This window comes from Chlamydotis macqueenii, chromosome 2, assembly GCF_036417535.1.
Source record: "Chlamydotis macqueenii isolate bChlMac1 chromosome 2, bChlMac1.mat, whole genome shotgun sequence".
In the NCBI taxonomy this organism is placed as follows: Eukaryota; Metazoa; Chordata; class Aves; order Otidiformes; family Otididae; genus Chlamydotis; species Chlamydotis macqueenii.
Window position 1 is genome coordinate 50,342,727 of NC_141557.1, and position 144,179 is coordinate 50,486,905.

The 144,179-nt window shown below is 40.6% G+C and overlaps 5 protein-coding genes across 5 annotated transcripts; 1 reads left to right on the plus strand and 4 right to left on the minus strand.

The window, feature by feature from the left end:
• Positions 1-6,532: 6,532 nt before the first annotated feature.
• EPDR1 (ependymin related 1) lies at positions 6,533-35,820 on the minus strand. Its single transcript, XM_086741657.1, has 3 exons — positions 35,561-35,820; positions 11,156-11,364; positions 6,533-8,655 (listed from the first exon to the last, which is right to left on the minus strand). Exons 1-3 carry the CDS (start codon positions 35,818-35,820, stop codon positions 8,465-8,467), a joined length of 660 nt encoding a protein of 219 aa, XP_086597783.1. The 3' UTR covers positions 6,533-8,464.
• Positions 35,821-37,422: 1,602 nt separating this feature from the next.
• SFRP4 (secreted frizzled related protein 4) lies at positions 37,423-49,285 on the plus strand. Its single transcript, XM_086741658.1, has 6 exons — positions 37,423-37,864; positions 38,047-38,127; positions 38,233-38,298; positions 40,871-41,069; positions 44,202-44,265; positions 46,537-49,285. The coding sequence occupies exons 1-6, from the start codon at positions 37,423-37,425 to the stop codon at positions 46,723-46,725; spliced, it is 1,041 nt and encodes a 346-aa protein (XP_086597784.1). The 3' UTR covers positions 46,726-49,285.
• Positions 49,286-54,528: 5,243 nt separating this feature from the next.
• NME8 (NME/NM23 family member 8) lies at positions 54,529-71,954 on the minus strand. The gene is made up of 15 exons (XM_010128403.2): positions 71,922-71,954; positions 71,772-71,829; positions 70,860-70,966; positions 69,710-69,781; positions 68,560-68,676; positions 67,875-67,941; positions 65,992-66,071; positions 64,233-64,325; positions 61,652-61,809; positions 60,413-60,591; positions 58,227-58,371; positions 57,417-57,524; positions 56,496-56,647; positions 55,341-55,485; positions 54,529-54,751 (listed from the first exon to the last, which is right to left on the minus strand). Exons 1-15 carry the CDS (start codon positions 71,952-71,954, stop codon positions 54,529-54,531), a joined length of 1,737 nt encoding a protein of 578 aa, XP_010126705.2.
• A 39,783-nt stretch (positions 71,955-111,737) lies between these two features.
• On the minus strand, positions 111,738-116,185 carry LOC104486378 (putative G protein-coupled receptor 141). Its single transcript, XM_010129050.2, has 2 exons — positions 116,065-116,185; positions 111,738-112,845 (listed from the first exon to the last, which is right to left on the minus strand). Exons 1-2 carry the CDS (start codon positions 116,174-116,176, stop codon positions 111,956-111,958), a joined length of 1,002 nt encoding a protein of 333 aa, XP_010127352.2. The 5' UTR covers positions 116,177-116,185; the 3' UTR covers positions 111,738-111,955.
• A 15,944-nt stretch (positions 116,186-132,129) lies between these two features.
• On the minus strand, positions 132,130-140,813 carry LOC104486379 (putative G protein-coupled receptor 141). The gene is made up of 2 exons (XM_086742387.1): positions 140,793-140,813; positions 132,130-133,077 (listed from the first exon to the last, which is right to left on the minus strand). The coding sequence occupies exons 1-2, from the start codon at positions 140,811-140,813 to the stop codon at positions 132,130-132,132; spliced, it is 969 nt and encodes a 322-aa protein (XP_086598513.1).
• Between the last annotated feature and the right edge of the window lie 3,366 nt (positions 140,814-144,179).

The following is a 144,179-nucleotide window of genomic DNA, read 5'->3' on the forward strand; positions in this document are numbered from 1 at the left end:
GGGGCGACAGCAGGGAATGGTTTTGACAGCCGCAGCCTGGAGGGAGGAGTCTGGCGGTTATGTCTTTATAGGTCTCATCTCTGTCTTGATGTAGGGGATATCTCTTTAGTCAGAGCTTCAGCTGGTAAGGAGTATGGGGGCTGCAGAACTATACGACGAGATACAGCTTTTTCTGGTTCATGGACGGCATGAAATCCAGAATATGATGTGCCCAATTAATGTATCTTTTGGAGAAGATACATTGGAGAAGGCAGGAAGCCTACATATCTTGAGCAATGGTTTTCTGCAATCTAAAATTGAAAGACCTGACCATGAACTTCAGTGTTTCATTCATTGGAGGACATCAAAGCATGAAGAGTGGAGCCTGAGAGATGTCAAGGGGGCCTTCTCCCATCAGTAGCCTGCTGGAGTCCAGTTCCACGCAGCCATGACCAGCGTTTCCAGCCCTGGAGCAATGGACAGGCTGTATGAGTGGGTCTGACATGTGAAGCTGGTGGTGTCAATACAGTCACTTTCCAAATGGATGTCTGCCTCCTAGGGAAGAAAATAACCACAGCCAACATTAACTGAGCTTCCATTTTAGAAGTTTCATTGGAGAAAGTGCAAAATCAGCCTAGGCACTGGAAAGCTACAAGAGATAAACACTGGTGTGCCAGCGTGATGCAGTTAGCGGCACTGCTGTCTGTGGTGACATGATTTACTTTCCAGGAGTGTGAATAAAGGTGCTGATGATTTTTAAAATGAATTCTGTGGGTATTTAGTGAAGATGAAGGTTGTTGCTGGTAATGCTGACATGAGTAAGGAGTTGACTGGCCAGGTGGCCGTCCAGCACTAAAAGGAAACTGCCTCTCTTTAGACTGCCTACACACCTGTAAGAGAGCTGCAGAGAAGGACTGAAGATTTTTGCCCTTTATACACCCACCTGAAGCTACTTGAGAATGTCATTGTGATTAAATCACTGATTATTTTACTCAGATACAAAGGAAATCTGCCAGGCTATGTCTATTCTGTTAAAGAATCTCAGTATTTGGGTGCAAGCTCAGTGTGACCAGCCAGGCCCTTGCGTGTGTCCAAAGTGGAACTGATGGATCAGCAGGCCGAGCGAGGCTAGAGACAAATTCCCTTGCCATGAGCGTCCTGTGTCTGGAGGGCTTTGAGGCAAAAGACAGTCTGTCAGTAGCAAGGATTTCAGACTAGATGGCATTTTTACGCTGAAATTGACGTTTTGTGTTATGCTTGAAAATGAACTGGTAGCCAGTGCATTTTAAGACCATGCTTTCCTCTTTGCAAAGGGCCCCAAAAGGGAAATGCACATCCTGAAATAATTAGCTCTAGCTGTACTAATTGCATTCCCGTTCTGTGCTGTATCTAGCAACAATCCAGACTGGAAGTAACAAATTCCTAGCTAATTGCACTGACTGCCACATCAAAAAAATAAGGTCATGTCTTTTAGCCAATATAGATGGAAATTTTTTTGGAAGTGCAGATGTTACTTGGCTTTTTTCTTTCTTTAACAATTTCTTGGCTTTTCCCTTCTTTCTTCACTATGGCTGTTGACGGCCTGATCTGGGATTTATATCTCATCCCAAATGTTTTCCTATGAGCGCCTGTTACACAGCAGGGCCCTTCAGTGTGAGGGTTTTCAGTACAGAGCAAGTGCTGTTTACAGCACTTGAGTGCAATGATTCTGCTCACACCCTTGGGTTCAGATGGCCCAAAGTTCATTGTAGCCCTTGAGACACCTGACCAAACACATGCCACATATGTCTTCCTCCTCCAAAGCCCTTTGACAGCCATGTTTCAGGCAGCTGCTGTAGAAATGAAGGAGGAAGTTTTAAAGATGTATTGTGCTTGGCTGCCCTTGCCTGGTGCTTTTGGCTGGCTGGGCCATGACTCGCCGTGTAGGCAATATCCAACATTTCCTTCTGCTCTTAAAAAAGATCCTCCAGAGAGGGAGATTTCATTAGCAAGCAACACATCTGACATCATGTGAGTGCTGCTCTAATACAGACAATATCAGCCCCAATCTTTGAAGCTCAATAGCGCTTTGCTTCCTGAGGTTTATTTTTCGTGATTGCCTGTTTAACAAGTCCAGCTCAGGTGGCTCTCGTGTGATGGGAAAGGCAGCAGGTGCACAGAAACACGTCCTGCCTTGCTTTGCTTTGGACTTCTCCCTCTGATTGTTTCTCCTAATGTTTCCCACAGGGACCATCTGTCCTTTTCGTCCACATCTGTAAGAGTGAGACTGTTGGAACAAATAATCCTAAGGGCAATATCATTCTGGCAGTGTGAGCTAGTATAAGGTGGAAATTAAATGGAAGGGAGTTAGGCACTTTCAGTGTCCAAATTCAGCAGCTCAGTTAAGAAAACTTTTCTTGGAAAGGACAGAACAGGGTCATGAGTACTGACTGTTGATTTCCACTGGCTAGAGAAGATTTTTGTGCTCTGTCTATCCACTTCAGTGGGAGGTACAAATGTTTGATACTTCCTTGAAGTTAGCCTGAAAGGTCAAATCCACCCAAAGCCTCCTTCCCAAGGAGGAGATAAAGGCCCACCCAAAGCCTCCTTCCTTCCATGGAGCACTTGAAAGCCCTGCGTTGGTCCCCATGGGGCCGTCAGGCACTGAGCAAGCAGTATCTCCACATAAGCAAACCCCATGGATACTCTTGTGAGGCTGGTCAGATGTTTCAGGGATTTGTATTTGCTGAAAAGAAATGCTGATGTTTAGGAACCTTTACATTTAGATTTGGTTCCCCATGTCCTCTCTAGAAACACATAAAACAGTCTGAGAAGGGGCAGGCAAAGATGGTTCTCTGTCTTCTTCATTTTTTTTTCTTTTTTTTTTTTTTTTTTTTTTTCCCCTTCTTCATTTATTTGGGGCATGGTTGACTGATTTCTGGGCTACCACTCTGTTGTTGTACTTTAATTTTGCCTCATCTGACTACTTTTTTCACCTTGCTTTTTCATTGCTGTTTTTCTCCCATTCTCACCTACATGGAACATGAACCTTATAGATTCCTTGAATGGGATTTCCAGTCTAGGATGTCCCAGCAGGCTGGAAACAGGGAAAAATGTCATCAGTTTGGGTAAGCTTTCTTCCATGATAAGGGACACTGCTGTCTGGGACAGATTCTGTGCTGGCATAAGCCATCATCTTTCTTTGGAAATCGGTAGGGTACCAAGTGTAAACACAAGTAAAGACACCCCATCCCTTTGACAGGACAAGGTTTGTAGGAAGAGGCAATATCTTTCATTAGCTCAGTTGGTATGGTTGAAAAAAGTAGCAAACTTTAGGCAAGAGCCCCTCTTCAAGCCCACAAGACGACAAATTGCTGTGACAAATTGCCCCATCAAGTTAACAGAAGCAGCTCTCATATAAAGAAGAAAGGAACCAGCTAAAGCAATCACATCAAAAATAAATTTTGAAACTGCACGGTGGTAGGAAGAGAGGAAGGGCTTTTCCCACAACTTTGCAAGCCCCACAGGAAAGTGGAGAAGACTTGCCAGCTCTGTGCTTGGGGCCAATGAGGTCCCTTCTAGACCCTTGCTTGTCCTGGGGAGTTGAGGATGGAGAGAGGACAGTGGGGGCAGGCTGAGGAGCACTGTCTGGCTGCCTTGGGGGCTATCAGAGACTGCTGGATGGGGGCAGGTGGTGTGGGCACAACCCACTGCCAGCCAGGCTGGGACGGCAGCAGTGGGGCTGATGGGAGCGGGTAGGCTTTCTCCAGGGAAAACAAAACTGAGTCCCTGGCCTGGCCTTAGGGATAATTTTAGTGCAGAAGGTGAAATCCAACCCTCTCCTTCAGCATGATACAGGCTGTAAGGCAGAGCTGGCAACACAGCTGATGCTGCTTCAGGAACGTCAGAGCTGGGCAAGTGTGGGAAAAACCCCGGTGGGGAGTGGGGCGAGCCCAGCAGGCTTTCCTTTCCTCTCCGGTGCTTTTGCTCACGAGTCCCCTTTGCCTGGCGTCAACAAAGCCTGAGCTGAGCCCAATTAATGGTGACAGCTGCGTGCTGAGCGCATAAGCAACAATCACATGCACTGAGCGAGCACACAGGGGCGCAAAGGGTAAGCCCATACGTATAATACACACGCACAGTTGTATTGCGTGTTGTAAGGCAGAGGCTGGGAACCCTCCATGACATTTGTGCTACTGCAGCAATGCCTACAGGTCTCCACAGGCTCTGCTGGCTGGGGTGATGATGTTGACCCAGAGCTGTCACAGTCAGGAAGACAAGAGCAGGTAAAAAGCAGAATTATTGTTCCCACTTTTTCAGAGTGGGAAAGGAAAGAACCTGAGGTGGGTTCCCAAGGACAGAGTGGTGAGAACAGTAATTCTTCTGTCCTCTGATGGGCTCAGAGGCAGCAGGCAGCCCTCTTCCTGAAAGGCACATATATCCCTGTAGCTGAACAGGCAGGTCACTTTTCACCAGCCTGTAAAGTATCCACTGTTGGACTATTTGTCCTTACCTCAAGCAAAATATCATACTGTAACTATGTGCATCATTTCATTCAGCACGCAGTTTCAGGCTCTATATCAAACCAGCCGTATCAAACCACATGGACCTTTACCCTGGAGCTAAACCAGTATGTGCTCAAAGTAATGTTTGGAAATTTATCCCAGCAGCTTCATAATAGCACCTCATCATTCTTATCCTACACATCTGTCATTGTTTTCTGAGACTACTCATTGGATCATAAGCTTTTCTCCCTCTCTCCTTACAAAGCAGTAAATGCTCAGAAGTGTTTAGAGTCTTTCAAGCTTGCTTCATCTTTTCCTCTGCCAAAGGGCAGATGTGAAATCTGTATGTGCCCGAGTCCATGCCAAACACACAGCCTTCTGACAAGCAGCTGAGGGAGACCTTGGGATCTTTACAGTCATGGACCTGTGAGGACCCTTTTTGTGTGGGTGCTCTTTGGAAATCTTTATTTCTCATTGCTAGGGAGCAGGCAACTAGCTGATGATTTCCTGACGTGCCTTTCTGTCATGTGGGAATGTCCTGCAGCTTGCCTCCAGCACCGGTTTGTGGCTGAGGATGCAGGAAATGCAGGATGTGATGCAGGAGCTGCACCAAGACCTCTCATCAATTGGGATTTCAGGGCACCAGCAATTGCACCTGATCCAATGCTGCTCATGCTGTTGGTCACCTACGTGCAGTTCAACATATGTTCTTCACATCTGGTTATGGCTGGCACTGCCCTTGCACTTGAGGTAAGACTGCTGGCAAAATTAAAGAGGTCAGGTCCAGATCAGATCCATCAGGTATCTAGGCGCTGAACTCCTACTGAAGTAAATGCAAGTCAGAGTTGTAAACACCTTTTTGGAGGGACTCCAGTGACATTAGGAAGTAAAGCATGGTGGGAAAAGAGATGCAAGGTTGCAAGGAGTAAGTGTGAGCACTAGAATGAAATGAACCTCCTGGTGGAAAACTCACTAATTTCTTTAGAGAGTGTCCCAAAATAATAATATTGTATTGTTTAGAGATTTCTTGACTAAAATTTACTTTAACTATAGATTATTGTATTTCTTCCTACATTCCTCCTAAAAGTTGGCATGCCCTGGCAGAACTTTCATAGTGTACAGCATGGCTTGAGGCAGCAAAATCTGGCCCAAATGCTAGAGCTAAGAAAACTGTTAAAATAGGAATTGAACCAAATGTCCAGATCTCTTCCCCAAACTCAAACTAAACCTGTTTTGAGGTTCAGGAATGTTTGGTTAACTTTAAATAAAACAATGTTGTGTTTCTACACATCCTGCTTTCAGCGAAGCCTCCAAGCAGAAATACAAAAATATGGCAGTCAGATCTATGTTTGCACTACTTCTGGCCCAGCTTAAACCAGGAAGGACTGGAAATCTCACAAAAACAGCTTTGTTGCACAGGATATCCAGCTCCCAGGTTCTGTCACCCAGCAGAATACAAGGTAACTCATGTACGTACCAATTTATTATTAATTTTCCACCCAGATAGTTGTGTTAAGCAAATTCCCCAGCCTATCAGATATATGAAAGCCCTATTTTTACTTTACCATGGCAGCACACTATATGGCTACTTTAAAGTCCTTTTGTGCTCATTCTTATTGAGTCATTGGCGTAGTCACATGAAGACAAAATGTCTCTTGTGGTACATGACAACAAACCACAGCAAATTATAACAGAGATAACAAACCAGGCATATGTCATTTTGTGCTTCGTATTTAGTTCCTAGCTAATTTAAAACATCTTATAAAAAAATTTGTTGTTGACATCTCTTTGATCACTCTCTTTATTGAATTTGCAGAGCATAAATACGAAGACAACAGCATTGTTTTAGAGTTATATATTATTTATCCACATAAAACTGTCCTGCATGTCATGGCAACATTTTTAAAGCACTTCTGTGTACTAGACTTTTGCAATTCATATTTAAAGGAAAATTTAATGTTATTGCTAGAAGTGATATAACTGTCAGTAAAACATAATATAAACACCCTGATTACTCAGCTATCTGCTCTACCACAACAAAGGCATCCCAAATGATACAGTACCACAGCTTCAGGTTTGCTAGCCAGATTTATTACATTTTCCAGATTCTAACAAGACACAGATATTAAGAAATGCATGTTAATCATTGCTCTAATGAGAGCAATATGCAGTTAGAATTTAGGTTGTCACAATAAATACAGAAGGCGAGTACAGACTAAATGCACTCTAAATTCAGGGAAACCCAATCCTTCTTTCCACTAGCACATTTCAGTGAAATGGTCGTGTCTGAGAGAATTTTTTTAATGAACCACCTAAATTTTAGCAGGTATGCTTTCATTAGGCACAAGGCAAAGTAAAATACCATTCTGACCACAACCATGAAAGCAAAATGACCACTGTACCACTCGCTTACATACAAAAAACTATGAGCATAGAAAGCATCAAAAGCCTGCCCAGCATCTCTCCTCCAGAGATATCAAAGTTCCCAGTGTTGCACTGTTTTCAGCCAGACAACTACCCAACATGTGTAAGAGGACAAGAATCTGGCTTTAAAGATATTTGCAAATAATAAATAAAATGCATGCCTAGACTTACACAATAAGCCAATTTATTTCATTTGGTAAAAGCACAAACCCATCACCATTCCACATTTCTGAGGGCCTGAAGGTGCATGAAGATTTGGTTTGAATTTTCTAAAGCAAAATATGTGCACTTCCCATGACTGTTTTGGTTACTTATTTATTTCCCTTAAGGAAACTTTCACTTTGCCCACCAGAAAAGGATGTGGAGATGGTAAGGTTTGAAATGCTGGCTGAACAGCAAATCCAGCAAGCATCAATGGAGTGGGTGCAAAAGAAAGCAAGATTGTAGTTTCTGCTTAGATTGCAGTGCCTTGCAGTCACACCAGATAGAAGACATTTAAAAAATCTCCCTCTCCCTCTGATTCCTCCTCCCACCTCCCCACACCCGTCACAGAGGTCTGTCTTTCATGATGTCTAGATTGCCAGGCACTGCAAAAAATGCTGATTTAGCCTTTACTAATCATGCAATAAAACCAGCTTTTTTTTTCACTTCTACTTGGTGTTTTCATACTGAGTAAGGAAAGACTTTTGAAAATAGTTACAAAATATTAAAGCTGTTTAGAGTGCAGTACCTCTTAATCTCTTTGCATAGGTTAAAACTAGTATTGCCTTGAAAAGTGGGTGCTGAAGTAAAGTATGACTGAAAAATGTCTCATCGCACCCTATTGGAACACTTAAAAGTGTAGCAAATGCAAGTAAACTTTGGCTAATTTCTGGGGGGATGTCACTTTCCCTCCTTCCTTTCCTTTCACATAATTCTCTCAAGAAAACAGAAAAGGATTCTTTGCGCATCAGGTAGCATTACATGAATAAAGTGACTCCAGTGTCATTTCAGAAGGTAAAAAATAAGCTCAAATATTAGACAACCAGCTTCCTGAAGGGCAGAAAGAAGAAAAAAAGCACAAAGAAAAACAAAACCAAGAGAATGAGTTTCCATACTTTTGATGGGCATTGTTTAAAACAAGGTATTTTTCGGTTAGGGATGAGGTCTTACCCAGGACATATTTCCCCTTTCCTCAAGCCCCCAGAAGTAAGAACAACAACAAAATCTAGCTTTTTTTCTCCATGTTGCCATTATTACAGTCTGCTTATGCTTTGTCTTCTTGAAAAAATAAATAATGGAACCTTTGCAAAAGGAAAATCAGCCACAGCTTAAATAAATAGTATCTATAAATATTATCTTAGTGGTAACTATATAATACTGTAAGTGCATCACTGAACAGATTAATGTGATGAAAGAGATCTTTTGTGTCACATATATTACTCAGTTAAATGTTTATGTTCTCTTTCAAGTGAAAACTTACAATTCCCAAAGGAGCAACAATAAGCTTAAAAAATCAGGTTAGACGTCAGCAACTGACTATTAATAACCATCCTCTCGGCTAATATTTGTTTGCCTGGGGCAGCCAGTGTCCATAATCAGCATTCGTCTTTCATCTTCCTCGGCTGGGCCGTCTGGCAGGTGCTGGGTGGGGTAAACACCGAGGGGTCGGCAATGCCCAGTTTTATATCAAAAAAGCGAGTGGAGGTTGTCACGCTGTAGTTCTTCGTGTAGGTTTCCTGTACTGGGTAACAGTCTTTGACTGTGTAAACACCGACCCAGGATTCCACTGTAACCAAGCAGAAATGTGATGACTTTAGACGACAAGCATGAATGAACGTGTCATGATGACATCAGACTTTCCTCAAGCAAAGTCTATAGGCTGGAACTGCCCATAGTTCTGTCCATATGCATGGCAACACCAAGGAAGGTCACAAAACTGGTGTAATTTGGGCACAGCAATGATCTTAAACCTGAACATGTGGTGTCATGCACATTTCATATCGTGATACCATCATGGCATTGGTATGTCACCTTCCTAGTGTACCTCCACTGAAAGACTGTCACTTCTGATTAGTTCCAAACACAACCTTTGACACTCTAAAACACTTAGTCCCCCCAAATACGTGGGACATCCAATCCTTCCCATGCACAGGAAGTTCTGCACTCACCTACGCAAGGAAGCATTTGTCCTCTGCTGTGCCAGTGACCACTCTGCACCAGAACTGACAGCCACAGCATCTTGCTTCCACAGGTTTTGGTCCTCTATAATCCTACACTGATGATAATCACCACATCTTTAACCCAAGTAAACATGACCTTGCTTCATCTTTTTCCATCTTACTGTCTCAAGTACAGAGTGTTTGTCTTGTTTGAAGAGGAACATTCCCAAATACAACTCCAGTGCCTCCATCTCTTCTTTTAAATTGTTCCTTTTGTTTACCACCATCAATTCACATGATGATTATCATGATAACTTTTTTAATTCCTATTTCTCTCAAACATTTCTACCGGTTCATTAATTATTTCAAGATGACATTCAATGCTGATCTCCTCCACATATGTGATGTAGCAAGTCTGTTCCTTTTTTTAACTTCAGTTTAATTCCACTATTCCACACTATCTCAGAGGTGTTCTCTTGCTCTCTTCCCCCCCTCATCCTCTGCCATCACCTTCACATTTACCAGTAACCTATTTCTGCAGTCAGTACCATCGAGGTGGTTTCCTTTGAATACCCTTAATTTTTAAAACCTTGCTTTAAAAATCTCTTTTATTTATCCCATGCCTCTCTTCTGTGATCTTTCTTTACCCCTTCCATCATACACCACTTCATCTAGTTGGTTCATGTATTTCAGATCTCTTGATAGTAGAAACTCATGAGGTTAAAATACAAAATTGCCTACTATGATCATAAAACAGTTCCTCTGAGTGATGCTTGTCTGAATTTTCTCCAGTCCCAAGGAAGCTTATTTTCTCTCAGTCAACAGCTATCAAACATACCTCCTTTCTGTCCTTTCAGTATGACCTCAGTGAGTTTGGTTTTGAGTATCCAGAAATAGAGAATTCTTTTCCTCAACAGGTCTTTTATCAGAGCTTTGAATTAAAAAATAAGGTAAAATATAATGCTACCGGGGTAGCCTGTATCTGTACTGAAACAATTTCATAATTGTAACAGAAACATAATTTCTAGAATTCAAGCCAATATTAGCTGAAAGGCGGATGGGTAGATAACTTTAAGATATTATTTTTCTGAATACAGAAAAGCACTGGAGATACAAAATACTACAGGACAAAAATCACACATCATTAACTGAAGGTATCTGGATATTAAGTTCCACAAAAGTTCCAAAAATACTGGATCTGAAAAACAAAATTCTTGGAGTAAGTGATAACTTGCCTCTTGCAAAATACTAGAGGATGCATCGACCTAGTTACGGAGGTCTAATGATCTTATCCTTCATTTTCTACTGCATTATTTCTACTTTTATTCAAGAAGGAAATATCTTCCCCTGGTTAAATGTTCAGGTTCATAACCAGCCTATATATGAGGTGTCTATAGCCATAAGTATTGCATTAGCTGAATAGAGCCATAAATTTAATGGGGGTTTTACAAGTACTTTGATAGTTGCCTGGGTCATTAGTAAACCACAGACAAATTTGAAGCCAATGTGCTAATAAGTTGCTATGCATCCAAAACCTAACATACTGTACCTTGGAAAATTCAGCCTATTTTCTTTTACGATGCAGGTGTTCAGCTGCCAAGCGCAGAACTAAGCCTCGGGAGCTGATGTTTCCTGCTAGTATAGCGGATAACAAACTTAGGTGCATGTTAAAAATATCCATTGCTGGAGAATCATGTCTTGGATGTATTCTGTGATCATATTTTACAGTAGTGTGTAGACACACACTGACACCTGTTCTGTTTCTATTATGCACGCTCTAATTTGAGTGTGCCCCTAATTATATTACCAATTCTCTCAATAAATTTTGGAAACAGGCCGCTGGTTTCAGCCATAAAATGATGCTGTTCCATACCAAAATCTGTATGATAAGAACCAAAATACAATCAAGTCCCTTGGACATATTTGATCCTGCTGAGATATGAAACATTTTCTTAATAAAATGCACGGATAATAAAATGATATGCTGTGCACAGGGTGTATTTACTATTTCTTCCAGTAAACTTTCTAGAAATATGGAAAGCTGGGGTGAAACATTAATAATTTTATTTTTCCCTGGGTAGCAGAGACAATGATTATTATTAAGATGAAACAAAAGCCTGCACATACACTTCCTGGCTGGTTTTCTGTCAGACCATTCCTGTACCATAATTTCATCTCCAGGTCCCCCGATGTAATACTGATCTTCATAAGTTGAATTGGCAGGAATATCATATGGATCCCACGGCTCTGTCAGAGGAATCTTCGAGCAAAGCTTTGTAACTTGTTCAATCTGAAACATCACTGCATCTTTGTAGAGTAATATATACTCAAAGAATCTGAAACATTAAAAAAACCAGTTAATATAGTATATATATATAGTTTTTTTTTTCTATACTAAGCAAGGAGCATTGCTGATAAGTAAGCTTGCCTTTGACTTCTCAGTATAAGACCATTTTCACTTGCATTAAACTTTGCCAAACTTTGGGAAAGGCTAACCAGTTGGGCTGAAATTTCCCATGCTGAAAGTTTGTCTCAGCCGACTCTTTCCAAAATAAATAAATCAGGCTAAACTGGTTCAGCCATTTCTGAGAACAACAGAACAAATTTTCTGAGAACAACTGAGAGAAAAAAAAACCATATTATTATTCCTAGTTTTGTTTTGTTTTTTAATAACTGTTTCATATAAAAGCTCCACTGCCTCCATGCTTTGGAGAAAGGACTTGAAATTTGGAAGGGGAAAAGTTTTTAATAAAAGATGCCTAACTTTGGCTAAGATATAAGCCTTTGAAAAAATCTGCTTGCTTAGGCTGGATAGATTCAATTCACCATGAATGTGGTAGAGCCTTTGCCTGTGCTGGTTAGATGTGGTATCTGGCATCCTCAGAGATGCTCCTCCATGGCAACCCATGTAGCTTAGTGGGACATGCCAGTGAAGGGGGAAGTACACGGACCCAAGTGAAGAACTGAGAGGCTCTTTCTCCTAATGGCAAATTTTCCCTCTGGAAGCCAGCAGACTCAAGAATTAGTGAAAGGAGAAAGCAGAGGAGCAAAACAGTAAGGCAGAAATAAGGAGAGGTATGGAGATCAATGACCTTGAGAGGCCAGAAGGTGAGGTCAACAAAACAGAGAATTAATAAGGATTTAAAAACAATCTTCTATAGAGTATGAAGTGATCAAGCCCTGCTCTGAGATGATAAACCTCTTCATGGACATTTTAATCTGGTTACTAGATATAGTAGTTGGGTCTACCACAAACACTGTGACTTTTCTTCCATACCTATAAAAAGGAGGCGGTATGATCCTTACCTTATAACGGGGGACAGAAACAGAGAAAAACTGAAGTCAAAATTATCAGAAGTATCAGCTGATGTTGAATACACAACCAGAAACACCAGAAACCTAACTTCTCCAAGGTACTTAGCATTGATGAGTTGTTCAAAGCACAGCTCAAAGCATCCTCATGCGTGCTCTGCACCTTTTGCAAAGGAGAGACAGGAGTCATTCTCTAAACCCCCCAAACTGTGCACTCATTATTAGAGGCTTCTTGTGAATATCTCAGCTCAAGTATTTGGCTACAGTCTACTGTTATGCAGTGATTCTAGAGAAAAGGGAGGGATAGTATTAGTTCCCTTGAGCAGCTTCATCTTGCCTATCTGTGGTGGTATCTCTTTCCATCTGTGATTCCTTAATTCATTCATGATCCTGCTTCCATTTCTTGCAAAAAAAAAAAAATAAATCGCTTGAGTGTCCTTTGGACAGTGGCATCTTCCATTTCACAAACCTGATGCTAGCCCCTAACAGTGTTCATCCTGTGCTGTCAGCATGATGGGAAGCTGGTGAAAAACAGTTCATAATCCACGTAATTGAAGAGATGATGCACAAAAGCAAGAGGGGACCTTCTCTGTGGTACTTCCCAGCTCCTGCATGTTTAGAATCACAGAATTATAGAATGGTTTGGGTTGGAAGGGACCTTTAAAGGTCATCTAGTCCAACCCCCCTGCAAGGAGCAGGGACATCTTCAACTGGATCAGGTTTCTCTTTGCAGTCTTCACATTCTTTGGGGAAGGATGTAAAGTTTACATAAAATAGGGCTGACAACAAAACAATTTACAGTTTTAATCATTGCACTATACAATTACATCAGACAGGAATCGCTTCACCCACCCCTGACACCAAGGCATTTAAAGGTTGCGCTATGAGAAGTATCTAAGTCTGGTTAAATGCATCTGAGCAACATTCCCATCGCTTCTTGAGAGGATCTGTTATTCAGCATGTGTGGAAACACAGGCAGGCTAAATGGCACTAGTGAAACGGAATGGTGACAAAGAACATAAAAGGGGATGAGGAGGCTGACACAAGGCAAGTTGGGGCGTACCTCTCATGCACGACCTTGCACAACACGGGAGGTAGCTTCTCCCGCTTTCCGTGAGGGAGTCGGTCACTGGGAACATCCTACACATTAACAAGACTCACAAAGAGAGGCTGACAAGCTGCAAGACTATATATTAGCTTCCCCATGGTAAATCATTCTCCTGCCCATATCTTAAAACATTCTTGCTTCTGTGATGACTCGTACTAACCCAAATTCTCTTGCTGTTTTCTTAGTCAAAGCCAATGTCTCCACAGTTGTGATATGCTACTGAAGAATTCAGTATACATAAACTAGTTCCTTACATAAACTCAAGCCTGTGACCATGTAAGGACATCCGTAACTTTTATATCACATCCAGTCCAGAGAACGTATTTGCAAGAACACTAAAATACACTTATTTATGTGTTTGCAACCAGAATCTAATGACTCAACTACCGTTCAGCTGGCTGCCCAGCAGCTCCCATAAAAGTGGGATGGGGAACACCTTAGAAATAAGTCTATTGACATGTTTGAGATACCTGCATGTTAACACAGTCATTTTGTGAAACAACAAAAGAGCAATATACTAGTGAAGCATTACAAACTACTGTGAATAAAATTTAAAGAATTATATTTCTTTTTTATTTTAAATCCTTACTTAAAACTTATTTTGCACAGAAATCTTATTCGCATTTTATCTACAATTTTTTTTTCACATTTTCTACTTTCTTATTCTTTCTTTTATAAATTATTTAATGGAATAAATATCTTTTGTTCTAAATTTTGTAACCTATGAATTTATGTCGTTGCGTAAGGGACATGTGCCACCTTTACTCAAGCAAAACAGTAGTTCAAACTTCAACCTGATAAATGCATGTATTTAACTTCCAGCACATGGATAGCCACTGTGACTTCAACAGATGGCCTGAATACTTGCAGAAGGACGGCAACAACCCAAAAAAGCCTACTTTCTTGACTTTGCAATCTTCCATGAAGACAGCAAGATGTGCATTATGAAACAACAATGAAAAGAAGAATTAGAAAAATCCAAACAAATCAAACTCATCACCAAGTATCTCTCTAGCACCCATTCTGCAGAGCAAGAGTCTCCACAACTTGTATTTTTGGTTCTGGGAGAGACAGAGTGAACATGTGTGGAACAGACACCAGTCATACGATTCGATGCACTGCCGGGATGAACTCAGCAGCTACCGTGGCTCACACACAAGATGAGAACCGCAGAGAGCATGGCTTGACTCAGTGTGCATGGCAGCCCTGGGTAGGCAATGAACATGATTTACACTGGCATTATTCAACCCAGATGTACCTCACATCCAAGTTTTATAGAGAATTGTTCCTGTGTGTCCTGGAAATAGCAAGCACAGAAACCAAAGATTACACAGGATCTGAGTTTAACTGCATATGAAAGCTGAATGGTTGTCATTTCATAAAGAGAACTATTTACCAGCCAAAATTAATAACAAAATGTGCATGAATATAAAAATTACAATCTAGTATATTTTAAAACAAAATATTTTAAAATAATTTCCTCTTTTTTTTTTTTAACTGGCCAAGTCCTAAGTATACTGCCTCTATTTGTCTTAGGTGCCTGAGATTTCGTTGTGCTTGAGGGAAAGCACAGAGTCCTGAAAATAGGTCTTGGCAAAGAAATAGAAAAGGAAATTATTTTTAATTAGTTTGTTGTTTTTTTTTTTTTCAGAAAAAGTAACGTATTTGCAGCCTGTGCCCACCTCTAATATTATTCTTATAATAATTTCATTCCTTAAACTCTAACTTCAAGAAAGCCCCAACCTGTCCACTGGGCACCTTCAAATAGATTTGGAGAAGCTACTTGGACAAGTTACCCTATTTGCCTGACTGAGATTATTTCCTTTCCTTTCCTACCCTATTCCATCCTACCCTGTCCTATGCCTCACACCCTTTGTACACTATGCTCTTAATGGGACTCTCTCATGGTCCTTAATACTCCCTTTGTCTAAGCCTGAAGATGGATAAATTCCAGCATATAAAGAAACACGTTTTTTGCTCCTGTGCTTTAAAGAATTTCATAACACTGGACCATATCCTGTACAAATAATTCCATTGACTTTGCTGGAAATAATCATGTCAGACAGGTGGGATACATGCTGAGTTCAGTACTCTCTTCTCCTGACCTAAGGAAAGTATTTTTCTGAATAAGAGACCAACTGAATTTAATACAAGGGCAGCATACCATGCCCATACAATCATGAGGTGAAGCATTTGTGTTAAGAACATACTGCAAGGAGTGGGTGTGCATCCAAATACTGTCCTACCTCTGAGATTCCTCCTGAAATTTGGGGAGATAGTTAGAGGTGCCTCCCAGGAGACAGTCCAGATAACATAGAGACACACTCTTGGAAGCTCATAAATGACGAAACCAATAAACTTATGTAATGACTTATCTTTTGAATGGGTTATTGTTCTGCATGTTATTAATGCAATTCAGAACAATTAATTATTTTTTATTATTTTTCAGAAAAAAATAATTAGACTTGAGACCATGCTACCAGCTGTTTCAGGTATTCAGTCTGCACCAAGTCCTGCCGAAGAGTGCCCTATGCTGAGGTTCTTCCCAGCTGTCAGTCCTGAAGTGTGCTAGCCTGCCCATTATCTAAAACATCCATGTGACTCATAGGGTTTACTTCTGCACTTCCGAAGGCTTCCTCATGAGTGTCACAGAATCATAGAATGGTTTGGGTAGGAAACGACCTTTAAAGGCCATCTAGTCCAACCCCCCTGCAAGTAGCAGGGACATCTCCAACTAGATCAGGTTGCTCAGAGCCCCCTCCAACCTGGCCTTGAATGTTTCCAGGGATGGGGCATCTACCACCTCTGTGGGCAACCTGTTCCAGTGTTCCACCACCTTCATTATAAAAAAAAAAAAAAATCCCTTATAAAAAACCTAGAAGGAAGGAGCTGCTGCCTTCATAGTGACTCAGAGGAGCAGAGGTGCTGGCAGTAGCATGCCAAGACCTGTGTGATGTATCAAAGCACATCAGACAAGGTCATTTGCTAGAGTGAAGCAAAATAATGGTCTGAGGCTCAGACTGGGTAAAAGAAACTCCTTGTGTGCCAGATCTGGCTCTGCATCATTTCACTCTGTGGCTTTGGACAAGTAACTCACAGTACCGGAGCCTTAAAATGCCATTCCTGTTATTTGTTTTTTGATTGCTGTAGCACTGAAGAGACACTAATCAGGGATCAAGAACGAGTTGTGCGAGGCATTGTATTAAAAAAAAACAAACCCACCATTCCTGCCCCAAAAAACAATGGAACAATGGTTCTTGTAAAACAGGCTTTCCTTTCCTGCAAAGACATATGGGCTTTCACACACCCAGGGCTTTAACCTCTTGATTCGGTTTTCCCAGCTGCAGCTATGTTATCCGTAAAACTTAGCCAAGACTTACACTACCTCGCAATTATTAGAAAGCAATTGAAAAATGAAAACAAAATTTTATGTATGATTTGTATCAGAAATGCTGTATTACCCAGTAGAGAACAGTATTTGATATTTAAGATACTAAATTGAGGTCACTGCAATTATTCCAAAGCTAACTTTGCTTTCTCTTTTGAGATTAACCAAAAGCTTGAAGCATCTGTCTGTCTTTGTGATATTACTTAATTCTTTGCCGGTTCTGTTTGTAAAAAGGCATTTTTAAACACTGTGCAAGAAGTCAGAAACACTTGTAACTAGAAGAAATTTCTCTAAAAATATCCTAAATAAATTCTCTTTTCTAGCGTGCACGGACGGGTACATCCAAATATGTAACTCTTGAGTTATCTTGTATCCTCTTGATAACATACCCCACAAAATTTTCATAACAAACCCACTATTTTTTTACACATTTCTTACTGAAGAAAGAGGTACTGGGAGAATGAGAATCCTTACTAGAAGGATGACTCCAAAACCTCATCTTCTCAGCTCTTCAGATTGAAGACATTTTCAAGGGAGCAAAGCTGCTGAGCAGACACGCAGACGGCTGATAAACACTCATCAGGTCAAGAACATTCATCTGCTTTTGGAAAGCTCTGGTGAGCTCATTTCAAAACTGAGAAGCATTCGTTTTTCAGTATATTTCTGGGAACTCCTTTCCTCTTTCCCATGAAGTTTTCGGTAATTTCAGACTTGTGTTTTTCTTCTGGTATATCAGACCTCAACAACAACAGTAATTTACCATATTTGATCTCACATGTTTGGCAGTGATGCTGGACTATGGTATATTGTAAAAATACAGTATTGTGCAAATACATGTGACAGAAAATGTAATCTGATATTGTGTAAAAGCAGTATTTTTTTAATCTGATTTAAATCACTCACAGATTGTAAAGTTGTTTTTTTTTAATTTTCAAGGCAACCAAACTCCCTGTATCAGGTATCTAATTATGAAGGTATATGAGGAACTCTCACAGCACTACCAGTTTCCAAAGCAGAGAGAATTATGCAGTTTAAGTCCTGTTAATTACGAAGTTCATGTAGAAAGAAAACCTTAAAATAGGAATCAAAAGCTGGAAAGTCAAAGCTACACCAGCTAAAGAATGACATATTTTTGTGACTTTCAAAACTCGATAAAAATGATGCAACATCTTATTCTTTTAATTGTCTTCCCATAAATTAGATTAGCTACTTTGGCAAATATTAAGGGCAATTAAATTATTCAACAAGAACACTGTTTCCCTTGCTGTCCCTTTTTGACTCTCTGATACTCTATAATAATCAGTCTGATCCACCAAGTTGCACCCCTGAGAACAATGCATTCTAATTGAAGCTGAAATTCAGGAAAACAATAAAGCATTGTGTTTACAGGAGCTGTGTTTTGCAAGGGGCTAAAACATGCACTGACCTTAACAGAAAGCATTTGTGTGTTTCCCTAAGTAACGGTATATTTGTAAATTGGAGCCCTAAGTAGACAACGGCACAGCTCGAAAGGAAAGGAATGGAAAATGTAGCCAGAATACCATAATGCTTTCTGATGAATTAATGGAATAATCTCCTAGGGAATACAGTATATATCAGGAGAGCCACATGATATCAAAATACATTTGAGGTCAGAGATTATTTTCCTGTTCTGGGTTTGAAAAAAAGTCTTGTGCCACGGAGTCTTGCTGCTCTGAGTAGGTTAATAATAATAAAGGTTACTGGAAAATCCCCTACTGGGCTTAGAGGAGACCAAAAAGAACGAGGAAGGCCAGGGTTTGCCTCTCAATATATAGTAAAGACCTTAGGAAGGATGGAAGAATAAGGAGGGAAATGACAGAAGTACATTATCACTTACTTACTACATTTCTCATCCTCTTTGTGTTATATACAGAAGGGAAGTAAATAACTCAACTGAAAGATTGGATGCCCAAAACTGAGATGTGGAAATGCTCTTCTGAGTGTGCAATTAGATCAAGGCACTCTATGAGCTTGGAAAAATGTAAGAAAAAGGAAACAGAAATTTAACATATATAGAGAGACAGAAAAATAATGATTACAATCATTGAGAGTATCTCCAGAAATAAAAAACCAAACCAAAACAAAACAAAACAAAAGGCATACTTGTGTTGCTGTTTTTAATTTTACCTCCAATTGCCAGATTGCTGGAGGTTTAACCTCTTTCTCTGAATCAGCTCAGAGACAGGATATTAAATTGGATCTCAGCTCTGCCCCAATATGATAATATCTGTTTTATACATCAGAAAGGCATAGCAGAATGAGGTCCCTAATCACAAATAACTAAACTTAAACAATCTCCCTTTTCCAGGCACTTACTTTGAAATAAAATAATAATAAAAAATAAACTCAATTTTTTTCAGCTAGGACTGGGCACTGCAGCTTCTTACATATCTTAACTTCTGTGTATAAACAGAGAAGGATCTTCAGATAGCATGAACAGGGACTACATGAAATTCAGGACAGTTACATTGCTCTTCATTGAGACTGTAAAACCCACCCCGCATATATTTGGCCAGTTAGTTGCTTTTCAGTATGCATTCCTATATAAAAAAGTAATCCCAAAGAAGTCTGAGGAACAGATTGCCCTTTGGAACAGATGGGGAGTAAGTCCCTGTTCTGATAGAGCAAACTCTTCTTTAATGGTGGAATATTCCCTGGAAAAAATTTGTGAGGATATGCGCTTGTACCAGATTACTGCCCTAAGATGTAATGATTTCCACCTTCCATCTGCAATGATTTCCTTCAGAGGGATGATTCAGGTCTTTCAGATATCTGTCCAATATAAAAAATAAAAAAACACTAGGTCTGTTTTCCAGGGAGTCTGTAAGTCAGGCCAGCTAGAATAATCAGACAACATACTTTGAAAGCTAAGTACACTTTAACTTTCTAATGTCTTTATCCAAAGATTTGAGTATAGCTTATTTTTAAAGAAACTTTGTCACTGGAAACAAACGCAACTTGAAGTCCTGGAACTGCACTTCATTATTGTCCCTCCTCACCTCCAGTGTAAAAATAACTTCTTCATTTCATCTCAAAGTCTTTGTGCAGGTCTTATTCTTCTTCCTTCAGCAGCTATCAATCAAAAGTAATATTGTTTGCTGAGTGCATAAATTAGTGACTAGATTCAAATATAAAGAGTTGGTGAGTTTAAAGTCCAGGTGGACTTGACTGGAAGTGTGTAAAATAAAAAAAATATGGGAAAGAAGGGAATGTCTGTGTGCGAGAAAACATATCATTAGGAACAAATGTTAATTGCTCTATGGCTATAAAGCAAACGGCATTTTGAACACATCTCCATTGAGATGCGGTACAGTACACAGTGAGGACTTAGAAAGGCAAGTTTACAGCTCTGGGTCAATTAGGGAGGTCATTTAGTCTGCTCTGCTTAGCCCTGATGAGGTCAGAGTGGTAATGCTTTTCCTGGTTTTGAATGCCACCCTTAACAGAACAGATAAACAGGCTGGATATAGTCCAGAGGACAGCAAAAACATGTGATGTTTAAGAAATGGGACCTATGAAGAAACTGGGCATGTTTAGTCTACAAAAGGAAGACTGAGGTAGGACACATAATAAGCTGTCCAGTATATAAAAAGCTAAAGAAAGAATACCAATTGTTCTCCATGTTACCTGAAGGTAGCACTGGAAGAAAGCAGCATCACTTTCATCAAGGAGGGTTTAAATGAGATCCTCTGAAAACGTCTGTATGTGTAAGTGCTGCAGGCTTCCATGGCATCTTCCTAAGCTCCAGCTTTTACAAGAATTGGTAAGAAAACCAAGGATCAGAGACATCCCAAATACAGCTTTGCTTCTCTGGGATGGAGGAACAGGATATATGGCAGCTGAGACACCCTCCCAGCCTTACAAGCAGGTGATTATTGATGGCTGCTCATCTCTCCTGCTAACAGACAAGCTTCATCAACTTGTCCTGACATTATCAGTTCTATGACCCGGATCCTTAACACTGCTACCTGCCCAAAGGGGCTGAAGAACCTTCAGAGATCACTTTCTGTGACCTCTCAAAAGCATCAGTGGCAACTGTGCATTCTCTCTGAGGAGCCTCGGCAGAGGGCTGAGCCTCCACCTTATTTCACATGGGGAGCCTGGGGATTTGAGGGATGGTGCCATCTCCTGCACACTGATGACCCTCAGCACTGTTTGCTTTTACAGTTAACCCTAATTACGGCATCACACTGTTTTCAGTGCCTGAATGAGTTAAAAGACAAATACTGTCTAAAATCAGGTCTGGGGAGATAGGATTGAAATGATACATGCTCAGCATTCAATGGGAATAATTAAGAGGCTGAAAGTTCTGTTTAAATTCCTCTTCACAAAACTGGGGGTTTTTGGTCCTTTACTGAGTTATTGTGCTTTTTGTTACCACAACTGCCCAGTAAACCACACCTTCTCTGCCTTTTGTGGGGGACTTTCAGCAGTCACCACACATATATTGCTTGCAGGAATCCTCCGAAAGCAAGATCCATGATGCATCACAAGAAACTGGCAGACCTCAGGATGTTCTTAAAAATCAACTGGACTGCAAATACATAAATAAGTAACAGATGAATATGAATTTCAAAACCTTTCTCTTCAAATGATTGAGCACTTGCTTTAGGGTACACATCAGTGTACTAGATGCAGAACTACTTCATAGGTTATCTGTTAGTCCATCACAGAAACAACAGTTGCTGAAGACATAGCAATCAGCTAAAGTAAGCATAGTTAAGAATACATTTCTATTTTTAAGAACGTTTATAGCCATTTTAATTGTATTAAAAACCTGACACATTTATTTTTCATTCAAGGACAGTTCTAAGAAGCAGCAGCAAGGAGGGCAAGACCTGTAAATAATATTGGTATAAATATACTGCACTGGCACAGCTGAAAGTTTTCCATTACTCAGGAAAAGGTCACTAGACCTATTGAACATGTTTAGACTACCCATGCTGCTTAAAACACGACAGAAATAGCTTTACCATTTAGCATCTGACACAAATACAAACTGAAGTCTTTCGCAAACAGGTATGCCTACCTAATTTTGGGGTGTTTTCCTGACACAAAGCCCAGTGTCATACATATGCTGCCAGGGAGTCAGTTTTCTTTGAGCTTTTCTTAATGAATATGAATTCAGAGCTTTTCTACATGCCAAAATTATTTTACTTTATAATTCCCAAGACTATAACAAATATGAAAATAACTCTTGTTTTTAAAGTACAAGTGATTATAATTATTTGAAATTTACATAGTGCTTCATATTTGCATATTGTAGTTTTCTGCTGTTTCTAATCATGTTATTTTATACATTTAACAGGCAAGTTTTTTAAAACTGACCAGCGATTTTGAACAGCTTCCTATTTTGGATGTTCAACATGAAGATATTTGAAAACAGCAAATTTTCCAAGGGATAGTATTCAGTATTTTCTAAAATTCAATGTGTCAGTGTAACCACTGCAAAATTGAGGTGCCCAATGTTACTAGAGACTTTTTTTTTCTATTCAAAGATTGCCTAAGAAACTCCTGAATTCTCTCCCCAGAGAAGTGTATCAGCAGAAATCACATTTCTGCCCATCAGATTTTCCCTCCCATATCTCATGTTTCCCCTGGCTGTCGAGACAATTGTTCTTTCCACATCCTAACAGCAGGTCCTCATGTAACTGCTGCTGTTTACAATTTCCATCTACCGGCTATGTAATTAGAGATAAATCTGGCTGTATAACTCCTTCTCCAAAATTATACATTAACCTGACCCAAAGCCCTGTGAAAGCAGCCAGAAAAGTTTCACTGATTTTTACAGCTGTTAGATCAGGTGTTTATTAGCTGTTTCATTGAGAAGAAAAGAGAAGCTGAAAAAATGTTTAAAACCTAACACTATCAACTTATCTCAAATGGGCAATCTGAGGAGATGCTGGAAGACAAATATAATATCTTTTATGCGCTGTCAACTCCCCAAAATGTATTTCCACGAGTTTAAGCTGACTTTGAATATTCTGGCTTTCATAATATTTCTTATTCTTTATAGTGTTCTGGACTTTGGTTTTAGGCAAAGTAATTAATATCTTTATATCTTTAACTACAAACTACTAAATTATTTGAAATATCTTTTTTGTCATAAAAACCTCTCTTTGAGGCCTTTTTAATGTAGTCATTTGCTACAGTTAACTTCACAAAATTCCTACAACTCTGAGAATATGGAAACTCAGAAGAATGAATTCACTTACGGGAAATCTTTGCAGTATTTTCATTTATCCTTTTGTTTTCTGGTTTGCTCTATCTCTTGGGGTACTTGCTCTCCCAGGTTCTCTGCCTTGCCTTAACTCTGCAGTTGGAATAGGAAAGTGATTTCTGAGGGAGGGGGCTGCTAAGGAGCAAAAATCGTAGAGGAAACTCACTCTGACCAAGATGGTGATTTGGTTGCTGCTCACTCTTCTTACAAAAAGCATCCAAGTGGAGGTATGCCCAAAACCTTGAGGAAGCCCTAAGAGGAGACCTGTGTGATACACCACTTTTCTCACCCTGGAAACCCTCCCTGTCCCTAAAACTTTACAGGGCAGCAAGCAAAGGCTATTTTATATCACTCTGGTTATGGCAATATTTCCATTCTTCCAGAGGAAGGAAATCCAGAGAACCAAACTGTGCTTCAGACATGTGCTAGACTTCCAAAATGCAGTAAGAGAGGAGATCCCATTTGACCCACCATGGATCCCTTTACCAGGCTCCAACTAAGCAGTTGTGGTACCTACATTTGGCAGTGCCTCAAACAGCAACTCGCACCCCTGTGCCAGCCTGTACATCACTTTGACCTGGCTTGACTATATTAGCACAACGGATGTGCCAGACTGGGTACCCTGAACCTATCTGAATTACACCCAGTTCTGCCTCCGTCTCCGATGGCCAACTGCTTTCTACTTCAGAAGATCAGATTACACTAAGGATTTAGGAACTTCAAATAACCTGCCTATGAGGTACGTATGTTGTGAGATCACCTTCTCTTAAAGGCAATGTAACTACCCCAAAATTAAGATAAATAGGTCAATAAAAAAAAAAGAATGCATATAAATGTATTTGGAATAAATATCTACATGCTCACATTTGGTTTTGGAGACAGATAGCCCAGAAGACCAGTTAAAAGAATAGCAAGACTTTAATCTTCTGCTACGTTGAGGCAGGCAGATGGTCCCTTCCATTTTCACTCTTCAATAACAAGGGGATAAACAAAATGCAAGGGGTGTCTCTCCACTCTCATATCTTTCTCTCCTTTTACTCCCCCTAATTCTTTTTCCTCCCTATAAAAAAGTACAGGAGACGACACACCTTTGCACTTTATCAAGCACTTTATCCAAATTTGTCCCTTTCATTCTCTTCTGGGACAGGGAGGGTAACAAACTAGTCTGAATTTACAAACCCATGTGTTTTTGTGCACAGGTATTTAAAGTGACACAAGGAGGTGCCCCAGTCCCCAGATGCCACCAGAGATAAGGAAAAAGAAATGGGTTTCTTCTACAGAAGATGTAGGCCAACAAACCTGGATCTAATTAAATAGTGATACATTAATTTGGGAACTAATTGTAGTAAGAATTCCTCATCCTGTATGGAACTCTGCTTTCCAAATAATAAACATCCTCTGAGAATTACGATAACTACATAGCATGAGTAAACTTTCCAGTGCTGGCTGCCTAAAAGTATGGCAGAATCATAAGTTTCCTGGCAAGAAAAGCATCTGAATATGATAAAAGCACAGTTGCAAATGGTATTAGAAGATATCGAAAGAATGAAAAATGAGATCTTTCTTTGCTGCGTTCACTGCACCAACTCTGTGCCCTGTATGAGTTTAACTGCCTTTAGTGCTGCCATGCACAAAACTGCCTTTGGAAAACTTCGGGGAAAATCTGGCCATCCTTCCTCAGAAACATTAATTTCTGAAACAGCAGGCATCCATACAAACAGCAGGTTCCCATGAAGACAGACTACTTAAGGAGACATTCAGGAGCTAAACACTATACAGGTCTCATACCAGCTTTCCTCTGTAGGCTTTCACCAAAATAAATGTCAAATGCCAAGCATACCACATTTTTAGGAACCCTCTTATCTACTGAGCCATGTGATTTTCAGATGCAGCATCATCCTCATGGTGAATTCCCACGAAGAACTGCCAGGAGGACAGCAGGTAAGTCCTACTAAGTGTGGAAGTACCAGAACTGACAGAGAAACAGATGGACAACATCAGAGACAGAAACCTCGGTGGAAAGTCTTGCAAGTGGTTGTCTCCATTGCTATCTTACACCATTTTTTTTTCTCTGCAGCGGGTCCCAAGCTCAGAATAAGAACGGAGCAGAACAAAGGCAGAGTTTTTTGTTCTTTATCCTGCTGGCAAGTAGTACCATTATGTGGAGGTGGCTTGGGGGGCTTTTTTTATCATTCCATTAAAGCCTTAAGAAAAAGTAAGTTGATTCTTAAAAAAAAAAAAAAGAAGATCTATTAGAAAATGGTTTGGTTTCAATAGATGACCTGAGAAATTAGTTACAGATGTTATAAAACTTTTCCTGCTTTACTGCTAATGCCAGCAGTTGACTGTGTGTTTTGAACATACACTCAAAAAAAATGAAATAATATTTGGCTATAGCTATAAAGGAGCAGATTCTGAAGAGCATGTTACTGCACAAGAAGGCAATCAACAAGGGTCAGTAAAACCATTTTTGGAATGAATTACTTGTGAACTATTCAACTGACCAAAAGGTAAATATGCAGAGCGTTATTACAATGTTATTTTTTAAATGGAGTCAAGAAACAAGGTTCATCATAACTAACCTTAATATGGGATGTTGCAATACATGTGGTAATTTTGGTCTTCTGCATTGTTTTGCTATCAGTCACAGTATCACTGTCTCAGGATAAATAATACATGTAGAAAATAAGATATCCAGTACGTATGCAATATTCCCTTCCATTTGACAAGGGCAAATGAGTTTAATGAACTTACAGATAAGCCACTTCATGGATATTTCATATTAAAAGACAATTTCAACGGCAATGAAGAGATTACTTTTGTTTATAATTTAGGGAGGAGCTACAGCAAAACAGTTTCAGTCTTCTAAATCCGAAAGAAGACAGCAATCGAGATTTTTACTGCTCTTCCAGAATTCTAGAAACCTTATGTGCTTTTGTACCTATCGTGCTTAGATGGCTCTTTCGGGACATTTAGGTTGAATCAGACAGTTATGCAGTTCTACATGTATTTCTAGTAAGTTTTGAAACATGTTTTTTCTTCACAAAAAATGCAGACAGAGCTCCAGATTTAGAATAATTTGATTTCAGCGATATCTGATAATCCAAAACTTCTTAACTGCCAAAATCTTACAGGTTTTCTTTGTCAGAAAAGAAATTAATAATGTCTCAAGATCACTCAACCCTGTGTTGTTCTATATGCAAGAGAAATAAGCTATACGCATGCAGCGTGGCATCCATACACATTACTGGTGACTTTTCTGTTACTCTTCCAATATGGCAGTGCATATCGCTGACTCTCATCCACAGAGGTGACTGACTGGGGTAATTTCCAACCTAAGCACCCAGTCACTTCTAATCCTCTGACATGGACACACGGGCAGCAACACAGGGGGATCCAAGTGCCGGACAATTATTCAAGCAACAAGGAGCTATTCAGTGGTGAAAGGCAGAAGGCTGGATGGAAGTTCCCTCCGGGCTGGATTTGGACAAAATACAGTCTGGATGATGCCAGAATGAAAGGATAAATTTCATAAGGAATGAATGGGATAAAATAGGCTTTCATAGAATGAATAACTAATTTGCTCCTGAGACATAGGAAATCTTAGTAGCCAAAGACTGAAAAATTGTAGTAACTACAGTGCGAGCACTGTACGAGAAGAAAGTGCCTGCCAAATTCATGTTCCAATGCCAGAAATTCTGAAAATCATGAAAATCCGAAAACAGAATCTGAAAAAGCAAAAATATGGTCATTGCTGAGTTATGGTAAAGCCCTACTGACTGTAAGAATGTTACTAATAAAATTCTCAGAGCAAAAGCAAGAATTGCAAAAATTACTCTTACCTTATTCACTTTTTGTGGTACAAGGGAAGCATCTTTTAATAATCAAGTGGGATATAAAGCCAAATGTGTGTACATAACCTTCAAAAGATTGAGTAAATTGATTCTCAAATAAATGTTTGTCACGGACCTATATTTATAAAAGATAAAAAAAAAAGGTACAAGCTCAGATGAAAACAAGTGATTCTTTCTTTATTTATTACTACCACTTGTCATAAATCAGATTTTGGACAAGGACAGTTATGCTGCTGTTGGAAATCCCTAATATACTCCTAAGTATGAAAGTATAAAAGGTACCAACTTGGGAAATTAATACATTGCTGAAAACAAGGACTGTCTCACACGTTGAGCCTTCTGTACTTTCACGCATGGGAACAAACTTTTGGCAGAAAATCCTGACCTTGACCTGTGACTCTCAGGTATCAGAGAGTGACCATAACACAGGAAAAAAGCCATCCTCCAGAGCCTCGGGAGGACACACGGTTTCCCTGTGGAATCTAAGATCTCTTGTCAACATGCATGCATCTCCCCCAGGGCCATAAAAGTGAGGCAGTAAACAAAAACAGCTGAAAGAAACAGGTCTACTTGGCAGAGACGGAGAGGAGTTTGACTGGCCAGTCCTACCTCCAGGTTATGCAATGCCCTGCTGGGCATAATGCTCCTTATTCTAGGAGAGCCAAAATATTGCACAAGGTGGCCCTATTCCACCCAGACATCACCCTCTCCCCAGCACGCTAGACACTATAGTGTGCCTTGAAAACACTTTGGAGGAGAAAATAATTTCCCCTTTGAGTTAAGAAGAGCAACAGGTAAAAATACTTTTGAGTGAGAGAACTCTGTAAGTTGCACAGCATGCAATTCCTTGCAAATCTACAGGGAAAGACAAGCTGAAGGTCATCTGAAGATAGTGATGACGTTCACCAACATGAGGGTCAAGAGTTGGATTGCTGCTGCTGCAGCTACACAGATCCACAGCCCAAACATCAGTGGCCTGATGGTCCCAAGTCCGTTTCTCCAAAAAGCAGCCCTAGCACGACATTCATAGGAAAAAAACTCCTTCCTCCAGTCTTTGCACAGATCTGATGCCTAAAAACTCGGCTTGTGAAGAAAACCTTGTCCTATTTTCTACTATGTTCATCCCTGAATTGTCAACAGTCCAATTCTAAAATTGCATCGGTTTCTGATCTCACACATTTATTTACATGCCTCTTATTCCTACTCTTACCTCTTCCCAACACCAGGCCACTGTGGCAAGCATTCTTCTTTCCCAAAGCTCCTTTAAATTTAACCTTCTCTCATGGTATGTGACAGATAAGTGTATTTATGCTTTTTCTGAATAATTCAGTATTATTTGCTATGCCACTGCCCTTTCCTGGACTGAAACATCAAATCGTGTCAAGTTTAGCTATCAGCTTATAGCAAAATTCAGAGGATGGAAGTGTATTCGAGCTCTGCCTTTCAATTTTGCATCAGCTAATGAGCTGGCATGCAGATAAAGGCATAAATTAGTACCATTTCATTGATTTCCTTGTCTATGAAAATGTCACCCAGTTAAAAACCTGTCCCATGTAGTTAGTAAATGGACAAGCCTGTTGATATGCAAAACAAATCAGTTCTCTAGCTGCAGAAGAAAAAATTCAGAGCAGGATGACCTCTGATAGGAAAAAGCACAAGAGCAGCATTCTCTGAACTACAAAATAATAATGTTACACATCAATTCTCTTGTCATATGAACAAATCAATAGCAATACTAAACAATCAATAGTAAGAGCATAGAAATTAAGGTCACTAGTGAACAAATGGACTGCAAAATGAAATGCAAAGAATGTTAAAAAAAAAATCTTCTGTTATTATAATTAAAACATCCTGCTTCTTTCCCTCAACACTTCCTCTCCTGCAACTGGCAACTGCCTCCCAAAATTCATCCTTGGAAGTGCTGGCAGAGCCAGGATGTGGACCAGATTCAGAGACACAGGTTTTATCACCACATCTTCCAATTCCACTCAGATGACACAATATTGAAAGCTGTCCACCACAGTTATACTGTGCTGTCATCAATAAGGCTAGAGGCTGAATGATGGTTTCACTTTTGGCAGTGTAGACCAACCTCAGGAACTGAGGCTGAGTTTGAATTGGAAAGGGAGAAATGTGTATTTTTTGTATATACCTCCCACATATGTTACAAATGTGCATCTAACACAAAGCCCTGGGATGAGATCTGTGTGCCATAGGCAAAATTCTCATCGACTTCGCTAAGTTTGCAGCCCTGAGTTACAAAAGTAAGCAAAAAGTATGGGAAAAATAATTTTGCTTGTTAAGTCAAACTCTTCAGCTTTTCAGTGTGCTCTCAACTGCAACATAGGAAGTTGTTATATTCAAAACCCTTCTCTTTCTGGCATAGCAAGGAAAATACAGTTCAACTGCATATGGAAGATAAACAGTGGGACTGAAAAATTCAGTGTGTCCCCTGGTCTTATAGCTCTCTCCAAATTGCAGGATGCAACCTCCTAAATCCTGCTCCTGGGAACATGCCACAGCTGCTCTGACAATACTGGAGACTATTCCCTCAGCCTACAGCAAAGGGAGCCCCAGCACACACAACCACCACCGCTCACCCCAGGGACAGCTACAGCCACAACTGATGGATACAGATCATTGGGAAGAGACTGCGCCCTAAACCACTCTATCGCGTCACGCATTGTAGTTGCAATGAACCAAACTGGGATGGGAAAACATCAAGAGCCTCCAGGTAGGAAAGATTATAGAGTTATATTGCGTATCCTAACAGCACGAACGGACACACTTCTGGAGGCAGTTCAGCAAATGCTCTCTTGAATACCTAAAACTGTTTTAAACCACTGGCCCTTTTGCATTAAGGAGACCTGGATCCTTAATCTAAACAGATTACAGTTGAAGGACTAATGCATCAACAGGTAAAGTGCCCTTTGGATGCTTTTATCCCTTGGATTTCTCTAAAAGCAATGTAGAGTCAGGTTTTTTTCTCAGTGCAAGATCAGCCCTAAATAAGAAGATTATGGTTTATCCTTCAGAGAAGATACTTTTTCAGACAAATGGCACTTGGTCCTGTGAGAATAGGTGTGATGTTGCCAGTCGTGCCATCTGAATGGCAGTCAGTCAGGCCTCAAACTGAATGGAGCCCAAATTAAGATCATGAATATAAAGATTTCTTTCATCGTGTTTGTTTAGCTGTGCAGTCACGTCACCATTGACTGTCTGCGTGCTGTCTGTGAGCACAGAAGAAATTATGAACTTGAATCTCTCTCTCTATTCATCTCCACTCTAAGCCTCTACCAAAAAAAAATTTAAAAAATTAAAAGTCCCTGAATAAAAATGACAGTGATTTAGCTTGTTAAAACACTGGTCCTCTGGTCTGAGTTACAGAAATGTAAGCATACTGTATCTTCAAAGCAATCCTGGTTCTTCTTGTAAGTTTTTACTGTAATGTCCAATAGTAAAAAACAAGCCATAGTAAGTTTCAATGCAAATACACATTACCCTAAACAGTTCAAACAGACAAGGAAGATACAATAAGCGGGAAGATGTATTCCTCTAACTTTAAAGAGTTCAGATGGATAAAATGCTTAAGCCAATATCCACCACTATCCACAGCAATATGGTGCCAGTGGCTATAATTTCACAATGTTTTTTAGAAAAACAAAACTTCTTGACGAGAGTCTTTATTTTTTAAGAACACCTAGTCAGCAGTATTTATAACCAATGTGATAATAATGACCCCACTGAACACTGAACAGTGTTTTCTAAACACGCTGACCAGCACTGTGGCAAATTATCAAGGTGGTGTCCCTGGACACTGCTTATCTACATTTTCTTTCCAGTTTTAGAGGGTTTTGTGGATCCTGCTCTTTCAAACTTAAAGAGTTTCCTATGGGAGGAAAGTAAACATAGGAGGTTTGAGCACCTTCCTTTAGTTCTTGTTCTGAAAAGTGGCTTATATACACAGCAGCTTAGGAAGCATTTTAGATCCCAAGAACTCACATTAGATTTAGAGAAACTGCTGAAAATTCAGTTCTATGTTTCACTGCAAATTAAGGGTCTCAGAACTCTGCACACTCTACATAATCTTAAAAAAAAAAAAAGGGGCTTGGGTTCCCAAGTAGCTTGGCCCATTCTGAAGGTTTTACCCGTGACCATCGTTCATTCCCCTAAATGTTAAGCTGCAGAAACCACTCCCAAAACCAAGTCTGGGAAACAAATTTGCAGTCGCTCAGGGTAGCTCAATACTTAGCCTGTTGAGTCACCATAATGACCACAGAACGGATGGATTATATGATTTTAATAGGTCAGACACCGCTGTTTTTTCCTTTACAATCACACATCCTAAAACAACTAAGAAGGAGTTGAGATAACTCAGACACGCGTGCCCACACTCTGTTTATTTTGAAAAGTCATCACCTCTTCTCCAGATGAATGCTGTTCTATTTGCACCTGATGATACGCTGCTTCTCTGTAGTCAAGGACAGGGATTGACACACGCATGCAAACAGCCTGCTAGAAAAACAGACTTATTTCTCTAAACACAGCTTTGTTGCTCCTCTATTGTACCAGCAATTTTTGTTGCCAAGTAAAGGAGTTAATCTTGCCCATAACTGTGCCTGCCTTTTGCAAATACAATAGAACCTAGAGAAATCACCAGCATGCAGTTCTGGTTTTAAATACACGCTGATGTGATATCTCCAGGTTATTTTTCTGCTCTGCAGTTACGGTTGTTAAGACAATAACCCTAGCACTCTCAAATACACAGACATCCCAATGTGCTGCACACTGTACAATGGCCCACAGAGGTTATCGTTAAAATACACTCATAGAAGAGATAAATTAATTTTCTTTCTCCTACTGACTTTCCTGACCACATGGAAATTTTTTTTCTCCCCACTGTCGCATTTCTCATAGGACAAATTGTTACTGGGCCTCCCCTAAAAATCACTCTGTGAAAAATAGTATGGAAGATAAGGATGAAACTCTATGAATATAGCATGTGAAAAGTAACACTCCAGCCCTCAAACACCACCTGTGTGATTTCTGCTCTGCTCTCCATGCTTTTCTTCCTTCATAACTGAGCATTAATGCCTGCTGAGTGGCTTCAGCAGTGCCAGGCAGCACACTTCTTGCTCTGTTTCTCCAAGAAGATGAAAGGTGATGCAGGGCACATGAAGTTCTGGCTACAATGCAGTCAGTAGGATTTTTGGTTTAGACCTTTGTAGTGCCAGGATTTCTCACCGGTTTCCAGTGATATGAAATTTAAATCTGAACCAGGGGATGTCACCTTATAATGAAACACTTTTGCCCCGACAGTAAAACCGTGTTGACGACTGCTACCTATTTTGTGAAGTGTCCTGAGATGCTTGACCAATAGACAGCTGAACGAGAGTGAGGAAGGATTAAGATACAGAGAGCACAAAAGGAAGTAACCCCAAGGAGGAGGCAGTAAAGGATTAAAAAACATGTCCTGTGTTTAACAGGTAACGTGACACATCTCTGCCTCAAGAGCTCTAGGGAATCATTTCAAGTGCTCTCCTTTCACATCATACAATAATGCTACCAGCATGACCTCTTCCAAGCAGGAAATGGCACTGTCTACTCTGTTTCGTCTACTCTGTTTTTTATCTACTCAATAAAAACCTCTGATTGTTTTCTTTTTTCTTCTCCTGGTATCAGCTGAGCACTACATGAACCAAAAGAGAAGACTGCCCCTGCCCTCCTTGTCTACCCCCAAAATTTTGATCTTGAAGGGGAAAGAAGCAGCAGAGCAAGACACACTGGAGAAAACAATAAGATGCAGAGCGTAGCTAAGGCTGGGGCTGTAAGAGAAGAGAAAAAGAGAGTTTACTAATGAATACAACTGGAATTGGTTCTCCTCTAAAAAAGTTCAGCGTAGGATCACTGTTGGTAGTTTCTACACTCTTAGTCGGAGTACAAGGCAGAAAACAGCATGACCTAGAGACACGCACACCCAACAAGCCAGCTGAAACAACCACCAACCGGGTCTAATGACCCAGCCCCTCTTGGTTGTAAAGCAAGTGAGGCATGTGCTTGGGTGGCAGGTGACAACGCTGTTTACTGACACAGTCTCATCTCGGGTGCTCTTGCTATGACTGGCAGGCAAAGAAGTGATGTTAGCGAAGCAGCTATGGGATAGTCACCCTATGGTTACTTTCCAGGAGTTAACTCAAAACACTGGGTTGATGTAGGTATGAAAATGCCACATAGCAAATTGCATGAATTTGAAACATGTATCTACAATAAAAAGGGAAAGTTTCAGGTTTTCCTGTGGTTATGAGCCCGCAAGCCATTCCACACAGGCAGATCTTTCTGTCCCTGATTAACCTCAGTCAACTAGCTTAAATGGGGCTGTGTCTGATTAAGGTCTGTGTTTGCAAGCTTCAGAAAACGCTCTGTATAAAAATTTGTTTGTTGGCCAGCCCTGATTCCTGCATGTAAGTTACATCTGATAGGAGCAAAATGTGTCCATTTATGAGAATTTAGACTTGAAATTTCCTTAGAGACCAGGACAGTGCTATTCTTCTTGCTGATTTTGTAGTCAGTGCCTCGGCATAACTGCCCTTCTCTTGCCAACGTCAAAGCGGAATGGGGGAGAGGTTATTTTTCAAAAGGCAGGATAAATCCCCTCGCCTCTAACTTCTGACGGCTTCAGTTTATGACTCACTGTGTCCGCAGCGCAATGAAGTCGTGATCGCAACTCCAGACCTGATCCAACACACGCTGAAATCAATGGGAGTCTTTCCGCTGACTTCAATGGAAGCTGGGTCATACCCTTAGCAGACACTTAGCTGTGCACAGATCAAAACCACCCTCCAGTTTTGGATGGCGGAAAACACCGTCAGCCTGGAAACAGCAGTGATCCCTGAGGTCAGATCCCTGAGAGATCATCTACAACAAAAAAACTAATACAGGGAAAAACAACAGAGAGATGCTTCGAGTGCACCTGCCCGCACTCTGACTCTTTCTAGCACTATCAGCCCAGACAAAGCTGTGTCCAGAGCAAATATTTATCAAAAATGTAAAAAGAGCTGATCTTGGCAACGGCCAAAAACCGGCCCTGAGTGGAAAATGTAGAATAATTACTCAATCTTAAAATGAAGTTTTCAAATCAAATAAACATAAGCTTGGAGAAATGAGCTCAGTACAGCTCAGAAGCTAGAAAAGGCTTGCATCAGACTTTGTAGTGCAGTTTTATGCTTGTCAAACATGAAGGTCAACCTAGAACTTCTAAAAGAAGGGGAACATCAGCACAGCTAGTGTCTGACTCTCTGTTGTACGTTAGAAGACCAACAGCTTTATGTTGCCTTTAACATTCTTCACACAGCTCCTTTATGAAAACAGTAATAAAGAAATAAGCTCAGGATGAGCTTTAAAATGAGACACATAAACCAGTTTTAAGAGTGCTTTGGGACTGTCAGAGAAAGGACCGAGAAAGAGCACACACTTTGGAAAGATTAAAGCAACGACTATGTGATGGTGGTAAGAAATTCTCATCACCATCAGGAAAAAAAGCCGGGAGCAAAAAGGAATATTGATCTTTCAGTAGCAGGGACCATTTAGTTTGGATGATACAGCATTTGTAGGCTGGTCTTCACCTCAGCTTGCACATCCCCAGGACTGATGCACTATTATTTAAACAACTTTTAGGTGGGAGAGGCGGAGGTATGGGCAGACCAGCTACCCTCACATGGGCAGGTGTGTCTTGACACAGTATCTGAGAGTTCCTGATGCTCGGTACCCAGAAACACCTCACTCAGGAAGGCCTCTCTGGACTGATCATTTCTTCCACCCAGTCTGTCAGGGCCTGAGCTGGGCAGGTTGAGGAGGAAAAAAAAAAAAAAAAGGCCCTTCTTCAGTCAGTTTTTTTCTAGACTTATTTTTCAGCAAATGAAGAAACGAGCAGTGACACAGAGATTTTGTCGAGTTAGTTAGGGGCTTAACAGACACATGCTGTATCAATTAAGAAGAGGGAGGTCCTCCCGGGCTGGGCAGCCTGTGAATGAGCACGCTGTACCACAGGAGCACGCTGTACCACAGGTAACAGACGCACCCCGACACCCTGCAGTGACTTAGCACTTGCAAGAACCCAGAATGAGCAGAGAACTCACAAAACGTGACTCAAACTTGTTAAAAAATGACTGGGCTGGAATCTCCCCCTGCGACATCATTCCTGCATTGGAGGGCAACCTCTTTACATGAGACTTCCTTACAGCCGTCATACATCACATTTGGGGATGGATTTTTGGACTCGCTTCCCATTCCATTAAAACAAAACAAAACAAAACCGCTGGGAGAGAGGAGTATCTCCGAAGGTAAAAAGCTGGTGCTGTTGATCATAAATCGAGATATATATATATATATGTATAGATACGGAGCATGGAGATACGTGATGTGGGTGAGAGGCTCTCCACAGCCGATTGCCCCCCTGCAGCCGCGCCCAGCCGGCCCCTCCCGAGCCGCTCCCCCGCCGCACGACGCGGAGGGGCGTGGGAAACCCCCACCCCCCGCCACATCCCCCACGGGAGGCACCTCCGGGCTCCCCACCGATCCTTACGGCCCCGGCCCCTGCCCCGGCGGCGGGGGTCCCGCGGCGGACACCTACTTCTTGCAGGGGATGAGGGCCTTCCTCTCCTCCAGGACGCGGAGGCGCTGGTTGGGGCCGTCGTAGGAGACGGCGGCCCGCGTATTGCGGCCCGAGCCGTGCTCGTAGGACACGGTGCGCCCTTCCCACTGCCGCGGCGCCTGGCACGGCTCGGGGACCCCCACCGCCGCCCCCGCCCCGCCGCCCCGCAGCAGGAGGCAGCCCAGCAGCAGCAACCGCAGCCCTAGGCCCGGTCGCGGCCCAGCCGCCGCCCGCGCCATGCTCCGCGCCTGGCTCCGCGCACTGCCGCCCCGCACACGGCGCGCAGGCGGGCGGGCGGGCGGGCCTGCGCCGCGGAGGGGGGCGGGGGCGGCCCGCCTCCAAACCCGCATCAGCTCGGCGGGGAAAGGCGGTTTCTGCTGTGTGCGAGCGGGATGGGAGAGCGGGAGGCAGTGCACTTGCACTCAGGGTGGGCGGGAGGGTTTGCTTGCCCTGGGGATGCCACAGGGGCACCTGCAAGGCCCGAGCTTTGGGGCACGTCTGGGCATCCTGCATGGGCTTTGGAAGAGAGGGGATACACGGACGGGGGGGATGGGCACCTCCGTGCTTTGATGTCGCTGTCCAGGGGGGATTTACTTTTTCTTTGCCAGTGGGTCCCCACAGACAATGTCACCAAGCACCTGCACACCATCACCTCCCGCTGCCCTCTCAGGGTTCTCAACTGTTCGTTACCATGAACTTTCCTCTCCGGGCAAGGGAGAGGGGGCAATCCCCTGCAGCACCGAGGCTTCGGTCCTGCCAGATTCATGAAGGCAAACACGTGTGGCACCACCGTCCCAGGCCAGGGCAGGCCCGGGAGCTGCTGTCTCCGGCTTTCCCAGGCCACTGCAATCACCTGGCGTTGAGTCAATCGTGTTTTCTCAGCAAGCCCCTCAAAGACTGGGGTGCAGCATTTACCCCGCGTGGAGAAGGGGCCCATAGGACTTTTCCGTGCAAGAGGGAGTGTAGTGGAGCTCCGCGGAAAGAAAAATTAAAAAAAAAAAAATGGAGAAAGCCTGAAATCCCTTCTCCCACCTATTTGCAGAGGCGGCTGTGGGGGGACCGAAGCGGGGGAAGGGAAGCGGGGGGGCGCAGACTGCCCGCACAGCAGCCCCGCACCGGCCCCGCGCCGCCCTGGCCCCGCCGCCCGCTCCCGCATCCCCTCGATCCCGCCGCTTCCCTCGTCCCGATCCAACCGGGAGGAGAGCAGCTTTCCGGCCCGCAACTCGCCGGGAACCGTGGCCGCAGCTTCCCCGAGCCCGCACAAAGTTTCTGCTCCGCGTCTTTTGGGAAAAAAAAAAAGCCGCAGCGTAAAGTTCAGCCCCGCGGGAAAGACGCGTGGGGGCTGCGGCGGCAGCGGCTCCCGCGTCCCTCCCGCCGCCTCCTCTCCGCGTGGGAGCGCGCAGCCCCGGGGAAGATGCGTGGGATTTGGGTTTGGTGTGTGTCCCGTCCGTGTGTCGTTTGTGTCCCCCCCTCCGCCCCACCCCCCGCGCTCTTTCCACCTGAAGGAATTTATGACACAGACGAAAACTCTGTGCCGGACGGGAGACGCAGTGATGTCGCCGGGGGATTAAAGGGGGTGGAGGTGATGTCACCGTGCCTGCACAGCAAAACACGCACACACGCGCGCACACCCCCCACCCCCTCCACTCCCTCCCACTCCCCCCGGAGGAGCGGTGCTGCCAAGGGAGCGCGATCGGCCCCACGTCACTCGTGCCACCGGTATAAATGCGGACCCGCGATGTCCATGGCTGTCGGCGCGGCGGCTCCCGCCACTCGACTGGGGCGGCGGAGGAGGAGGAGGAAGAGGAAGAGGGAGGAGGAGAAGGAGGAGGAGGAGGAGGATGCTGCGCGCCTTGGTGGCGGTGTCCCTGTGGCTGCGGGTGAGCCCGCGGGCGCAGGGCGCGCCGTGCGAGGCGGTGCGCATCCCCATGTGCCGCTCCATGCCCTGGAACATCACCCGCATGCCCAACCACCTCCACCACAGCACCCAGGAAAACGCCGTCCTGGCCATCGAGCAGTACGAGGAGCTGGTGGGCACCGGCTGCAGCCCGGTCCTCCCCTTCTTCCTCTGCGCCATGTACGCGCCCATCTGCACCTTGGAGTTCCTCTACGACCCCATCAAGCCCTGCCGCTCCGTCTGCCAGCGCGCCCGCGACGGCTGCGAGCCCATCATGCGCCGCTATAACCACAGCTGGCCCGAGAGCCTGGCCTGCGACGACCTCCCCGTCTACGACCGCGGCGTCTGCATCTCCCCCGAGGCGATCGTCACCGACCTGCCGGAGGGTGAGAGCCCCGGGGGGGCGGCGATAGGGCGGGCGGACCCCACTCTACCCCTCCCTTCCCCTTTGCCACCACCGCGGGGTGCCCCGGGCGGGAGGATGAGGGAGGCTGCAGGACCCCCGCGTCCCTGCCCCCGGCAGCCTCTCCCCGACGGCTTTCCTTCCCCGACGCGCCTCTGTTCGCAGATGCGAAGTGGATGGATTTCACGCAGGGGGTGCTGGTGCCGGACAGAGCCCCGGAGCCCGACTGCAAGAACCGCGGCCAGGGTGAGCCTCTGGCGACCCACACTCCCCCCCCGCCCCAACTCCCCCTCCTTGGAGCCAGGCCCCCTCTGACACCCCTCAACCATGTCCCCTTCTCTTCCTTCGAAGAGCGGTGCAGGTGCAAAAAGACAAAGCCTACGCTGTCGACCTACCTGGCCAAGAACTACAGCTACAGTAAGTGCGTGGGGGAAAACGCTTCACTTTGGCTGTCCCACCCCGCTCTGCACCCCTCGTGAGTTAGGCTGCTCCCTGTGGGTGTTGCACCCACACCAGGCCCCATCCAGCGTGTGTGGCCTGAGACCGCTCCACCACAGCCTTTCCAAATGGGTTTTTGCCCGAGGACACTTGGCTGTCCTCCTCCAAAACCCTCCGCTTGCGCATGGTTTGTTTGGGCAGTGGTAGCTGTTGTGCAGTTTCTGCTAAAAGCAGTGAAACGTCGGTAACGCACGCTGGGACTGACAGGTTGCTCTGCAGAAACAGTGCTCGCTACCGTAAAGGTCACTTGAGTAAGTGTGATTACGTCTGGTGTGAGCGTGACCCTTGGCCAGCTCCTGTTTTCGTCCAGCAGCTGGAATAAACAGAGGTTTATCACTGAAATAGAACTTGTAAATGTGAATGAAGCTGAAGCAAGGTAAAAAGTTATGACTTACAAATGCGTATGTTCTTTTACTTACTAGCTGGAGTTTCATCTGCTGTGGGATTGTCACAGATTAATTGAATTCAGGGGCAATTTGCACCAGCCAGCCAAGGAGCTGGCCAATGGTTTTATGATATGTTGCATGACATTTTGGCTATGTAAGTAAGTGTTCATCCCTCTTCTCTCCTGGCTCCCCCCTCCTCCAGTTTTCTGGTGCTGGGAGTCGGAAAGAAATCAAGTGAAGATCAGGTATAATACCAGATTCAATATCTGTAACGTCAATAGAAAACCCCTATTAACTATGAATTTAACGTGCAGTATCATGGTCTTTTGTACTTTATGAGCTTATTCTCGGATAAAAGTTGTTTCTTCAAGGGATGTATTCAGTTCTTATGCAATAGCTTTATTTAATCCAGTCAATTCCTGTTTGTCTGATTATCAAATGAAAGTAAGCTTGTAGTTACTTCCTTCTTTGTTAGCATAGTGAAAAAAAATTCCAACCCCCAGTTTGGTGGGAATAATCAAGCTAAGCATCTACCATAGGTAATTGTATTTTTTTTTTGTCATGGCATTTTGGTGCATTTGTGTCATATATTCTTATAGAATTCCTTAATCTGTCTCAGTACAGCCTAGTGATATGTTCCAGTGGGACAATGAACTTCCACAGTTGTCTGAAATATATGAAAAAGCAGTGATATAAAATGAGTATTTAGAAACAAAATGCAGCTGTTAGCCATAAAAATTCTGATTCCAGTGACTTCAGTGAGAGTGTTGCTTCAATAAAAACTGTAGGTTGGGGTCCAAAATTTAATTCCATTGAATTTGTGACATCAAGATTTTGGTTTTGAGAGGCAGATTTTTATTCAGTCTCCTGTGAAAGAAATAGACATGTTCATATGGTAAATGAATTGGGAGAGAAGACAAGGCAGAACAAGTTGCAAATAAAATCAAAGTTTTCCTGAAATCCTTTAAAATAATATTTACAGCCAAATTGCTTTTGTAGTTGGTCAAAATTTGGTTTCAGTCAGACTTGAAAATGGACTGTGAGTCTCTGCAACTGAAATCCCTTGTGTGCTTTGTGGCTGTTACACATGCCCTGATAAAGTTAGCATGTAAACCTCAGACTGCATTAAAATTTCTGGTCTGCTGTTTTCTACCTGTGAAGTTTGTTCCAAACATTTGTAGGTCCATTTGAAGGCTTTTGACCTGGGGGCTGCCAAGGTCATACTTCTTTCCCAGAAGAATTTTGTTACAGTTTGATAATTGGACCCTTCCTATTTTGACATTTCCTAGAGAGAAAGTCCTCCACGTAAAAGTCGTGCTTGCTCTCTCTGGTTTGGTACTTCCCACGAGAGAGAGCGGGTGAAGTGCGGCAGTGGTAGGTACCGCCAGGGTCTGCGGGTACAAAGTCACCCTCAGAGCAATCTACGTGGCTTCACCTTCTTGTGTCCATGCAGACGTGTGGTTTTCCTCAAGGTAAAAATATGATTGTTTGTTTATTCAGAGTCAGAAGAACACCTTTCAGCGTCTATTTTCTATGAGCATCTTACTACTGATGCATAATCCAAAGGCAAATGATGAAAAAAATTTATAAACTGTGTAAATAACAAAAGCGCTAAGCCTCTTAGTTGTTGAGTACTTGTTTCAAAGCTTCATTTCTTTCTTACTTTTAAAAAGAAACTTTAGCTCCTGGATGCAACCTGCAGGGAAATGATTTTATTATAGAAAAGACTGGATTCGTGCTAACTGTCTGTGAGGTAGATTATTCATTACTTAATTGGAAATAGAACGTGTCCGATTTATGCGAGGGGCTGTTCAAGTCTGAGTCAAAGGAGCTGTTTGCGATTCCAGGCGAGATCTCTTGGCCTGATCTGGCAAAGATTTAAGCACATGTTTAATTTCACAGTTGTCAACAGTCCTACTGAAAACCAAATTGGGATCAGGCCTCTGTTATTCTAAACCGCTGTACGTGCCCACACATGAAGAAGTAGTTCTGGTTTCACAGCCGAAGCAACAGCTTTCAATTTAGCATGTTTTGTTTAATTTGTAGATGTGTTTACATCTGTAAAACCGTTTGTTGTTCTCACACCTCTGTTTTTCTAATTGCAGTCATTCATGCTAAAGTGAAAAGTGTAGAAAGAGGGAACTGCAACGAGATAACGACTGTGGTTGAAGTCAAAGACACACTCAAGTCTTCTACGCCAATTCCTCTGTCTCAAGTGCCTCTTCTTACAAATTCCTCCTGCCAGTGTCCACCTCTTCAACCGAAGCAGGATGTTCTCATCATGTGCTATGAATGGCGTTCGAGGTAAGCCCTGGTGATGCGGTGGAGAAAGGTCTTATAGTTAGGTGGGACGGGTGGGAAGGAGGACCAGCAAAGCTCCCTTCCTCATAATGAGCATGTTTTGCTGGCAGTTTTTCTTAGGATAACTCACACCTATGCCTGCACATTTCAGTGACCTTCGCAATTAACTTTTTCCACTTAATCACCCTCAGCTCTGCACCATGGTGCGGTGTTTACAAAACCTGGCTCCCACATGAAGCGTAAATGCTGGTGGCGTTAGATGCTGACAGTGTAGTGCTGAATGCATCATGCAGCAGTTCAGGTATCTCCAGCTGTTTGGGAGGGTTTTTTTTCCAGGACTGTTCTCCAAAGGCATGAGCTGCTTCACGTGCTACAAGCTTGATGGTAGCTGTAGATGGTGGTCCATGATGGCAGGACCGCAGGGAAGGTGTAGTTCTGCCTCACCGACCCCAAGGGAGGGGACGGGAGATGATGCACATCTCCTGTCTGCAGAGCTGCTGGAGATAGAGCCAGGCCCTCTCTGCTGGCTTATCCGTACTTCGGAGCGGTGCCATCAGTGAGATGTTTTCGATCCCACAGCTGTACCAGGACCAGCCAAAGCTGCAGCCGTTGGAGCCCTGGCTCCCAGATGGCAGATGAAAAAAAGTAAACACTCTCCGAGCAGCTTGCCAGTCCTGCTGTATGATTAAAAGACAAAACCAACCTAACTTTGCCAGACCTTTCCTCTGGCGGTCAGCCTAGCCCCAGGCATGGAAGGAAATCCAGCATGCTGGTCTGGAGGGGAGGCAGCGGTGAATCACGGCTCCCTTTTCTCTCTGGGTCCGTAAGGTAGAAGGGGACATCCCATCCCCATCAGCACCCCGAGTGTACTAGTAGCAACAGGACAGGTTGTGGCGTGGTAGATACACGTGGCTCTGTGCCGTGGGTCAGAGGTAGGGCTGTTCGTAAAACGTCCAGGCTGGTTTTGCATACAGCAGTATGACTGGTAATTGAACATGCACGCTTGCAAGGACTGTGGAACATCTACATGCAGAGCTTGATGGGTCATATCCATGTTTTCAATGAGTTTTATGTTGATATTTTAAAAGCATTTTATAGGTGTTTCTAAAAGTTGCCATCTGATACCTTATTACCTTTTTTTTTTTTTTTTTTTTTTTTGTGAGCCAACAGGCACAGTATTTTATTATTGCACAGCACCTCGCCCCTCCAGGTCTGGAAGTATTTCACAAAGATTAATGGAGAGCCCTCTACTTGTGTTGGCTATTTTAGGGATATGTGCTCTGAGTCGCACAGAAGGACCATGACTGAGGTTGCTATCGAGGAGCTCTGAGCTGCAGAGCTTTGCTGGAGAGGGCCCTCAGGAGGCTGTCAGGGAGGGGAGATTTCAAAAGTGAAAGATGGCAATCTGCTTCTCCATTACTATGGAAAAACACACAACTCACTAAATATTTTGTGATGTTTTTTTAAAGGTCACTGAGGTTTTTAATTTCATATAGTGTACTGAAATGGATTTGAAAAAGGAACATAAGCTATTATATGTGTTTCCTGCTGAGCTCAGTGGCATGCAAACAGAAGGTTTTGAGTTACAGCGGCTTTTGAAAATGCTAGAAGCAAAATGGGTGGATGCTGTTATCTCCACTGAAGTCAATGGCAAAACAACCGTTGTTCATCAGTAGGGTTAGGGTCTCACTCAATAATTTGACCTGAACAGAAGCTGTGTCAGATGTACACCCTGTTACAGTTACATTCATCACGATGTGGCCTTAACTTCAATCTTACATGTTAGTTCTCTAATTTCACCTCAGAAAGAAAAGATGTGCATCATGTCGATCTTGATTCTCCAGGGCTTGCACTCATTGTAGTCCTTTTATGTCTGGGCAAAGTGAATGCACAGTGGCTAACGGCTACGAGTGGCAGCATTTTGTGCTCTTTTGGAACCGGTATGAGCAGCAACGCTGTTCATGGAAACTGGAGGTCAGGCCCTGCTATGCTGTATAAACCTCACCCCCCAGCAAAGGGCTATATGAAGTTGTGTTCTTTTATAATGATGTTTTGATGTTTCCAGCCAACACTGGTGTGTAAGTAAAACCTTCCAGAATTAAGGATATTAATGATATTAAGGCATATTAAGGCCCAGTATCTCAAAAAAAAAAAAAAAAAAGGAAAGGAAAAGAAGAAAAAAAAAGTTACATTAGTTCAGTAGTTAGCAGTAGAGGAGATACAGAATTGTCAGTATCCCTGTGCTGTGAAGTAGTTGTTTCTAGGTTGGGACTTACAAGGTGTGGCATCAGGCTGCTTTCGAATATAATATGTTAGAAGCTGCTTAAGGCATACATATTTAATAGTTCCATTTTTATTTTGTTCATTTCATAACACTTGGACTCTGTATTTTCATACAGGAGCTAGGCAGATTTCATTGGCAGACAGTACCAGTGCCCATACATTCCTCCAAATTCACTTCAAAGCACTCATGAAGTAGTCACGTGTAGGAAATACTTGATACTGTCCTCATGTATTTATAGGTAAAAATGGAGCTGATTGTAAGTGATCAGATAATGTCTTCCCATTCATCAGCTGAGCTGTATCAACTGATGCATGTGAAACCGCTTTTTTTTTTTAATTCAGAAGTAAAATACATTAGTTTACTCTTCTGCACACAAACACACACACAAACAGATAGTGGGCATAAGTAAAAATATATATGCATATACCTTTAAACAGTTTCATGGGATGTTACCCAGCCCATCACTTTTTGTTAGCAGTGCTCAAGACAGGACAATTTTCCCCTGCAGAATAGCTTCAGGTGAGGACAAAGGGCTCTAAATTTTTTCTCAGTACTGGCCATGCGCTGCAGTTTTGGCTGTAAAATCTGGTTTCTTTTGAAAACAATTTTCTGTTTTTACAGAGTTTAGAATAGAATTTCAGAAGCATCAGTATAAGCATGTAGAAATCCATTACAAAGCATTTAGGGATGGAGAAAAGTATTTTTCTGCCTATTGTCCCATACACAGAAACTGTCAGTACAAGTACCTGCTGGTGCATTTCAGCCTCAGTCTGTGTTAAATTGTCTGGAATGACATCTCAGGAATCAAAATCAGAAATATCTATAACTTGTGTTTATTTCTTACTTTTCAGGTTGATGCTTCTTGATGGATGTCTAGTTGAAAAGTGGAAGGATCAACTAAACAAAAGATTTAAGGTAAATACAACCAAATAAAAGAATGCTGATATTCTTGATAAAGAGTTAAACACCTTTGTTCTACTTCAGCATTGAGTAACTTGATACTTAGATACTCCTAACACCTCTGGGTATTACTATTTTCACTTCAACATTCTCGTACCTCAAAATTAGATACAAGTGTAAGTCAAAATTTGAAAATTTTAGCCTTGCATTTTAGGGTCTCTAAAATTTTATTTCTATTTTATCTGCAAACTGTCCCTCAATAGAATAGTTGTATGATCTTTGTGTGAATGCTGTTTTTTTACAACAATGACTCTAGGAATTTCTTTCATATCACTGCTAAGGCAAGTAACTGTCAGAGAGGTGATATGCAAGTAAGTCTATATTAGGTAAGAAAGGAACCATAGAATCATAGAATGATCTGGGTTGGAAGGGACCTTTAGAGGTCATCTAGTCCAACCCCCCTGCAAGGAGCAGGGACATCGTCAACCAGATCAGGTTGCTCAGAGCCCCGTCCAACCTGGCCTTGAATGTTTCCAGGGATGGGGCATCAACCACCTCTCTGGGCAACCTGTTCCAGTGTTCAACCACCCTCACTGTAAAAAAGCCATGCTTTAAATCTTTAAAATCTTTGAAAAATAAATACATAACAATTGCAGATGATAGCATGTGGGACTTAGGAGAATACTGACATATGATGTCCCTGCTCCTTGCAGAAGGGTTGGACTAGATGACCTTTAAAGTTTGTTTTCAACCCAAACTATTCTATGATTCTACGATATGACTCAGACTCTTGAAATCCCTTAGCTGTCAACTTAATGGCCTGTTACTGGCACGCAGTGTGTTTTAGTGGCCTCCTCACACTGTTTTGTCATTTCTAATTGTGTCTTGAAACCTGTTTGGACATTCACTTTCAGACTCTCAAATAGATGTGTGACTGCCAAACAAAATACTTTTCAAAGCATGTGTCATTCCCTCTGATATTAATAGTTTCATAAATTAAATCCTCATTTAAACATGTTTGAAAGGGACACACCTAAATGCCTGCTGATAGTTTTTGTTTTATCAAGATGCATATAATGACCCTGACTACAAAAAGACAGCTAGTATGGAGCTAGGTATCACAGCAGCTTCATTTTCATGCTCATCATCCATCTCTGAAAATTTGCATCCAACTTTTGTCTTGAGTTACTGCTTAAAATGAGTGTTTTGAGCTGTCTGTGGACCACAGAAGATAGCTGTTAACATAACCACAACATGGCTGGTCTCTTCTCTAGCCAGGACAAGAGTCTGAGTTGCGTCAGAGTCAGTGCAGAGATACTAAATAGGACAGCTGGAGAATCTTGCTCTGATCACTGGGCAAAGCCCCTGCCTTTGGCAGTTTCAGAAGAGAAAGTTCATTAATAGAGGGGAGAGGTGAGACCCTTTCCAGGTTCTCAATCTACTTCGCTTTCCCTAAAATAAGTGTTTCTGTTCCTGGAGGTGAAAGACTGCAGTCTCTGCTGCAGTGTTGTGGATCTCTCCATATTTCGGATGACCTAACCACTTAAACTCACTGTAAAAACCTGTTTTCTAACCACTGCACTTTTGGGTTTGGAAATCTGACAGCTATTCTCTTTGGTGGGCTCATTGATCTAATTGCTTTCCAAAATTTCTCAGGGATGCTGCTGAATAGAGCTTCAGGTGCATTATTCACAACCATCCCATTGCAACTCTGAACACTGTGATTTCAGTGGTTGTCTCCGCTGTCTGTCCGTAACATAAGCTCTTTCATGCCCAGTTCTCTTCACCCCAGGGAAAAGCAGAACCAGAAAGTAAATACCACCTTCCCTTGTAGCTGTGTGTTTAAATATATGTTGTGAAAGGATAGTCTGCTTTCTGCAGGCTTTTCTGAGAAAAAAATCAAGTGTCATGTTCAATAAGGCATCAAAGAAGGGGTTTGCAAAGGAGTCCCGGTGAGCAGATCCTGTGTTTTCGATGGCATGGTGCCAGCTCCCCTGGATTTCTGATAAGGTGTGAGATGTGCACTCACATGTGGCAGGCACATGAGATGTGGAGTTGTAATTTTCACCAGCTGGTAGCGTGTAAATTCCCCCACCCACGAACATGTGGCGGGTTTGCCCTGCAGACAGCCATAACATGCTGACATCAATGGGCCTGCAGGGTAGAGCACAAAACCATTGAAAGCAGCACTAGTATCAGTGCTTCAGGATAGCTTTAATTAAGACATAATTGTTTATCATTATGTCATTTCCTAACTCAGCCTCTTTGTCTTCTGCATTTTCATAGAGGTGGGAGCAGAGACTGCAAGAACAAAAGCTGCGGACGGCCCGCAGTAAGAACCAGAATGCAGGACGCAGTGGTCGGAGTGGAGCCTCCAAACCATCAACCAAAAACACCAACCCGCTGGCCAGTGGCCCCAAAAAGGCTGTTAAAATAAGGAATAGCCAGAAAGAAATCAGCACTAAAAAAGTATGAGAGTGAAATTTCCAGAAGGAGACTTTTCCTGCATGATAAGGGTCGCAATCTGGCTTGGTCGGCATGTTTTATTAATGCAGAACTCATTGACTTAAAAACTCACGGCAGTTTCTACATAGACATTTTTTCTGCACTTTACTTTTAAAAGGTTTGCTTTTCCTTTCAAGTCACTGCAAGCCATAGAGTGTAGGTTTGCACAAACATGCGGTAGGCATATTGAAGCTGACTGAATTTTATCTTAGGGCTCTGATTTGCAGTTCTAGATAGATCTACCCTTGGCTGCCAGAGGTTTTAACTCCTTATGCCGGTTGCCTGCCCTGCTTCCCTGCCTGAGTTGGAGAGCTGCATGGGGCATCCCTTCTCTCCTCAGAAAGTGCGTCAGTTTAGTAGTTGGTGAGTTAGTCTGGTGAGCTGAGAACCATGGCAGCTGAGGAGCCACAGAGGGATGGTAACCTCTGGGAGACATCTGGGGCAGCAACCACCACAGCTGCAGGAGCTGAATCTATCTGCTGTTTGGCATCACAGCCTTTGTTCAGAGCGTTCAGAAGCATAGTTTATCAATAAGCATCTGGGTATGCAATATGTGATTATTTTTATGTGTATGCCAAAAATATGCCTACTGTCTTAGCATTTGATGTTGTGGGTTTGTGTAGCAAAAATGCATTGAAAGCAGACATTTAATTTTTTTTATTGTACTTCAGTCTGGCTTCTGTTGTTATAATTTCAAATACATTTAAGCATCTAATTGAAAAATCAGTATTTTTTAAAAGGACAGATTAAAGTGAAGCAGATCTGTAGAATTCTTAAAAGTAACACTTATGTTTGCTGTAATATAGCTTTGTTACAAAAACTGGAATAGAAGCATTTTTCTAAACATAACTGATGGCTACTGTACAGTAAGTATTAAAGATAAGATAGGGCTTCGTGTGGCTCAGTGATCATATGGATATTTTTTTATCATTTGACACCATATTTCTAAATCTTTCTCTAAGACCAAATAAACAAACAAATAAATAAATAAATAAGCAAGCCTATTCCCTATTCCTGAACTTCTCAAAACAACTGACTATCTGCAGTTTTGCTGATCAGAAGGTAACATTTACTCTGCAAAGGATCACAGACAAGGCAGATGCCTTTATTTATATACTAAGTTTTATATACTAAGTTTGCCGTGTGAGGTATTAAAATAGCAAAAGTGATATAAGTCTAATTGGCATAACTCCAAGATGGAATTTATGCTGTTCCTGCCCAAGCTTTACCTGGATAAGGCAGTATGGCTAGCACAGTCTGATTTCTGTGAATAGGTAAGATCACCTGCATTAACATTGTAAGACCTCATGATAGACATCTTGAAGACCTTAAAAAATTCCTGCACCAAAACTAATGACTAGGCTTGGCAATTCTGATATCTATAAAACAAAATAAGCATTTCTAAAATAGAGAAAGTCTACATGAGGGAAAAAAAAAGTTCTGTGTAGGTTAACATAGTTACAACTGGTCACTTGATGATATCAGTATATTGATCTATGTTATTACAAGAATTCCAATGACATTTGCATGCATTAAATTTAAGGTAGACTATGCTGGAGTGATTTTGGTAGCAGCAGTAATATACTTGTAATATGCTAACACAAGCTGAAGACATAGATGCCAAGTAAGAATGCTTGAAACAAAGGGACAGGGGTGTTACAGAAAATGGGAATAATAGCATAAACGGTAGTTCAGGGGGGAAAAACCCAACCCTACATGATCATTGGTTGAGTTTTGAGCAGTTGGTTAAAATATGCAAAGTTCAGCATTTGAATGTACCCCTTCCCGCAAATTCTGGGCAGATGCAGAGCTTAATCTCCATGGAACATCTGCAGAATTAGATCCAAAATTCAATCCAGGTGCTGGGAATGCTGAACATATATTGCATCTATTGACTTTAGTGGGAATTATGTGTGTTTGACATGTCTTAAAGAAACAGACCACAAACTTAGGTGCCTAAATACAGACTATAGCAGAAATCTTAATCCTGTACAATGAAATGGAAAACCTGAAATCAAAATCAAAGGAGACACCCTTCAGGTGATTGAATTAGGTGAGTCTGAAAATGCTGACTTAAGTAAGCATGATGTAAAAGATCAGTATGATTGGAAAGCTTCTGATAACCATTTTGTCCACTATGTAGCAGGAGTTCTTAAGCTTTGATTAACTATTGATCCCAATTTTCAAAGTAGCACAATAAATATGCATAAGATTAGCTATTAAAAATGAACGACAGTCCTATCAATGTGATGTTGAAATAACAAATACCAAAGTTGTGATATTTCACTTTAACAAGTTTTATTGTGAACATTGTAACGTATAATGTTTGTTGAATGAAAGCTTTGGAACAACACTTCATAGCAACATTACATACTATTTTGCAACTGTTAAAATCTAACTTTTTTTCATTTTTTTTTATATTGGAGAAAAAATGTAAAAATTATTTGCTACAGAGAATTGTCACCATTCCTTCTGTAAGTTACTGTCATTGGACTGAGGTTTCCCATATGTTGGAATAAACTTTGATGCACCAAGCCTGGTGTTTCCAAACTCCTTGACATTTTAATGTCTGCTTTATGCTGACTTACTTTCGTTCTGATATGGTAAAAATATGGAAGAAGGAAAGGCGATACAACAAAAAGGAGGGGATATCATAATACAAAGAACAGATGTGCAGACAGGGGGAATGAATTAGTAAGGTTTCCCTTACTGTTCCCTTTTGTTTTCCCAAATCCATTTCTTTCTACCTCTTAAGAAGCCACAGGTCAACCCAATTCAACATGAAGATAAGTTGCTCCACTTTGAAAATGCCTTCCAATTATTAACTCACTGCAACAACAAACAACATCAAATGCAGGGTGAATGCAGACCCAGAACATCCCTGCTCTCCAGCCCGCTGCCCTTCCCTTGCAAAGGCATGAAACAGATGTTGGAGCAGAGAGGGCTTTTCGAGCGGACAGATGTATTCTCCTGTGTCCCCACATGGCTCACTCACCACTTTTGCTCCCTGACATGTGGCAAAAAGTCAGAGTCACTGCTCCTTGTGCACATCCATGGCCATTGCACCCCAGCATCAGAGTTATGAAACCTTGGTTTAGTGGAGTGGGCAAAAAGTCTGCAGATGGACGAAAGTAATTACTGTACCTATTTACAGCTGAAAAAATTAACAGGCCAAAACCTGAAGTGTCAAATGTTGTTTATTTTTTTCCCAGTGTTACAGCTGAGGGGCTTGGCATTTTTTTAATCTACAATAAAAATTGCCTGGAACACCAAACAGATGTTTCTAGTGGGTTTCTTAGTACCTCCCACACAGATGTACCCAGCTTAGTAAGAAGTGCCATTGAATATTTTCACTGACTGTTCTAACCTCAATTCCAAAAGAATGAAACCTGAAAAAATATTTACTCTAATTGTGAATAATTGGCATCGTTTTAGAAAATCACTGTAAATGCAAATCAGAACTTTTCTATGAACCACATTTTAAAAAACGTCATAAACACCCCTCCAACAGGACCTGAATGACCCGGTCACTTTAATTCAACTCAGTGTTGCAGCTTTGTTACTTTTGTCCAGCCATTGCACATAACTGAGAAATACTTCCTGTACAAATAAAAAGAAGATTTTCCAGTCCAAAATACTCAAACAGCTCTTAAATTATTTTATCCAGCATTGTAACCTAGATTCCAAATGAATGAAACCTGAAAAAATATTTACTCCAATTATGCACAACCGACACACACTTTTTGGTTGCGCTTAGTAGCGGAATGTAAATGCACGTCTGAAAACATTTCCTCAACTAGATTTTTCTGGTAAACCACATCAGCTCCAATGTTTTGTAAAAAAATATAAATCCATCAATATGGGTCAACAAAGATTCAAAATTATGTTTCCATTTACGGTAAAAACCAATAACCTGCAAGGACCTACAAATAAGTATTTAATTACTATAGAGGTACATTACTTCTTACTAGATCTCGTCAAGACTCTACATTTAATTTCAATGGCTGACGCTGTATTTCCTGTAACATCTCCAAAGTTGAACATCAGCCTTATTGGAAGGCGAAACAGGATTTCAAACTTGCTTCTTAGAGACACAGTAAATTAGAGAGTTCCAGGTAATCTATTAATATCAGACTGGCTCCTGTTGTTGCTGCCAAAAGGCTTGCGGATAAACCAGTAAGGCAATAAGCATAAAGGAAAACATCTGGAATGGAGGATGCAGTCCTTTTTTCTAGCTGAGAATACCAAGATCAAAACCCAAAAGTACCTTAAATATGTCAGGTGGTCGATGTTTCAGATAGAAGGGTAATGGATGCATCAGAGTGATCAAAAGATGCCCCAAACAGACCCTAAGTACTTTAATATCCTAAATATTTAAATTCCTTCTGATTACAGCGTGATGAAAACTTTAGTTTATAGACACTCAGAGCACATCAGCATTTATCCTCCGAACAAGGTAATTAGAAAACTAATAACTTGCTCACAAACAACTGTGGATAAAGTGAAGAGATACTTGCAAGGTCTGACTTGGCAGCACAGCTCATTCAGCAGTCAGAGCAAAGGAAAAACAGTGCAGCACTACACAACCACAAGCGGATTGACTCCATCTTCTTGGCGGGGAAAAAAGCTTTTTCCCCACTTCTCTTATTTTATTATGCAGTAATTCAGTACAAATAGTCACTGCAGTGGGACATACTAATTCTTCTTAAACAGTATTTTGAGATTGAGAACCAGCTTGTTTATCATCCTGAACTGAAACAGATATTTAATACAGTCTTAGTGTCAGATTATGATTTCATTAAAGTTCCTAAACAAGGAAATATGTGGTCTGTTGTACAAATAAACATGCCCTGTGGTTCCATTTCTCTCCTACTGGGACAAAAATCAGAAGAATAATTATGTTATCTTTTGTTAGTGTTGGAAGAATTTTCATCACATCTCTGCACCACCTAATTCTACGTTGAACCACGAGATATTTTCTAAATAAACGGTCGTGAAGGTCACATTCTATTTTGGTCTGGCATTTAGATACGAGATAAAAGGACAGAGCCAGACTTTCTGTAAGATTTGTAGGCAGAGGAGTTGTGTGAATTTAATTGCAAGATGATTTTAATCTGTGAAACTCAATGGAATTTATGTTGGAACACATTCCTCTTGACTCTATAAATGCAAATGCTTGCCGATAGCATCAAAAGGGCTCAAATTCTTAAAAAATTACATCCATGTCTATGTCACAGTAATATAAAATTCGAAGGAGAGTGGATGGCAGTCTAAACTATGTGTACAATACCTAAGTGTTGAGTTAGACTTTTAAAGAGACAAAGTAATCTCTTAAAATATAGATGGTATTTTAATTGCCGTGCTTTTGAGTGCATGATATTTTGATAATTCTACAAAAGCCTCTATCTCAAAGATATAAAACCTTTGTGAATCTGAATCTCTTCATCAGCTGACTGAAACAGCTATTTTTATTTTGAAATATATCTCTTAAATTTCTCTTTTCCAAAGCTGCTAAAAGACATTAAGATCAAGAATATTATTTAGGAGAAGCAAATAAGCATTAATAAATTAAATGTTCCCACATTTCAATTTGGATTTGGATACTTAGGCAATGTGAAGAAAAACTGTCATATGCATAACAGTTCCATGTAATCTACTGGATCATTTTAACCAAGCACAAACCAGGGATCATAACAGACGCACATGAATATATGAAACTAAATAAATTGAACCCTTCAACATCTAGCAGTTAAACTAAACAGAAAAAAATGCTATACTGCTTAAGAGTGATGTAATGAAGGATGAAGAATGGTGGTTAAACAAGTAATAACTCAGTATATAAAATTATATCACATTTAAACAGGCAGAGCTACTGTACCCCTAAAGCTAACTGATATTTCTAAGACCAGTGCAATAAATGATGCACAGTATCAAAACCTGTGTAAGATACCTATCAAGCTATTTGAATTTCCATCAGAAGTTTCATGAACTCTTAATAAGACATAAACACATTCTGCTATTTTCAGCATTTCTGCTCCTGTCAAAAAATAATCCCATCTAAACTTTCAACATTGTTTTTGCCCCACTGATAACCATTAACAAAAATCTTGGGAAATGAGCTGAATTGATGTATCTGAAGTCATCCTACTCAGGCTTTTTCTGAGACTACTTCTTAGTTTAAAGTACAACGTGCCAGCACCCAAAAGACCCAGAGTGCTGAAATAATGCCAGGAAGAACAGTTTTAATGGGTTTGTGGAGTAAAAAAACAAGCCAAAGAACATACAGCAACTCTGAAATATGCTTCTCAGAACTCATCTCACAGAGGCAACATTCAAATTCTGCACTAATCACAACTTCCTACAGGCTAGCTAGCCTCAATTTGAGTTTATGGCAGTAAAGCAGCTGTAGGTGTAAATGGGCCACTAGGAGAATGTTCAGTCCAGCTTCTGCTGGAGGAATGTCTATAATAACAAATGCTCAATCACAACAGAAATATTTGTCAGGAAGCTCTCTGTTCTATTAAATACAATAGGAACAATAAAGAAAGTGTGAGAAAGACTTCATTCTTTCTGGACTTCACACTTACAATCAATGCTGTAAGTAAATTGCTTTAATTGAATGCCGTTCTTTTGTATCTCTACTTTCAACAGACTCAAACAGTGAAAGTGAGAATGTATCAGCCATAGAAGAATATTTGTGTTCTACATGAAGACCAGCCAAGTTAGACTGAGACAGGATACAAATTCACTAGTTTGGCAAGGAGGTATACGTCAGGAATAACTGTTATGTAAGAGCTGACTTTATGTTTTACTTTGTCTGATATATTTGAATTGAGTGCATGAACTGGAAAGGACCTTCTAGTTTATTATCCTATCTGTAACAGTAATTGTTAGAAGATATTTAGGGAAAGGATAAATAAACAATTCAAATGTTTTTCAGGGCCCTGAGGGAACCAATAGGCCTTAGCAGCCCTGAGCAGTCTCACCCGGGAAGCACACCCGTGCCATTGGCCAACAGGCCCAGTAGCCCCATGTAAGCTCACATTTGGGCTTAACGTTTGCCTGAACTTTGTTACAGGAGTATCTGTCTCTGGCCCTCTTTCTTGTTGTTCCTAACTGGATCCTTGAATAAGCCCTGGACCTAGTTCATCACTTACTTTGTCTGGGATTGTTGATGGATGTATCTAGCCAGTTCTGCTTGGATGCTGTGGAGCTGTGCCCCACTGGTGAGGGCACGGCCTGTCCTGCAGTCACGCTTGGCTCTTGGCTCCTTCTCCTTTGTGGAGCATTCCCACACTTGCTGCTGTTCCCTATCAATGTGGAGGCAGTGCCTCCAATACCTTTCAGCATTTCTCCTTTGTAGGCCACCTGAAGTGGAGGACTGGATCCACATCACAGTGGATGTGTCATTAATAGTGTTTTAACGACCTTCCTTGAGCCTGTTTTTTTTAAGGTAGTTATACACAAAAGACTTTAGACTCCTGAAACTATTGGAAAGGCATAAATCTGTTAAATTGATAAAAGAAAAACTATCTACTAAACCTGCATAAAGAAATAATTCCTAACATCAAACTTCTAGTGAGTATTACTTGTTACACTGATATGCTTTGCAATATGGCAAAGGTGATAACAAAAAAAAACCTGGCTGATAAAAATATGGATGGAACATGAAGGAAAACATGTGTGTATATATAGTCTTAAATATCGGTAGTTGGGTAGACAAATGCATCTAATGACATGAATATCAGTTTTCAGAGACTGTATCTTAATTGTTCAATCTATATCAATCTCTCCAAATACGCACTCAATGCTTTGCAGTGCATGTTCCCTAGTAGATGATCCATGAACAGCATTAGACAAAATATCTTGTGCAAACTGAGCTCGAATAGATTCAGGAGAGGTCTCTTTTGCCACTTCTGGATCAGTTGGACCCATTAGTTGCCTCCACTCTTCCACAGCATTTTCCTTTGTTAAGATCATTACCACTGATGGGCCCCTGTAAAATCAATAAAAGGAAACTCTTAGACTATTCCAAGAAGCAGACTTAGCTTTGACTTCAGAGGTAAAGGGTTATGGTATACGTTAAGCTATCTGAATTTTGTTAAACTGTTTAAATTTTAAAATTTGTTTCTGAGTGTTTTGTTTAAGACAATATTCTGTATTTGAAAGCAAAAAAGATTATGATGATCAGATATTTGAATTTGGACTTTTTGTCCTAAAAAGCTTCTCACCCAATAATTTCTGAAGCAAGACAATACATACTGTTTTATCAACAGCTATACTACCTGTATTATGAGGAAGATATTTCTTCTAAGTGGGAAGAACAAGATTCCATCAGAAGTTAGTTCTTTTTTTTGAGAAAAAAAAATCCAAAATAATAGTCACTATCCAGAAGCTTGCAAAGGATTTTAAATCTTCCTTTTGAAGGAAGAACAGTCTGTGCTAGAATGCACTCAACTTGCCAGAAAGAGTGACAGAATGTAAAATCCTTAGCCCACTCTGGGTGTAGCATGTTTCGTTGGCACTGTGAATTCAAGATTTGGTGTATACTTACATATACCAGTATTGTATAGCAAGACACTTACTCAGTCATACAAGCCACTAACTGTTCAAAAAAGGGTTTTCCTTTGTGATCCTTATAAAACTGTGTAGCCATTTCACGAGTTAAAGCTTCTTCTTTAACCTTTGAGATGGTAAATCCAGCATCTTTAACTTTTTGCATAATGTCATCTAGAAGAATAACAAGTAAACTCATTCTTGATTGAAATAGTTTAGATGCAAAAAAACAAAACAAAACAAAAGAAAACAAAAATTTAACAGTTTCAGAAAATACTAGATGCTTTTTAAAAAATCACCATTATCTATTAAAATTCTACTGATAGTGTCAAACTCTCATGGACAATACGACAAACACTTCAACAGTCCTCTAAAACATACAGAAACCATTGTCATTGCATGAATCCATTTCTATGCAGGTGACAAATCCAGACTGCTATAAACTATATCAGTAGCACTCACTGCTGCTTCTCACATTGGACAGAACGTGGACTGTAGTTGTAATGCTGCTTCACACACCAGCTGGCCTGCTAAAGTCGGTCTGGATTGTAACAAGAGCGGAATAAAGACTCAAAAAGGCCAATGATGAGAGTTTTAGAAAGACTACTGAAATTTGCTAGGATGGAAAGGAAGAATGCCAACAAGAGGCTCTAGAGTGAGGGTTTAAAAAAAGTGGCAGCAAAAATCTTTAAGGTAAGATTCCAAATTGTACATAGTCTACTTTTTACTTTGATCTTTTCTCCTCATTCCCTTTGTCTAATAGTGGGTTAAACCAAGGATGGGAACGCATCTAATTGAGCAATGACCCCTTTTGAGTCAGTAGAGATACTTGTTTGAAATAAATAACATGAATTTCAAAACCCTCCCTCTCGTCTGACTTAGAAGGATGCTGGATGGCTAGTTTGCACAACTGCCTGGCTTGTAAAGAGTTTAACTTAGCTAAGAACTCTCTCATTTCAGTTCACCACCATTCTTGTGAAGAAAGAGCTATAGGCAGCTTAAGCAAAGGAAATTTGAGACCTCAATATGAATTATGCAAGCCCTGTAAAAGCATTTCTCTGCACAGAAAAAGCATTTCAGACAATAAAAAACATCCATCTGACATGATTTACTGCAGTGTACATTGCTAATATTTTGTAGAAATTACATCTGTAGACATAGTCCATACTTTCTAGATCACTTACCTTTGTGGTTCTTAGCAGCAGCAGGTTTGATTAATGCCAGGGTATGCTCCTGAGGGAAGAAGAACTGTAATTCCTTCTGAGCCTCGTCAGGTGTAGAACTACCATGCAGCTGATCAATAGGTATGTTTTCGACTGTGTACTTTGCACGTAAACTAGAAGTCATTTAAAGAGTAAGTTACTTAAAGGAATAACCATTTTCATCTTCAACTATGACTAGTCTTAACCCAGTGAATATAATCTAGTGTTGATCTGGCAACTTAAGTGCTTGATGATCTCTCCGTAGGGGTAAGAAGCCTTCATTGTCTACAGAAAGAACAATTAACTTTTTAATTAACCACCTGAAGTATGAATACCTTCCTTCCCGACTCCCATCTTGTTATATTTCCAAGATAATACCACTTCTTTATTAATGAATCAGCACTTCGGTCAACAACAGGTAAGATGATACCACAGCAGTTTCTTAGAACAATAAAATAAGCAGGTAAAACTAAGACATCCATTTATAAAATGTGTAGGAGAAACTTAGCCACAAATAATATATTCTACTGATGCAAAGTTTTCATTAAATTGAGAAAATAAGCATATATTCTAAAAAAATAATGTTATTTAAAAAAAAAAAAAGGGGGAGATATTACCAATATTTTTTCTCCGACTCAAGAGATGTTCTTTCATTTCGATACCCTTTTTTTTGAACCGAGCTTTTAATTATGTTTAGCAGCCATTATTTCTCAAAAAATGCTGTAGTTTCTATGTAAAACACACCACTTCTTCAAAGAAAAGCTTAACAAACTGCAGAAATATATATTCGTTTCCAGATGATGGCACTATAGTTACACCAGTTCAAATGTAGGATTCATTGAGATGAGCAACGTTAAAGTAAGTTGGAAGCTGTGAATGGTGGCTTACTATTTTAAGTATTACCTGTCTGGATTTTCCTTCTTAGCCTCTTCAACAATCTTTGGGCCTAATAAATGTCTCCAGTGTTGTACAGCATTTTCTCGTGTTAGAGCAAGTACAAGAGTTGGACCACTGTGAAATAGGAAAACTGGCACTGAAAAAAAACCATTAAACTCTCTGTAATTTGTAAAAGTAATTTGATTATATATAGTCTGAGCTAAGAAAACGAGCCTTAGTATTGGAAGATTTTAAAATTGATCTCTGTTTAAACAGCTATGGTCTGATAAAACGTTACAGAGCTTAAACGTGAATTTACCTTTCAAAGTTACTGAATATCATCACAACAAGAAGAATGTTATAGAATTGGTCTGTGTCTTCCTTATTAGACATAAAAATGCTGATCAGCTCCTAAGTTTTTGTCCCAGCCATATCCCAACTTCATATGAAGGCCATATCCAAACATGATTAATTTTTCCTCCCCAAGGAATCCAGCACACAGTTTGGATGAGGATTTCAGAGCTCTCCTACAGACAACCTAAATGCAGCCTTCCAGAGCAGAGCTCTACTGGTTTCACCCAAATCAATGGAATTGGCTGCTGACTTTGACATAATACATAGAGAGATATGGAGTAGCTAGTAATTTTTAAAAACCTCATTTATCTGCTATACTTGGGAATGATCTCAGTATCTGCAGTTGTCTGATCCTGTTTTGAGTTTTACTAAACTCTGAGATACAGGGGTATCTTGTAGCCGTGTATTATTCAGGCTAATTATTCATTGCTAAAATGTCAGCCTTATTTATAAATCCACATTCGCATTTTTCATTCAACGTACCTGGTCATTTGCTCTAGAAGTACAGGGAAGTAGTCTTGATTTTCATGCTCTTTGTAAAATTCACGTGTTTGTTCTTCAGATAAGATTATTTCTTTCTGCATTGCTATTTTAAAGCCATCCTCCTTTATTCTTCGCAGGATAGAATCTGTTTAATATATTGAAACAATGCTAAATTGCCATCCATTCATTAATTTGCACACCTGCGAAGAAGTGACGTGGACTTTCCAATCATAATGTTTAATTTTTACAAGTGAACTTATTCCCTAACTAAAGAACAGAAAACTAATTTAAAGCAACTGCTAGAGGGCTTCAGTAGTGGCCTGTACACTCAGAAAACTGATGCTCACCTTCTTGAGGATTTCTCTCACCAGAAGCCTCAGTAGGAATTCCTGACCGAGAAATACGACATGTGTTACTCTCACCAAAAGAAGGTCTAAGGATTTTGAATAGATGGATGTTCATTTAATGAAGTCTTATAAGACCATAAGCATAAGTAAGCAGTAGTTGGCAGAAGTCAAAATGACTCTATAATTACCTATGCATAGACTGCCGAACTGCTGGTCTAAGAAAAATATTGGATAACAATCAAGAAAATAAATACACAATGAGAGGTCAAGATTGTAGTCTTTCAGATCTCTGTGCCTAGGTTGTTTCAAGTACAGTGATTCTCAACTTAGAAATAAAAACACTATCTAGAATCTAGGAAGTGCTGGGGCTAGTTCTGTTTAATACCTTTATCAACAATCTGGATGAGGGGACTGAGTGGTGCCTCAGTAAGTTTGCAGATGATACCAAATTGCGTGGCAGTCAATCTGCTCAAGAGTAGGAAGGCTCCGCAGAGGGATCTGGACAGGCTGGACCAATGGGCTGAGGTGAACTGTATGAGGTTCAACAAGGCCAAGTGCTGGGTCCTGCACTTGGGTCACAACAACCCCATGCAATGCTACAGGCTTAGGGAAGAGTGGCTGGAAAGCTGCCAGGTGGAAAGGGACCTGGGGATGCTGGTAGGCAGGCAACTGAACATGAGCCAGCAGTGTGCCCAGGTGGCCAAGAAGGCCAACAGCATTCTGGCTTGCATCAGGAACCGTGTGGTCAGCAGGAGTAGGGAAGTGATCGTGTCCCTGTACTCGGCACTGGTGAGGCTGTAGCTCGAATACTGTGTTCAGTTTTGGGCCCCTCAGTACAAGAAGGACGTTGAGTTGCTGGAGCACATCCAGAGAAGGGCAAGAAAGCTGGTGGGGGGTCTGGAGAGAAAGCGTTATGAGGAGTGGCTGAGGGAACTGGGATTGTTTAGTCTGGAGAAGAGGAGGCTGAGGTGAGACCTCATTGCTCTCTACAACTACCTGAAAGGAGGTTGTAGGGAGAAGGGTGTTGGTCTCTTCTACCAAGTAACTTGTGATAGGACAAGAGGAAATGGCCTTAAGTTGCAGCAGGGGAGGTTTAGGTTGGATATTAGGAAACACTTCTTTACTGAAAGAGTGATCAGGCACTGGAACAGGCTGCCCAGGGATGTAGAGGAGTCCCCATCCCTGGAGGTGTTCAAAGAACATGTAGATGTGGCACTTCAGGACATGGTCTGGTAAGCATGGTGGTGTTGGGTTGATGGTTGGAGGTCTTTTACAACCTTAAAGATTCTATGATTCTATGAAGAAATGCAAACATACACCTGAGAAGAAAAGTAAACGTGTTTGGTTGGAGCTTCATGTTAATGGGGTAGATTTTTTAATTTAATCTGTAAAAAGGTGATTTGTATGGACCTGTTCTTGTGCAGCACTGCCTTATGCAGCGTAGAACACCCTGGGTCAGATTTTTTTCACCTTGCCATTGATCTACCTTGAACCTTGGATTCAATAATAATATCAGTTACTTTATTATGCTAGGAAGTATGATCCTCTATACTATGCTTTGGAAATACTAGCTTTGCTGAGAGGTCTTCTAGAGACATTCCATCCAAATATACGATCTAAAGATGTTCTTGAAAAATCAACCAAAGGAACAAAATAGCATTGGTATTTACATTCTCAATATATCAAATACATGAACTATGTAACTTTTTTCCTGTTGACTTAATGCTGGGGAGACAATATAATCTAAGAAAATTTCATTGATAGAGTTAGATTTTTCAAAATTCAAAATATGAGACTTTTTGTATACCCTTGATAGAAAATTTAGTTATTAACACTTACTTCGTCTTTCCCTTAAAACGGAAGGTCTGATTAAGGCCAAAGTCTTTTCCACTTTTTGGTCTGACTTGTTTGGATCAAAATTTGGGAAAAAGAAGGCAAGTTGTCTGCTGGCATCTTCTACACTGTCTTGCACATCACATACATTTAATATACTCTCAGTTTCCACAGTTCCTTCCAACCTAATGAGACAAAAAGTAATACAGTATTTAAGTCACTGCTTGCATTAACAGTTGACTTCTTCAAGATGCACTTAAGTTTAGTGAAACGTAAGAATAGAATGCCAAACTAAGTTTTTATTAAATTCAGATTCATGACTAAAGTAATGTTTCTGAGAAGAGAATTATTAATCTTTTCAAAGTGCCTTGTCATGTGCAAAGAAAGAGAAATCTCAGCCATGCAGCTTTTCTAATTCCCCTCTAGCTTATTCAAAATAGTCTCCCTGTTTCACGAGACAGAGTTACTACTAACAGAATTCTCTTTAACAGAGCTACCTCTTATTGTTACTTGCCTGTATTTCTAAGGTTTATTTAGCTATGTAAATACAGTTACTCTTGGCCATGCAATATTCCCCAGTTGTCCTAAATTAATGCAAAAAGGAATGCAGCAGGCATCAACAAAAATATCCATTATTATGACAAGCTCTTTTTTGGAACAAAGTATTTAAATTCATGTTGCTTTATGTAAATCTCTTGTCTAAATATAAAACTTGATCCAATATTTGAATTTTTGTGAACATTCTCTTTATTGTCTGATGCTATGTGTACAACTATCATCCTCTTCAAAATTCTCTACAAATACTTAGCATAGGAGAAAAATAGACATTTCAAGGTACCATGGTTGTGAATAGCTAATCCTTACAATGTTTTATGCATCTTGGAGGCAGAGGGGAACAAAACCTAAAACTCTCCCACTTGTTTACTGGCTTTTACAGAGTGGTCCCAGGGAGCACAGCATGCTTCAGGTGTCCCCTAGTCTCCCTTGGGCCACATCTACAGTTTCCCAGCATACACAGGAGTAAACACGAGCAAGAGTTCAACTCTCAGTGGGCAATGCTGGCAGTTACTTTCTCTGGGCTGCACTTCTAATGACAGTCTTGTTAAAGACCAGGTGAAGAACTTCGCCTATTCCCAGAACCCCGTGCACATGGGCATGTGAGTGTCTGCAAGAATGTGTCTTGGTTGATGGTGTGCTCCAAATACTGTAATGGAACCACATAAACCCATTTTCACTGTTAGTTACCTTTCTGGTTTCTCAGGCTCAGGCTCGTCAGGTACACTCTCGCTTGATTTACGTAGTTCTTTCCAGAGAGGAATAGCATCAGCTGCTTCTTTTTTAGTGATTGCCAAAACATGGCATGGTCCACTCATCATGAATTGAACAAAATCATCAAAATCAGGCTAAAAAACATAATTTTCCCCTATGAATTGCTGGAACTCTGAGTTTATAATCAGAAATGAGACAACCATCTTTTCCAAACTCACTTATAGTTCCTGCCCTAAAATGGCATTCACATACATTACTCAAAACCCTGACAAATTGTTTGGGAAATTTTTTGATCACACATTTGAGACAACAACATTCTAAAATGTCTGAAGCAAAATTAATTGCAACAAAGGAAGTCATAGAACTACATTAAGCAGGTACCACATGTTCTTTCAGGTTAAAATGCAGATGGCATGAGTTGAAGAAAATGATCTAGAAATGAGATGTGATCAAATGCTATGCTTGCAGTAGCACATATAGTGTGATATAACAAACAGCAATGAAGTTACATGCATAATTTTTGAAACTGAAAATCACGTGCGTGGCTGTAAATATAGAACACCGAGATATTTGCAAGGCATTTGTAGGCTTTTCCTTTGTTCTTTTAGCTATGTTGTTTCCACTCCTTCAGTTTCAACCTTTAATTCTATAAATGTACATTTTCATCAGAAAATAATTTTTGAACCCGTTGTGAGTTTTTAATTTTTTTTTCCTTGTATGTCACCTTCTTCTTCAGTAGTGTTAATTTCCTCAAGTATCTTCTCTCCTTTTAAGTATTTGACTAAATCTTTCCTTTACCAGTCACCCTCATGTAGAATACATTGTGTAGAATACATTTTTCTTTTAATAATATGAGGATGAAATATTCACATGTATGCTTTCAATTAAATTTTTTTTTCTTTCAATTATTTTCCTATCTGTACATACACTTAACCCATTTCACAAGATGAACAAACTCAAAAGAGATAGAATGAATGCAAGCACAAAAACATTTAGTATGGTGCACAAAGGGAGTATTTATGCTATTGCGGCTTCAAAAATACATTTGCTCACATTAGAAGAAATAGATGTGGCTATTAGATTTAGCTATCCTGGATGACTCAGCTTCATCATTAAAAAAACCTAATTTCTACTTGCAGTTATATCTGAAGATCTGTTGCCTTGAGTCTCCATTCTGTTATAACAGGCAACCTCTGGACCTTTAGCAAGCTTGCGGAGTATTAAATAAGGAGTAATTTTGCCCACTGAGCACAAAGGAATGTGTGTTCAACATTGTCACTTTAACATATTTATTTTTCAATTTAAAGTTACACTTAAAGAATGGCAAATAATTGGCTTCTCAACATGCATAGGACCCTCTGGACCACTTCTGATAGTTTGTAGTAGTTTTGTTATTGTCCCTGTCTTAATGTTGTCTAGGATCTGCTGTAATGTAGTAGTGCTGATGCATATCAAACACTGCCTGCTTTTTCTCTGTCTTTGTTCTTCCCATGTCTCCCTCTACACCTAACTAATATCAAATTTGGCTGCTCTACCCTCAAAGATGGCATATTTTTACCTCTATTTCAGAACCGTCTCTATCTAAACTAGAATTGCAGCTTTGCCAAAACAAAGCTCTTCACAACTCCTTACCAGCTCTCTCCCTGTTACTTCATTTCTAAACTGTAGTGAGCCATCAGGTCATTACTATCAGATTCCTTTTTTCCCCTCTGTCTTCAGTGAGAATCATCTTGTGTCACTCTCATTTCATTTGGAATGCCACAGGAACACATTCCTAGCTGCTTCTTTTGATGATGCCAGCCCCTTCACTGATTGCTTCCATTGATCTTCCTAATAATATCAAACAAACTAGTTGTCCGCATATAATTCCAGCTTCTGTCAATCTTATGCAGATCTTAAATAGGAGAAGGTATAAATACTTGCTAAGCAGCTTCGTTTTTGTGATTCAAATCCTTCTGTAGAGAGAACTTTAGTTATTGTACTTCCAAAGCACTTGACAATATTCAGGTGCTAGTTTGCTAGACCACTGCCATTTAATGGCAAAATTTAACCGTTTTATTGAACATTCTGTCTGTCCTTAGGTGGTTTTTGTCCTCTAATATAGAATAGGGCCAGAAAAATACACTTCAATGGAGACGCTTTCTCTTTCCGCCTGTGCTTATTCTCAGTACTGCCCCATGACAGAAGCTATAAAGAAGAAAAAATGTAATCATACTATCACTTATTTTCTGGCTGGAAGAGTATGTGTCAAATAGGTACATACTCTCACATAGATGACACTGGGTTTTTGCTTTGTTTTACATTCCATGACCTAACAGTATTTTTAGGGACATTAACTGGAGTTCAGTTTTATTTAGTTGGAATGTTAGTGTGCTACCAAACCATATTTGTATGAGTTGGTAAGAAAAAAAAGAGACATAATATAATAAATCTACATTAATTCAATTCTTCAACATACTAAAAACTTACAAACCAGAGATTTGCAAGCATATATATCTACGATTATTAGTTTTACCTGTTTCTTTTGTTTAGGTTTTTGTTTTCATATTGTTTTTACCTGTTCTTTATTCCGAGCATAGAACACTCTGATTTGCTCTTCAGTTAGCATTTTCTCCTCTGCTGCCTCAATGCCAAATCCTGCATCTCTAATCTGCAATTATTCAGTTATTACTCAGTGGCATTTGAAAAGGGATATATACAAAATCATACGTTATTGCAAATCTAAAAATTGATTGATTTTGGAAGCTATCTTAAGTTTAAAATTTTCTGACATATTGAAAATATAACCACTACGTTTGTCTAAACTGAAGTTCCAGCTTTTCAAAGCACTTCACTAAATTCAGGATTACAATGCCCATGAAGTTAATGTTTATGAAAAATATAGTGCAGTTCAATGTATGTATTAATTCAGTAGTTAATAATCCCTTTTATTTAACACTGAATACATTTATTATTTTAACCATTGTGAATTATTAACCTGCAACTACTTCTAAAAATGTTATTGTAAACTATATTATAATCATAGTAGTCATACTATTGTTGTATTAGGCTAAACTACTTGGCTTTAGAAAGAGTAAATCAACAAAAATAAAATCTGTTTTATTATTGTCTATTTTAAGTTACATTACTGCACTAAATTAAAGTGTGTGTAAAAGATGCACATTTACATGACATATCAAAATTCATAGCCTACTGGAATGAGGTTTATACCATATACTGATATGTAAACAACAAAGGCACCAGCCCCAATACTGATCATATGTCAGTATTAATCTGCTTATCAGCACTCTGCTCTTTAAAAGCCTCTATGATGCTGCTGAGTGTTTTCAGACTGCCTTGACAAGGCTGAGCTTGGAAACAGTATAGGTACACACCTCATAAGGCAGTGCAAAGGCAGAGCCAACTAGCAGCTGCTCAGCTCCAGCTAAACTGCCTTCAAGCCTTGTCTGCTTTTTTTTGCCTTTAACGGAGCTTGCCTCCTTTCTGACCAAGGCAGAGTAATTGCAGAAACAATGTACACAACTCTCCGATTTTCTTTCCTGCAAAGGTCACTGGCCCTGTCATGACACTTTTAAAAATATAGTATAATTTCATCTTGATACTTAGTGTTATGAGGCATTTTTTTTTTTTGGTAGCAGAAATGGTAAGAAATGCCTGTAATTGAAATGAGCATTCCTAAAGTATGATATTCTGGAAAGCAGAAGAATTTTTCTTTCACTGTGTGATGGCTTAAATAAATACTGAATCCTTGGATGCATCCTTGTGTACTTGCTGGAATCACATTCTTCACTGCAGGAACAAATACTGCACTACTGACAAGTGCCAGTGTACAATTAGTACACTAATATTAGTGCACATGAATTAGCCTCACCATCTACATGCACATATTGTCCCATGTGTCTCTGCACACACTCTCTTCCATAAGGAACTGGTTAGTTAATTTATGTGTGCCTAAAATTCATAAAGATTCTGTGTGAAGAATTAACTTCACCATCACCATTTCTAGTTTTCATTTCTATTGCAATATAAGGGAAAAAAAAGACAACACTTTTCTGTTTGTAGATTTCACGTGTTGCTGATCAATGCAGCAGGAATCAGTCATACCTCACCTAGTGACGTAAAATACTAAAGCAATAGTGACAATCTGAATACCATATTTTTAAAGGTCAAAATTATGTTGCTTTTATCATCCTTATCGGAGAAGCATTAACAGGTCTTGTTCTAAAGCCTGGGCATAAATTAGGTTCTACTTAATCTTACATCTTGCTACTATGCCTATGCTAAATAGGATGAATGAATCTTCAAAATTTGCCTACCTTTTGTTTAATTTCCTCTACACGTCCCTCTAAGACATCGTTAGGTTTGATAATTCCAACAGAATATCTGACTACTTTTTCTGGGAAAGGGGAAAAATCATGTGTCAATGAATACATTTATCAAAATAAATTCACAATTGAATTTTCTTTTACTTACAAGTAGGTTTCTCTAAATAATTCTCCATTTTAATACTGAGATGGGTAAAGAGTAGTTCAAAAAACCAAGTGACTCCAATACTTAAAGCATGTCTTGGAGTGCCGGACTGTCCTTGGCCATCCCTGGAATCCACATTCCTGATGAACTACTAGTGTTTTGGGTCACATGGTGGAGAAATGGTTCACATGCAGCTAGATGTGGTGGAAAAACTACTATTTAAGATGGGTGCTTTGTCTAGGGAGCTCTGTAAGTACAAGACTAGAAATGTGAAAGGAGATGTCCAGTAAAATACACATTTCTTGTCATAGAAATTTGTTTCCTTAGCATTGTGGATGCTGAAGTCATTAGCAATGAATAACTGTTGAAGTAATATATGCTTACTAACACAATCTAATCTTTAAAACAAGAAGTGTTCCTGGTTGTAGACATACAGTTACAACACCCATAGCATACAGATCCTTGCAAAATGACAGAAAGTGGTCAGAAGATGATATAAACATCTTTCCTTGAAGAATCTGAGGTTTACAGTTAAGTGTTAGCATATAATTCAGTCATGTCCCAAACACTGTAAAAGAACTTCCTAGCTCTAATGGATACAACAGACTGCTACTTGTTTCCAATACTAGAAAACACTCATAGGCACCTGCGTGCAGCAAGGAAAATATTACCACAAAGTGTTAATGTGTTATGGCTTCTGTAGGATCCTCTAACCTGAAGCTGAACCCAAGCTGAAAACTCTGTTCCCTAATTTTGTCACACATTTTGGTTCTGTGGATCAGTACAAAGTCTGTATATAATTGCTAAAGGACTTACAATACTGTACTACTAAGCCTCAGAGGGTTTAAAGCTGAGATCGGGAACGTGTCACTTGAACCATACAATAAAGAAGACAAGAAGAGGAAGGAGAATGGACATAACTTAATCTGTGACAGTGGTCAAATGCCTTATCAAAGGAAAAAAAAAGCCAAGATAAGAAGAAGAGAGAGGATGGAGGAGTTTATTCCATCTGAACATTGCCAAATTACATTCTGTGCATATATGAAGCAGTAGGAAGCTTCAATAGCCACAGATAACAATAATAATAGAAAAGATGTGGGTTCCAGCTCATGATAAGCCTGAAATAAATCATAGACATGAGACTCACAAGCAGGATGGTACATATTTTTCAGTCTTTTTGGAACTTTATCCTACTGTTGTGAATTTATGGTCTTATGTAAGTCTATTCTTTAGTGTTTAAATCTAGTCTGGTGAAAGACCTAATTAAAACAATCTGAAATACAAGCATGCCATTCCTTTAGAGATTAACTCTTCCAGTCTTCACAGGTTGCCCCTATCTTGGTGTTTCTGTAGAACATCCAAGGGTTAACAAGCACCATCTCAACAAATGTACATAGCCAGCACAGGGACCATGTAGAAGTGACTTTTGGGCACTGGTTTTATACAGGAAAACTCCTGGCATGTAGCACTACTGCTGTATGCCAGGGACCTGAATGCTGAAGGTCCCCAAAGGGAGGTGCAAACACTAATGAGAACAGTCCAGTATCTTAATTCCTTACAGAAGAAAGCTTCCCCTCAGTTTGATATCCTCACTCATAACCTCTCATGTTATTAACTCAGAGGAAGGTCTGTTGGTGCTGGACACACACAATTCTTAATCAAATAGCTAGAAAGACATTTGTTCTTTTTCTTTCCACTAACATTTGTAAAATAAATAAAATATATTTACCCATGGGTACATTCTCCTCAATACACTCTTCTGATGATTTCTCTTCTAGGAAAACAAGTTCATCTACCTAAGGGAATTGCAAGCACAGTACAAGTACATCATCAGTGTGAAGCTAAAGCCATCAAAGACAGCTGTCAGATCTTTACAACACTTTTATCTTAATGTAATAATGTATTTGCGACCCAGGAAAGTGAGCAATTCTAGGAAACACGTTGAGCTAGCTTGGTTTTCTTTAACCAAGCTACAGTTTGTTAAAAGTTTCTGTTTACTGTAAGTGGAGTTCTTTGATCTCGAGTTTTACTCAAAACAAGCAACGAGAGATTACTATTTCACGTCTTTATTTGTTTTTTTTTATGATGCATTCTTGCTAAGTTATATATGAAAAATACTCAGCCCTGGAAGAAAAAAAAAGATTACTAAAACTTTTATGTGCTAGTGACATTTTGTCCATCTCTCAATTTCTTGCATTAATAGGCTAATCTGTAAATTTCTTAAGTTTTTATAAAGTCCCATTTAATGGAAATTTCTGAAAAAAAAACCCCTTCACATGTGCCACTATACTGTCAAGAAAAAACACAAAAAATTGAACATTACATTATGGAAAACACTATCACAGGCATGGAGAGAAACCATGTAAGTGTAATAAAAATACTCATTCATATTTAAGTAACAGTTTTGTGAGCACCTCGGTGCGCTCCTTCTGTCCAGCTGCAATTTCCTTCTCTTCTTGAACTAGCTCTGTTATTTTCTTACTTATAAGAGGAGCATTTACACCTCTCACTATTGCAATAATTCTGCCATTCTGTAAAAGAGAAAATAGCACTCTCGGTGAGTTTTCATTGCTTAGGTTGCATATTAACTTGAGTTTTGGAACATGCTCTATCTTGCTATTTTTTTCCAGCAACAGGACCACTTCCTATGCCCGTCGAAGTGAATACCAATTCTACTACTGCCTCTACTAGTACAGAATTAACCTTTCTTACTTTTACTTCCTCTCTTCCTTTCCTGCTTCATTTTCTATATTTATTTGTAGGGTCACCATTAGCAGTACAGTCAGAAGTAAATGCAAATACAGAATTTACTAGCTCTTAATTTCTGTAACATGGAGTTTTCTATCTTTTCCTTTGCGGTACGTTTCAGTGCATACTCAGCCACACTCAGAAGCACCATAATGAAGTTAACTACCAGTGATCAAAGATGCGGCCAACTTCACTTGGCAGCATTCAGATTCAAACCTGAAAGTGCCCTAAAAGTATCATTGTTCTTGGCCCTTGGTTGTGGGAATTCAAATCCTAGCATCCTCAAGACCAAAAACTCCACTGCCTCATAAGTGTTCTACAGTAGAGTTCTAGGAAAACAGTCTTTCTGTAGCCATTAAGGAGAGATAACAAATATATGATTCATTGTCACAATTGCTCAGGTGTGAAAACCGCTATTTTAGTTTTTTATCTTAAAAAACTTGAAGTGGCAGGAAATGTAAACTCTTTCCCTGAGGAAAGGTGTGCATAAAATAATAATTTCACTCTAGCCGCATGTAGACACTTTATGTGAGGCAACCCCAGAAAACTTATACTGATTTCTCACTAAGTAACTACCAAAACTGTGGCTACCACTCATCTTCTGTGGCTGTATGTGCAGCAGCTACAACAAAAATGTGCTCAAGAACCACATATTTAAGCATGGGAAACAGCCTTGAGCAAACATCTGATTATATGGTCCTACATACCGTAAAATGTAAAGATATGATTTATAAGCTTCACATTTCTTCTTAATCTGATGAAAAATTAATGCAGAAGTAGGCAGTATGTTAAAAAAAACTGATACGGTGTACTTACAACACAAAAAAGAAACACAGGTTCACATTTATTCCGAAACGGTTGCAGAGTTCGAATGCCGTCAGCCTCTGCCTGAAGTCAGATGAAAGAGATTATTTACTTACTTAAATGTGTATATGTATGCACATGTGTATATATATTTTAAATATATATATATAAAAATCTTTTTTGCCTGCAATAAAACTGCCATCTCATATACTTTGGTGTTACACACTTGAACTGTAGTCTTAAATACAACCAGCAGTCTTTATGGCACTTGCTGGTGATGAAGAAAGAACTTGTTTGGTAACATGGGATCAGTCTCCCTTTGTATTACAGCAGCTAATAATGGAAAAATTAGCTTACATACCTTATCCTAATACTGCTTCCCTATGTAAGTTTTAATAACACACATAAATGAGGAAGTAGTCCATGCAGTTTTGACAGAAAAGACATTGTATTAAGCTCTTTGTGACATGTGGTCAACTCTATGAAAGCACTTGAGATAATCTCTGAACATAACTGCCTGCTTTTTTGTGTATAAAAAATGCATCTATTTTCTGCAGAAATGCTTTGATCAGGCAGTTGGAAGTTTTCAGTAACATGAAAAAGGATAACCTTGTCCAACATTTGGGAGAAACTAAATTTGTGAAACAAATTTATCTGCTTTAAATATAACACATACATCCTATTTTATACTGCTATTTTAGAGGAATATTTTTACTACTACAGTTTTGTGATAATTAAATTTTTCACTTCCCTCTTTTTGTTCTCTTAAAAATGAAATACAAGAGAATATTTGGGAAAAAAAGCGTAACAGCGTTTTTCAGGGATGTAAGAATTTCAGATGTAATAATCAATAACGTGTAGGCTTAAAACTAAAAATTATATAGTTCAGCTTTCGAATGTTTCTGCAGTCTCATCAAGAAAAAAAAAGTTCTGGGACATCAGCTCCCTTTCTATTATAGCTCCTTCCATATTTATTACCATTTCTAATCTACCTCTAAACAGAGTCTTATGACGTGATATGCGGAAGAGGAGACAATCAGGCCCAAATTATGACCACTCAGTATAAGGACAGTAAAATGAAAGCTCTGTATATGCAGACAGATAAAGACATATATTTAAAATAAAATGCAAACAAAGTTCCATACAGAATTTACATCCTTACCACTGCAAAATGCAACACATCGTCTTCATCAAACTCATTCTTCAGTTTTCTGAATAAATTCACCACAGCTTTGCAAGGACCACACCAAGCTTGATACACATCTATTACTAAAATGTAATAGTTTAGAATTACAAACAACTGACTTATGGAACTTATAAAATAAGACATATATATTAATGTGTTGAAACAGTAGTGTGAAGGTGTTCATATGCATCTTTTCCTAGTCAATGAATGCATCATGAATACATCAATGTATTCAGTGCATACATCATGGTTTCCTCTTTTCTTTCAATTACTTTTTACATCAACGACCTACTTCACAATACTATTTGAGGTTATTAATCCAAATAGCTAAATTTTTCTCATACTCCTTTTCCTTTTAATTCTTCTTTTCTGACTGTTTGTTTTCATTCTTATCTAGATCTTTATTCTACGGGATTTTTACCTCCATGAGCCCATGCGGATCATTTCTTTCCCATTACTACTCCTCTGTAGATACAATCCCATTCCAGATTTGTTCCTTCTACCCAAATACAATTCCTAGGAGACTTAGGAGACATTGTTATTGGAGTAAGTCAACTGAAAACTGAGGAAAATACAGAACATAGAATATGCAGTCTCAAGAATGTGGACCGATTAACTGCTAAGTACAACTGTACAGTATTAATTAAGTCAGTACAAGATTTTAGGGAAAAACTTCCACAGAAGCGTCCTACCTCCTACCGTACACAGGCAGGTAAACACAACATGTACCTTTATAAACATATTAGTACAACCTTTCTTTAAAAGATAATATGGCACTAGTCTTTTAGATTTATGATCAGTATCTATTAAAGATTATATGATCTATACATACAAAAAGCTGTAAATGTCTTCATGAGAGATTAAACAGAAAATAGTAACAGTTAGTACCTACTACACCTTTTGTCATCAACATTTCATCCCACTGGTTTTGATTGGTTATTATGGTCTGAAATAAAATGAATTGACAATTTAACATCTTAAAAATGCAGAAAAAAATCTATTAATCTCTAAAATTGTTCAAGTAATTAGGATTTATACCTGAAACTGAGTTTCTTTCTTCTTGCCTGCCATTTCCCTGTGATTATAGGAAACATATCAAAACACAGTTTTTTAAAAGAGCATGTGACAAGCAGAACTAATTTATATAGTTTTCAATACAACACTGCATTCTGCTTCCCTTAAAAATCAATTCAACAGAAGCCCCTACAACAATGGCAGTTAACATCCCAGTCAGAATTCTGTGGAGCGATATACAACTCCACAAAATCTGGAAATAGAATAAAATGCAGTTTCTTAATCTGTTAGGGTCTTCAAAATGTTTCGGCCTCAAAAATTTTTCAACCTTACAATTACTCTGTCTGAAATTGCCACAGGGACCATGGATGGGACTACAGCTGTTACAACAGTGGACCATTTAAAAAAAAATTTACTAAAGAGCTTCAACTCTAATGACCTCAAATCAGGCTTCCTATCTTCTGGGACAAATGAAAAGCAATTACTTATATGTGTCCCAAAACTAAACACCCAGACTGAATCCTGGTGCATTCATAATCTAGTCATCAATAAAACATGTACTATTTTTTTCCCTTTTTCTTTTTAAATAAATAATTAACTATAAACTGGACAGGAAAACTATCTTAATTAAGTTACATATTTGGATGAAGTTTGTCTTCTGCTTCCAAATGGAGCTGGACCAAGTAATAAATATTATCACTGGATCAGCAGCTTAAGTGGAGGTTTATAAAGGTCTTGATAATCTTTGCATTGAGGAATATGAAAGTGCCACTATGAATGTCACCTCCTCTGGCACTGATATCTGACAAGTCTACAAGCATATACCTCCAGAGTTTGAACTATCCTGGCATTCCCACTGGAGCTGGTCCCTTTAGGTCACAGACTGAGGCACAGTAGCCAACTTGAGAACTCTTGCCTTGATGCTTGTTTCACATTTAATCTAAAAATATAATTAAGGAGTTATACTTTAAACTCAGGCTTTCTTAAAATGATTTAAACCAGGTAGTGAGACAGAGTCGTTAGCATGGTGCTAAAATCAGTCCTTTAAAGACTCCGAGGAGATGATGGAAACTATTGACATTGAAGCAAACTGATATATGAAAATATGCCATATTAGTAGGAAATCTTCAGCTAAAGAACTTGTCTCTCATTGTTGCCTACTGTCACTGAGCAATAAGAATCAATGTACTGCAAGATTAGATCTATAAAACATGTGCCATATAATCACAATGGGCTACACTTTGCAATGGGTCTACACGTGCTCCCCAATTAAAAATGTGCAGTCACGCATTCTCAAATGGCAAATGAACGCACTGTAGAACAGACACGATATGTATGCAAATACACAATTATACGTACTAATCTGGCATAATAGCTGTGTGAGACAAATGTGAAGATACGTGTGACATCTGTATTTCTTAATAACATTTTCACACAACACATTCTCTCAATAATACAGTCAGTATTACACTGATGAAACATGAACATACTAGTACATTTTCTCCATTATCTATGACACAGGCAACATGCTTCTCTAACCTTGACACAAGGAATTTTGCTTTCCATAAGCTACACCTCTTACCATGCCCTTCACAACCAAACCTGCTTCCTCAGATTATTCACATATAAAAATAGACCTGGGTGCACACTCAGATATGCTGTCAAACTGGCCTTCAAATATGCACATTTTTTTGCAGATAGACTTTCAGTATCTTAGCACAAACCTTCATACACATATATACATGAAAACATCCAAACGCTTGTGAGATTTTGACATGCACTCGTGTATATGTACGTACATAGAGACAGACAGGTGCATAAGCACTTGTGTATAACAGTGGGTCCCTGCATGCTCCTAGGTAGCACTCTGATGGGCTGTCTTGATGGGCCCTACCCTTGAATTCTGAGAAACTGGCTAAAATACAAAAAATCACAGATGGAAAACACCCATTGAGGTACACCACACTTCAGCTTGCACATACATGCACACCCGCATGCTTTGACAAGTACATGCAAAGACTCGTATCCTTCTGTAGGCACCCAAGCACGGAAGCACGCAACTCCTTCACGCCTCCTCTGCGCAGGCCCTCTCCATGGGCACACCTGGTGTGTACACACGCACGCACACACGCAGTCTTGTGCATAAGTCCCCCTTCTGCATACACACAGAGAAACCTGAATAAGTGAACAAAAGCGTGGAGGCACAGCAGCTCAGGGGCAGTGTCAGGTTGCCATAACCAGGAAGCTCAGGCACTCGTGCACCCTGTATTAAACACATACACCCTCCATGACAAGCACACCATCACACAGCGGCTTGGGTGGGTGCCTGCTCACCCCTGAGACGGGAGCCCACAGCCCCAGGCCCCTACGTACACCTTGCCCCTGTCCCGGACCAGCCACTTGCCTGGAGAGGCCCTGCAGCTGCCCACCTGTCACTCCCCAACAGCTGTAACTGCCTCTCCAGGCCGTTATCCCACCCCAGCCCCCTTTGCTGCTCAGTCTCCAAGGGCCTTTTTCTCCCCCACCAGCCTCTTTCGACAGTCTGGGGCTGACACGGCAGCAGGGAGCTGAGCTGCAGGCATACACAGAGGGGAATGGGGAGGGAGCTGGGGGGAACAGGGGTGGGAGGAAGAGGTGCCATTTCCTGCACGGTTTCTTCTCAGTTTCTCTCCCTCTAGGCAGAATCCAGCCTTAGCCTTTAAAATGTGAGAAAATTAGTCTTGGAACCTAATTAGCAATCAGCCTTCACTCTGAGACAGAGTGAATTGTGAGACAATGGGGATGAAAAGAGGAAATAATTTGTAGAAGTCATGGTGACCAAAGGAGGGCCTTGAAAGCCAAATAAAGGTGACCCCTCTTGCTCACTCACTATCACTACAGGCCTGTGACCGCACCGGTTCAGAGTATTCAGATGTAAGTTTGCATGTCAACAGCCCCAAAAATTCACAGAAGAATAAGGTGAAGTTCATGTATGCAGGTGGAAAGCATGATTGATCCAGAGTATGGTGTAGCTATTTTCATATATAGATAAACTCTTAAAGGCATCCCAACTGATAAGAAATTCTTTGTGGAGGTACAGATTTAAGAATTATCGCAAATTAAATGTAGGTGTCTCTAAACAATTTGTATTTAACATATGTGTGTTGTTCCTGATTTATAAATCATTCATGCTTCCAATTTACTTCTGAAGCCCTGCCCAGGCCTATTAAGTGCTGTTATGTGTATCTACTGCATCTTAAGAAAATCTCGTTTCAGTGACTTTCTTGTCACTTTTCTTAAGCTTTCTGAGACTCCGAAGCATGACATGCAAAGCTCCTACTGAAGAGTTAATTTTATTTCCTGAAGCTAATATGAAAAAAAGACAGAAGGGTAACAGCACTTAAAGGAGCTAGAAAAGACGTTCTTTCTCACTGTTAAATCATAGAATCATAGAATCATAGAATGGTTAGGGTTGGAAGGGACCTTTAAAGGTCATCTAGTCCAAACCCCCTGCAAGGAGCAGGGACATCCCCAACTAGATCTGGTTGCTCAGAGCCTCATCCAACCTGGCCTTGAACGTTTCCAGGGATGGGGCCTCCACCACCTTTCTGGGCAACCTGTTCCAGTGTTCTATAACTCACATCGTAAAAAATTTTTTCCTAATTTCTAATCTAAATCTACCCCCCACTATTTTAAAACCATTACTCCTTGTCCTATCGCAACAGGCCCTACTAAACAGCCTCTCCCCATCTTTCTTGTAGGCCCCCTTGAGGTACTGGAAGACCGCTATCAGGTCTCCCCGGAGCCTCCTCTTCTCCAGGCTGAACAGCCCCAACTCTCTCAGCCTGTCCTCATAAGAGAGGTGCTCCAGCCCTTTTATCATCTTTGTGGCCCTCCTCTGGACCTTCTCCAACTGGTCCATGTCCTTCTTGTGTTGGGGACTCCAGAACTGGACACAGTACTCCAGGTGGGGTCTCACCAGGGCAGAGTAGAGGGGGAGAATCACCTCCCTTGACCTGCTGGCCACGCTTCTCTTGATGCAGCCCAGGATGCGGTAGGCCTTCTGGGCCGCAAGGGCACATTGCCGGCTCATGTTAAGTTTCTCATCCACCAGCGCTCTCAAGTCCTTCTCCTCAGGGCTGCTCTCAATCCATTCTCCGCCCAGCCTGTATTTGTGCCTGGGACTGCCATGACCCAGGTGCAGGACCTTGCACTTGGCCTGGTTGAACTTCATGAGGTTGGCATGGGCCCACCTCTCCAGCCTGCCAAGGTCCCTCTGGATGGCTTCCCTCCCTTCCAGCGTGTCAATGGCACCACACAACTTGGTGTCGTCGGCGAACTTGCTGAGGGTGCACTCTATCCCACTGTCCATGTCGCCGACAAAGATGTTGAACAGGGCCGGGCCCAGCACGGACCCCTGATGGACGCCACTCATGACCGGTCTCCACATGGACATTGAGCCGTTGACCACCACTCTCTGAGTGCGGCCATCCAGCCAACTCCTTATCCACTGAGTAGTCCGTCCATCAAACCCATGTCTCTCTAGTTTAGAGAGAAGGATGTCGTGTGGGACAGTGTCAAAAGCTTTGCACAAATCCAGGTAGATGATGTCAGTTGCTCGTCCCTTGTCCACTGATGCTGTCACCCCGTCATAAAAGGCCACCAAATTGGTCAAGCATGATCTGCCCTTGGTGAAGCCATGTTGGCTGTCACCAACCACCTCCTTGCTCTCCATGTGCCTTAGCATGGTTTCCAGGAGAATCTGCTCCATGACCTTGCCAGCCACAGAGGTGAGGCTGACCGGCCTGTAGTTACCTGGGTCTTCCTTATTCCCCTTTTTAAAAATTGGGGTTATGTTCCCTCTCTTCCAGTCATCGGGGACCTCACCAGACCGCCACGACTTCTCAAATACGATAGCCAGTGGCTTGGCAACTTCATCAGCCAGTTCCCTCAGGACCCGCGGATGGATTTCATCAGGTCCCATGGACTTGTGCTCCTTTAGGTTCCTCAGATGATCCCGAACCTGCTCTTCCAGTACAATGGGCAGTTCTTCATCCTCGCAGTCCATGCTTGCGCCTTCTACAGCTTGGGTGGTGGGACAAGAACTCTTGTCGGTGAAGACTGAGGCAAAAAAGTCATTGAGTACCTCAGCCTTCTCCATGTCCTGGGTAACCAGGACACCAGTTCCCTTCTGGAGGGGGCCTACATTTTCACTGGACTTTCTTTTGTCCCCTACGTACCTATAAAAGCTCTTCTTGTTGCATTTTATATCCCTGGCCAGATTCAGTTCTGCCAGGGCTTTGGCCTTCCTTACCTGGCCACTCGCACAGCCTCTTTGTAGACCTCCTAGGCTACATGTCTCCGTTTCCACCCTTTATAGGCCTCCTTTTTTACTCTCAGTTGGTCCAGGAGCTCCTTGCTCATCCACGCCGGCCTCCTGGCCTTTTTGCCCGACTTGTTCTTCGTCGGGATGCACTTCTGCTGAGCTTGGAGGAGGTGCTCCTTCAATATAGACCAACTTTCCTGGGCCCCTCTTCCCTTCAGGGCCGCCTCCCATGGCACTTGGCCCATCAGGTCCCTAAAAAGGCCGAAGTCTGCCCTCTTGAAGTCTAGGGCAGAGAGCTTGCCATGTAGTTTCCTTGCTGCCCCGTGTATCTTGAACTCCACCATGTCATGGTCGCTGCAGCCAAGGCTGTCCGTTAGTTTCACATCCCCCACCAGCCCCTCCCTGTTGGTGAGCACAAGGTCAAGCATGGCACCCCTCCTTGTCGGCTCCTCTATCGCCTGCAGGAGGAAGTTGTCGTCCACGCATTCCAGGAACCTCCTGGACTGCCTGTGCCCTGCCGTGTTGTGTCTCCAACAGATGTCAGGGTGGTTGAAGTCCCCCATGAAGACCAGAGCCTGTGACTGCGAGGCTGCTCCTATCTGCCTATAGAGCGCTTCGTCTGCTCTGTCTTCCTGGCCAGGCGGCCTGTAACAGACCCCCACCGTAACGTCCCCTGTCCGTCCCCATCCTCTAATCTTGACCCATAACCTCTCTGTCAGCTCCTCCTCCATCCCCAGGCGGAGCTCCACACACTGCACCCGGTTGCTGATGTAGAGAGTGACACCCCCTCCTCGTCTTCCCTTCCTGTCCTTTCTAAAAAGCCTATACCCCTCCATGTTGACGCTCCGGTTGTATGTGTCATCCCACCACGTCTCTGTGATGCCAATGAGGTCGTAGCCCTGCTCGTGTGCACGCATCTCCAGCTCTTCCTGTTTATTCCCCATGCTGCGTGCATTGGTATAGAGACACTTCAGCTGGGCCTCCGACAAGGCTGGAGCAACAGGGGTGCTATTGGATCGTAGTTTAGGTTCGTTTGCACTTATCTGTGATCCTTCCTCAGCTTCTGGACCCTTGGTGCTGGCACTGGCACCATGCTGACAGCAGTGGGCTGAACTGTGCTCCCCCAAGTTGACGGATGTTTGTTCTGCAGCAGCGCGAATGAGGCAATGTTTCTACAGAGCTGCAGAAGTTTTCAATGCTGAGATTGTGCTATGCCCTAACAGCTTGGATTAGATCAATTAGGTGACAAGACAGACTTTGCATTCAGATCAGAAATAATGCCTTTATATAGCCAACACTAAATCACTTCCTATATTTTTTACTGGAAAACTCCAGCTTTGCAAATAGTATAAACTCTTCATTGGTGTGCTTGGAAGTGGGGGAGTGCTCTTGAATAATCTTCCTTTTACTGCATGAAGTAGGAAAACAACTTCTGAAACCTTAACAGGCTTACAAAACTAGAAAGTACTACAAAAGATGAGATATTTAACCCACTCACCATGTGGAAGTTAAAGCCCCAAAAGATAGCCTATGTTTTTGGGGTTTCCTTTGCAAACTCCCAGCTTCTTTATCCAGGCCACTTTCTTCATGAACGCTCACTTTTTTATGTATTAGGAAAAAAAAGTCTTGAAGAGAAACACTAGAATTAGGTAATGCTCATGCACCAAATGTTAAAAGGCTGATGCAGCCTGTTCTTTAACTGCTCTGCTAGAATAGATTATATGTCTGCTTTGGATATCACAAAATATTTTATGTAAAGGGATCTCATTCCTAAATTTGATATGTTAAAATATTGAAATTAAAAGAAGCAGTTGATTTTTACTGCACCCATCCCCATCAACACATTTGCAAAATTCAGAAGCAAGTAGTAAATGAAGATTGGAGTTGTGTCACCTGTTTGCTAATCGGCAGCTAAACCTCTTCTTCTTGGGTCTCATGCTGTGCCTCCCTTAATTTTTTTTCTTATCATCAACGTTCAGTGAGGAATTAGGTCTATATATTACCATCTAGTAATTGTGGGGTGAAGATATATACCTGATTGAGGGGGTCCAGGGCAGCCATAGTGTGGGTTGTGTGGACTGCGATAGCTGCATGGTACCCAGATCTGTACCGACATTCTACTCTAAGCAAGGCCAACACCTGAAATGCATTGAAAAGACCTAACAATATAGAATCATAGAATCATAGAATAGTTAGAGTTGGAAGGGACCTTCAACGGTCATCTAGTCCAACCCCCCTGCAAGAAGCAGGGACATCCCTGACTAGATCAGGTTGCTCAGAGCCCCATCCAGCCTGGCCTTGAACGATTCCAGGGATGGGGCATCCACCACCTCTCTGGGCAACCTGTTCCAGTGCTCTACAACTCTCATTGTAAAAAATTTTTTTCTCATATCTAATCTAAACCTACCTCCTTCTAATTTAAACCCATTACCCCTTGTTCTATCACAACAGGCCCTACTGAACAGCTTCTCCCCATCTTTCCTGTAGGCCCCCTTGAGGTACTGGAAGACCGCTATCAGGTCTCCCCGGAGCCTCCTCTTCTCCAGGCTGAACAGCCCCAACTCTCTCAGCCTGTCCTCATAGGAGGGTGCTCCAGCCCTTTTATCATCTTTGTGGCCCTCCTCTGGACCCTTTCCAACTGGTCCATGTCTTTCTTGTGTTGGGGACTCCAGAACTGGACGCAGTACTCCAGGTGGGGTCTCACCAGGGCAGAGTAGAGGGGCAGAATCACCTCCCTCGACCTGCTGGCCATGCTCCTCTTGATGCAGCCCAGGATGCGGTTGGCCTTCTGGGCCGCAAGGGCGCATTGCCCACTCATGTTGAACCACCATGAACATGGTGGTTGAAATATCCCAAGGGTATTCAAAATTCTCAAAAGATTTTGAAATTAGCCTGGAGGAGAAAGGGAAGCTATGAACAAATGTTTCCCTCTTAGATTGGATTCCTGGATTAAAACAAAGGTGTAATTAAAAATAAAGTCCACCAGATGGCTGCCGAAGTACAGAGATGAAGCCACTGCTGCCGTTTCACTCTGCACTCTGTTCACCATCACTGAATACAGGTCCCCTACTATCAATTTAATTATACCATAAATCAGCCCTACACAGCAGATGAAAATGATACCTTTATTTGAAAGCCCAGAGATGGTAAACCACCCATAAACACTGAAAAGCAGCACATACTTTCAATAAAACAACATAGCAAATAACTCGGAAATCAATTCTGAAAAGAGATACCAGAGAAATCTACCCATCGACCATTCTGCCCAAATGAACTTAATGAAGGCTTGTAACAAATCTAGTCAAACCTGTTAATCTTTCAAACTTTACGAGACCCTCAAATTAGAAGATCCTCACTCAACAGAGCTGTTCTGATCCCTTTCTACCAGAACTGGGACTCAAACCATCTCAAGCTCTCCCAGTGGAGCTGTTTGAGCTATTCACATTGGACACAAAAAACCTGTGGTCGTTTAGCGCTTGTATTGGCAGCTAAATGATTGGAAGCTGCTCTCTCACCCAATTCCCACCTCCCCCCACCCAGAAGCAGAGTGGGGAAAGGAAAGGAAAACTCGTAGGTTGAAATGAAGAACAGGTTTAATTAAAAAAAAAAACAACAAACCTGAAACTACTACTGCTGCTGCTGCTGCTACTACTACTACTACTACTACTACTACTACTAGTGAAACACACAGCATTATACTTAGCCCTAGTAGTGGTTGTGAGATGCACACTCCCACCAGTGGACGCCAGACAGTAGTCAGTGGGAGAACAGCAAATCCTGAAGACGCAACAATTGCTGTGGACACTGAGAACTATCATGCACACGTGAAACTGGGCAGCTGAAAGGAGCGCTGAGGGCTAGCAGGATCCCAAGGGCCAGCAGACACTGGGAAGAAGGGCAAAAAGAGTGAGCCATCACCAGCAAACTTCCTGCTTATATATAAAGCATGACGTTCACGGTGTGGAATAATTCTGCTGTCCAATTTGGGTCAGCTCTCCTGTCTCTGCTCCTCCCAATCTAAGTATACCTGCTTTCTTATGAAGCATAGGAAAATAAAGAAGTTGTGGTTCCTTTAACAAGAATCAAAAACATGGCTGTTTTTCTCATGCTAGCAGCAGCCGCTGGCGTGGGAAATTAACTGTATCCCAGCCAAATAGAAACGTTATCTAGTGACAACTGTAAACAATACCTGTTATCAAAACTATTCTCACACTTACTTAAAATGCTGCAGCTACTCAAAAGTGCAGCTACTTATTAGAAAATTGACTCTGTCCTAGCCAATACCAGGTCAAGTGCACATGACAAGATGTTTTTTTCATTTCTGACTCTGTAAAGTTTTAGTTGTGTTTGATAATTTTTGTACAAATATTTCTATGTATTTGCCATTCCTTGTCCATATATTGGTTTGTCTTTCGGTGTATGGAACATATTCAACATCTTACATAGGTGATTTATAGAATACTAGAGTGTAAAGTTGGGTTCATTCTTCATAGCTATACTACATGCCCACCCATGGACACAAGAATGCCACAAGAAATAATAAGTGTTTTTCAACAGCTCAAGTAGTCCTCATGAAAGAAACTGGTAACTCTGATCTGGATCATGTCTAGACCAGCTGAAAACTGACTATTAGTTTGCTCTTTGACGGTCTCAAATACACTGATGCACCAGATCCGGTACAGTTTTCCATTACTCATGTGTCCTGGCTAGGACTCCACTAGAAAAGAGATAGAGAAGACTAGTCTTTGCAAAGGGATCTGGAAAGCTTAGGAAAGTGAAGATACATTGACTTGAAGCAGGTTCCTGTATATTGAAGAACAAAACCTGTGATATCAGGTAACAAAGAGAGATTGTAACTGAGGTTCACAGAAGCATTTTAAATCAATGTTAACTAGTAAAGATACAGAGGTGGTTTCTAGTTTATGAAATCTAAAGATCTTCAGAGCCTAGTTTAAGGACCTCCAGAATAGTTAATACAGCTGGACTGAACTCAAACCTCTCTATATTTTATGGAACTCCAGTCAGCAAAACCTTGTTTCATATTTCTGTTTTGACTGGAAGATCTTCATCTACAGAGACAATTTGAGCAGGTATATGTGGAAATCTTTAGCATATTCGTTGTAGTAAATCCCAGTATGATGGAAAAAAATAGGGGATCAGACAAACAGATCATCTTGATACTTTAAGGTGAGCACCAAAATATGCTTGAGGAAAGATTTAGGGTTTTAGAGAATAACAGATCTGAAAATATTATGGAAATATGCATGAATACTTTAATTGTAATGTAGTTCAAGCAGAATATGCTGTTACATTCCAGTCATAGGACTGGCTAGTATCTGCACAGCTGTGCTGGGTAGAAAATTTTGTGGTATATGAAGTACTGTTCCTTGCTAAGTTAAGAGCAAAAATTAAAGAGTACAATAAAATATCCACTAAAAACTTTACCAGAGAGTAATGAGGTATGTTTTTTATGGCCATAATGAATAAAATAGTCAAGCAGATGGAGCACAATTTTGCTGCTGTAAGATTTTGTTCTGCCTTTGTATTTAAGTTCCCTACTAATTGGCATTATGTGATCATTTAAAACAAAAAGTAAGATTGTGGGTAGTTTATAAACAGAAAGAGCACATAAGGCAGAGAGAATTGAACAGGTCACACTGTGAAGGCTAAATCTAGTATTTTTTTTAACTTGTTCTTACTCTAAAGAATGTGCTAAAGCTGGTTAAGGGTCTGGAGAACAAGTCGTATGAGGAGTGGCTGAGGGAACTGGAATTGTTTAGTCTGGTGAAGAGGAGGCTGAGGGGACACCTCATCGCTCTCTACAACTACGTGAAAGGAGGTTGCAGCAAGGTGGATGTTGGTCTCTTCTCCCAAGTAACAAGTGATAGGATGAGAGAAAATGGCCTCAAGTGGCATCAGGGGAGGTTTAGAAGGGATATTAAGAAAAAATTCTTTACTGAAGGAGTGGTCGAGCATTGTAACAGGCTGCCCAAGGAAGTGGTGGAGCCACCATTCCTGGAGGTGTTCAAAGAACGTGTAGATGTGGCAATCTGGGATATGGTTTAGTAGGCTTAGTGGTGTTGGGTTGATGGTTGGACTTGATGATCTTAGAGGTATTTTCCAACCTTAACGATTCTATTCTATTCTGTTCCAAAGAAGTTGAGACTTTTTCGAGCAGTACTCATTAAAGCTTATGAAGGAAAAAAATTATGCTGAGTTACTCTCTTTGTTGACTCTTTCAGATTCTGATCCAATTCATGCAAGCAAAAAATACTACATATTTTTAAACAATTTGCTGTATATCTGTTCTAAGATAATTAAATTTTTAGGAACAGAAAACAGGGCTTGATACAGTGTCTGCAGTCATTACAAAATTTAGCTAAATGTAGCTTTCAAAAATGTAGCCCAGTCCTCAGAAGACTGCTAATTTGAAGTGATGACCACATATGTCACATTCAGAAGCATGTTAAAGTGTAGGTTCTGTTTCTGATGTCACTTTAACATTCAGGGCTCTATGCTTGTTTAACTTGTTTGATGAATGTCAAGTCCTGGCTGCATGCAGCATGTATCTGTCTGTAGAAGTACTGCATAGGACAGCAGTAACCAAACTTTTGCTAGCATAGGCCACACTTTTTTCACAAAGGACTTAGAGAGATAAATGTCATATGCCTCCCCAGTATATGACAGAAGCATGAGATACACCACAAATGATCATTTCTGTCAGATGTTCCTGTGGTTGGGAAAAGGAAATCCGGAGTTTGATCATGTAGTAAGTGATCATACATCAAATAGGGTGGTCATTGGGAGAGAGAGTAATAGTCAATTGTGAGCAGAAACAAGAAGCTTTAATGTGGCTGACGATGCATTTTTACCTATAGATGAAGGGTCCTGCTAGAAAAGGGTGATATGGTGCAAGCCCGTGGCTGGATGACTCATCCTATTTGTGAACTGCAGCTTGGGTTTCTCCCAGGGTTTCCAATATAGAATGTACTAGAGGATCAGAAAGCACCTCTGAGTCATCTCAAAACCAGATTTGTCTCTTCTCTGCTGTTTTCCTTCCTGTGCTGCAGCTGTATGCAGTGCACGTGTACACATCATGTGCATAGGAGGTGCTCCCAGTTGCACACAGCCCAAGTGCCAAACAGCCTGTCAGTCCCACGGGCTCGCCACAGAGGTTGGAGGGATAACAAACTTGTTTCCCCAGTACTGGTCTTGAACACAAAGACAGATAGGAAACATGTATATATGATTCACATATACGCTGCAAACTCAGTACATGAAAATGTACACAGTAATTCCTTGTTCACAGATTGCTAACAGCTATGCCATCTCCTGTGCTGTTCCTAGTACAGATGGTAATGTGGCCTAGTAATTTTTTCCTGAAAAAAAGATTTCCTAGTGGAAGAAGGTCCAATAATGAAATAAAATAATTGTGGATCCATTAGGGAAGCAGGGATTTATATTTCTGATATATTGAAGAAAACTTATTTAAACTGCTTACTGATTTTTTTTTTAGCATCTTAATTTATATTTCCCAGTCCTCTTTTTTTTTTTTCCTTTTTAACAAACTTAATTCCTGATCCCAATGAGTTACTGTCACTGTTCAAATTCGATGAACTTCAGGGCCAAAGCTGATGAACTTCAATCCGAAGCCCAACTGAATGTTTATAACCTTTTCTATTCTAATGCACATTTTAATTCTAGAGTTCCATGTGTTACTGATAACATAGAACATAAATACACACTGATATATTTATATATCAGTATATTCTGATATAAGTGCAATGATATGGCCATCATACCTATCTGGTAGAGTTTTGCTGATAATTTCTTTTAAATTATTCCCTCTCCTCTTCTATGTGTATAAAATCTCTGCCATGCTGCAGGCAGCTGTTTGATCCTTGAATGAGAGAGATTCTAGCTTTATTTAAATGGTGAAACAAGCTACAAAAATGGTAATCCTGTTAAGAATAAGTAAATGATCTTTCAGGTATTCCCAAGATGACATATCAGTTTCAGCTTTTTGCTCTGTAAAACAGTACAGTAGTGTTATACTGCATATGTGTGTCCAAATTCAGTATTTTATAACTACATATTAAAGAGAACAGGCCTATTTGTTTTATACAAGTAGCTATAAATCTAGTTTTACCTTCAACTTTGAGCATATACGAGTTTTAAAATCTGATTGCACACATTTTTCACCTAAATTAGTTCAACGTTCTCAATTATCTCCAACTATTCAGTTAATGTATTTCATAACTACAGGTTTTCATTAACTCAAGCTCAAAACTTCAAAGTATTCACATACGTATCTACCACTTTGCCCAAAAGTTTCAGCATCTGAAACACACAGAGAAGTAGAGAGGTACTTCAGTTAAAGATGGGACAAGTGGGTCTGTATTTTGTATAAAAATTCTGAGAGCTTTTCCTTTTTAATGCAATTCAAGTGATGCATATGGCACAACAGAGCCATCAACATACCTAGAATTTTAAGTAACACACTTTCGGGATCCAAAACATTTTTTCCTCTGTGTCTCAAACTCATTTATAATTACTAGGTTTCACTATAAATGGTTCCAGTTTGAAATTTAAATTACAAAACTGTAATGATATATAACTTCACCTCCAAGCCAAGTGTCCTATGACATCACTCAACTTCTCTTGTTTCGCTTCACTTGTATGATCCACATCCAACAGGAGTGGTGGCAGTGACCCGATGAGTTCAACACACCTTAATCATGGAAGATTGATCAAAAGAGAATATTTGATGTGAAAAACAACTACCTGAAGAAGAATCTGAATTGCAGAAATTTCTCTTTGTTAAAGGTTTCCCAGTGACTTGGCCATGTAGCTAAATTGAAATGTTCCATACAAATTTTAAAATGTTTTGTCATTATGTGTGGAGGAAAGCTGGCGGTAAAACACAGCCATAGCAGCAAGTTATAGTCATATTGAGTGAAAACACACAGAGATGTCAGCTCAAGCCAAGTGAAAGCTCTCAGATTTTCTTGTTTTCCTTGTAATGTCTGTCCAGCATCAGTTCTGTATCATCACACTTTGATTGCGTTTTTATAATTGAATTGAACCACATGCAGGATTATTCCTTGGCATTGGGATTTCTTAGTAAATCTGAAAACTCTTAGAATCATCTGGAAATTTGTTGAATGGTTTCAGGAAAGTATTTATCCCTGACAGCTAGGACTTACCCTAAACATCTCCTGCACATGGTGTTAAAGTTGGGGGCTGCTAGGGACCACTTCTGTTTACTACTATGGATGTGACCGTGCTTGCTTTGACATGGTGCTCTCACAGTGTCTCAACAAGCATCAGTCCGTGCTCTAGGTTCTTCTGGACATAGTAATTACATGCTATAAAACACACGTTCCTTTCTTTTTTGACCTCAAGTTGAAGAAGGGCATGGGGCTGGGAGGATGAGGGAGGATGGCTGCCTTTGTCCTAGCCAAAGACTGTCTGAGACAAGAGTAGGGGGAGTTCAGCTCCAGCTGGGACCCCTCAAGGACCACAGGAGTGGAGATTCTGAGTATCATGTCCTGTTTTCTCAAGACACTGAAGAAGACAATGGTGATGCTCAGGAGAGTGCAGGGCTGAAACCTCAGTCAACTGCAGTTTGGCAACTTTAAAGTCACTGTGTTGGTCTGCAGCAGGTCTTCAGGTCTGAGGCCTGGGTTGGGAGGAGGGAGTCCCAAGCGTGCAGTCTCGGGCTCACCTTTCGGCTATGTGCCATTCTCCCGAAGCTTCCAAGAATAAAGCAGGTGAAGGGATTTCTCTCACATGCTGACATCCTGCTCAGACCACCCGCTCACCAATAGAATCTGGCCTGAGGCGTCCTCTGAAATAGGAAAAAAATGAGGTTTATGCCTTACTACTTCTCATGGGAGAGAGCAGGACTGAATACTGAGGAGGCTTAGATACAGGTACCTGTAGACGTGAGCTGATATGTGCAGAGGCAGGGAATGTGCTATAGCAGGTGAGATGGTGGAAGGGGGGAAAGTCAGCAGCTCCTCCTCAGCTGAGATTCTCCTATGGCAATGGCAGCAGATAAAACAGCATCAGCCAGAGCTTCTCTGCTGTCAGCCATAGTCCCCACCGGGACCTCCTCTCCCCATCATGCTTGGCATCAGGGTGGCAAGCACAATAAAGTGGTTACACCTGCCAGGTGAGATTGACTTTGGCAGGCACACAGACTGTGTGGGTCCATGCTACCCCAACGGCAGCAACTTTCATAGCCCGTCCCTTCTCCCTTTGCATGTGGGGCTTCCAGGGCTCTGCCACACTCTGGCACCCACTGCAGGCCACATCTTTGGTGGCACAGAGAAAAAGGCATAAACAGACCAAGACGTAACAAATAAGGAATACAGCCTGGCATCATTTGTAGAGACAAGCCTGGTTGCCTAGGGAATGTCCATCTGTCACGTGCAGCGCTTAAGAACTGTTCAGAGGTAGAGGAGGTGCAGGTAAAGGTCTACACATTGAGAAAGGGTGTATGTACGAGGTCTGCCAAGGGTGAAAGACAAATCTAATCCTTTTCAAAAGTGTGAGCAGGATGACTGCAAGGCATTGATGGTTTAGTGAAGTGATTTATTTGAGTGCTGCGATGAACTAGCCTTAGCCCTGAACGAAGTGCACTGGATGGTCTCATTTACTTTTCTGTCATTAGGTCTCGGGAGGCCAGCATGATGGGATGGCTATGCAGGTGTTGGAGGTCCCAGGTTCTCCACTGCCATTTTGCTGGAAGGGTAGTGATAGTGTTCACCACATTGTTGCCCAGCCTGTGCCTCAGAGTTCCCACTCCACAGTTATGTAGCCAAAGCAATGGACTGCTGCACCAATAAAAAAAAGAATCACATGAAGCAGAATTTAATTAATAGCTTGTTTTGAACTCAAATATAGGCAAACTAGTATAATATAATAGGTAATAATATATAAGCATTTTTGTACCCAGCAGCCCAGTAAAAAAATCCTACTGCAATCACTAGAGACAGGTGTTAGCATGCCTTATGCTAACCATGCAAAGCTCCAGTTCTGGTCTGTTAGATTTGTTAACAAAGTGTTATGAAAATTAGTGATGTGAACCAGAGTTAGGTACCAAATGTCCCATGTTACGATGTACAGTCAAAGCTTGGAATAAAAACAAAGGTTAGAACTGTTCCCATATATCAATCTCCTAAGCATTACTACCACAGAATTCTCTAATTCCCTAAACGATATACCTATATTCAGTCGTACCAGTTATTTGCCCACATGTGTATTCCTCTGAGACCCTGGATATCTACGTGCTGTGATCTGAAGTAGCGCATGGTCTGTGGCTTCTGCCAAATGACCGTATGGCACAGGATTTTAGTGGGTAAGCAGCATCTGCTATAAAGGGACACTCAAGACCTCTTACAAACAGATGTCTGTGAGTGAGAGGAGGATGCCATTTCAGCCTTTGGAGAGTGTTTTACTCCAGCAGCTGCAGAATGGTTAGTATAGCTGCTGACAGTGTCAATGAATCTTCCCAGATGGCCCTTGAGGCTTGCATTTAATGTGTGTCAGACTCCTTGCAGTGACCACCAAAAGGAAACAGGAACTACACTACACAGTTGGAGAGGCTACAATGAGCAAAAGACTGGTTAACCTTGACAGCATGGTCTTGAGTGATACCCTCTGTTGTGATGTGGTCTGTCTGAATTGTCCACTAACCAGTTGCATGCTGACCAATAAGAGTCAGTGACAGCAAGAAGACATCAAGTTGTCACAACACTATTTTCCACCAGGATGGGCTCCCAGAAGGTGGTGCTTTGGCATGCAGTGATTGGTGCCAGATCTTTGCATGGGGTCCAAAGTTGACTCCACATGTGGAGGTTGGTGTGAAATTACTGTCAGGAACAGATAAGTTGTCATTTTATGTAGAGCTTACTTTTGTCAATCCAAAAGAAAAATTTTTTATTTTACTAGTAAAAAAAAAAACCTCATTAAACAGAAAATTTACTTAACAAATGCATTACCACATGGCACAACAGCACATAACAGAATCATCTGCAGGATACTGGAAAATGCATCTGCCATGAGAAAAATAAGCCACCTGCCATGGGTCGGGTGAGATAATTTTCTTCCCTCCTAGCCGACGGAACAGTGAGAGAACTCACAACACAAGTCACCTTCACTGGCATGCAGTTTCAGAAAGCCAAGAAGTCTGTTAAGCATCTAGATTTAAGCATTAAATAATTTCAGTGACTAAAGGAAAAATAATTCCTAAAACACTATTGCTTGCCTAAAAGTCTTTCTCTCTTCTTCCCCATCTCCTCACTTTTCTGGGTCTCTTATTCATCTGGCAACCAACAATCTCATTTTTTTTTTCTGTCAATCAGCTGGATTTTGACATGGTACCAAAAAGTTTATGTATTCTTTGAATTCTTTTCAGGGAAAAATCTTGGCTTCTGAACGGTAGATAAGACAGAATGCACAAAGTAAACGTACAGCTTGGAGTCATGTCAGTCTTTTACTTCAATCCATGACCAGAAACAGGAGGTAACTCCATATCATTCACTTACTGTCTGATTCATCAGTGTGCAAGAAACAGAACTTAACAGCACTGTCATTCACTAAAGACCTTAGCAATTGCAGCAGAGCAGCAGGCACAAAAAACCTCCCCTTTTCTGTAGAAATTTGAAACAGCATCTAGGAAATTTGACTTCCTCTGCACATCATGAAAATATTAATTATTTCTAACCTGTTGTTGCTAAGTTTTGCAATTGTTAGTGATTAACTATCAATTTAATATTAATTAGTGCATGTTAACTGTGTAACTTTCCTTGAAAAAAAATAAGGACTTTAAGCAGTTTTTTTGCAGTATTGTGTAAAAATCTGACAGTCACAAAGTGCACCATTTGCAGAAGTCACTGATGGGTTCCAGGTTGCTTTAGGCACTAACTTTCTTCATGCTTGGTGGAGGCTTACTTACTGCATCAACTAAATGTTTTGAAAAAGAGCTTGATGATTCATCTACCTGTTCAAAACAATCCGAAGGACGTAATTTGTGCCTCTTCCCAGCCACAAAAGAATGAGTAGACAGAAGACATTACAACAGAAGTACTCACTTCTTGTCTTGAGGTCTGCATTTCTTGTCTTGAGGTCTATTTTCCCTCATCTTAAATTGATTTGGATAGTTTGTTATAAATGATTTGTTTGGTTTTTTTTTGTTTTGATGAATTTTTAAAGTGTACATGGTTATAAACTCAAGTGACTCAAGGTTACATTATATTTTTAGTTTGTAATTTACTATGTGTCTTGGCTTAGGTATCTGCTTTTCAAAATCACATAAAAGTATGCTTTTGTTTCATTAATTTTCTTACCTTTTTTTTTTTTTTTAAAAAAAGCCATTTGGTTGGGTTTTTTTCCAAATGGAGATATTTTTGTTGAGCTTGCAAATTCAGAAATTAAGGTAAAAGCCGACACTTTGGGCAGTAAGCTGTGGAAAAAATGATGCATAGCCAATTGCTGCAATTGTTAAAAGGTTTTTTGAGACATTGCCGAGGTAAACTTTCTGTGTGCTTTTGGTTTTAAAGTTCCTTACAAATAATGGGTTCTAAAAATATATAGAATGGAATACTGCAAACAGTGAAACTCCCAGTTTGGTGAATTAAGAATGTTATCTTTACTCAATTTATTTTGGAAGCAGGAATCTGTGGTAACTATTTGTTCTATGCTTTCTTGTTTGCCAGTTGTTTCTGACTCTAGAATTGCTATATAAATAATATATAAAAATAATATTGCTAGTAAATATAGCAATATTTTCAATCTGTACATAGCTGATGGGGAAAGGAAGTGAATCCCAAATGAGATCTTGAAAAGTACTTACTGTTTTATTTGAAATAACCACAAAACAAGAAGGCCAGTTTAACTATGACCAAAATTCATAAGAATATGGGGTACTGCCCATCTAATCAGTGTCTTATCTTTGCACAAATTAAGAATGTACATGTAATCCTCTTCATAGTGAGTAACGCTCAGGACTGGGCCTACTTAGAAAACCGATGCTTCTTTTCCTATGAACATTTATGTTAAAGTCTCGACAAACTCAAGAACCTCAACAGATGAAATTAAGAATAGCTGAGAGAGGTGAATAAATGCACACTATTGCTCAGTGCATGCTGGGCACTTTGATTTCATACCAGAAGAGGCAAATTCTGTGTGTTTGTTTTTTTTCATGGAACACCGCATACTTTTACTAAACTGTTTTGTGTATAAGATTCAAAAATTTAGTAGAGTGATTATTCACCACTTTTTCATATCTCCTCTTTTTTTACCTGACCCTGCATACACAGCAAACTTAAATTGTCATGACAGCTATACCATCAGCATATTTGACCTGCTTTTGACTAAATTTGCCAGCAGATACTACTACAGCTTAATTTAAGGGGACCTGGAAACATCCAACACTGGATTCTCATAGAGTGTGGTGATGATGTAAACCCTGTATCACACATTTTTAAAAGGGCAGATTAATTTGTTTCCCTGGCAAGCAGCATATCCATGGTTAAAACTGAGTGAATCGTAACCATAGAATCATAGAATCTTAAGGTTGGTAGAGACCTCCAAGATCATTGAGTCCAACCATCAACCTAACACCATCATGCCTACTAAACTATGTCCTGAAGTGCCATGTCTACATGTTCTTTGAACACCTCTAGGGATGGTAACTCCACCACTTCCTTCGGCAGCCTGTTTCAGTGCCTGATCACTCTTTCAGTAAAGATTCATTGCGAAAGCCACAGCATAATATAAATGTACTGTTCCCAGCAATAATACAGAGGAAGGTTTTATATGAAATTTGTAAATATGTGTACATATGTAAACCTAGAGGAAGGAAGCCATGTTAGTTTTCAACATTTGAAATTAGTTCAGAAAATCAGCCTTGTATTTTCTACATTTTTCAGTATGTCATGTTCTTCCTTCCTGTTGCTGACTGCTAGCTTTCATTCCTTCCACTTTGTCTTTTGCTAGAGTTGAAATACAAATTATTACTTTAGTGAAATAATTTCTTCTGCAGGTTTCACAAGTGTGTTCTTTGAAATGATTAGAGAAATTGAATATATACACTTTAACAAAACTGCTACATTATCTCTTGCAAACGAAAAGAATAAACATGCTAACAAATCCTGGAAATAAATCATTCGTAATTACATAATGTAAGGTCAATATGCATATGTTTTTAAGAAGAAACATCCTAGAACATCTATGGTCATATTTCAAACTATACCCATATTGTATGTCAAAAGTAATTATCTTGAACATCCTATTATATAAATGGAATAGAATCATTTGCCATCCATGAAATCCATTACAATTAGTGCTACTTGCAAACTTTCTCTTTGTTGAATCCATCAATCATTTCTGGATAATTGAGATTTTCATCAATGTCATTTTCAACAGATGAAGTAACTAAACCAGTGAAATGAGCCTGTTATGTCTTAGAATGAAGGTAGCTATGTTTTGATTATTTGCTGCCACAATAGTTGCCAGAATTCCTAGAGATGCCTGGAGCATTGTGCAGCAATTCAGCTGCACAATATGTGAATCATTAGTCCATTTCAAAAGTGTAAAGGTGTATTTTGAGGGCTGCTTTATGGGTACAGTGCTTATTAGCACCACAAGTTTATCACAAAGTTCAGCTATATCACCATTAAACCCCATAAAGGCATGCTTGGAAAACACCGCTTTTTCTTGATGCTGAAATGTCATGTAGAAGTCCTAGAAGTGTTACAAAAGCATCAGATTGATTTAGCAGTGGGTGGGCTAAGCAGAGTTGTGTCGACCACAGCAAGAAAGCTTTTGCTTTTGCAAAATATGTTGCTCAATATTCTTAATCTTTAAATGGTAAATTTCTGTCTCCGGTATATATTCAGACCTGCCTGAACTGCCCAAAACAGTTTCAAGACAATCTGAGATTTTATTCACTATTTGAATGCTGTTTCAAGATGTTCTTGCAACTCTGGGAATTAGTTCTTAGCTGTAATGGAGCATAGTACTGAAGCAGACTCCATTACTACCCCATAACATGCTTCTCACAGTGATTTTTTGGAAGGACATTGCACCAGCTTGAAAGTAGTAAGACTGATTTGTCATCCAGAATCTGGGATAAGACAATAATCATAAAATAAAATTAAATATTTTGCCTATTGCTGCCCTGGTTCATCCTGCCCAGTGTTTGTACTCTTTTTTTATTATTGTAAAAGTAGGAAACAGTAAGACCAGGGAGTTAGGTGATGTGGTTATTACCGAAGTCTTGTGGTTATGAATAATTTCATAAGTTTTAAAAAATTGATACAGTCTAACCTAAGCTGCTTGTAAATTGTGTTAGTACCTCAGCAGAACGGCATCCTGAAAAGAAATACGAATGGTGGAGGAGCAAAGCGAGGAAATGGTGACAGCTGACAGAACAGTAACAAGTTTATACTAAAACTTCACACTTACTTTCTCCTGCAGTTTTGAAGTGATAGACATGTGATATCATATAAACAGCTGAGCACCAGTGCAGTTATCGCTGCTTCTCCCTTCCTGCGGTCACGCAGATTTTTTCTTTAGAGATGTTTTGGCCCTAAAATAAGAACCAACTGGAAAAATGAATAAACTCGGTTTTGGTTTTTGGATTTTTTTTTTTTTTCAGTTTGCACCATCTAGGTGTATTCTCCAGCGTTCTGTTAAAAAACTTCATTACTTGATATATGATTAACATACACTTTGAAATAATCTCCTTAGTGGGACTTTCTCTTGGATTTTTTTTCTTCTGTGATATTTTATTCTGTCATACTCATATTTTCCTACAAGAGTAGGAATTTTGTACTAGCACATGTAAGACAACACTTGTACAACTGGTTAGAGTGGTTTAACGCAATGCCTGCGAATTGCTGCTACACCATGGTGTTCATCTTTACTGCCAGGCTGTCTATTGCCGGAAGTGGTAGATTTTATGTAAACGTAATGTTTCTCTGGAATTTCAGTTTTATCCTAATCTTAACTTCCGAATTGATTGAACTGAGTGGGATGTCTTGAGTTTATTCCCCAGAGCTGAGTGAGATGCAGAAAGTTGTACTGGGAGCAGAAAGACAGCAGGTGGCATTGACTGCATTGGTAGGGAGTATGGAGAGGGCCACCTCACGGGCAGCAGCTGGCAATGGGTATCTCTCCCAAACTTATAGGTTGTGTGTGATAATGCATCAGTGGTTTGATACCTAGTTCGTGGGTGTCACTCCCTTCTATGGCAAGACCGAAATTACCCTTTCAACAAAAGACACTTGAGGTGTAAAAGTCATGGTCTTAATCGTAAGTCTTGAGGAAATTGACAGTCTTTTTTTTTTTTTTTTTCCTGTATTGCTAGGGAAATCTATATATTTTTCAGATGATAACACAGTAATTTCAAGAATAACTATGGAGCCAAAATAAAATAACAAAGTGTTTTACCATGTGAACCCATACATTTCTCATCTTTCCTTTTTCTGACACAGAAGAAATTTATTTTCGAATGTTATTTTAAGAGATGCTACAGAGTGGCAGAGTCTTTCGTTTTTGTAGGGAAACATTTCTTCTCTCTTTCTGCCTTTTTTTTTTCAGTTTGTGTGTATGTTAAGTTTCACTTTTCTCACTTCTTGATTCTTTCTCTTTTGAGTTTGGATTGTATTTTTCTCATCATTTCATATCTTTCAAGTTCTAGAAACCATGCTGCCTCACTAGATTTCAAGCTGGGTAGTTGTAGTTCAGGTATGCATGCTTTTTGTCTTCTGAAGTTTCATTTCAAGTCAAAGAATAAGTTATAACTGAAAGGGGGGTTTGCTTCTTAAAGAAAATTGATCTATAGCCTGTTTTTAACTATAGGTTCTGGTTTTTTTGTTTAAATCTTTATTCATGACTCACAGAAATGTTTCTTTTACTAGTAACTACTTTCTGCATAATCAGGCTTTCTGTCATCAATCATATTGTCTGCTCAGCCAGAAGGGAAAAATGTAAAGAATGATAATATTGCAGTAGCACTGATGTGCACTTTCAGAGCTTTAATAGGATAAGTGTCAGCACTGAGGGACTTAAACGCCGTCTATTGCAGCAATACTGAAAAGTGGAGGAAGAAGACAGCCAAGTTATTTGACATTTATATATTTGTCTTATGCATGGTCAACTTAGTATTTGCTCCCAACTGAAAGCAAAAGTATATAAAGCAGAGGATTATGTAAAGTGAAGATTACAACTCTAAACATATCACTTACTAATATAAAATTATGAATGAAAGAATACCTTTCTGTGACGAAGGACAGAAAGACTGATGCAGACTTGAGAATTCACTATGTACATTTCTAAATGATTAACTTATCATTTTGAAGGAGAGATGAGGCAGGGAACAAATAAGTTCTTGAAGCAGCTCAGTGAAGCAGCTCAATTGCAACCCACCTCAGATTCTCATCTCCTTGGTTTTGGTGTTTGCTTTTGCTTTTAAATATAGTAACGTTGGTAGCAGACTGGTTTCAAGCATACCCTGCCTCTACCTGCCATGCAAGTTGTGGGCTGCGATTAGCGATTAATATTGGAGAACCTGATACTAAATTAACATCTCTTCACCAGCTTTACTGTTACGTGATTAATACAAGTTATGAATTCTGCATAGCTCCCTTCAAAGAGCTCGGGTAACGCAGATCATTCCCCACAAATTTATCAGCATTGTGTTGCCCAATGTGGCTCACTTACTGTAAATATTGCCAAAGGAATATAAAAAGCTTTAACGAGGCCATGAAAACTAAATTATAAAGCACTGGAAATTAGATCAGTTAAGCACTTTACAATAGTATGTGTAATGGGAAGTGCTGAAAGAGTGGGTGTTTGATCTGGGAGTGTCAGAGGGGTGAGCTATCAGTTTGGTTGTTAGAGCCAAGTATGGATGGAGATCAGGCAAAATATTTCCCTTATATGGTGAGTTCAGATGTTAATTCTCGTATTTATCTTAAACACCTGTTTTTGAAAGGAATGGACTGCTTGCTGAAAGTACCCATTTCTTCAAAATGACTGGCTTAAACTATACAGATCTCTTTTGGGTCACCACAGCAGCAGTGGGTGACCTTGTGATGAACGGGAAGTTTAAACAGTGGAAAGACAGGGAGAGATAACACGAACCACAGAGTGATTCATTACAGCCAAATGGAAAAAAAAGATTTTGTAATCTTCTCTAATCTTTTTTAAAAACACTCTGTTAAATGTTATGCACTGGTACTCTTTTTCAGTGTGTGCTTTTCAAATAGTAGATTACCTGACCTAATTGATTTACAGTTGCTCCACTGGTATAAGGGATATTCTCAATTCCAGATGTTTTTTAGTGGCGTGTTTGTCTGAGGAAGTGCACAGCTGTCTGTGAGGGATAGCAAGAGGCAATCTGTTCAGACGCGAGCCCAGCTCCTGATGAGGAACCTGGCAGACCCAAGTGCTCTTTAAGAAGAACTAAAATGTATGAAGCACAGAAACTATCCAGACAAGTTCAAGAATGTCACTTGGTGGCTAGGCTACTACCGAGGAGAAAACACGTATGAAAGTGTGTAAGAGGCTTCCTGAGAAGCTGACAAGTGGGCAGACACATCTCAGCATGGTGAAAAAGGAAGGGAAGACAGTGCGGATGAGTAATCCCTGCCACCAAAACCAACAAAAAAATGTCACAATATCACCAAGTACCACAGTTCTTTTAAACAGATTTGAAAAGAATTATGTCAAAGAGATTTCTAATGGTGGCACACTTGAGTCATCTGACATAAATGATTACGGTATCAAACATACAAAGCAGTTATTGGAAAATGTGTCTGAATGACTTAATAATTGCATTGTTGTGAAAGCTTCTTAATGTGGTACTCCATGCTGTCACAGCTATTGCCTATGCACATACAACATTCTGCACAATAAAACTAGTCTGCCGCTTAGAGTCACAAAGCTGAAGACTTTTTTTTTCTTGTGACATTACAGGAAAAGCTACTTGATAGAACAGAAGTCAGGTCAAAAGAAAGAAGTGGTCATGTGGCTGGGTTTCCAGTTGCTACAGTTGTTGTGCTCAACTTAGCTGCCTTTTTAATGAAGCTGTCATCAGATGCTTGAGAGAAAGATGATTGCCTGCTGAACTACAGATAAATCCAGAAATGTTACACACTACCTGTTGGAGATTTGCTGCAGGGCAGCAGATATTTCTTCACCACAAAAATTATTATGGTGAGGGATAATTTGCTGCTAGCTTTCCTCTTCATCAGTGAATCAAGTTGTGCTTGCACAACTTCTGCATTACTTCCAGTTGAGTTCATATTGACAGAAATTAAATGTTTTAAAACACATCTGGGAGCTTCTGATTTCCAGCAATATTACCAAACTGCCTATATTTTTCTTAAACTTTATTTCATCATCTAGTTGATTCAGCCCATCTTCAACCAGAGTTCGTTGACTGCTTTTTTTTTTTCCCTTAGTTGTCCGAACTTGCTTCAAAGGAAATGCAAAGTCAGATACTGGTATACCATCATGATACTGGTAATTTTAGAGCCGGAGACAAGCTATATTCCTGTTAGAGGTCTAGTTTAGCTTTCTGTTTCTGATCGAGTTTGACCCTTGCCACAGCACATTTCATTTACTGTGCGAAGTGAGTACACATCTGAGAAGCTCGTAGTACAGTCAGTATCTTTCACAGCACAGACTCCACAGCACAGAAGGCCTTGTGATGTTCTCTCTGCTGCTGTCACCAGCCATATCTGACAGAACTATGAGGAGATCTTGCTTTTTCCAGTCTCAGTGGGTCAATATTAACAAACAGCCTTGATTATCTCGACATGCCTTGCACTCACCTCTGCGTGTTCCAAGACACAGTCACCTGGGGCTGATGTAAGTCCTGTCTTGACTGACATTACAATATGAAACACTATCAACCCAAAGCAAGAGATTCACCTACAGATGGCCCCAAAACTCTTCTGAAAAAGCTTTGTATGTGCTTTTGGAGGTAATTGCTGATGTGGTCTGCTCATGTAACCGGTCTACACCAGTTCAGGATGTTCAAGAATGCTGCCTGGGATGCAGAGCAGTTCCACGAATCCCGAACAGCATCACTTCTTTCCCTGTAATGCACATATAATCAACAGTCACTGCCACAAGTAGGTCCATTATCTGCTGGCCAATATACACAAAAGCATGAGAAGAAACTAAAGCCAAAGGGTTGCTGTGTGAAACTCTGAGGTTTCAATTCCCAGTGAGAATTTACTGGTAGGTATTTGATTTCTCTGTAGCTCTCAGAAAGTTCTGAAATCATTCTTTCTCTGTAATGAAAATTGGTACTTTATTCTTGACAATAAACTATAGTGGCGTCATGGGAGTCAGTGAGATAAGCACTGTTAATATTACTCATTGCTGACACCAGCACACTTACCAAGTAGACCTACTGATTGCTTCCTTCCTGAAGTAGAAGGCATAACACGTGGTCCACCCAGCTTGCACCTATGTTTCAGACATAGTGAAACAGTCTTGCAAAATGTCTACCTTCCTTCAACAATTGGTAGAGAGCGGTGCATTGGAACACCATGTGTAAAATTTCTCCACCTCAGAACAGGCACTAGCAAAGTAACTTACTGGCATATTCTGCCTTACTTCTTACAAGATATAGGTCTCCTTTGTGAGACGCACAAGCTTCACAGATAGACAATCTCTACTGAGTCCTGGCATTTTGATGGAGCTCTAAGCATTAGAAAGGAAAAATTAAGACGATTAAAATAGGACATTGGTTATTACTGGTCCCTTCTTCCCATTGCTGAAACAGAATGATCATGCATCTAGAAATGCTCAGGCTTTGGTTCGTACTGAGGCAGTGCTGAGCTATGCAAGGCAGAAGAGTGTGATACTAGTACTGCACATATGTCAGTAATATCCATGCCTAATAATAATAGTTTTTCTCAATATCATTTAGAATCACACTATTACCGTAATGCTGCTACTACCATAATGCTGATACACAACACGAGAGTTTGGCAAGAGGGGAAGTTTTCTACAGCTCTGATGGATGAGGACAAGTGATGTTAATCCTGTAAAGAAGTCTGCACCATTAGTTCCATTGAGTGTCATAGAATCATAGAATCATAGAATGGTTTGGGTTGGAAGGGACCTTTAAAGGTCATCTAGTCCAACCCCCCTGCAAGGAGCAGGGGCATCTCCAGCTAGATCAGGTTGCTCAGAGGCTCATCCAACCTGGCCTTGAATGTTTCCAGGGATGGGGCATCTACCACCTCTCTAGGCAACCTGTTCCAGTGTTCCACAACTCTCACTGTAAAAAATTTTTCCTTATATCTGCTGTAAATCTACCTCCTTCTATTTTAAAACCATTACACCTTGTCCTATCACAATAGGTCCTGCTAAAACATTTATCTTTCTTATAAGCACTCTTTAGGTACTGGAAGTCCTGAGGATTGTTTTTTTCATATGCATTTCCATGATGCTCACTGGTTTATCTGAGGATATCTAGTAACATACTCCATTTAACAGTACTGAATCAGGGAGTGACAGAACATTCTCGTGGTATTGTGGTGTGGCACAACTAGACCTCAGAGGTTACTGAGTTCTTTCCTCTGAAAGCTTATACAGAGCAACTAATATGGTTGTTTAATGATTGCAAAATTTAGTCTTTGTGTCATTGTTGGGTCTATTAGAGAAATTCCACTAGTGCTTCTCCTAAATGGTTTCTTTGGTTATCAGATGGATTAATAGCATATTTTGACTGCTTGAAGTCTTACCATATTTTTATATGCATTCAGGTAATTATTTTTCTGATTGGCTAGCATCCATATCATTTAACTCTCTAAAAGTGTATTTTGTTGGTTCTGCTAGCTGCTTATAAACTCATATTCCCATTCCCCTCCTTCCCAGGAACAAGTGCCCAGCCTTGTTCCACTGGCCAGCTGGCAGAACCTCATGAAATGCTCCTACTGCACTCACCAGAAAACAAAGGCTGGGATTTACACTTAGCAGCAAGGAATGGTGAACATTCTCGTCTGGTTTTGCAGGAGGAGGAGGAGTTGATGATCGAAAATTGCTGGATTGCTGTTTTGTATAGATTTTATAGGTGGGAAGCCCTGTGGACTCTCTTTTTTGCCCCAAATCTGAGTTCATTTACCCATCGTGCAGTATGTCAATCTTACGTACAGAGCAGAGATATTTATTTACTTAATTTCTGCTCAGAGGTGGGTGCTAGGAGGTAAATTCACAAAGCTGGCACACCTGGTTAGAATAGTATTACGTATTTATACAAATTAGAATAACAGTTCTGTCTTTCAGTCACACCTACTTAACTACAAATGATTAGTTCTTTTCTTACATTAGTTTAAAAATACAATTCTTCTTAAATTTAATACACATGCTCAGTGAGTAGTCTATCTGAAGAGGGGCCAATTTTACCACTAGAGGTGTGGTTTTCATATTATAATGAGAGAGTTTACTCTGAGATCACTAACTAGAGGCATTTTGTTGACCATTCACAACTGTTATCAATGTTATGCACCTGCAAGGATATACATCCCCTGAGTTTAATAAATGCTCCAGATCCCTCCTTATGTGCTTGAGCTTCTTCAGCAGGTCTGCTCTCCTTGAGCCTATCTTGGTGTTTCTTTGTTCTGGCAGATTTACGGCATCATCCTGCTCTTTCAGGGCCATGTCTGCCGTGTTACTCTTTGCTTATCTTGGTTCTCCCTTTCCCATGCAGATCCTTGCTTACTTCATGCTCCTTTGACAATCGTCCAGCTTTCGGCACATTTTGGGGCAAGACATTTCTTTTTTATCAGTCTCTCAGTTTCTTTTCAAGGGTATAGTTGTTAGCCGGGTACACATTGTTTATACACAGTAACTTGACTTGGTCAAGTCAGATTCTGTTTCACAAAACATTCGTTGCCCTTGTCTAATGGAAAATTTAATGAAAATTCATTCATGTAAATTTCATTACAATTTCATTCATGAATATAATCTTCTAATTTATAAAGTCAGTAGAAAACACCAGGATCTACTTTACCTAGCTATGTGCTAGAAGAGTGTTTCTAAAGTCCAAAGATCATGGCTTTACAGCCCTGTGACTGGCAGAACCATCACATATTAGACGACTTTCATTCTGATCAGATGGCATCAAAGGCCCTTACCCCTCCCTGGCTGCTCGCGTTGCTCCTGTACTGTGGTCCCCCAGGCAAAGGCATCTCAGGCACATCCCTGCACTCTGTGGCTGGATTATAAAGTGCCAGCGCTGGGGTGGACATGCCTCCGTGGCACTTCAGAGAGGCTGTAGCCTTCCCTGATGGCAGCAGCTCAAGGAAACGTCGGCATGAGGGGACAGTTGGGTGGCTGACAGCCTGTTACCTGCTGGCAGAAAAGCCAGAATGCTTTGATCAGACTCCCACTGGCTCATGCAGCGTGGGTGTGCAGGAACAGAGGTGAGCTGAGAGCTTTTTCCCAGGAGCTATTTCATGAGGAGCTAGCCACTGCAGAAATAGGTATAGAGGATGTATTGCTTTCTTATTAGATTATTATTCTGTCTGATCAGACAGGATCTGATTAAACAGATTTTATTCTGTTTGATAACAACAGAAGAGCGTTTCTTTTTAACTGAATTCCTTTTCAAGCTCTGCAAGCAGTAGTAAAAGAATAGTTCTAGAAGAAAACTAATGGAGTTGGGCATTGTTATACTTAATAATAGAGATATTCTGATTTGAGGTGCCTTCAGAGAGCAATTCAACTTCTGCAAGTGCTATCCATGGTTTGATCTACCAAGACTCTCCTAAAAATGCCTTTCATTTTTCACTAGCATTTAATCTCCACCATTACTCTGTGTTCCTGTGTATTTCAGCCACCTCTGTTTATCAGCCAGCAATGGCTGTTTTTCTTGGAGCCACTGAATTTTGTTAGCTTACTTCAGAGACATCCTTTTGAGCTGCCTCTTTTGTTTCTTTGTCTTTTTATCTATTTCTCTCTTATATTCTCTTAACTTCTTTGTAATTTTAAATAATAAAGAAGCAAATCATTATGAGTTACACATTTCCTTCTTCTCGCATTCTCCCATGTATTTTTTTGTCTTGACTTACAGCAGCCTGAGTTTTGCAGCTGAGCTATTTCTCTTTTGTAAAACCTAAGAATTAGTTGTTGGTGTCTCAGTTTTGCAGACTTCTTAGAGTTCTTTCATTTCCTCTACATAGTTCTAATCTTGCTTTAATGCTTCGCATGCAGATACTGCTGTTGTGAGATTATTTCGTAAATGAGTCTTATATTTGTACAGAGTGTGCTGTCAGAGGAAGCCACTATCAACACTGCTCAGATATTTCAACAAAAAGCCCCTGCTTTGGCACAAAGATTGTCTTGTGAATCAGAGGGCTGTGGCCATTCCATGTATACATTATGGGTCTTAGAATGAGGCTATTGAGATGAGGTGGTTGCATGGTGGGAACCTTCCTAAACTGCAGATGCCCCGTCTGTGGGTAGGCACCAGGCTTTCTGGAAAGTGATTGTAATCACAGGATAACTTTGATTTAAGTCAGTGGTTCTCAAACCTTATGCTCTCTAGCCTCATGGTGCTAGAACTTGGCTGGCAACAAGTCAAATAAGTCAAGTGTTAGGGTCATCAAAACAGACCAGCTCAAGTCTAGAAACCTGGAAAAATGACATGGAATGTTCTGGTGCTCAGGGAGTTATTTTTCCCACCCACAAACATAAAAACAGTATTTCACTGAACAGATGAAAAGTAAACAGACAATGAGGAGATGAACTATGTGCCATATGATACCAAACTGCTCCTTCCTTAAAGGGAAGTAAGAGCTGCTTATGAAGAGCTCTTCATTCAGCTATTGCTGAGGAGCCACGCACTAAATCCATGGTAAGTCATAAGCTGTGACCATCTGTTCTCACACAAAAGATGTGACATAAATTGTACAGAGATATTTTGTTCATCAGCTTACGTGTTGCTTAAAATTTTAGAAAGTTGTAACTAATCCAGTAGTAACTTTTGCTGATATTACTCTTCTCAGGAGAGTTAGAGGGTAGAATTTCAAGGGAAGGGGGAAGTTCGAGACAAAAAAGACTGGCAGTTTTCAAAAGCCATCTGTCTGAAAATATGTATCTCCTTTGAAGAGTTCTAGGGGTTAGCAGGAAACATTGTTAGTAATTAGGAAAAGTGCCTTTTTATAAATAGAAATGTTTTCAGGTAACTGTGAAGGGTAGCAGAAGAGTTAAAGCAGGAGATTGCCCGGTGGCTTATATTGCACAGCCTGTTTATGGGACAGGCTCCACTAGCCTGTGCACTGACATTTCGTGCTTTCACAGCAGAGCCAGAGGACAATGAAAGAGACTCCATCATGTTGGTGTTCCTCATTGTGGAAAAGCCTCTTCCTGAATTCACTTCTTCATTCACCCGATTCATGATACACAGGCAGTCACCTGGTTAAGCACAGAGAAACAAGGCTTGTATGCCAATGCCAGGGAGAAAATAAAGCATGGAGCTTCTGAAGATTATAATTTATTTCCAGTTGCTTTTATAATTTGGAGGAGAATAAGGTTGGTTTTTTTTTTTCAACTGAGTAGCCTTTTCACATTAATGAGTGGCATACCTCAGGGGTCTGTCTTGGGCCCAGCCCTGTTCAACATCTTTGTCGGCGACATGGACAGTGGGATAGAGTGCACCCTCAGCAAGTTTGCTGACAACACCAAACTGTGTGGTGCTGTCGACATGCTGGAGGGGTGTCGTAGTTCAGCCCCAACGGGGACCAGACTACGCAGTCCCTCTCTCACTCCCCCCACTCTCCGAGAGAATAGGAGGAGATTTGACAAACAAAAGAAAACCAGGAAAAAAAAACCAAACACGTGGGTTGAGATTGAACAAAAAAGCAAATTTAACAGTAATGACAGAAGAAAACAAGACAGTGATGGAACACAAATACAGTACAATAGCTCACAACAGATCCTCACATCCAGTCTCTTCCAAGTAGCAGGGAGCCTCCCTTCAGCACCCTCCTCACTTATATACTGAGCATGATGTCAGATGGGATGGAATAGCCCTTTGGCTAATTTGGGTAAATTAACCCCAGCTGTTAGCTAATTAGTTAACTATCCCAGCCATAGGGGCTACCAGCTTCAGTTCTCCACCCAGCTCAGGTAAATATGAACTCTATCCTGGCCAGAACCAGGACAAGGGGACGGATGCCATCCAGAGGGACCTTGACAGGCTGGAGAGGTGGGCCCATGCCAACCTCATGAAGTTCAATCAGGCCAAGTGCAAGGTCCTGCACATGGATCATGGCAATCCTAGGCACAGATACAGGCTGGGCAGAGAATGGATCGAGACCAGCCCTGAGGAGAGGGACTTGGGAGTGATGGTAGATGAGAAGCTCAACATGAGCTGGCAATGCGCCCTTGCGGCCCAGAAGGCCTACCGCATCCTGGGCTGCATTAAGAGGAGCGTGGCCAACAGGTCAAGGGAAGTGATTCTGGCCCTCTGCTCTGCTCTGCTGAGACTCCCCCTGGAGTACTGTGTCCAGTTCTGGAGCCCCCAACATAAGAAGGACATTGTCCAGTTGGAGAGGGTCCAGAGAAGGGCCACGAAGATGATAAGAGGGCTGTAGCACCTTTCCTATGAGGACAGGCTGAGAGAGTTGGGGCTGTTCAGCCTGGAGAAGAGAAGACTCCAGGGAGACCTGATAGCAGTCTTCTAGTACCTCAAGGGGGCCTACAGGAAAGACAGGGAGAGACTGTTCAGTAGGGCCTGTTGTGATAGGAGAAGGGGTAATGTTTTCAAAACAGAGGGAGGTAGATTTAGATTAGACATTAGGAAGAAATTCTTTACACTGAGGGTTATAGAACACTGGAACAGGTTGCCCAGAGAGGTGGTAGATGCCCCATCCCTGGAAACGTTCAAGGCCAGGTTGGATGAGGCTCTGAGCAATCTAATCTAGTCAAAGATGTCCCTGCTCCTTGCTGCGGGGTTGGACTAGATGACCTTTGAAGGTCCTTTCCAACCCAAATCATTCTATGATTCTATGATTGTATGATGTCCTGGTTCTTGTATTGCAAAATTTTAGAGGGGATTTCCACAGAGAAAGGATATGAAGATGAAAGAGGAAGAATTGCTATAGGAAGAGGTTTTATTTAAAAATATGACTGAAGGGTTGTTTATCACATCTTTGAATGTAAGTGAGGCATTGACAGAAGATGTGTCACTGCATTTGCTTAGTGTAAGACACCTCTCCCAAGCAAAGTATGAAATGAAAGCAGCATGTGTTTTAATGCTATTGTTTAATACCATATAAAGGTTCTACATTATCATGGTGGGTTTTTTATTTTCTTGTTCGATAGATTAATGCAATTTATGGCCTTTGAGTATTAGAACTCACACTGTGTTTTATGTGACCGTAGTATGTCTTGGGTAACACAAATCAGCCTTCCCAAGTATTAAAGAGAAATCAGGAATGAAAGAAATTTCATAGAAAGAAAACAGCTTCTCGTCTGTCTCCTGCAGCCTTCCTTCCTCTGTAACACTCATCATCTCCCTCCTTGCTTGCCAGGACCTAAAAGCAGGCAGCTGCTTTCTTGTTAGCACTAAGGCAGAGCATTGAGAGCCACCCTCACATCTTTCCATGGCATTACTTCAACTTGAACCTAGCTTTTCCTTCTGCTGTGTGCAAGTCTGGTGCTTCACAAGCGATGTTGACCAGCTTGTATGTTTCTACATGCACCTCAGTGCTCCTATGTGGTTTTCCATAAATGATCATATACATCTACTTAGAGCTGGAGCACCTCTGCAGGCAGGGGTGCCATCTCAGTCCCAACTAGGTCAGAAACTGGGACATGAAGGGTGTGCTTGAGGATCTAAAGTGGGGAGAGACAGCAAAGAAGCTGCAAGGCTACCAAGGAGCTGCTTTCATTGAATGCACAATGGATGTATTTGCTGAGGAATACACATCCTTCTGGAGAGAAGTTCCTGAGACTGATTGGGAGCATACTGGATGGGTCAAAACATGAAGCCTTTCAAAAGTCCAAGTAGAAGCTGTGGAGTCTAAAGATACAAAAATCATAGAATCATACAATGGTTAGGATTGGAAGGGACTTTCAAAGGTCATCTAGTCGAACCCACCCGCAAGGAGCAGGGACATGGGGTTGCTAAGTGCACCTGATTTTGTGCTGTCAGATTTTATTCCTCTTTCTTCCCTGAACTCTCAAGAGTTTATATTCCTTGTCTGCTCAATACAGGAAATGTCCTTAAAACTGAGGGATTGGTAAAGCAGTTCACTGGCAGCTCCTTGCCTTGCCTGTTAATCTGTTAAGATAATGATGGATAGTAGATCACTGTAAGCAATTACAGTAATCAGTGACAGCATTTAGAAATTAAATTTTTTGCTATTAACTTGCTACCACATTGTATAGTTTCTCTGATGCAGCTCTTTCATCTTGTATAACCTCAGCGTCTTCCTCCTGAGCTACGCCTCCTGCCCTTTGTTTGTCAGTCTAGTCACAAAATTATCAGCTGATGGACAAAATATCTCTATACAATTTATGTCACACTCTTTGCTTGGCAACAGATGGTCATGACTTACCATTTAGTATGTGTCTTCTCACTAATGGCTAAAAACAGTGTAGTAAAGAACACATGAAGAAATTGTGGGGGGTTTTTTTGCCATTTGTAACTTTGGGGGCTTTATTTCTTTGTTTGTCTGATATTTATTCTCTATGTAACAAACATTGCTATAAATGCGGTTCTCCTATGGCTTTTCTGCAATGCTTTCATCCATACACTTACAGTTAAAGTAATTTTCAACACAAAACTCCTTTCATAAGTTTACCCACAGGTAGTTCTACTCTGTGTGACAGCTGCTTTGTGGCTCATGTTTTTTAAAAAACTGTGCCACTAACACCTCCAAACTGGATTTTATATTACAAAAGGCAAGAATCGTAGTGTATTTTTATGTTTAGGACTGCAGTGGAAAAAATAAAGAGACAGTTGTTAAAATCGCTGTTCAGAGCAAAGATACTCTGATGTGCATGAATCGTAGGCGTCGCGACTGACCCCTTCATAGCAAAGAGCAACCCTGAAACTCAGGGTGTCTGGGTAGCCAGGACAAGGGCTTCAGGCGCAAACAGTGAAAATACAAGACAGATTACAGCTTTAACCTTGAATTCTGGGCAAAGTATGTGAAGTGAACAATTTCATCATTGATGGAGATAAAATTTGTGTGCCTGTATCCCAGGAACACTCAGCAAGTGTGCCATCCTCACGCCGTTCTCCCGATAACCTCTTACAGATCACTTTCTTTAGTTCATACTTCTGTAACTGGAAAGGAAATTATGATCTTCAGCTATGGCAGACAGGACAATGGGGATTGCAAATTGTAATGAGCTTCCTGCTATGTATGGGTTGGGCAGCTTGAGCCATCTGAGGCAAATAGCATTACTTGATCATCCTTTCTTTTTCTCTATTGAAATCCTTTAGTGCTCAGAATGCCAGTGCTTGAGTGGAGAAAAAAAAAACAAAAAAAAGGGAGGAGGAGTGTGCCTTTGTTTCCTCCTAAAGTATCTGTTCCTTCTGCTTGCTTACAGTGAGGGTATGCATGCAAATCTGACAGCATCATCAATATCACCTTTGTCTATAAGCAGGCAGAATGAACAGATGCATCAGAGGGAAATGGAGACTTCTTTCCATTTAAGCATTGCTATTCTGGATACTAGCAGATATGAATTTTAAAAGATGTGGTCGTTGTGCAGTTTGCCTGTGAGTGGGCTCACATCACCCCCCGCACTCTTTAAAAGGATACACCTGAGTTGGGTAGAAACAGGCCACCTATAGTAGCACTGTAGTTGTGACAGCAGTGAGCACAATAGTTTTTGGTAATCGATGTTGAGAAGTTTGGTAATAGATGGTAAGAATTCTCTTGCTTGGCCTGTAGCTTTCTGTTATCAAACCAATTTATGGCTCCAGGTGTACAAATGGGATTTTGGTTTTGTTTTGTTTGCCTGCTCTTTATATGCAGAACTTCATGGAGAGAACAAGGGAAGATACATTTAGCAGTTTCGTATTCTTTCCTTCAGACTCTCTGGGGATTTTCCCAGTGTTCATTTGATGGCATTAAAAATGAATGGGATGACTAAATGGTTTACAAGTTTACATATTCAGCTAACGTGAAAGCAATTACTAATGTGTATAATTATCGCCAGAATTACTTGGATCATGCAAACGGCATTGAAAATAACCATTTTAAACCGTTTTCCAGAGGATGTGTCATTACATAATTCATAGTGAGAATAGTGCCCTACAATCTGAGCTCAATATTACTGCCCTTTCAGAATTTACTTCTCAGATTATCCTCCTGAAGAGTGATAACTTTCTATTTTAACCAATTTCTAGTGTGCTTCCAAGTCTCAGTGGGGAACTGAATATTGAATACAGCTTATCTCTATCACTTTAATGTGAATTTCAGATGTAACAACACTGGGATCAATGCTTAATCCACTATCCCTTGAATTAAGAGGACTGTACTAAGACTAATGAGTGCTTGACGTCACATGATTTAGCCCTAGTCAGCGAGAGAAGGTACAGAGAAAATGGTCAAGCATAAAAAAAAGAAAAAAGATTATAGATTAAAATGCAGGAAAGATAGATCAGCGGTGAAGGCCAGGAGGCAGAGACGAGTGTGGTTCATGGGGAGGGTTAAAGAAAGTGATTGTTGGGTGGAAGAAGGAATGAGGATAAGGTACAATCTGGATGGTGCAGCAAGCACTAGAATGAAGTTCTTCCTGAAGCTGTGGTGCAAAAGCTGTTATAGTTTTTAACAACTGTGACAAGAAGCTGAAGCATAAGCTGCACTTCACTTTCCATACTTTCCCTCATTCATGAGTCAAGATACAGACAGTTTAATAGGTGAAGGAAAGGGGCGGGGGGCGGGGAACCAACAAGCAGGAAATCACTTGTCTCCCATGAGTAGGTCAATGCCCAGCTGGTCTCTGAGCAACCACCACCAAAGAGGTCAATCACCCTCTTCTTCTTCTACCTCAGTTTACATTGCTGAGAACAACATGGAATATCCCTTTAGCTAGTTCAGGTGAGCTGTCCCACCTGTGTCTCCTTCCAATGTCTTGCCCACCCCCAGTCTACTCACTACAGGACAGAGTGGGAGAGAGAGAAAGCCTTGATGCTGTGCAAGTATCAAGTAGTAGTCAAAACATTGTGTGTTATTATCACTGTTTTAGCCACAAATCCAGAACACAGCACTGTATGGGCTGCTATGAAGAAAGTTCACTCCATCCCAACCATACCCAGTGCGGTGTGCATTGTACCCAAGCAAGGCAAGCAGAGCAAGTTCAGTGACAGTCAACAGTCAGTGCTTACCAGACAACTGTGAAGGCCATCACAGCTTCAGCATCACATCAGGAAGTCAAGTGAGTCGAACAGGGTTGTTTCAGCAAGGTACACAGCCAGCCAGGCACAGGTGAAAAATGCCAGGCAAAAGCCAGGGGCAAGGTCTCCAAGGCATAATTTGTTACCATAGCTGAGGACATGCATGCTATTTCCCTTTTCCTCTCCCAAATTTGCACATCATTATGCTGGACTGCTAGATTATCAGCAGACTCACAGGAAACACAAGGTGACTCTGATCATTATCATGTAAGTTATCTCAGAAACACTGGTCAGTGACAACAGACAGTGACACTTCTTTAAGTAACAGATTTATTATTTAGCCACAGGAGTTCAGTAACCAGAAGGGAAAAACAATGTACTTGTTGCCCCACCTACAGCTTTGCCAGTTTTCCTAAAGACTTTGGTAGATCAAACTTACCCCAACTCTTCCTGGTGTTAGAGGTGCAAATGGCTTCTCTGCAGGCCCTGGCTCTTGCCTTGTTTTCCTCAAAACTATTCTGAAATATCGGGCTTTATTTAAGCTTTTTCACCTTGGGAGGCCCTGGCTCACTTATCAGCTTCATATGCCGTGTCCTACCTGGAGAAGGATTTGAAAAGGTGCTGGTTTGGGAGCTATTCACCCATTTGAGTATCTATCCTTTTGCATTTCATCTTTGTTGTACTGTATTGTACCTCTAGCTGCTGCCTTTGAAAATCACAGGCTGAGCAGACTGTATTGTATGAACAGGAGCGTACTCAGTGACACTAGAGGAGGCTGTAAGGGCAGAATTTTCAGAAGACTTCAGAACTTGCTGCTGGTCCCCTGGACACCTCCCACTTTTCAAAAGGGGCAGAAAGGATTCTGGAACAGTTGGGAGTTTTCAGAAAAGTCTTTTTATGGAAATGTAAAGGCGAAAACATTTATTCAGGATTGACAAAGTAGGTGTAAGCTCTTTCATTCAAAGAAATGCCATCAGTCTGAGGCATCAGTAGCATTACTTTATAGGTGTAACTTTTTAACCCTCCCAAATCAGCTTTTGACCTATTTGAATCCAGGGATCACTGCTCAATCTGTAGCAAAGATTGCCAGACTAAAAATTATGGCAACTTACAGGGCTATGAAGGAGGAAGTATACCCTTGTGTGACTCCTGGGAGTCTGGGGTGGGAGAAATCTGGCCTCAAGCTGCTGGGAAGCAGCAAGTGGCAGAGGGGCCTTCGGCAAAAGGGTTAGGGACCTTCTGTACTGAACAGAACACGCAGAATGCAATCATGAAAAGAACCTTTTACATAATGAAGATAAAACAGAGATTCTCAGAACGGATGTGGTTTCTAAAGAATATAATCCATCTAATGGAGAAAACATATACTCCAGCACAACTTTATATACACATACTCGAGTATATGTTGAACTGATTAAACACAGTCCAGTCAGTTTATTCTAGTTTTACTTTGTTACATGTACAAATGGAAAAAAATACGGCATCTGATAATAAATCAACAGGCAATTGGAAGTGACCAGACATCAAAGGTTTTTTTGAAGGCTTATAAAACATTTCCCTGTCCTAGAGAGCATCTGATTCTTCAGTAAAAGACCAGACCCCTTGATTCAAACACCAGATCCAGTTACGGGACCAGAGTAATTTGTATTTCTTTGGCTACAATGGACCTAAGGGACAACAGCCACAGATCCAGTCCTGCTGGGAGAGTAACATAAGGCAGAAGTTTTGAAACCTGTGGCCTATTCTGCTGTCATTCACTCTAAATGTGTAATTAGCACAACTGAGTGAGCTGCTTGTGGTTTTGGAGTGAAGCGAGTAAAGGTGAGGCTGTGAGAGTGATAAATGTTTTCATATCATTTAATCTGATATATACTTTGTATAAGTGAAGAAAAGAAGGATTCTGCTGAAATATGCTACTACAATATTTCATTCATACCCTGTTTCATGGCTTAAATACTTTTTATTTAAATAGAGTTTATGTCTAAAATTGCTAGTACAAAAATCCTGTAAAGGAATTTCTTTCTTCTCTCTCTTCCCTTCAGTATCACAATTGCCAGAAGAAGTTGTTAGACCTTCAGAGTGGACAACTTATTGGCTACAGTGGATTGTTGTTACTGAGACACTTTGAGAAAAAAAATAGAAAAGAATGGATACTCATGCTGTAATTGTTAGAGAGGGACAGCTGAGGAAAATCTTAATGAAGCTTCAGGGCATGACTCTTAGGTCAAAGACCGGAGTGAGACTCATGTGTTTGCCATCCAAGAAGAAGATAAAAAACAGTAGCTTCTGGAAGATGGATCTTACTGGTCTGTAAAAGCCAAACAACACTACAGACCTTTCCTGGTAGTTCACAGCTCAATGGGCTATTCCTGCTATGAAGAACAACATATCCAAGCAGCACATTGTTGTTAAAGCTAAAAAAATTTCATTATATGGGAGTAATTTATGGTCTTTATCCAGGTGGCAGTTTTGGATATAATATACTCTGAATATATGATGAGGCATAAAGCACACTAATGTTACCAAGATGAAGAAGAAACTCTTCGCCTGAGCTCTGAATTCCACATGGGAGTTGACATCAGGCCAGTATTTCACAGCCAGTCTATACATCACGAACAACTGGATTATGGTGAGCACAGCACAAACTGTGACCAAAATCCCAATCATACAGTAGTTTATGATCACCATGGGTGCATCTTGTATCTCCTTGTGGAACTGAAAGCATTCGGATGAGTGGTATGTCTTAGAGGTGCCATAGTTCGAGAGAAGAGCAGGTGCAACTACCAGTGCTCCCACCAGCCAGATAGCAGTCACCCAGGTTGTAGTGTAGCACTTCCTAAACTCGAGTCGGAAGAGGCGTATTATGATGATAGCCACGTAAAACGTGAAGGTGGTGTACATGTGGAGGTAGATGATGGCACTTGCTAGCTTGCAGGCGAACCTCCCAAATTTCCATTCCTGTAAAATGTAATAGCTGAGGCGGAAAGGGATGCTGAGTAGCATAAAGGTGTGCAGCACTAGGAGGCTGATGATTATAATAGTCATCACAGATTGCGATCTCCTTTGAAACAATTGATGGGACATCATGATGACTCCGAGGGTTCCACCAGCCAGTTCGATGATGTACAAGACTGTAAGAATAGTGTGGAGCATCTCTGGGGTGTTCGGCAATGTCTCGTTGGAGGAGTGGTTCTGCTGGGTTATGCTGTTATTAAGCATCTTCCTAAGTTCCTCTTTCGAGGTTACTGAAAATGAAAAATGGGAATTTTAAAAATTGACATGTTTTCTATGTTGCTTCCTTTATTCTTAACTATGGAATGTCACAGATTCATAAAGGGACATTTTACTGAATTGTATTTGAAATAGTGTTATCCTATGTAGTATACAACCTTATAACCGTTATATATGACAGCAATAACTCATGTCTCTCAGTGTTAAAACCACGTTATATAATTATGAATGAGTTTTTACTTTGCTAAACTGCTTTCTAGGATTATTTTTTTTAATTATTTGCCTCTAGATTCAGCCATTTGAAATAGCCAAGACACTGTCTGTCTGTCAATTATAGAGTTTAATCTGCACTCATATTATAAAGCAAAAATTGAGGGTGGGAAAAATATTGAAATGTGAAGAGGATGTACCTATAATTTGCGGATACTTTATGAAGATACTTCAGCAATCTTTTCGGCATCTTGCCTGATGGGTGCAGGACACCCATAAGGAAGCAACAGTTTCAGTTTCTAGATGCACAGAGCACACCGAACATAAAGATCTGCAGATGAAAATTCACATTCTTCTTGCTTCAGCTCCAAGTCTATTAGCTTCAGAATTTCACCTGAACAACTCTATGAAAAGTGAAGAAAAGCTAAAAATTCACTTAGGAACAATTTTGTGAAAGATATAATCCTATTGGCACTTGTTGAACATAGCGGCATACAGCTGCATTCTTATTTAGACTTAAGGCAAAATGTGGGCTGTTCAGCTGTTTGGGCTTGCATACAGATTTCTGTGCAAGCATACGGGGACAGCATGCAGGGTGCATGCATACTTTGCTAATGAAATCTGTCCGTACCTTACAAAGGGTTTCAAAAGAACCAACTAAGAGCTGAAAAATGATCTTTTAAAAAAGCAGAATCTTCTCTCTCTGATTCCTTTGAAGTTTGAAATCAGTGAACTTGTTTTAACTGACAATTCTTAATTCTGTTGCACTAATCTGTAAAATGACAGACTACAACTGCAAAACATTTTCAGAGAAACTTCTTATTTAAGAAGCATCAGGCAAAGCATCTTTAGAAGGCCATCGGAGGATAAACATTTCTGTTCACTCCTTTTTAAAATGCATGATCTTAAAAGCATTTAAATGGGTAAAATTTTGTGCCTGCCTAATATTCCTGAGACCAGCATGAGAAATTTACTTTCCCAGAAACTTTGCTATAAGAAAAGTTTTACAAACTTTCAGAAGGTGACTTTCTGCTCTTGAGACAAATTCATTTTCCAATGTATATTGTTTATATTTCAAATCAGCTTTAAAAAGGTACAATCTTTTTGTTGTTATAAACAGCGTAATTGCAGCCTAGATGCCAACATTTATATTACTCAGAAACAGATCATGTTTTTTTTCAGTATTAATAGACATTAAATACTTAACTTCTACCTTATAATCTCTTATTTTTTTTTACTTCCCTCTTCTTCTTTGCTGTTCCACACATCCAGAGCATATAGCACACATAACTAGTGTGAAGAAAAAGAGACTTTGGTGTTACTGTTCGACCAAGAATGACAGAGGGTTTTCTCAGCCCACATACAGGAAGGCACAAGCCTTTTTTTCTTGTTTCACTGCGATAGCAATCACATACGTTCGACATCTAATACTATTTCTATCACGCAGAGAGAAGTGCTGAAAAGCTGCTGAGCTGTCAGAGACGATTGTTGTGTTCAAACACATAGGACGGATGGACAGACCCACCTGTCAAGACTACTTCTGCCCACAATTTGGTCAGTCTTAAAGCTCGGATGGGCAGTGATTACCTGAGCTGAACAACTACTACAAGTTACTGCGTTTCGCTACTAAGCAAGTAAGAAGTGCCACTGATCAAGTAAAGAAATATGCAACAGAGCAGAGGATTTTTCGTTATAAATGCACTTTCCCCCTGAACTTGTTTTATGTTTAATAATTAAGCTAAATGTGCCAGAATAACAAAGTGCTTAGCAGAGTTAACAAAAGATTTGACTCTAACATGCTGTTAGATCTCCAAGAGTTCAGAGATTACTCACTGTTTAAATATTATAAGTAAAATCAGCTTCAGACATATATGAAAAGTGACTTAGGAGTTCCTGCTGCTAAAAAAAAAAAGACATGCAGGGTGCTTGAAGATTATGCCTGACCTGCAGGCATGAACGCTGACCCCCAAACCATATCATTAGTATAAGGTAGCTAAAACAAGGAGAGCATGAAGTCAGGGCTCTCTCGAGACATTAAAAGCAGTTGCTTGACTAGAAATTAAACAGAAAAACGTTAGCCCAGTTTATTTTTCAATTAGAGTTCTAGATTGCAGTCAGAGTCATCAGTACTCAAACACAAAAGGACAACACACAAGGCTTTGTGAGCAATAACATAAAAACAATACTGCAGCAGGGCTGAACTAGCATTGCTCCTGGCATCATGCACTCATCCTCCAAGTGTGGATGTGATGGTTCCCTCTGAGAGGCTTCTCTCCTGTTATTAAGTACAGTCATTAAAAAGAACAAGATGTGAAAGAGAACTGTTGGAAGTAAATAAAAACAAAGACTCAAAAAATCAAGGGTGCTAAAAGTCAAGGAGAGAAACAGAAAGAGCTGTGAGAGTGAGCAAGAACATGGAGTCTTGGAGACAGCAGTCTGTGAGACATTCTCAGCATAAACTCTGAAAGCCTTGAGGGAGCAGTTGCCATCTCATCTAGAGCAGGATTCAAAACAGAAGGGATGCCCATTTTGGAGACTGCATATACTCATGGGCTTGAGGTAAGAGAAATGTGCAATTGCTCCAGCGGACAGAGCACAGAAGGAAAACAGCTATGTGAATAATGGTACTCACCAGGTGTGGTTCCAGCCTCACTCTATCCCACATAAGGTCAGGCTGCTGCCTGACATGGTAGCAATGGTGTTTGGATGGCAAAATGATCAGCTGATTCTGCAGAAACGTGCAGGAAGTTAGGGAACAGCCTAGATGTCAGATGCCGATGGCTTCAATGGGTTAGAGTGATCCTGAAACTACATCCAGAGCCTCTGGGTAAAGCAGGGAAATGCCTGCAGCCTTGTGCTCTGTCCGCAGGCCATGAAGTGATCCACAAAGCTTGAACCACCAAGCAATAATGCAGAAGAGACATGAAGAAATTGCATTCCTGAAATGGCTGCTGTGTGACAGCCAGCACTTCAGACAGAGTCAAAGCAGGCTATGAGATCGAGAGCTTTGCACAGTCTATTACCTTGTTGAGTCCAGTCTGAGCTCCTTCTATGTAAAGTGATGCCGAAAACTCTGCAAGGGTGTTGCATAAATAATTCTCTTGTCATCTCGGGGAAAACACCCTTGGCTGACATCAAAGCTGCCAGTGGTCAGAAAATGAGCTTCTCAATTGATGTTTCATACCTCTGAGTCACTTTGTCCCTGAAATGTTCCTTGAAGGTTGTATGTTGAAGCTCTTCAGTGTGTTGATCTTTCATCTTCACATTCTTCTGTTAAAAAAAAAAAAAAAAAATCACTCAACTCATCTCTGTTATCTAGGTCTTAAGTTTTAGGTTAGTTTCTCATTTGAGTACAAAAAGAAACTGAGTCACATCAGCCTGTTCAAACGAACTTTCAGATCTTGCTTTTGCTTCTTACTTCGTCAGCACGTAGTTTGCCTTGACCTAAGAATAAAGGTTGAAAGAGAAATGCGTACATGCACATCAGAGATCCAAATCAAGACTAGCATCACAAATAGATTTCAAGGAAGGAAAGAAATGGGCATGAGTGGTTAAACATTGAGGGAAAAAGAAAACAAAGAGGAATGGTGATGTTTTAAATTATTCAGAAGAGAAAATGAAACAGAAGAAGAAGCAATAATCAAGAGAAGAGGAACAAGGCCTGTTGCATGTTCAGAGACGGGATGAATATCTGAGGAAGCACCACCGACTGTGTCTATGTATGGGTCTAGCAGAGTTCCTCTAAGTAGGGACTAGTTCTGTAGTGGAACTCTAAGTTCTTGATTTAATTTCCTTTCTGCACAACTTCCTCTGCTTTCTGTGTCACTTTTTAAGAAGATGTTAATGTTTACTGGTCAGTATAATAGCAACCATGGTTCGACATATAAGCTCGAAAGCTCCTTTCTTTCTAGGAACAACTGCCTTGTTTTACTGGATAGGCTTTCAATTTTCACTACTTCCCACCTAGGGTCAAAATTGCTGATAATTTCAGTTATTTACTAGTATTAACATTCTATTGGTAGTTGCTTATGGGAACTGAGCTGCATATAGGCCAGAGTTATAAACAACAGTAAGACAGGAATACCTGTGTTACGTTTAACATACTGCTTTTTCTGTGATTGCATCTGCAATCACAGTTCTGGCTGTCTCACTCCCACTCTGTTAGACATGAGTCACAGGTACTGAAAAGTGAGCAAATCATACTCTGTGGTTGGTGAACCTACAGAATAATCTCTTTAACTTGCCAATCCCACCCACCCATGCAGCATGAAAAATTTAATCACTTCAGTCAGTAAATGGTCAACAAGCTTAGCAGGAGATTTGAGATTCTTGGGCTAATCTACTTACTCGGTTGCAGATTTGCTGAGAGGTTTCTCTCACTTTGTTTGTCATGATGGAAGAGGCTATCTGGCTTCTCTGTCTATTAGAAAAAATATACAGTTGTCTCAGTCATATATGTTTAATATGTCTCCAAAGTAGATAGTATGCTTTACATAAGTAGAAGTAATATATGATGGATTTCTGTAGAGGAATTTGGCAGGGTATATTACAGGCAGGCTATGACTTGCCTTTTGAAACAAAACTCTTGTTTCTTGGGTTTGATGCAAGGACATGAGGGTTATTACAAGTTCAGGAACTTGTCTTTATTCTCCTGTGCTGCTACACACCAGTTTAGTAGTAAGTTGAAAGGTTCATGAAATGGTTACGTCCTACTATTTGGTCTAGTTGCTCTCCAACACCTGTAAAGGTAATTAAAGCTGTTGCTGCTTTAGGTTATTCCAGAAACTGATAATGCTGGGTTTGAAGCATCATTGTACTTGGGAACAGCTGCAGAGAAACACATGTGAGTCAAGGATCTGGCACAGACAGCATAACTTTTTCCTTGTCACAAACACTTTCCTGTCTGCTTGAACACACTGCCACCCATCGTCCTTGTCAAACTTAATTCCCTTTGTTTTCAGTCCCATAACTTATGTCAGAAGTCTACATTTCTAGGATAGCCCCACACAATGCTACTTTATCCCATTTCTCATATTCTTCTGCTTGATAAATACAGTCACATCCACAGAGCCCAAATTCTTCTTTCCTGATACTAATATGCAGAATCAACAAGCCTCTGCAGGAATTAGATCTCTGCAAAAAAAAATTTGCTTGACACAGAGTTGTTCAAGGCTTAATGTTTATTAAACTAAAAGGCACTTAGAAAGAAAACACAATAGATTAATGTATGCAGGAAAGCAGAGATTCTCATTGCACTGATAGCAGTATTCAACGAGTTACAGGAAGCATGGGAGGATGCCCAAAACACAGAGGTGGTGTTTTCAAGATGGGGTGAGGAGGTTGGTTTTGGGGCTGGTTTTTTTTTTTGGTTGGGGTTGTTTTTTGAAATTCCCATCAATACTCAGAGATTTTGCAACTGTGTGTTTTGTGACCATCTCCCACTAAAATAAGCCTTAACTTTACTGAGGAAATTTTCCCATTTTTCTGAAAGAAAGGGGAGTGCTCATGTTCTGGATGGAGTTGCAGAGAGAGCACTAGAAGACAGGGACTAGGATTTGTCAGGAAATTATAATTTGATGATTCTGGTGTCTAGAGGCCTGTCACTCAGTTTGGTCAAAATACACACCCCAAAAAGCACATCTACTAGAAAAACAATTATAAAAGAGGATTTTGAATAATTGAGAACTGGAAATATCAGATATCAGTTCTCCAGAACCCAAATCCATGAGCAAATCAGAAAGAAAAGGGTTAGTATTTATCCTTGGGGGGTCAGAGGAAATCAATATCAATAGTGTGAATTCTGAGATATAAAAGAAATTAAATATCAGTATGAAACAGAAGACCTAGAGCATCCTCAATATATAGTGACAACATTTCATGCTGTTCTCAGTGGTGGAAACTGGACTGGCTGTGAAACTAGAATATCTTTCAGTTCCTATCAATAAATAGGGATTTGAATACAAAATCTATGCTGCAGGTTACCAGCCTTTTCCGATTTAACTTCCTGTGAGATTTCCAAAGACACTTAGAGAAGCAAGAGTGATTTTGAAATTTGAATATTTTGGCTAGTGGATTCCACCGCAGAAGTTGCTTCCATTGACTCCCTGGAAGAAAAGACAGGGCCAAGGTTTGGACAACTTGCAGCGGGGCAAATCTACAAGCAGAGGAAACTCCAATGCTAAGGTCATTTGTGCAGTGGACTAAGTCCTGTATTTACAAAAACTGACTCTCACCCTCGGAGTGCCTTGTCCATAACATGGCCACCATTTGCAGAAGAAAACACAACAGAGGAAAAAAGCAGTTCTGCAACACTCAACGATAGAAGTGGTTTAGGAAGCAAAGTGTGGTGCAGGCAAGATTAATCTAAAGAGAAGCTCATCATTTATTTAAAGTATACCTCCTCTCTGCTTTGCCTTGGAAAAGGTCCTGTTGACTTCTTCAGAGATGCCAGCAGCAATCAGGAATGAATCTATGTGCCAGCCAGTCCATCACCCATGGTAAGGCCAGCAGTTCCTGCAGATCCATAAATTTCTCAGAACAGAGTTGTAATTTTCTATTCTAATCCAAATATTACTGGCATCATCGGATCTAGAAACTCAATGGTTTAATAAAACACTGCCAAACTTTCAAAAAAATTAGCATCTCTACTGGCGTCTCTCTCTAGTCCTTGGGTTTTTTTGGAGTCCAAAGTACCAAATTCTTCCTTTTTTCAGGGGGACATTGCAGATCTCTTAAAGGACAACAGTGATTACCCCAGCCACTTTGACATGCATCCAGGCCAGCACTTCTGTTCCTTCTAGTGCTATGACAATGATAAGTAGTGACCATAGATTCCTTACAGAAGGGTATTTCTTTACAGGAAACAAAATATGGCCCTTAAGAGGAAAGATATTTAAATCAATAAAGCAGACTCTATGCTTGTTTAGATCTTACCCACGTTTGCTATTTGCTGAAATGTGAGGAACCAGTACTTGAGAGCATGTCCCAAAGTAACTCAGAAAGGCTTTTTGCTCATTATATTGGATAATATCTTTAAAGTTATATATATTGTACATATTACTAAAAAATTCAGCCACATTCATCATTTGGAAGATGAAAGAACAATGCCATTTCTGTTACCTTTTTGCTAATTGGGAAATCTCTGTACTGCCATTATAGATGGTGTTTGCAGGAATGAAATAAAATGAATGCCATGCTGTGTATCTATTTATACCCCATACTCTCAACATATGGCAAAGATAATATGTACAACCAATCAAAATGCTCTCGTACTAAAATGATCATGATCCTAAGTACCATCAAGCTGTCTACATCAATTCATTCAATAGCTTTCACTGTTTCTTTGTTTTCTCAGTTCAAGGATTTGAGCAATTACTGTAATTGTAAGAACATTTCTACCCTAAAGCATAGATGGGCCATGCAGCTAATTAACATACTTTAAGCTAACTCTATGAAAATGAAATACGTGATATGTTCCAAATGAACTGTTTAGCAGAGTCCTATTGGACTTATCTTTCCATTGTAACAAAAAATAGATTGTAGAACAAGAGAATGGGATGGAGGGGAACATTCAAAATGAAGTGATTAACTTAATTGCTTTTCTTTCAGCCACCAGCAGTTCTTAGAAGTGAAGAATGGAAGAAGCCTTTGTTAATGCAGAAGACACAGGGAGGAAATTACTTCTGTACATGCAACACGAGGTTACTTTATAAAATCTTGCACTCAACTACCAATCATTTTTGAGTGACTGAAACTCAAATGAGTACAAACTATCACAAACTTGAAACTTGAATATTTTAATCCATCAGTTGCCAACTGGAGAGAGGCATGGAGAGAGGGAGTCAAGAGCAATGACCAAATCCCTCCATTCCTAATATTGTCCCACTGTAGGCAATCAATCTTGGCTTCAGAGACAGGAGTGGGCTACCTTTAAAAGCAGAGGAGGTCTTTATGATTCAGCAGTTACCTCCCTTTGGAAGTGGAGGCATCTCTTCTGGTGCTTTGTCTCCTCTTTCCATAGAAGCATACAGGGGTTACTTGGGCGATTAGCGTTCCTGAGCTCCAACAAGCCTCTCCTATCTCTGGTTCTGTCTTGAAAGTCTCTGAGCAAATATGGTGGAACAGAGATGAAGAACCTGCTGCTCTTCATCCAAAACTTCAATAGGGGAACATCTGCCGATCAAAGAAAAGCCTTAAATCCATGCAATCCAGTACAAATTTAACACTTCCTAGTGATACACGCCTTTCCCAAAGTGCAGAGGGAAAGATTGAGGCCTATGGATGAAGAGGACAGACTGCCAGAAGTGCCATAGCTCTTGAGCCCAACAGGAGGAATCACACCCCCAAGATGTTTAGACGTTGAGGGGCATGCTCAGCCCCAGGGACAGGGCCTAGAAAAGGGAGGTAGAAACGTTCTCAGAATTGGACAAAACAGCTGAGAAGCACTCAACCATTTAAAAAAGGAAAGGTAAATAAAAATAAAGTTGAATAGCAGGGTTAGGAAAAGTAAGGTTGCTTAGTGAAGCAAGTGAAAGAAAGGAGAATGTTGCCTCTTTCATACCCATGTACAGCAGGAGCAGGATCTGGCAGCAGCTGTGTGGACTGCTGCACATCTGAAAAGGCATCTGTGGTAGTACTCATATGGAGGTTCATCCATGGGGTAAATATACACTCTGGAAAGAATTAAACGGAGAAGCTGATGTTTCTTTGATCATAGCTGGTGGGCTACTAACATCCTTGCAAACCTGCCTAACTAATCTCTTTTTGTGCAGTGACAGTGTTGTCAGGTAGCTGTTCATACAGACATCCAGGACCCCAGAGGGTACAAACCTTTCTGTAGGAAAATGCAGTCATCTGGACCGTGAAATAATTGAAAGGGCCTGAAGTCCTTGCTCAGCTCCCATTTTGTATATCTGTGAGAAAAAAAGTGATTGCACTGCACAGAGGATCATAGGACTAGCTCAAGTTAACTCAGTGTGGTGGTTTAGCCTGGACCACCACACAGTTTCTCTCTCCCCCCACCCAGTGGGACGGGGGAGAGAAATTGGGAAGAAAGGAAAACTCATGGGTTGAGATAAAAACAGTTCACTAAAAATACTAAAAACTACAAAGCTAACAGAATATAAGGATATTAATATATACAAAATATACAAAATGAACAATTTACAATTTCTCACCACCCGATGTCTGAATGACCGACGCAGCCCATCCTGAGCAGCGATCACAGGAACAACACCGAGCAGCAAGCAAAGTGGGGAGAGCAAGCTAGCAAGGTAGAGGGAACGATGCCAGCAAGCAAGAGAGAAGAAAAGGATGCCAAGGGTGCCCGCAAAGAATGCCCAAAAAGAATGCTCCCTCCCATGAGCAACACCCACTTATGTACTGAGCATGACGTTTATGGCATGGAATACTCTCTTTGGCCAGTTTGGGTCAATTATTCTGTCTGTCTTTCGCCCAGCTTCCCGCATCTGCACGTTAATGAGACTTTAACGAGACTCGGAAAGCCAGACAGTGTCCTTGGTCTCATTAACAACAACTCGTATCACCAGAGTGTTTTTGTCAACATTCTTCACACACAAAATCCAAAACACACTGGCTACTGAGAAGAAAATTAACTCCATCCCTCCTGAAACCAGGACACTCAGTTTTTATAAATTATAATGCTTTTAGGTATATTTCCTGTATACTTTTGAGATAAATAAAAGCCGAAAAACCAGTGCAGATATTTCACTGCCTTATCTGCTATTTCCTTCTCACTTGAAGGTCCATTCCCTGTTCATATAAAAGACTTCTGGGTGATACTGGCCTTAGCACCATACAGCTGCCTTCCAAGGACAGTGGAGCAGATTGTGGTTTCCCCAGGGTTATCCCTGATCCATGCTACAGACTTAGTGGCCGAAGTGTTTTGCTTGCAGGATAACTGCAGCTGCACTCACTTGCATGAGGAGCTTGTCTATGATCCAAATACTGCACTCGTTTACCTACTTCAACCACATGTAACATCCCTTTGGCAGCTATTTACTCACTATAAGAAATAAGCTCAGGGGAAATATTTTCTTTTCAAGAGGTCGTACTTTTCCTCTAAGCAAATCCTTACCTCTCTGGAGATTTATTTTCTTTAAATCCAAGAGAGAGAAAAAGCTGTCTTAAATATGATTAATAATTTGATCTAAAATGTAGATGAAAATAAAGGAGAGAGTTTACTTACACATTTCAAAGATACATAGATTTATGTGTTTTAACTGCACATTTTCAATATACAAAATCGCAGAAATAACTGTAGTAAAAATAAGCATATTTAAAAACATTATATTTATCTTCAAAGCTGAAGGTCTAATTAATCTAAAAATTCAAAGTTACATTCCTTTGCATCAGAACATGTAAACTCTCAAAAATAAATCCAAGGATTAATTCCTCAACTCAAAGGAGGACAGTGAAGGAGGCAATTAATTCTCTTACTTTTTTTTTCTTTTTCACTAAGCATGGTTCTAGAAATGACTGTCAAACCATTGTTAGCCAGCATTAACCAGTTATTACTTATGAGAAGCTAAAAAAAATTGATTTAAAAGTTGCTTGTTAGATCCTGCTGATACTTGAAAATCCTCCTGATTAAAAAAATGAACCAATACCATAGGCTTTTCCTGTTGGAGCCTTGGGGATTTTTTGCTTTGTATGTTCAAATTTAACAATTTGGATAAAAATAAGTTTGCATCAAAATCCAATTTTATTTTCTAAACCAAAGCACCAGTTCAAGGAATTTTACAGACTCTTAACTCCTTCTTTAAAAATGTGGCTTAAATTCTGAAGTGTGGTAGGTTGACTCTCGCTGGCAGCTAAGCCCCCAACCAAATTGCTCACTCAGTTTCCCCAGAGGGATGGAGGAGAGAATCAGAAGGGCAAAAGAGAGAAGAAAACTCATGAGTCAAGATGAAGACAGTTTAATAAATGAAGGGGAAAGAAAAAAAAAAAGGAAAAAAAATTACGTGATGCAAAAGCAGTCATCACTCACCACCAGCAGAATGATGCCCAATCAGTCTCTGAGCAACGGCTACTTTGGAAAAACTCCCTCCTAGTTTTACTGCTGAGCGTGATGTTACAGAGCATGGAATATCCTTTCTGTCAGTTTAGGTCAGCTGTCTCAACTGTATCCCCTCCCCACCTCTTGCCCATCCCCAGCCCACTGGCTAGAAGGGCAGACTATCTGAAAACATAACAAAATACAAATCTTTTAAAAATGAAAGCTTTCATTTGGAATTTTTTTTTTTAAATTGTTCAGAATGGATTAATCCAGGAAAAGATCTTTTTAGGGTACAATTTTAATCTGAATGGATCATGTTTATTTAAGTAGTAAGGACCATACTTACTAGACACAGTGGTGGGCAGCCTCATCTAACTTTGAGTTTAGCCATGCTTTGAGTAGGGGGCTGGACTAGATGACCTTGAGAGAACTCTTATGATCTATTGTTTCCTACGATTCTGTGATTTCAACTCATCTTAATATCACAGAGGCGAACCTCCCTTCCACGTCTTTACTTCATGTTCACAGCTTTGTGCAGGTTCAAGTTACTAAATCTGGTTACTAAATACAGTAACTAACCTGCAGCAGTTATTAATGTGGAACATTTACTGACACAAATCTAAACTACTATTTGCTCTTACGTTCTGACCTCTAGAACAAGATTTTGTCCTTCCTATTATTTTATCAGCTCAGAGTTTTTCTGTTATAGTAAAAATACCCCTTGACATTAAAATACATGAAACCACTTTGGTCCAACATAATTATAATTTTTTTTTCATTTTCGCTTCACCAGTAACTGCAGTGATTTCACACTCCTACACGCTTTTGTAAAAGGTGTTATTATGGTGATGTATTTCTCATGCTGTACTTTTCCATATGCCTCTGTTACCACTGGTTTTGTCTCCCTTGTATAGTTAAATATGCCCATAAGTGACCAGTTTGGGTATACTTAACCAAAGAACAGCTGAGATTTTTCTTGCAGATTCATTTTTGTTTCACAGCTTGGCTTTACTTATTTCTCTGTGAACTAAACACTTACTGTCTAATTGCACTGGTTTTAATCTCTTCTTGTAATTTTGCTGCTTCCTGTACTTCACATTCATTGTGGTGAAAAGTTTGGTGGTATTGTTTGCCGGCCTTGTTTATACACCACACCCCACCGCTGCTTTGCAAAGAGCTCCATCTCTCCTAAAGCACCCAAGAAGGCTTAGCCTTTCAAGTTGCTTCACCAACTGAAGATTAATGCTGCTCAGTGAAAGAGGTATCAGCTTGGGTTTGCAATCTGCTGTTAGCGGTGGACAGAATGAGAACTCCACTTTCACGTGTGATTATTTTTTGTTATTTTATTTGTGACTGAGTTTCCAGGTCGATTATTGTTAAGACAAAGTAAATTGCATGGAAGTGTGCAATATTCATTCAGCAGCCCTGAATGTAGCATATTCTTGAATATCAGAGCAGTGCTACAGTAAATTGACTCTTTACTTATTACAAGATTGCATACAGAGGAGATACAGCAGAGCTAACGAGATTGTGCATATATATGGGTTACATTAGTAATGAGAAACAGCTACGCTAATTAACTCTGCTCCCTAATGAAATTAAATTCATGCAGTAAAAGACATTTATAATAAAGTCAATAAAAAACCCAAAGTATATAACTTTCTAATTCCTTCACTATAGCAGAGTGACATAAACAATATGGAACAGTAATCATTGACAGGAGGGAAGCAGGACTTAGTGTTGGTAAGCTGAGGTTGTTCCAGTTTCCACCTAAGAAAATAATAGCTTCCTTCCCTCATCCCTTCCTCTCCCTCAGACATGCAGATTAGGAAATTAGTGAACTATTACCTTCAACTTTTTAAGTTAGTTTCGGGAGAAAGTCTTGATACCTTAATTTGCACATCTAAATTCCTTAAAAGCAATGGAAGCTCAAAATGTAAGGTTCAGTAGAAGACAGAAAGCAGCATTTTTTTCCCACTGAGCTCAAAATTATTTTCATTATTGAGACAATGATGACAAGGGCTGTTGACACTTCCATTTTGCCCTGTAACGTTTCAGTCAACTTGCTTTCTGGTCCATCTAGGAGACAGTCACATCGTCTCAATTGTTGCCAGTTGGATGTTGACTTGGCCATACCTACTCATCTCAGGTGTCAATCCATGTCGTTCCACCTGGCCATCCTGGTCTGTCCATGCTCCTTCATAGTGCTAGTGAAAACAAAGGTCAGTTTTGGAGTCTGAGGTAGCTAGAGGTTTCCCATTGGTCACGGACTCTAGTGGCAAGAAGCTATGTGTCTGTATAGTCTGTGTGGGTGGAGGCTTCTGAGGTTGTGGATGAATTTAATTTCATGGAGAACCAGGTGCAGACTTTGTTGCACCCTCAGCTCCAGTGGCAGTACTGGTGGGGTCCTCTGGAGCTTCACAGGCTGTGAGGACAGGTGATGCAGCAGGGATGGTCAGCAGAGAAACCAGGTCCTCCTTAGTCATTAGGCAGTTGATTATATCCAATGGAAGACAGGTTGAGGTGAGCCCACACCTGCTCCAAACGGAGCTAAGTATGGTGCACAGTTTATTCCTGAGTGGTGAGCTGAATTTTTAGAAAACTGCAAAAAGCATATTCCTATAGACCAGTTCCACGAATTACCGTCTGCCATCCACTCCATAAGCATTTCCTTAACTCTGCTGTTCAGATGCTCTGCTAGTTCTTGGCTTTGAGAGTGTCCTGGTTTTCTATGCACCAAGCTGAGCTGAGGCCACAAATACTTTAGTTCTTGCATGACTTGAGTAATGAGTTCTGTTTCATCGTGACCCTGCAATACAACAGGGGCTTTGAAAGTGAGAAAGATGTCAAGAAGCTGTAGAGCCACCTCAGCTGCTTCTTTTTTTTTTTTTTTAATGTGAGTGGACAAGAACACAAGATTTGGTGATGCAGTTCTTACACATCTTTATCCACTTCAAGCTGCCTAGACACATGGACTGCATATTGATAAAGTCAATTTGCCCTGTGCTAAGTGCTTCTTGTTCAGAACAGATCAACAGCAAACTGTTCCAAATGGTGCCTTTTTTTTTTCTCAGCACACTATACAGAAGAATTTGAAGTGTTCAACAGCATCTCCAGAGATGTTTGCATAGTTAGATGACAAGTTTTTTGTGACATGGTCATGGCCACCAAGGCCAGCAGCCATATGTGCTTTTTTGATGATATCATATGTATCCTTGATGCTTGCGTAATATGTGGGAGATTCCTCTTGTCTGCCCACTCTTAATCAGCTTCTCAGTGTCTCCACATTGTAGAATTTCATATCTGAAATGAGGAAAATAACAAGCAGTTTATTAGCAATAGTGCTGTGTATCTAAATGAGGAAAGCAGCAATGTATATATACATTTACAGTTAAAAAAAAAACAAAACAGAAAGAGTAGGTTCTCCCTACTTACTTTGTAAGCAGATAGCATTCACGTCTGAGTTTGACTTGAGATTCTGTTTTGTCTTCTTTATTTCAGCAATAGTTGCACGACACTCTGCCTTTGGGATCATGTACTTGGAGCCTTTCTTATACTTTTTGTATAGTTACCCTCTAAATTTAACTTCAAAGTCCTGAGGCATCTTCAGGAATGATTACTTAGCAAGTAGAGAAATCCGACTCAACTCCCTCCCTTTATGAACAACTGCTCTTGCACCAATTTCTGACGTATGCTACAGTCATATTGTGAAACCAGTCATTTTGCAAAATGATTAAAATCTTCAGCCATTTCTCAAAATTACTTCCAGGTATTTTGCAAAACGACAGAAAATAGTAGGCAGGTATTATGCAAAATAGCTGCTCTGGTTTTGAACTTATTAGCTTAAAAGGCAACAGAAAGAGTTGCTTTATTTCATTTTATTTCCCAAACTGTTCAGAACCTCACAAGATATCACAGAACATACTGTATATTATCTTTTCTAAAATACAGACTCTTATGAGTCAACTTTACTTCATAAAATTTGCAGCTGTTTTTAATTTTTTGTTTCATTGGATTGATATTTGAAACATCTGACCTTCCCCACTAAAACAATAGTGACGGTCATTTTGTGCAATGCTAGAAACCATTAGACATTTCAGGTGATGGCCAAGTAAAGAATGCAGTCCAGTTCCGTAATAAAATGGCCATTACTTTCTGAAATGCCTAAACCCAGTCATTTTATGTGGCTGAAAGAGTAATTTCATGCAAATTTCCAATCTCTCTCTCTTTTCTTTTTTTTTTTTAAATAGCCACTTTCACAGTATCATCATAATATATACAGAATGTCTGCTGTTTGGGTTTAAACTTCTGAAGGCCAGTTTACCACAGAGATAGTTTTATTCTCGCAAGCTGAATTTAACTTACAAATGGCTTTTCATTACATGAAACTTCATGATGCTATTTCTAGCATATGGACACATTTAATGTCTTGAGCAGACACGGATCTAGCTGCTCCTTCTGTAGCAGAGGACAGGAGTTGGGGGTCTGTCTCCATGTATGTGGAGTTCGCACCCATTCATCTTTCTCTGCATGCAGCCCTGAGACTGGAGAAGCTTTCCTGCTGTCCAAGGTTATGATTCATGGTTGTCTCCCACAGGATTTCCCATCAATGCAGATATGATCTGTTCTGCCTTTTCTTATTTTCTGATTTCTCCTGTGCTTTTGCAGCACCTGGCTAGTGGAGTCTCTGTGTAGCCTCACATCTGCTGAGGAAGGGCATTGGGAAGACCAAGGTCTATCTGCATTTCTTACCTTGTATTCCCCCGTGTCTCTGTTAGAGATCAGTGTGTTACCACTAGTGTATGCCTCCCTGCCACAGCCACGGGCAGGCCGTTGTGTTTCTTTATAGTGTTGACCTCTAAAACACATGAGAGGCTGTAAGCCCTTTGCCATGAGTCTCCTTCACAAGCATGCAGCCCCTGCCAAGGACAAGTTAGGGTCTTGCTTCCCAGTTTCAGAAGGATTTGGAGGTCCTATCGAATTTCTGTGCTGACATCTGTCTTGCCTCTTTTGTTGGCATTGGGCATGTGGCCCTTCCTGACCATGGGCCTGCTATGGATGGGGTTGCAGTTGACAGCTGAGCCCCAATGTAGTTGTGTGTTACACTTCCCAGCCATGGGCCTGACACCATTGGCAAGACCTGGAGTCAGGTGAGCCGCAGCCACCGATGGGTGACGCACGACTCGACAAAGAAAGATGAGCAGCAGATGTAATGTTTGTGTAGACAGTTCCATAAAAAGCATGACTTCCTGCTGAATAGTATTACCAACTTAAAACATGGAATTATGACCCCCTAATTCTGCTGATTATCATCTTGACTTAGCATTAACATCATTAGCATCAATTTATATTGGGGAAAAAAGCAACTATCTAGTATTTTTTGTGATGCTATGGTGCAGGGTATTGTGAATGTGTACATTTTTACAGGAATTAAACAACTTGTGATTTTAACACATATATGAACAGGATTGGTTAAGCTATATGGTCAGGAGGTACTCTTTGTAAACATGCATTTAATTTTTTTAAAGTCTCGCCAAATTCAGATACAAAATGCTTTTCATTTACATGCATATTTGCAGGAAGGACTGCTTAACTTTTTCAGCACATAGTAATTTTTTTTTTGTTAACAACTTTATTACAGAGATGGGTTATAATATAGTGTTACAAAGGTATACAGTGCCTGCAGAACACACGCAAGGTATTTTCTTCCACCAACAATGTTGCTATATGAGGAAACAGAAATGTACCTTTTTCCATCTTCTCTCCTTCCACAAAGAAAAACTGCTTTGTCCATGTAGTTTTAAAACAAATCAGGACCAGAGCAGTTTATTGCTTTCTTAACAACACACAATTAACTGGTTGTGAGCTACACATTCAAGTTGACTCCTCCCATGTTGTGAAGGTCTCCGTAGTTCTCCAGCTACTGTTGGATCAGGCTGATAGTTGTCTTCCTCTTTACCATGATCCTTTTGGGGCAAACGCCCTCAGAGTTTTATCACAGGTCCACACACACTGCAAGATCTCACATTTCTATCTTTCCAACTTTTGGTGTTACATAGCATTACTCAGATGCTGACCTGAAAACGCTCTGTCATAATCAGACCTCCTGAGAGATATAGAAGGGCTTCAAGCAAGAAGGAAGACAGGGAAGAAAGACTACAGAAGAGATTAGATCCTTTAAAATAACCATTTTTGGTGGGACCAAAATCAACAAGCATAGAAGTAAGATTGTACAGGTACAGCAAGATCAACCAATAGACATTTGATTGCCATCTGATGAGCAAGAAATGTTGAAGGTAAAGTAGACAGAAATTGAAAGATTCAGAAGTATGAAAAGGTGGACTTCAACACTGTCATGAGGAGAGACTGTCACTGGACATTAATCATCTGAAAAGCTCTAATTTGTCAAATGATTAGAATATGATTCCACTGACTCTAGATGAAAAAATGTGACCTTATGTGGATGACAAGAAGAAAAAAGATAAATCAGCTGTTGCTGTCTTGGGTTATAGTCAAAGATTTATACTCTTTTGGAGGATAGGTGTAAAGCAGCTGAGCTATGAAAGCCTGAATGTCTTTCACAGAATTATTTTATGGATTTTTTTTCCTCTTTTCAAGTGGAATTCAATTCGATCTTCAGAGATAGCAATTCACATTGCCTCAGTGAGATATAATACCTCAAGGCGGCCTACAAGAAAGATGGGGAGAGGCTGTTCAGTAGGGCCTGTTGCGACAGGACTAGGGGTAATGGTTTTAAAATAGAGGGAGGTAGATTTCGATTGGATATTAGGAAAAGATTTTTTACAATGCGAGTTATAGAACACTGGAACAGGTTGCCCAGAGAGGTAGTGGATGCCCCATCCCTGGAAACGTTCAAGGCCAGGTTGGATGAAGCTCTGAGCAACCAGATCTAGTTGGGGATGTCCCTGTTCCTTGCAGGGGGGGTGGACTAGATGACCTTTGAAGGTCCCTTCCAAATCTAACCATTCTATGATTCTATGAATAAGCTTTTTAGCTACACCAGATTTATTAGCTTTTTCCATCCCTCCAATCCAAGCAGTAACATTTTCATTTCTTCTACTAGTACTAAACGTATAGAATTGATTTAAAGCTAAAGATACTGTGAGTAATTAGTTATAAACTTCAGAATTGCACAAAGTCAACACAGGAGAAAAACAAAATCATTGTTACTTTGGAGACCTAAAATATTTGACTTTTTAAGAGAAGACAATTGCTGTCTGAATGATCTAAATTAAATAGTTCTCTTTGTTAATTTTTTTAAAATTGAACAATTCTGTAAATAAAAATATAGACTTTCATTTGAACTTGGAATGTTCATTTCAGTAACAATGTGTCATTTTTGTTATTGTAGACATTTTCATAACGCATGAAAAAAAAAACCTCTTCTGCAGTGATACCATCTCCAAAAGGTTATTTTTGAGAAAAACTTATAAGAAATAAATATTTATTGCTAGTTGTTTTTTAAAGAGTTGGTTTAATTGTTCAGTTCATTTAGAAAGTTATACTTGTCTTTACAGTGAAAGAACAGACCTACTCAGGAGGAGTAATAGCTTCCCTGATATTTTATGAGATCTTGTGGGGAATAAATAAGAAATGTATGTGGAAAACCATATAGATCTTTCAATTAAAAAGATTTGTACCTTATTCCACAAAAACTGCTTTTCTCTTTGTGTTTCTATGTACCTTGTAAATACTCTTGAGTCTCCTCCTAGTGCCTTTGGCTTCATAAACCTTGATGTAAAAAAAGTGAGACAGAAGAGCCCGTGACCTTTCCTCCCTCTCCCGCAGGTGCATCCGCAACTCACTAGCTAACACTGTGAGGAAATCCCAGAGGTAACCTTCCAGTTTACCACCTGAGACGCTGGCAGTGGTTCACCCCATTATTTTGGGAAGCAGGTGTGTAGAGCCCTGTGCAGGTGTGCAGAGCCCTGTGCAGGTGTGCAGTGACGTTTCCAGGGCCCAGTCTGACTTGTTGAGGAGTGGGATTACCATGCCTGCCCAGCACCATGCTCTGCCAGGTCCAGGTCTGAGCACCTGCAGGAGGTTGATGCTAGCAGCAAGACAATCTGCTGCGGAGCATGCCCACCGTTTGCTTGAAGAGGCGGTTTCCACTCAGCACAAACGATAGCAAGTCCAGGCAGCTGAGGGCAGTCAGACTCAAAAATACTTCATTGTAGCTTTCTAACTGGTCAAAATCACTCACATGCTGTATGTAGTAGGCCCTAAAGAGGTGATAGGGAAGGAAGCAAACTATGATGACACAGATGAAAATCAAGTTTTTCACCTGGGCCCAGAACTCCTGGTGTGACCAGAGGGAGGAGGACAGCTTTCTTGCCACTTTTACTAGGATGAATATCTGCAGGCCCAAGAGGATACAAGTAATGCAGGCAACAGCTACAATTACGGCATAGTTCAGGGCTTTCACACTCTCCTGCTGTAGTTCTTTTTGGAACTTAAAACACGTTGTATCGTTGTATGAGCCTGAGCGTCCGTACTCAAAGTACAAGACTGGCACCACAAAGACCATGACGAAGACCCACACGGCAGTGCTTGCCGCAATGGCGTGCAGCTTCCTGTAAAACTCCACCTTGTCCTTCCATTGAAAGAAGATGAGCCACCGGATCACCAGTGTGATCACGTAGAACAGGAAGGTCAGGTACATGTGGATGTGCACCATTGCACTCACCATTTTGCAAAATGGCATCTTGAATATCCACTTCTTGTTGACATAGTAATGCAGGCGGAAGGGCACTGTGAAGAGGAGGAGGCCGTGCACAACAACTAGGTTAATTATGGCTGTAGTGGTCACGGACAGAGTGTTCATCTTGACCAGCATAAATGACATTGCGATGGACCCAATCCCACCTCCAGCAAACGCAACTGAGTAGGCAGTAATCAGTATGGCTCTCGTGGTGCCGGTGTGAGCGAAGGCAGAGAAGTCGTCACTGCTGTTCCTGCTCTCTTCAATCATGTTCCTGAAATCTTCCTTGTACATATTCTAGAAATGAAAGAATATGTAAAGACTAAGATAAAGTAGGAATGCGCAGGCCACCTGAAAAGCCAGTAGAGTTTTCCACCTGGATCTTGCTCAAGGGATAATCCTGGAATCTCACACCTGGCACAAGCTGTAATGAGTAGCTTTATCCAAACATTCCCTATCCCAGAGAAAAATGTCTGAGAAGCCTGGGCAGAGAAGGTGCTCTAGTCCTTAAGACGTTGCTAGCCCATACCCCTTAAAACAAGCATGAGTTAGTAATATGAGGGAAGAAGAGATCCTTAGAGAAATTACGTGATTGTGGTGCTTTTGAGCTCTCCATGTTATTAGTTATCTCTTTGGAGCATCTGCATGCTTTTGGAGTGGAGATCAGAGCTATTGTTTGAATTCTGCTACTCATTCATCAGTTTATTTGCAGTACAAATTTGCCATTCCCGGAGCCAGATAACAATTATATGTTGCTCTATCAAAGCTACAAATTGTACTGAGAGCTGAGTTTTGCACACATTACAGTCAACTCCTTCTTCTCCATGTACTGTTTATCTGAGTAACACCATGGATACCCAGGCTCCATGGAGATCCTGCTCAGATCCTGCCAGACTGAGTAGTGTGGGCAGTGCTGCTCTAGTGCGTAAGGCCATTTCACATCTAATATGTGGTAACTGGGTGTTACAAAATGGGCTTTTAGAAAACATTAGGAAAGGACATCCTGTGTTAGTGCAAATAAGTCTGCCTGGCCCAAGCTGAGGCTAGAGGAAAGTTAATGGCAAGTTTAATAAGTATGTTATACATTTTTAATATATTACTATTTCAAAGAGAGATTAAATACAGAACCATAGAATGGTTAGGCTTGGAAGGGACCTTTAAAGGCCATCTAGTCCAACCTCCCTGCAAGGAGCAGGGACATCTCCAACCAAATCAGGTTGCTCAGAGCTGCGTCCAACCTGGCCTTGAATGCTTCCAGGGAACCATTCCACCTCTCTGGGCAACCTGTTCCAGTGTGGAACCAGGCGGTTTTATCCTAATTGAGTTTTTGCAATTTTTCTTTTAAAACTGCAGTGTTGTTTACTTCACAAAGTAATTCCTCTATCTCTTTTTACGACTGGTGTTTCAGCTTATTTTCATTTTTAGGTAGTACATACTGACAAAAGTGGGGAGGGGAAAAAGCTCTTTAGCAGTTCTCTCTTTTGTGGAAAAGAAAAAATACCTGTAACAGTTTTATAAACTGGTTTTGCTCACAGTGGGGAATGAATATCTATGATGCATCTCAGATGTTTTTTGTTGTTTCTTAGCAATATTTCTAAGCATTCATCCATTGAGTAATCAAGATCTCTTTATACATTGAAAAGTCAGTTATTTTCCAGCTGTCCCAATGCATCTAAGACTCCAGATATTTCATTGTAAAAAAAAAATAAATATAACTGCCATATATCAAATGGATGTGTTGGTTGCTGGGACTTCCTGAACTTTTCTGTTTGAAACTGCATTTCAAAGTTATGTGGACAACTAATTCCAGTGTATTATGAGAAGTAAGAGGGGTTTCAATGAAAGAGCTTTTTCTCAAAGGTGCTGCTGATTGGCAGCTCTTGCATCAGAAACGATGCAAGTTCCTTCCAGTTCTGTTCTTGTTTCTGAGATGTTGTGTTTCAGCCTTACAACTATGCAAGCCAGAAGGGATTAGCAATAGCTGTTCATCAGTTTCTCCAAGTTGTTAAGCTTTAATTCTAAAATATGTCTCCAAGAAGTGACATTATCGGACTGTTTTAATTTAAAATGTATATTTAAAGTTTTAAAAATGCCACAGCCCTAAATGCAACACACCGGAAATGCGGGTTGGTGTGAGCAGCCCCAGCACCATGGCTGCACTTGGAGAGGAAGAACTCCAGCCCGGCAGTGAAACATGAACTGAAGGCAGTAAAGAAAAGCTAAGCAGAAGTCAGATAACTGATATTTTCCTCAGACATTCCTATTGAGGGGACAGCGAGAGATCTATTTCTGTCTGCAAATAAGCAGCTGAGACATGGAAATGCAGGTTTCTGCAGAATTTTGCAGTCATTGTTAAATCCCTTCATTCTGCAGGAAATCTCATTTTCATTAGCCTTAAAAAAAAAAAAAAATCTACCAGCAGCTATGATATGAGATTATCAGCTCCCCAGTACTACAGGCATCCCACTGAAATATCATTGCGTGATGAATACAGAGTATTGCATGACATGGTGCATGTTTCACAGAGGAAATGCTGCTTTCTGGTGAAATGAGGTTTCCTATTGTGCTGACATTCACATAGCTATAACCTACTGACCTGAAATACAGCTAACAAATCCTTTGGCCAGAATTTAACAGGAGGCACATGGAACGAAAATGAATGTAAGTCTTACAAGAGATTGATTAATTATATAACATAAGGCTATCTACTGAGCCTCACGGGAAACATGAGCTATAGAAGTCTCCAAGAGCCAGAAAATATCCCACAGCAGAGGAGGAACGACAAGAGACCACTAAGAGTAGTGTCAAGCTACTTAAGAAATAGTCTTCCCTCATGCTGCTTAGCCAGCTGTAACAGCATTGCTTCAGTACTGACTCCAGCTTGCTTAAAACTAGCTTTTTAAATTATCTTATCATTACCTTGCATTTTACAACGTGGCTGTACCCTGGTCACAGAGTTACAGTTCAGTCTCATCCCTTTATTTCCTTCCCACACACCCTCTGGCCCCAAATAATATCTGAAGCACCAAGGAACTCCTTCAGGATAGTACCTTGCCTCACCCAGGCGGCTTCTCTTCATGCACACGGCTGTTAGCTCTTGCCATCTGTAAGAATGGAAGGAGCGTGGAGAGGACTTACCTCACTGCACACCCAAAGGCAGACAGTTTCCCCTTGGGGAGGTGTTCTTGTTTCTGTGCCTTCCTACCCGCTCTAGCTACTGCCAGTTTAGTGATATTGCTCAAGTTCTGGAGTAAAGCTTGGTCTTCCTCTGTGTTAAGCCTCTCATCACTTGGCTAAACTTCTGCCGGATATGTGCTTTGAACAGGCACGAGGCAATGATGGGCAACCACTTCATTTGAATGCCAGAGTGGTTAAAGAGAGACCTGCTGGTCCCAAGGGCTTGGGGACAACTGCCAAAACAGCTGTGTTTTAGTTTGACAAAGGAAGTAGATACTGGGTCCTTCCAGAAATATGATTAGTAAAAAGATTCTTATGCATTCAAGATTCATCAGTTATCAGTGTGGATAAGACCATCACAGGCATTTCCTGTGACCTTCTGCATAGCACAGTCCATGGGATTTCCCTGGACTGCTCTCTTCAGGTCAGCACATGTAATTTATGAAAATGATTCAGGCCCTGCTAAAATTCTCCCAGTAAAAGAATATTCATTCCAACCTTCAAGAACTTGTTTCTGTTTTACCTTACTGTTAATTATCCTACTGTTTAAAAAAAAAAAAGTTAACCATATTTCTAGACACAATTTGTACAACCTCAGCTTCGAGGCATAGTAAGTGCTTCTCGTTTTGCCTTCAGATTTAAAAACCCTTTGTCAAATTTTGGCTTTCTCTACAGATACCTGGAGATAAGTAGAGATAAGAGACAGAAGATACTTATTTTCTCTTCATCCCAGTGGTACTTGTGGCTCCTCAATGAAATGCCTCCATTAGCATTGTGCTCCTATTCGGTTGTTAGATTAACAATTTGGAATTTGGAAGTGGTGAAATGCATGTTGCTAGTTTGCACCTGACTTAGTAATCCAGACCAGCCTTCACTGGCTTTTTCCCTTCATTGCTTACTATCTTCCCAGTGAAGTTCATCAGTCATCATTATGTTACATCAACATTATATCAATTTATTAAAAAAAAAAAAAGGCATTTGGCCAAAACAATGACACTTACCATCTCAGTCAGCTCTGCTCTCCGTATTACAAGTGTTTGCAAAAGTTATCCCCCAATATACATCTACTGAGGGACTGGCAGGCTTCACACAGATTTTCATGTGTTCCAACAGCTGGGTTCTACAGAAGAAGAATTTGCAGCCTGCACACATGCAACTGAGAAGTTTCATTTCAATTTAGAGGGGAAGAAAGTCCAATTCAAATTAAAGATTTCTATTTTTAGCAGACTTAATAAAACAGAAAAATGAGTGTTTGTCAGAACTGACATTTCTGCATTGAACTAGACTAGGTTGGAGGCAGTACAAAAGACAAATATTAGAATCATAGAATCATAGAATAGTTTGGGTTGGAAGGGACCTTCAAAGGTCATCTAGTTCAACCCTCCCTGCCAGGAGCAGGGACATCTCCAACCAGATCGGGTTGCTCAGAGCCTCACCCAACCTAGCCTTGAATGTTTCCAGGGATGGGGCATCCATCACCTCTCTGGGGAACCTGTTCCAGTGTTTTACAACCCTCAGTGTAAACATTTTTTTCCTAATATCTAATCTGAATCTACCTCTCTCTATTTTAAAACCATTACCCCTCATCCTATCACAACAGGCCCTGCTAAAGAGTTTCTCCCCGTCCTTCCTGTAGGCCCGCCCCTCTTAGGTACTGAAAGATTGCTAAAAGGTCTCCCCAGAGCCTTCTTTTCTCCAGGCTGAACAGCCCCAACTCTCTCAGCCTGTCTTCATAGGAGAGGTGCTCCAGCCCTCTTATCATCTTCATGGCCCTCCTCTGGACTCGCTCCAACTGGTCCATGTCCTTCTTGTGTTGGGGGCTTTAGAGCTGAACGCAGTACTGCAGGTGGGGTCTCACGAAAGCAGAGTAGAGGGCCAGAATCACCTCCCTCGACTGCTGGTCATGCTGCTTTTGATGCAGCCCAGGATGTGGTTGGCTTTCTGGGCTGCAAATGCACATTGCTGGCTCATGTTGAGCTTCTCATCTACCATCACTCCCAAGTCCTTCTCCTCAGGGCTGCTCTCAATCCATTCTCTGCCCAGCCTGTATCTGTGCCTGGGATTGCATCAATCCATGTGCAGGGCCTTGCACTTGGCCTGGTTGAACTTCATGAGGTTGGCACAGGCCCACCTCTCCATCCTGTCAAGGTCCCTCTGGATGGAACCCCTCCCCTCCAGCGTGTCGATAGCACCACACAGCTTGGTGTCATCAGCCAGTTTGCTGAGGGTGCACTCTATCCCACTGTTCATGTCGCTAACAAAGATGTCAGAATTCTCAAATTGTGAGGATATTAAATTTTATGGTTTTCCTATTGGTGCACGTGGAAAACGGCATCAGGGCAACTATGAATTACTAACTTAATTGGGACTCTCCTCCTCCCAACCGGAAAAGGTAGCTTGACAAATGTCAAATTGAGGGCTATTTACTTCTGTAGATATCATGCATATATTTATGAGTAAACCTAGAAGCGTCATGAGATCATGATTGTAACGGTATTTAATGAATTGGGAATAAAATTATTTATTTTCTATTTATTAATAGGAATGAGGGCGTGGGGAAAAGGCCCCGGAGGCAACTTCGACATAATGTTAACATCCTGGTACGATGATCTAAAACGCGATCTATTAGTGGGTGAACTGAAAAATACATATATATATTATTATATTGCAAATTTTTACTTTTCTCTGAAATGTGTTAATTTCTCAAAAATTCTCTGACAAAGACAAGGCTGGTCCCAATACCAACTGCTGAGAAATGCCACTTGTCACCAGTCTCCACTTGGACATCGAGCCATTGACCACAACTTTTCTCTAGTTCTAAACTGGATATTGTGCGGGACAGTGTCAAATGCTTTGCACAAGTCCAGGTAGATGATGTCAGTTGGTCATCCCTTGTCCACAGATGTTGTAATCCCATCATAGAAGGCCACCAAATTGGTCAGGCTCGATTTGCCCTTAGTGAAGCTGTGTTGGCTGTCACCTATCACCTCATTATTTTCCACATGCCTTAGCATGATTTCCAGGAGAATCTGCTCCATGACCTTGCCAGGCATAGAGGTGAGACTGATTGACCTGTAGTTCCCTGGGTCTTCCTTGTTCCCTTTTTTAAAAATGGAGGTTACGCTTCCCCTTTTCTAGTTAGTGGGAACTTTACCAGACTGCCACAACTTCTCAAATATGATGGACAGCAGCTTGGCAACTTCATCCACCAGTTCCCTCAGGACCCATGGATGCATCAGGTCCTGTGGACTTGTACACCTTCAGGTTCCTTAGATGTTCCCAAACCTGCTCTTCTGCTACAGTGGGCGGTTCTTCATTCTCCCAGTCCCTGCTTTTGCCTTCTGTGACTTGGGCGACGTAGTTAGAGCCCTCGCTGTTGAATACTGAGGCAAAAAAGTCATTGAGTACCTCAACCTTCTCCATGTCCTGGGTAACCAGGTCTCCCATTTCCTTCTGGAGAGGACCTACATTCTCCATGGTCTTCCTTTTCTCCCCAATGTACCTACAGAAGATTTTCTTATTGCCCTTGATGTCCCTGGCCAGATTTATTTCTGCCAGGGCTTTAGCCTTCCTTACCTGATCCCTGGCCACTCGGACAATCTCTCTGTATTCCTCCCATGCTACCTGTCCTTGCTTCCACCTTCTGTAGGCTTCCTTTCTATTTTTCAGTTTGTCCAGGAGCTCCTTGTTAATCTATGCAGGCCTCCTGGCATTTTTGCTCGACTTCCTCTTTGTTGGGATGCATCACTCCTGAGCCTGGAGGAGGTGGTCCTTAAATATCAACCAACTTTCCTGGGCTCGTCTTCCCTTCAGGGCCCTTATCCCATGGCACTTTGCCCAGCAGATCCCTGAAGAGGCCAAAGTCTGCTCTTCTGAAGTCCAGGGTAGAGAACTTGCTGCACGCCCTCTATTTAACATAAGTCTGTTTAAAATGTGCATTTGTTTCACAAACACCCTTGTTCAGCCTCAGAGATGCTTTCTGTTGAGAGCATTGTAACTGCTTTTTAATTGCTCTAATTCCATGTTGTGTTACAGTAATTTAGGCTACGTCACTAGAATAACTGCAGAATTCTCTTCATTTAAAAAAAAACACATACACCTGAAGCTTGAAGTATAAATGTCCGCTTAGAGGAAAACATTACAAATTAAAAATATGAAATATCAAATGTGTATTTACATTTAGATATTTATTTTTTTTCAAACATTTTGTGATTCTTCCAGTTCTTTCACTAGCTCATTGACTCATGTCTTGCAGGCTGTGTCATCATTATGCTGATACTTTTTAGTTTAAATCCAGTCTATTGAAGAACAAATGGGATGGAAAAACATGTTGAGTTAGTCCTCTTTTGTTCAAGATTTCTGCTGTTTTTACACAAAAATTTAAACATGGAAACTTCCTAAAAATAATTATTTACTGTCCTAGCTGCATCTTATCAAAGAGAAAAAACTTACCCTTCTGGTCTTTACAAAGATTGCATGTTATTAAACACAGACACAAAAATGGATGAAAACAAAATGAATTGCCTTTCAATTTCAGGAGGCAGTGTACAACTACAGGATAGGAATATGGAAAAGGACGAAGTAATGTTTTCCTGTACTAGGAAATTATAAATAACAATGATGAAAAAAGTTGTGCAGAAAAGGTTTAAAATATGTTCAAAATAAAACAATTAGATACTTTTTTTTTCCTAAAGCTGCAAACACTTTTTAAAAAGTATTGAAAACCAAGGCTTTTGCTTATTCTGTGTATACTTACAGATTGGACTTTATCTCCACTCTTCAGGTGTTTACTTGGCTCTTCATTTTCTGTAAGCCCTAAGAACAAAAAGAAAAACATTGATATTTTCAAGAGTCATTGCCTTACTTCCTTCTTTGAGCCTACAATGAAGCAACAACTATGAGCCTCAGCTATGTGAGGGCAGGGCTGCCCATATGCACAAAATTTCCAGAAGATTTTTAGTTGTATGACATGATCCCCTAATTTGCAGCTATTTCTTAGCCATAGAAGTCTTCAAAGCCTCTCATTTATGAACAGTTACGTTCTTCTACTGTCTAAAATGATCAAATCTACACAGAGATGTAAACCTCACAGATCACAAAGACACTTGTTTGGAAAGGTTATTCCCCAGAGTGGAAGGGATAATTTGAAACAGTGTTTTGAGAAAATAGGGTAGGACAGGAGCAAAATATTATCTATATTGTAACTGACTAAGTGTGGGTTTGGACATGGTTAGAGGATAGACATCAAAGTGCAAGGAATGAAACAAAGCTCACCCTAAAGCCCAGCACTGTGTCTCAGCCCTGCTTTCTGCCAAGATTGTAGCTCAGCATCTGGATCTGGGACTCAGTGCCATTGCAACCCCTCTACAGTGCTAGCAAAATGAAACTGAGATATTTTATTAAAAAAACACTAGCCATGTCAGTATTGAAGGCTCATCAGCAGTGATGATTTCTGTGTGGTGTGTATGGTAAAAGATGTCTTACTGCAGCACTGTGTTTCTGTGAGGAGATTGCAAGGTCAGTTTTGCTCTCCTGCAGACTTAAATAATTTCTATCAGAACACAGTTATATTTGAGTATAGTAGTTTTGAAACAAAGAGTATTAACATTCTACATTTACTTATCATCTTACATAAGAACACTTTAACTGACTACATCCTGTTGCTTCATATTTGGTTAAAAAAACACAAGGGGCGTGTAGTACCACAGTAGTTCTAATGGCTGATGAGCTGTTCAGATCATGATCACAATAATAATGCTTAGCTCTTACCTAGTACCTTTCTGCAGCTGATCTCAAAGCTCTGCCAAAAGGCATACATACCATTCTCCCCATGCTACAGATAAAAAGCTGAAACCTCCAAGGTAAAGACAGATATAAAGCTAAGATATCCTTAGATCAAGTTCTGTACCTGCTCAAGTTAGTCATGTTCTCTTGACTTCTTGGTCTTGCTCTGGAATAAATACATCACAATGAATAGTGGGAAGAAAGTCAAGGTATCTTGAAGACGTGCAGGTAGCATCTGAATGTGTGGGGTTTTTTGAGTTATATGATATTGTTGATACATACAATAAGTTAATATATCTGTTAATGTGTATAATATTGACGATATATATTGTTGATACATATAATAATTACATAACATATAAGTTATATAATATTGTTGATAAATAACAATGTTGTTTTCCCAGGCAATCATCACAAATGGGGCTTTCCAGATTGACTTCATTCCATATGTTTGCATTCTGCAAATCTTCAATCCTTGCACTGACCCAGGATTAAAACAGATATTGAAATACCAGAGTACGGTCTGGGAGAGACATCCTCATTATCTTTGTTTGTTTCTAAGCCGTAGTTAGTGTCAAGCTCTATATAGGTATAGAAAGATTTAATACACATAATTGCAATTCATTTTCCCTGCTAAATTGATGCAATTTCCCTCAAGATTTAGCAACAGCATGTATAATCTCTGGAGTATGTTTCTCCCACTGTGGTTCAAAGAATAGATCCAGACTGGTATGTTTAGATTTTCACCAGTAATGTACTGAGCTGGTGGCAGAATGTGATTATTTTAGAACATCACACACCAGCTGAATATAAACATAGGTGCTAGAAATGCATGTATTTTGTAAGTTTTGAGTAATTGCTGATGGTCTTAGCAATACCGCAAAGTCTAAAAGTATGATAGTGGGTTTGCACAGTTCCACTATATCACCTGAATCAGACCTTCACCTAGTTTGAATTTGCATTATAGCAACAGTTTCATGGGCCAAGGCTGTTTAATAATAGTTGAGAATCTGGCCTAGATTTCAAGGACTACTTGTCCTGATATCTGAGTAGCATCAAGCCTTCTTTACCCTGGATTGCGTGAAAGGTCCTTGAGAAAAGAGAACTATGTTCTTTATGCTCGGGCATAATACATGCTGTTAGTGATTTTTCAGCTGTTCCAAACTCAAGAGATGTACAGAAAATAACCATGGCAACCCAGATGTTCTGTTCTTCTACATTTATTGCACCAGGACTCAAGGACTTGGAGTGCTAATTCAGAAGCGGACCATACAGAGTGGTAAGAGGCATGTAGGTGTGGTGATTGGGTCCTATGGAAACCTGCTTTTCTCCTTCACTTATGTAGGTGGCAAAAATAAAAAATAAGATCCACCTGCACACCTTAAATTCACTGTGGGTTACTTGACTCTTCTAGTTAATTGAGGGTAAAGCTGAAGTGACAGTCCTGAAAACACTTAGCTGATGCTGATACCAGAGAATCAGGCCCCCAGAGGGGTCTCTAAACCTGCGATTGCTAAGGATGAGTTTTTAAATATTCCCTAAAGTGTGAGGGACAGTTACCTGAAAAAATTAGCTTTGCTGGACAGTTGATTGGACTTCCATCAGCCAGAAAACTCTATTAGAAGTAGCAAATTATTTGTTAATGATATAACTTTCTTTTACACCAGAAGAGCTAGACCCTGCTTCCCATTACATTAACGAAATAATCAAGAATTGAATTATCGAAAAACTACTTCAATCCTGGCTGCTAGCCTTCTTTGTTGCTTGTATATATTCAGATCCATCACATAAACATCATTTGCATTAATAAATACAAGCCTGTTTATACCAGCCAAGGCATTGTCCTGTGGTTATGTATTAGTCTCACAGCAAGCCAGGAGCCTGAATCTCCTCTCTAGTGTATAATTTTAATACTGTCCAGTTCCAGTTTCACCAATGACACCTCTTACTGAGTCTGGTGGGAGAGCAGATCAAGGCCCTGCTTTTTCAATTTTCCCTTTGATTTGTGCCTGAATATAAAACAGCCAATCACAACTATGGCATGAAAAACAGCCTTCCAAAATCCTGCAGCAGAGATATCAGGTCAGATTAAGCAAGGTTCAGTTTCCTGACAACCGATATGATATAATCTATCCTTTCCTAAACTGGGAAAAATCCCATACTGCCGTGTATGTTTGACTGTGAAAGAGATGATTTTAGTAGATGTATCTGTGGGCTGACCAATGCCAAGTGCTGGCCACCTGTTCCTCAGGTCTTTTCTGATGAAGGATCAGAGCATTGTTCTCAAGCGAGGGCAGTGTCCGCTTCCTAGGTAAAAGGATGAGATACAGGGAGAGCACCGTCCGCTACATCTTGTGGTCCTTACGCAAAGCCCAGATCTGCTCAGAGTCCCTCCCTGGGCCAGCTATGGGCCTGGGCCTGGTATGTAAGACTGGCTG

Bases quoted from the DNA above. Each gene is read 5' to 3' on its own strand.
- EPDR1 (XM_086741657.1), bottom strand. From the start codon at position 35,820: ATGGCGCGGGCGGCGGCTGGGCCGCGACCGGGCCTAGGGCTGCGGTTG. The intron at 11,365-35,560 runs GTAGGTGTCCGC...TTAATGTTTCAG, and splicing joins GCCCTCATCCCCTGCAAGAA to ATTCTTTGAGTATATATTAC. The intron at 8,656-11,155 runs GTATGTGCAGGC...GCTTGGTTACAG, and splicing joins CAGAAAACCAGCCAGGAAGT to TGGAATCCTGGGTCGGTGTT.
- SFRP4 (XM_086741658.1), top strand. From the start codon at position 37,423: ATGCTGCGCGCCTTGGTGGCGGTGTCCCTGTGGCTGCGGGTGAGCCCG. The intron at 37,865-38,046 runs GTGAGAGCCCCG...CTCTGTTCGCAG, and splicing joins CGTCACCGACCTGCCGGAGG to ATGCGAAGTGGATGGATTTC. The intron at 38,128-38,232 runs GTGAGCCTCTGG...CTTCCTTCGAAG, and splicing joins CTGCAAGAACCGCGGCCAGG to AGCGGTGCAGGTGCAAAAAG.
- NME8 (XM_010128403.2), bottom strand. From the start codon at position 71,954: ATGGCAGGCAAGAAGAAAGAAACTCAGTTTCAG. The intron at 64,326-65,991 runs GTAGGCAAATTT...GAATAATTGCAG, and splicing joins TAGAGGAAATTAAACAAAAG to ATTAGAGATGCAGGATTTGG. The intron at 54,752-55,340 runs GTAAGTGTCTTG...TTGATTTTACAG, and splicing joins TTAGTGGCTTGTATGACTGA to GGGCCCATCAGTGGTAATGA.
- LOC104486378 (XM_010129050.2), bottom strand. From the start codon at position 116,176: ATGTCAGCCAAGGGTGTTTTCCCCGAGATGACAAGAGAATTATTTATG. The intron at 112,846-116,064 runs GTAATAGACTGT...TTTCATTTTCAG, and splicing joins CTCAGACTGGACTCAACAAG to TAACCTCGAAAGAGGAACTT.
- LOC104486379 (XM_086742387.1), bottom strand. From the start codon at position 140,813: ATGACTCTTGAAAATATCAAT. The intron at 133,078-140,792 runs GTTTTTCTTTTT...TTTCATTTCTAG, and splicing joins TGACTCTTGAAAATATCAAT to AATATGTACAAGGAAGATTT.